The sequence below is a fragment of the Taudactylus pleione genome, unplaced genomic scaffold (assembly GCF_031769625.1).
Source record: "Taudactylus pleione unplaced genomic scaffold, aTauple2 ptg000009l, whole genome shotgun sequence".
Classification (NCBI taxonomy): Eukaryota; Metazoa; Chordata; class Amphibia; order Anura; family Myobatrachidae; genus Taudactylus; species Taudactylus pleione.
The window spans coordinates 8385617-8529795 of NW_028284412.1; the positions used below are offsets into that span (position 1 = coordinate 8385617).

Below are 144179 nucleotides of genomic sequence, written 5' to 3' on the forward strand. Positions count from 1 at the left end.
TAAAAAAAAAAGTTAAAAACCAAAACACTTACCTGCATCCATGGACCGGTGATTGGTGCTCCAGTGATGTCCTCTGGGGCTCCGGTCAGCTGATCTCCTGGCTACTGCACTGTGACCCCGGTCAGCTGCTGCATAGAACAGCTGACCGGGGTCACAGTGTAGGATGGGAGACCAGCTGACGGGAGTCCCAGAGGACATCACCAGCGCACCGGAGGTAAGTGTGAACTGAGTGTGGGGGGGCTGAGTCGCAATGGGGGGTTGCAGTATCCGCCAGCAGACAGAGGGGATTTGTAGAGACAGAGGGCCTAATTCAGACCCGGTCGCGAGCGTAGGACGCTCGCAAGCGGATCGATGGTGCCCTAATGCGCGTGCGCATGCGCGAGACCCGCTTAGCGACAGCCAAGCTGTCGATCCGGGTCTCGCACCAAAGGGGGCGTGCTGTCGATGGTGACTGACAGCACCCCCCTTTGGGGGGCGTGCCGGGGGCGTGGCTGCCAGATGGAGGCGTTCCCATGGGAACGCCTACCGTCTGGGTCCGGCCCCACTGACATCACTAGTGATGTCAGTGGGAGTGATTTTGGCTCTGATAGAGCCAAAATCACTCCAGGGCTTGCGGCGACGAGACCCTACCGCAGGGTCTCGTCGCAAGCCCGATGGTCGCGATGGTCTTGACCATCGCGACCATCATCATGGACGCTCGCATAAGCTGTGGGTGGTAACCCACAGCTATGCGAGCGTCCAAGAGGCCGCTCCATTTTTAGGTAGGACGGCCCTGATTCAGAGCGAGCGCTCTGGTCAGAGCGTCCGGCTCTGAATCAGGCCCAGAGCTTTATTGCAAGCTCTGTCCCTGCGAGGGATTTTTGATAAATCCCTGTAATATTTCCTAAATTCGCAACTCGAGATTAATCGGAAACGTCACACTACAACCGCATTTTACATGCAGATTGTAGTAAATAGAGCCAATACTCTCAATGCTAAAAGAGCCGCTGTATGTCTCTGCGTGTTCATTCATGTACGTAACTTTGATATATTTTATTCTAGTACTCCTTGCATTCTTTCAGATATTCATGTTAGGGGAATTGTTTAATAGTGAGTGATTCATTGCAACAGTCTTTGTGTTCATATAGCTTTGTCCCCTTATCTGACACATATGACAGCATTTACCCTACAGATGGAGCACATTTCTGCGGACAAATTATTATCACTTCGAGGAAATCCCCATAAACTTTACAGAATCCAAAGCAATAATAAATGCACTGTATCTAATCGCCCAAATGATGTGAAAGACTAGCAACATATTCTCACATGCTTCTGTCTACTGGATCTAATTAGTCTCTATTCATGTCTTGAAAAATAAAAAATAGAAAATGCTTGCTGTCAATTCAAGCTAATGAGTTAATGATTTAATGTGCTAATGATTCATTAATAACAACCTCTGCTAGTGTGGGTAAATATGTCCTCTTATGATTTTTGTAACTTTTGCCTTCATACTACAGAAAATCCTGTTTGCACTATATTGCCTTTTTCCATTGCATCACCTCTATCCACTTTAATCATTCTTTTAATAACTAATTCCTGCACCCACTACTCACAAACCTCTCTTTATATATCACTTTTAGAGCTGCGAATGTATGACAGCGCTATTCTTTAACATGTATTTTTGAACATTTAACTACTTTTATCCACACTGTCCCTACATCACACAGCCTCCACTCCAGTTTTCATTTCACTTATTACCTCGTCCATAGCATGGACACTCTTACTTCAAACACCCCCTTATTCAGTGCCCGTATAATCTAGGGATGTGCAGGCTCAGATAGGTTCGAGTTTGCACGTTGAGTTCGGATTTTTCCCTCCAAAAAAACGGAACTCAGAAAGAGGCAAAACGTCATCTTGCATGGACGAACATCATCATTCCTGGACAAAAGTCCAGTAATGATGATGTTCGTCCATGCAAGATGACGTTTTGCCTCTTTCTGAGTTCCGTTTTTTTGGAGGGAAAAATCCGAACTCAACGTGAAAACTCGAACCTATCCGAGCCTGCACATCCCTAGTATAATCCTCTACTTTATCCATCCCTATCCTCCCCCTCTTGTCTCCTCCACTTGCTGTTCCCCCTTTTTTCTCTCATCAGTCTCCCTTCCAACCCTCTGCATTTTTCCCCCACCTTTCCTGTTCCTCCACTCTCAGCCACCTCCCTCCCTCCATGGCCTTGCTACACCACCACTATGCCCACCTGGTTCTATCTGTCACCTGCAGGGCTGCCAAGAGAAATTCTGGGCCCGGATACAGCAACATCCTGTGGGACCACAGCATGTTGGGCATGGCTGCACCCATTTGTGGGTGGGTCTAGCATGTGAGATGCCCCCACTCACAGGAGCATGGCATAGCACCCAGCAGCTGGGACTAAAGTAGTCACTACTGTATTAGGATTGTGGGACAGTCCCATAATAGCTGCAGGATGTATTTAGATGCTAACATGTAACACACAAAAATTTAAGTGCTACAACTTTATTTTGTACATTTCTCAAGTAAATAACATAAACAAAATCTTTTTTCTGACATAGAGATAGATGAATGAAGGACTTAATCATTACATCAGGTCATCTTAAACACACACATTACGCAGCACATACCCTAACCCACTGCTCCATGCTCCTTCCTCACTATCTACCCCATCTGTGTTGCTCCTGTCTGTCTACCCTTTAGAACAGTGTTGGCTAACCTTGACACTCCAGCTGTTATGGAACTACATAACCCAGCATGCACTGCTACAGTTTTGCTATTAGGGCATGCTAAAACTGTGGCAGGGCATGCTGGGATATATAGTTCCACAACAGCTGGAGTGTCAAGGTTAGCCAACACTGCTTTAGAATGTAAGCTCTCATGAGCAGGGCCCTCGTCCCTCATGTGCCGCTCCTACCCCTACTTATAGTATCATTTACTCCTAACTCCCCAATTGGCACCTATAATTTGGTTGCTGAGGCCCTGCTGCTTGTGTTATGCAACAATGTTTATAAACCATGTCCTTGTCCTGCATTGTTTTGTATTACTATTAACTGTTTTTCTTGTGTGTTCATTTATGTACTGTATAAGGCGCTGCAGAACCTTTGTGCGCCATATAAATAAAGGATAATAATAATAATAATAATATGACAGCGCTGGATGTTCTAAAAATGACTATCCAATTAAAATTACGAGACAAATAGCAGTAGATAAATTAGGTCTTATATGTATGGAAATTTACCCATGGACAGTTCTGGGACTTTCTTTGGCTATTATCATACACATTTGTTTAGGAGTTTTCTGCTGCTATTACAGGGACTACCACAATACAAGGTGTGGCTATTAAATAACAAGACTTTACGTGTAAAAAATAGACAATACTGTGTGAGTTAAAAGTAGGGATGTGCAGGCTCGGTTCTACTCGGTTCCGTTCGGTTCTTTTTACCGGATCTTATTGGGTTTCAGCTGTCACGAGTTTTGGATAGCCAATAAGATTCGGTAAAAAGAACCGAACGGAACCGAGTAGAACCGAGCCTGCACATCCCTAGTTAAAAGGGAGTGGTGGTACATTGACCTTGGACTATCCCAAAACAGTTTTGGAAAATTCACTCCTCTCGCACAGATAGTTTGCTGTCACTAAGTGTTTGAAGAAGTTTTGTTTTTCCCATTGTTAGGATTCACCCAGACAATTCTAAAAGATCCATAGAGTTACTCTAGAGAGGTATTCTGCCTAAGTCGCCCTCTGTTCCCTTAAAGTATGACACACTCACCGGTACTTAGGATGCCACCAGGACTTATTACTCAGAACAGTAGGGGCTTATAATAATTGCATAATTGCTGGGTGATCATTAGCTACTAGCTGGAGTTGATAGAGATGAAGGTAATACAATTATACTAAGATAACATAGGGCGCTAAAGTAGAATCCCAGAGGCCACTGATGGAGAATATGGTGTGGTTCCTATTCAGTGGAAAGCAGAAGGAATAATAAAATCCACAGGTGGTGATAAGCGACAGGGGAGGAGTTAACCAAGGTTCCTAGGGCAGCGCAGAAGTGCAGTTGAGGAAGCAGGCATAGAGAGCCACTCTCAACCACCTCCCTTCCTCCATGGCCTTGCTACACCACCACTAAGCCCCATTCCCTCCTGGTTCTGTCTGTCACCTCCAGGGCTGCCAACAGAAATTCTGGGCCGGATACAGCAACATCCTGTGGGACCACAGCATGTTGGGCATGGCTGCACCCATTTGTGGGTGGGTCTAGCATGTGAGATGCACCCACTCACAGGAGCATGGCATAGCACCCAGCAGCTGGGACTAAAGTATTCACTATTATTATGGCGGGACAGTCCCATAATAGCTGCATTTTTAGTAGGATGTATTTAGATGCTAAAATGTAACACACAAAAATGTAAGTGCTACAACTTTATTTTGTACATTTCTCAAGTAAATAACATAAACAAAATCTTTTTTTGTCATAGAGATAGATGAATGAAGGACTTAATTTTGACATTACATAAGGTCATCTTAAACACACACATTACGGAGCACATACCCTAACCCACTGTTCCATGCTCCTTCCTCACTATCTACCCCATCTGTGTTGCCCCTGTCTGTCTACCCTTTAGAATGTAAGCTCTCACGAGCAGGGCCCTTGTCCCTCATGTGCTTCTCCTCCCCCTACTTATAGTATCATTTACTCCTAACTCCCCAATTGGCACCTATAATTTGGTTGCTGAGGCCCTGCTGCTTGTGTTATGCAGCTATGTTTATAAACCATGTCCTTGTCCTGCATTGTTTTGTATTACTATTAACTGTTTTTCTTGTGTGTTCATTTATGTCCTGTGTAAGGCGCTGCAGAACCTTTGTGCGCCATATAAATAAAGGATAATAATAATAATAATCTGACAGCGCTGGATGTTCTAAAAATGACTATCCAATTAAAATTACGAGACAAATAACAGTAGATTAATTAGGTCCTATATGTATGGAAATTTACCCATGGACAGTTCTGGGGCTTTCTTTGGCTATTATCATACACATTTGTTTAGGAGTTTTCTGCTGCTATTATAGGGACTACCACAGTACAAGGTGTGGCTATTAAATAACGAGACTTTACGTGTAAAAAATAGACAATACTGTGTGAGTTAAAAGGGAGTGGTGGTACATTGACCTTGGACTATCCCAAAACAGTTTTGGAAAATTCACTCCTCTCACACAGATAGTTTGCTGTCACTAAGTGTTTGAAGAAGTTTTGTTTTTCCCATTGGTAGGATTCACCCAGACAATTCTAAAAGATCCATAGAGTTACTCTAGAGAGGTATTCTGCAATCGAGGAAGCAGGCATAGAGAGCCACTGAAATATAGACTGCACTCTGAGAAAAGCAAGTGACCAGGACTACAAGTACTAGGAGGGACTAGGTAATAAAGACTAGGCAGACACTGCAGCATGAGACTATGACTGGTAGTGAAGTGCAGGGCTGACTGCCTTTTAACAGGAGAGAGGGCCAATAGGAAGAGCCCAAAACACACCTGCCTCTATAATGACATATTACATGCAGCTGGAGTGCTGCAAATATACAAGCGTCCCGGCTGCTAGGCAACAGCCGGGACAAAGATTCAATGCGGCCACACCAAGTCCTGGTTGTCTAGCAATCACCAGGAGCATGGCCACTCAGAGTCCTGGTTACTCGGCACCCGCTAGAACCAGGATTCACCTTGTCCGGCATAATGTGGTGCCCCCGCTGGTTAATGGCCGGGACCCACGTCGGAAGAGAGCTGCTATTGCGGCTTATAACACCCATGCATTGTAAAAATGCTTAGTTGAATGAAGAAAGCACATCAAAGCACATCAAAGCAAATTCAAAGTCATGTTAATAGTTTTCTTTGATATCAAGGGTGTTATTTTGGAAGACTGGGTACCAGAAGGGACAACAATAAATAAACATTACTACAAAAGTGTTCTAGCAACTTTGCAGGAAAAAATCCGAAGAAAGAAGCCAGCGTTAATAAAAAAAAAAAAAAGGTTTCATCCTCTATCAGGACAATGCACCAGCCCATACACCTCTTTCTGTGAAGCAGTGTTTGGCTGAGAAACAGATTTCAGTACTAGAACACCCTCCATACTCGCCAGACCTAGCACCATGTGACTTCTGTCATTTCCCTAAAGTCAAATTTAGACTCAAGGGAACCCATTTTGCATCAGTTACTGAGGTAAAGAAGAAAATGATGGAGCATTGAGACAGCTGACAGATAATGAGCTACAGCATGGCTTTAACCATTGGAAAATAAGAATGCAGAAGGGAAGTACAGTACATAGAAGCGGAACAGAGTTGAAATGAGTTGACTTTTCCCACCTGACTCGGATCTGAAATCGAGGCAAAACGTCATCATTCCACCTTCCGGATCTCGTGGGTTTTGGATTCTATAAAAGGTCCCAGCGTCTACGCTATTTCTCACTCCGGCTGTGGACAGTGAAGAGGGAGGGTGGGAGCTAGGGCTGGCTGGGCTGTGTTGTGCTGCTGTTGTCCATAGGGGCTGTGACCACTCAGTCCATAGGGGCTGACTGGGCTGTGTTGTGCTGCCTTTGTCCATAGGGGCTGGCTGGGCTGTGTTGTGTTGCTGTCATAGGGGCTGGCTGGGCTGTGTTGTGCAGTCAGTTGTCCATAGGGGCTGTGTCCACTCCAAAGTCTATAGGGGCTGGCTGGACTGTGTTGTGCAGTGTCTCATAAAGGCTGTAGTCCTAGAGGGGTGCTGTAGTGTTGTCCAGGGGGTGATCTGTGCATCAGGGGTGCTCCCCCAAAGTGCACTCCAAAAAAAATTAATTATTTTTTCTGTGCTTGTGAATTGTGTGTGCTGTAGCTGCATGTGCATCAACAAAGTAGCGCCAAGCGTGCGCCTGTGTCATAAATCAAGGGCCGGCTGGCTTGTCCGTTAAAGGGTGCTCTAACCCCCAAAGTGCATTCCAAAAAAAAAAAATTAATTATTTTTTCTGTGCTTGTGAATTGTATGTGCAGTAGCTGCACGTGCATCAACAAAGTAGTACCAAGCGTGCGCCTGTGTCATAAGTAAAGGGCCGGCTGGCTTGACCGTTAAAGGGTGGTATAACCCCCAAAGCGCACTCCAAACAAAATAAAAAATTATTTTCTATGTTTGTGAATTGTGTGCACTGTGGCTGCACGTGCATCAACAAAGGAGCAGAGCCAAGCGTGCGCCTGTGTCCCATAAGTAAAGGGCCAGCGGGCTCATCTCTTAAAGGGTGGTGTAACCCCCAAAGTGCGCTCCAACAAAATAAAATAATCTTCTTTTTTTCTGTGTTTGTGTGTGAAATGTATGCGCAGTAGCCACACCTGCATCCTCAAAGCAGCAGCGCCAAGCGTGTGTCTGTCTTTTAAAGGGTGGTGTAACCCCCAAAGTGCGCTCCAACAAAATAAACTAATCTTTTTTCTGTTTGTGTGTGAAATGTATGCGCAGTAGCCGCACCTGCATCCTCAAAGCAGCAGCGCCAAGGGTGCGTCTGTCTGTTAAAGGGTGGTGTAACCCCCAAAGTGCGCTCCACAAAAAATAAATAATTCTTCTTTTTTTTCTGTCTTTGTGAATTGTGTGGGCTGTAGCCGCACCTGCATCCTCAAAGCAGCAGCGCCAAGCGTGCGTCTGTCTGTTAAAGGGTGGTGTAACCTCCAAAGTGCACTCCATCAAAAATAAAACATTTTCTTTTGTGTTTGTGAATTGTGTGCACTGTACGTGCATCAAGAAAGGAGCAGCGCCAAGCATGCGCCTGTATCCCATAAGTCTGTTAAAGGGTGGTGTAACCTTCAAAGTGCGCTCCACAAAAATAAACAATTCTTTTTTTTCTGTGTTTGTGTGCGAAATGTATGCGCAGTAGCTGCACGTGCATCAACACAGCAGCAGCGCCAAGTGTGCGCCTGTGTCATAAGTCAAGGGCCAGTTTGGACATCTGGTCCGGACTGAATGACCTGCCAACAATTTCTGACATGTCTACTGTCACTGCATATGATACTGTCACCACTGACAGAATGGTGGAGGATTACATAGGTGACAGCATCCAAGTAGGCATGTCAGACAGTCCGTACCTGTACTGGCAGGGAAAAGAGGCAATTTGGAGGCCCCTGTACAAACTGGCTCTATTTTACCTGAATTGCCCCCCCTCCAGTGTGTACTCCGAAAGAGTGTTTAGTGCAGCCGGGAACCTTGTCAGTGAAAGGCGTAGGAGGTTGCTTCCACAAAATGTGGAGATGATGTTCATAAAAATGAATTATCAACTCTTCCAGGGAGACCAGCCTCCAGAACGTACAGAGGGACCTGTGGTGGTGGATTCCAGTGGGGACGAATTAATACTCAGTGAGGATGAGGAAGAGGGTGAGGAATAGGTGGATGAGGAGGATGAGGAAATACATCTTGCCTCTGTAGAGCCAGTTTGTGCAGGGACAGGTTAATTGCCAGCTTGTTTTGTGGGGGCCCAAATAAACCAATCATTTCAGCCACAGTCGTGTGGCAGACCCTGGTGCTGAAATGATTGGTTTATTAAAGTGTGTATGTCCTGTTTATTCAACATAAGGGATTTGTGGGAGGGCCAAAGGACATTTCCATCTTGATTCTCTTTTTTTTCTTTGCAGTATATACTCTTTGGAGCCTATTTTTTTAAACTGCCATTCTGTCTGCCACTGCAGTGCCACTCCTAGATGGGCCACATTTTTGTGCCGCCCACTTGTGTCACTTAGCATAGTCATCCAGCTACCTCGGTGCAACCTTTTTTCCTAAAAACAATATTGTGAGGTGTGAGATGTTCAGAATACACTGGAAATAAGTGGAAATTAATGTTATTGAGGTTAATAATAGCGTAGGAACAAAAAGAAAAAAAAAATTCTGTGATTTTAGCTGTTTTATGCTTTTTTCCAAAAAAATACAGATCCAAAACACAAAACACGGAAGGGTGGTTTTGGCAAAACCAATACAGATCCAGTGGGTTTTGACACCACATAGGCTTTAAACCTAGGATCGAGCATGGTGGCCAAAATGTAGTGGTCTGATTTCAACAGATTGACCACCCTCGAATCCTGGCAAAGCGAATGAAGGGCTTTATCCACAAGTACCACATACTGAGCAGAATTGCTCTATCTTAGCTCCTCCTTCACTTTCTCCAACTGCTTCTGCAAAAGCCTGATGAAGGGAATGACCTGACTCAAGCTGGCAGTGTCTGAACTGACTTCACGTGTGGCCAGTTCGAAGTGCTGGAGAACCTTGCACAACATGGAAATCATTCTCCACTGCGCTTGAGTCAGGTGCATACCCCTTCCTTTGCCTATGTCATAGGTGGATGTATAGGCTTGAATTGCCTTTTGCTGCTCCTTCATCCTCTGAAGCATATAGAGGGTTGAGTTCCACCGCGTCACAACCTCTTGCTTCAGGTGATGGCAGGACTGCACAAAAGTCACAAACACAAAAAAAAAATTGTATTTTTATTTTTTTTCGGCACTTTGGGGGTCACACCACCCTTCAACAAACGAGCCAGCCGGCCCTTGACTTATGACACAGGCGCACGCTTGGTGCTGCTACTTTGATGATGCACGTGTGGCTACAGCGCACACAAGTCACAAACGCAGAAGAAAAAATATTTTTTATTTTTACGGCACTTTGGGGGTTACACCACCCTTCAACAGATGAGCCAGCAGGCCCTTGACTTATGACACAGGCGCATGCTTGGTGCTGCTATGTTGATGCACGTGCGGTTACAGCGCACACAAACAGAAAATAAATAAATAAATTCTTTGCATTTGGGGGGAGCACCTCTGATGGACAGAGCACCCCATAGAAACACTACAGAACCCATTTAGGACTACAGCCTTTATGGGACACTGCACAACACAGCTAAGCCAGCCCCTATGGACTTTGGACACAGCCCCTATGGACAACAGCAGCACCAGCACAGCAAACCCCCACCCTCCCTCTTCACTGTCCACAACCGGAGTGAAAAATGGCACTGATGCGGGGACCTTTTATAGAATCCAAAACCCGCGAGAATCCAACAGCGGGATGATGACAATTTGCCTCGATTTCAGATACGAGCCAGGCGGGAAAACCCAGATCCAGGTCAAATCGGGCGGGGGGGGGGCATAGGCAAACACAGGGGGGGTTCCGTCTGCCTGGAAACCCCCCTCCCCAGGCCCACACCATGACTACAATAGAAATAGTAATATATAATTTTCTCACTGTCACACATGAAATAATTAGCACCACCTGTGGATCTTTTAACATGTATCAGTCAGTAATAAATAACCTGTGCATCAACTAGGAGATCTGGAAAACATTCACTGTTAGGGATGTGCTGCTATAGAGCCCAATATGTTCAATATGTGCTAGGTTGCTCCCAGACTCCCGGACTTGCTCCAATGCCCTGGTGCCCACATCTAAATTAAAAACAATCAGCTCAGGCAGGATGGCCCTACTGCCGCATTTAATGGCTTATTGTGATCGCTGGTCCTGTACATGCTGGAATTATGACACACAATACACTATGTATGATGCATATTAAAGCTGGTTAAGTGCTAATTCTACCCTCTTCATTGCCTGGCCACACTCACTCTAAAATCAACCATTTGGAAACCCCCCTCTAGAAATCCTGCGTTTGCCACTGGGGGGGGCTCGGGGGGTGCGGATCACAGAAATCTGAACCCGCTCATCCCTAGTTCAAATGCACAGGCACGCCTGCATTCCGTCACCATCCCCCCTTCTCCACCCCTAAACGATCATTTCCTGTCAATCACTATGAGACTGTGTGCTTGCTGTGATCGCTTCTCGATTGCAGCAGTCGGTTCACACACGTGCACTTCAATGCATACGCATGCACAGTGCACAAACATCGACCAGCTGTGTGCGAACGCAGCCGTGCGAACCAACCTGAATAAGTCCCTTAGGGGTCTATTTACTAAGCTAGCTAGCCTATCAGCTCCCAACTGTCATTTTTCAAACACAGCTTGTGAGATGACAGTTAGGAGCTGATTGGCTGGCACCTTATCTCATTTCATTCTGTCTCCTAACACTGCTTAGTAAATAGACAACTTAGTTAGGTTGAGCCTGATGAACAGCACCTTCATGTATAAATGTGTCCTTGCTTAGGAGGGAAATAGCAGCTGAAATACAAGGCGCGGCATGTACCCCTTTATCCCTCTTCCCCCTTTCTCATCATGTTTCTGTGCAGTGAGAGGCGCCCGGTCAGCACGAGGCTGCACAAATACACTCAGAATGTTTTATACACAAATGATTGATGTTTATTCTATCATAGTGTATAGGGAATAATGGGGTGTTTAAATTAACTTAAAAAAAATGGATAAATAATAAATGATGCCCAATTTGCAGAATTATTACAAATTACCCCATCCCAGTGGCCGTTGTTTTTTTTACTTCCTCATTTTTTTAAGGAATTTTGGCTTTTTTAGTTTCAGCGTTTTCTTGGTCATTTTGGGCACAATTTTTTTCACGTTGAGTTTTTTGAAGTGATTCTTTGCGATCTTGGGCATCTTGGGTATCTTTAGCTTCCACTCCTTCCTCTGGCTCCTGCTCATCTGCGTCCATTCCTCGGTGCCGGCTTGGTGATGTTCATGTGCTATGGACCATGAAAGAAATGGTGAGATAATGTAAGCGCGGAACAGCAAAACCTGGGATATTCCAGACTTAGATATAGAAGCGCTGGTCAAACAGGTCTGTTTTCCTCCAGTGTAATATAAGGCACTGCTCTAATATCTATTCATATAAAATAGCTAAATGTTTTCTCAGTGTTACTGATTTGGTGACACTGTGGGTTCTACTTAAAGTTGACACAAGTCCATGTGCAGCGTGTATGAGTATGCTGTCCTGCAATGCGCATGTGCAGAAATATGTCACTGTATTAGATTGGGATGTAAATGACACTTGTGGCCTATTGGGCCTGGAGTGGGGGGGGTATGATCAGGCATAACCTCGGTACAGTAGGGTGGGCACATGTAAATGTAATACTCGCCCTGGTGGTGCTAGGGGGTACTGCATGCTGTATGAGCTATCTTGCCTGGCAGATCTGTAAATTCTAGACACAGTAATAAAGAATAGAAAAGCAAATCCTCCCTCCCTTACTCTGCATCAGACCCTGTCCTGTAGGGGAATGCTCAGACAGACACACGCACCTCCACACCAACAGATGGTCAGCCCAATGCTAATATTGTAAGCACGGTATGGCACTACAGTTATCAGCATGCACTGACATAAACATACTGATAGAATAAATGTTTTTTTTTACAAAAATGGACCCTTGTGTGGGTGATAAAATATTAGACTGTAAGCCCCAATGGTGCAGGCGCTAATGTGAATGGTTTAATAGAACAGCAATTGAGGGTGCCCAAGATGGCTGTCTTACCCTCTGCGAAACCGCACTTCGCTTTTTGTCCTATTTGGAGAAATTAGTTATTTAAATAAAGATAATTTTACAGTATTATTATGGACTATTGTAGTGAAACACGTGTGCACTGCAAGTGATGCCCCCCTTAGTATAAGAATACCTGGTAGTGCCCACTTTCTATAAGAAAGACATAATTATTATTACCTGGTTTAGATATCTGGCGACTCAGGAATGCCTCTATATCTTCCTCCGGGGTTTGACGTCCGCTCAGGTGTTTAGCCAGGTGCTCAGTCAGCTGATCAGTCAGCTCTTCAGACCGATTGCTCAAAAACTCTCTTATGGATTTGAAGCTGAATGGTAAAAATAATGAGGCGCTGTCAGATGATTACAGCGCACACAGCACGGCCCAGAGACTGGTTCCCCCAGTTTACCCATCACTGAGTCATAATCTTATTCCCAGCATCTTTGTGACCTGCTCAAGTTCTACCTTATTCACTGTCCTTCTAAAGTTCTGTAACTCCCATAATATCACCTTCACTTAAGGCAGAGGTTCCCAAACATGGTCCTTGAGGCACCCTAACAGTTAAGGTTTTAGAGATATCCATGGTTGAGCACAGATGGTTAAATCAAATTGACCGAGGTATGGATATCTAGTTGTCATTCTAGCACCTGTCACAACCCATGCCATTCTTCTTTCCTGCCTGTGGTGTTGCTTTCTGCCCTGGTGCATCAGTCACCTACTGACATTGGAGGCAGCCATTTTGTGGGTTAAACCAAAATTCACGGGAATGCAGCCGATCAATTCATTGGGTACCAATGATATCAATGCGGCACCTCATGACCAATATTCACAAGGCAATGGTTCCTGTTGAATTATTAGGCTGCATCCTTATGAATATTGGTTATATCTGCAAAATGGTTTCCTCCATCTTGTGTATGCAGCAAGTGCACTTCAAGAACAGTAGATATCTGAGGTTAGAGCACCAATAAAGTGTAATATAATGTGTAGAGAATGTTAGTAACTTACCAGGCACGGCAGAAAATACATGCTCCCGCCAGTATTGCAATGCAAAAGAGGCCTGTGCCAGCCAATACCACCTTAGCCACGAAGCCCCGTCCGTGTACAACTGTTCAGGAAAGAAAGAAAGATGAGAAAAGCACGTAGGGAGACTGGGATTTGTGTGAGGTGCCTACACATGCTGTGATACTGCAGCTGATATCTGGCAGTTGTGCTGGTACCGTAGCATGTGGCGCCTGCAAATAGCTGAGGTGCCCGATAATGAACCTATTGTGAAGATGGACACAGTGCACATAATAACTGCTGTCGGCCTATCACATTTGGTTATTTATGACCAGGCTAAGAATGGAGGAATCTTGTCTAATTCAGAAACTGAATAATAATCCTGTCACAGCACCGTGTAAGAGACAGTGACATGTACAGGCCTATGGGTGCCGCCTGCAGAGAGGTTCTGTTTGCCTGAGGTGGCATCTCTTACACACACTACCATCCATATGGGAACTATGGGCCTGATTCAGAGCTGAACGCTCTGAGCAGAACGCTCGCTCTGAATCAGTGCCCTCCTACCTGAAAATGGAACGCCTCCTTCTGGCCGCCACACCCCCGGAATGCCCACCCACCAAAGGGGGCGTGCTGTCAGTCACCATCGACAGCATGCCCCCTTTGGTGCGAGACCCCGAGCGACGAGAAATATTTCTCGTCGCTCGCCGGGTCTCGCGCATGCGCACGACGGAGCTCCCTCCGTCGTGCATACGCGCATTCGGCAAACATCGACCCGCTTGCGAGCTTCATTTGCTCGCGAGCAGGTCTGAATGACCCCCTATGTGCACTTTAGGGGGCTAATAACGTAATTTCCAGCCAACCAGGTATATACCATTAATTTAGACTTTTATATCAAGTGAATTGGGGCAGGGGATAAAATAAAAAAATTACTGTACTTGAATCCCAATTAAAGCTCCTCTTTTCTCTCCAATGTTCCCTGGTAGCCTCTGCCGATCCTTTAAAATAAACATAAATACAAACATAATATATTATATATATATATATATATATATATATATATATATCTATATCTATCTGGGCACGTGTCTTTATTAAGAAAATATGTCCCACTATGGGGCATGCTAATAAAACTTGCTGCCAGCCCCCCAAAATTAAGATTCCCCTACTGCGCATGCCCAAAACACCAGGGAAAATGGCTGAGGCGGACATATTACAGACGTTTATGCAGCGCTGCTACATCTGACCCGAGACTTTGGAGAGGTAAGTATTAAAAATATGGGTGTGGGGTGTGCAGTGAGCACCACACACCCTGCACCCATTATAGATGCGCCCCTGCCCAGACAATATATTGTATATATTCAGCATATGATAACATGGAGATTGCTGTGTAGGTGGCTTATTACAGTATTGGCTATTATGGTGATAACCAGGGCCGGACTGACATTACTCAGCCGCCTCAGGCATACTGGCCCAGGGCAGTGAAATAACATACTGCTTATTGGGGCCAGTCTCAGTGGTTTTGTATATACGTTAGCCGCCTTGTGCAGCTGCAGTGGAACTAAATGCCCATATCTGTTCATTGGTTTCTGTATTTCCTGCAAATCTAAACCTGTGTATCGTGGTCATGATTTGTCCCTCTGCAAAAAGCGCTAAATAAATAAAATTATTATTATTGTTATTATTATTATTATCATCAGTGGTGGATTTTACCTATAGGCCTTAGAGTAGCAGCCTACTCGGTATAATCCACCACTGCAGTGACATCACAATGGAAGCGCTCCCTGCTGATCACATGCTGTACAGGCCGTCCCCTGCTATTACACCAGCCCTACCTGGCTTCTAGGGACTGCAGCCAATGCAGTGACATCACAATGGAAGCGCTCCCTGCTGATCACATGCAGTACAGGCCGTCCCCTTCTATTACACCAGCCCTACCTGGCTTCTAGGGACTGCAGCCAATGCAGTCCCTTCAATTAAACTTGTTGAGTTGTGCACATATGCAGGATTGTGATCCCGCGCATGCGCATATGTACAGACCCCCTCGGCAAATATTGGTAAGACACAACTGATTATTATTATATTTGGATATTGTTAATAAAAAACATAAGTAAATTAAAGTTTAAAAAATTGCAGCAACACACCCACATAACAAATATTATATATAACATTATATATATCATAAGCAACTGCTACATGTTGTATCCATATTTTTCTCTATTTTAATAATTAAACATAATTTCAATACTAATACATTACAAAAAAATAACAGGAATAAAGTATTGTTGATTATTTTGCTCTGGCAATGACATAATAGGATGGTGTACTCAGAACAGGAATTACAGCGGTACTTGTATCACCATAACATGCAGCGTGGGTGGTTAAACGCTTTGATAAATAGGGCTCTCCTATGATAAATAGTTATCCTATATGAATTAGTTTAGCAATCCTTACTACTAGAAAATCATACAAATAATTCTCCATTACCTTCTGCTCTGTAGATAGGACGGCTTTCAATCTCTGCGGTGATCAACATCACCAAAAAAATAATCTTTATAAGCATAATTGCTAACGATTCGCTCTGACTCCTCCTCTCCAGATAACCACGCCTTCCCTTCCTGTTATCAGAGTCCCACCACGCAGCAGCAGCAATTTATAACCCCCCCCCTAGTGTCTGTGATGTCATAATGAGTTGACACCTATGACCTGCTGCAGGTGGCCAGCTAGCTGGGATTAGGCCCAATAGGTTTATGGTGTATTAAAATTGCTAACAAAGCTTATAATATGTTTCACATCCATTTACTACATTTTAGTTTAGTACAATCAACGCATGGTTTAATTTATTTTATTAATGATTTGTAAAAAATATATCCATATCTATCTTGTATATCTAGATGACATCTCATCATTGGGACAGGAGATATACAGGCTACTTTAACATAATGATGGAAACTGTTAATATAATACAGATTTCTATATAAATAATGATAGTAGCACATGTTCAGGTATGCTTGCTAAGGAAGTCATTTGATATCACCTAACAATTTATTTACCAAATCAAGTGGCAGAAATGTTTTCCTTAGAGCAGATACTGTAGTTTTGCACCTACACTGTTAATAAATTATACAAATCAGTGAAAAGTGATAAGGTGCCAGCCAATCAGCTCCTAACTGCCATCTCACAGTGGTGTTTGAAAAATTACAGTTGGGAGCTGATTGGCTGGCACCTTATCACTTTTCACTCTGTCTATTAACACTGCTTAGTAATTAGACCCCTAAATGACATAGGGAGGCTAGAATCCTGCTACAGATCTAGTAAGAATTAACTTGGCCCCTGGCACATAATAATCTTAATGTGTCACACCGCTCACTATAAGTTTGTACTGCAATAATATAATGTACCTGTCTAAATTAGTGTTTCTTATATAGTACCAGTAGCACCATCATACCTATGTCTGCCAGGGAATTCTGAAACCTGGAGAACTACAAATGACAGTATTACTTGGCAGCCATGGTATGCAAGAACCAGGGCCAAATTAAGATTTGTGGGAGCCCTGCAGCAACTACTGTAAATTGTGGGGGCCTTCTACAAAAGAATTGACACCCTGCCACTATGCCCCTTGCCTTGCCCCACAGTACACTCCTTAAATTCCACACGGTGCCCACCCCCAATATGCCCCACAGTGCAACCTACATGCCACATGGCACCCCCCAGTATGCCCCAAAGTCCCCCCACCTGTGCCCCTAAGTACTCACCTTCTGTGGCCGGTTCCTCTTGAATGGTTCTGGCTCTGTGTTATGCATACACATTGTATACAGTGCAGAGCATCTGTCCCCATGTGACATTGTTGAGAGGACTCAGGAACCACTCTTCATTTTATGCACTGACTGTACATGCAGAACACAGAGCTGCTCATTGAAGGGTTTCTAGAGTACCGGTATCCAAAGGTTAGATTTTGGAACAAGAATAACAAAATATATATTGCAATAAATTACGCTGTCTTGGAGTTATCCTGGACTCATCCCTGTCCTTCAAACCACATATCCAGAACCTCTCGCAGTCCTGTCGTTTCCATCTCAAAAATATTTCCAAGATCAGACACTATCTCACCCAGGATGCTACTAAAACCCTCATACACTCACTGGTCATCTCCAGATTGGACTACTGTAACTTCCTCCTATCTGGCTTCCCCAAGTCCCATCTCTCTCCTCTACAGTTTGTGCTTAATGCTGCTGCTCGGCTCATCTGCCTCCCCTCTCCTACAAGCCTTCCACTGGCTCCCCTTCCCTTTTAGAACCCAATTTAAGGTTCTCACGCTCACTTACAAAGCCCTCACCAAATCTTCTCCCTTTTACATCTCTGATCTCATTTCCCTTCACTCTCCTGCCGACATCTTCGTTCAATTAATGCACACCGCCTTTCATGCCAGCTGATTACTTTCTCCCACTGCCACTTCCAAGATTTTGCCCACACTGCTCCCCACCTTTGGAACTCTCTCCCTCTCCCCATCAAACTCTCCACCTCTCTACAGTCTTTCAAACGGGCTCTCAAGACCACTACTTCATCAAAGCCTTCCAGATGTCATCCTAACTCGCTGCTACATGCTCCTTCCTCCCTGTCTACCCTATCTATTTCACACCTGTTTATCTGCCCCTCCCTTTTAGAATGTAAGTTCTTACGAGCAGGGCCATCTACCCTTGTGGTGCTTCTACCTACTTTACTTTCATCTTCTTTTTACTCACCACTAGGGTACCTAACACTTGGTTGCTTATGCTCACCTGCTTATGTGATTGTTATGGTTGCTAATGTAGCTATGTACAGTATGTTATCCATGTCCTTGTCCTGTATTGTATTGTTCTGTAAGTCACGTCACCTATTTGTTTATGTACTTTGTAAGGTGCTGCGGAGCACTTGTAGCGTCATAAATGATAATAATAATAAGCAACATACATTTTTAAGATTATGTAATAAACAGATAAGGACTCAAATAAACACACCATTACCATCCCACCCAGCTCCCCGCACAATACACTAATAATACTCTTCTCATATGGTGGTAACCCAGGCACATATACTGTTCTCTCCTGGTGTAACACAGGCACATATACTACTATACTCTCCTGGTGTAACTCAGGCACATATACTACTGTTCTCTCCTTGTATAACCCAGGCACATATACTACTTCTCTCTCCTGGTGTTACCCAGGCACATATACTACTGTTCTCTCCTGGTGTAACCCAGGCACATATACTACTTGTGTAACCCAGGCGCATATAGTACTGTTCTCTCCTGGTGTAACCCAGGTGCATATACTATTGTTCTCTCTTGGTATAACCCAGACGCATATACTACTGTTCTCTCTTGGTGTAACCCAGGTGCATATACTAGTGTTCTCTTCTGGTATAACCCAGGCACATATACCACTGTTCTCTCCTGGTGTAACCCAGGCACATATATTGCTATTCTCTCCTGGTGTAACCCAGGCACATATTCTACTAATCTCTCTTTATAGCATCTAAGGGGGAGATGGACCAAGCCTTGGAGAGAGATAAAGGACCAATCAATCAGCTCCTGTCACTTTACAGGCTGTGTTTTAAAATGTGACATATAGGAACTGATTGGTTGATACTATATCTCTCTACTTTATCTCTCTTCAAGGCTTAGTACACCTACCCCTAAATAAGGCTACATTTTTGGTCAGCTCTGCATGAAGGTTAGGGTTAGGCTACTGAGAAGGAGGGGGGTAGAGTTAGGCACTAGCGGAAGATTAGGGTTGGGCTATTGAGAAGGAGAGGGGGTAGAGTTAGGCACTAGCGGAAGGTTAGGGTTAGGCTGTTGAGAAGGAGGGGGGGTAGGGTTAGGCACTAGAGGGAGGGATATGGTAGGAATTAGGGATAGGAGAGAAATACTCACCAGAATGCTGCAGCATCAGAGGTCTGATCCAGAAGTGATGGTCACATGACCAACAGGTCCCAGAAAACACAGCTGGAGCCCTTGCAGCCATCGAGAGCAGGTAACTCACTGCTGTGACACCAGGAATAATATGTCAACATTCTAACATGTTAAAAATGTATTAATGTCTACATTGATACCATATCAACATTCTCATGCCGACATGATGAATGTCGAAATTACAACTGTCAACATGTCGTGCCCAACCCCTCATCTACTACCTTGGAGTAAATTTACTAAGGATCGATTACACTTTCATTCTATTTTGTGGTGATTTTGAGGTGAATTGGTGGTGATTTTGACAATCAGGTATTTACTAAAGGTAAAACCAACTCAAAATCCCCAGAAATTCAACTTCACGCACAAATAGACTATAGGTAGTTCCCCATAGCCATCAGTAGAAGAAGCTTATTTACTAACAGTCAATTTGAAAATCGACCAAAAATCTACTCAAAATCACCCCCAAAATCAACATTTTCAATAGAACCATCAGAAACAGTTTTATTTGATTTTAAAACATGTATAATTGTCTGAAAACTCAATATGATGGGAAAAAAAAACATTGGGGAGAAGCATGTGGGGCACTGTATAAATCAGGCATGTAAAGGAAATGATTGAAAAAAAATTGTGGATATGCAAATTAGCACTGAAATTAAGGTAATTGTTGGTAATAGAGCACACGTGACATGTTTTGGCAAATAGGAATGCTTTTGTGCAATTTTAGGTAGATCTTTGGTCAATTTTGGTGAATAAAACACAATTAAAACTTCAAATAGATACCAATGCACCATCGAAATCAGTATGGAACCCAAAATTGACTGTTAGTAAATGATCTATTTTGAATAGAAACACTGTGGTCGATTTTGTGGTGATGTTGGGTCTATTTTGGTCGATTTTAAATAGAACCAAAATCGACTTTTCATATAATTGATCCCCTTGTGTGTAGACATGCAGTCTAGATAAGTTGCGTAAAACAAAAACAAACAAAAACCACATTGGTGGGCATTTTTTTTGCATGCAGTGTAATCACTGGCTACTAATCTAAAAATACTGAAGAGTTTTAGGGCTCTATTTACTACAATCTGCATTTGTAATGCAGATTGTAGTGTGATATTACCAACTGAATTCAAATTCAGGCAATATCATAGCGATTTACTACAAATCCCTTGCAGGGACAGAGCTTGCGAGAAAGCTCTGTCCCTGCGAATCCCCTCCACACTCTAGTCACGGTATTTTCGCAAAAACATACCGTGACTAGTGCCCGGCACATGCGCCGACTGACCGCCGCTGCTACCCCCCGGCGCTAAGCCCCGCCTCCCGCAATCGCGGACCCCCCCGCGATCCCCCCTCCCTTAATTGCACTTACCTGCAGAAATCGGTGATCCTGTGATGTCTTCCATGCCTCCGGTCAGCTGATATCACATACTGCACTGGAACCCGATCACCTGATGACCGGGCCGCAGTTCAGCATGGGACACCAGTTACCAGAGGGAGAACATCACCGGAGTCCCGACCACCGGTCCATGGACTCAAGTAACTAAATTTTTTTTTTTACTTTTTGTTTATTTTAGCAGAGATCAGCTTGCGGTCTGTTTAGACCACACAGCTTATCACTGGGACCGGCTCCGGGCTTTGTTCTGCCTGTTACAGCAGAGCAGGAGTCCAGTAACCGGGGGAGACCCTGGATAATGCCACCTCCAGGTGGCGTTATTATCACAGGGCCTCCCCTGGTATTTTTTTCGCTATTTATTTTTAGTAACTACCATGCAGATCACATTTCCCATTACAGTTATGGGAAATGCGATCTGATTACTAAAAATAAGTGATACTTAGGGGTTGGAGTAGAATTTTACGAATTCTACTCCATTTGCACTTTAGTAACTGTAGGTGATACAAAAATAGTGTGAAAAGGGTGTGAAAACACCCGCTTTTCACTTTATTTTACTAAAAATAATGATAATAAATAGAGCCCTATATCTTAAACTGCAATATATGAGTTTAGATCCCATACCTCCCAACATTAGTGAATATAAAAGTGGGATAGGCGCGTGCGACCTGAAAAGGTTGCGAGGCCTAGTGACAAGGGGGTGGAGCTTACTGTGAGTGGATGTGGTTTCACAGCGCACCCTCGTTTCGTCACTCTGGGGGCTGCTCAGCACACCCGGAGATGCTGGGCAGCCTCTAGAGACTCAAAAACAAATACAAGGTAACCTATGTATATATCAGGCGCAAAGTGAACACAATTAAAATATAGTTAAATAACAGCTGTAATGCAGCTCCCACTTAAAGTGCTGGGAACACTAATATAGCTATACAAAACTAGTAAAATACAGAACAAGGGAGCACATATAGAATAAAACAAATTTTGTTTAATATAACATGAAAAAAAATCACTAATAAAACAAGAAAAGAGATATAAACAATGTCTATAGACAATAAATTACACTGATTGGACTCAAGTTTCCGGCATAGAATTGACACTTAGATAGTGAGATGTTCCAATTAGTATTATATTGTGGCAAACGTGTCAAATAGTTCACGTGCTCACTCTCCAAGGGCTTAATCTCACCACCAATGTTGATGCCCAGCAATATTTATCACAAAAAAGCTGCGGATGTTGACAAATTGTCCCCTCCTGAATACAAAGTAGCAGCGGTCCTGGAAGAAACACATCCACGTTCTAATGTATTGTGGAGGGAGACTCAGCTCATGCTGTGAGCAGACATGCACAGTTGATTGTCCAAGGTATCTCACCAAACACAAGTTAAATGTCCAGCAGCCGTTATTAATGTCCAATACAGATCTTAATGCATGACACCTTCTGATGAAACCGTTGGATATACATAACGGAGAAATGCATTAAGATCTGTTTTGGACATTAATACCGGCTGCTGGACATTTAACTTGTGATTGGTGAGATACCTTGGAGGCTGAACTGTGCATGTCTGCTCATAGCATGAGCTGAGTCTCCCTCCACATTACATTAGGCCGTGGATGTGTTTCTTCCAGGACCGCTGCCCCTAGAGACTCAGCCTGCAAACGGCATCTACTCACTCGCTGCTCTGCTATGCAGTAGATGCTTTGCTGTGTTTGCTCTCCCCAACTTCCCCCCCACACCGCGGGACACTTTTAGAAGTGGAGATATTGTCCATAGCAACATCTCCACTTCTAAAAACCAGCACTTTAGTAAATATACCCCTTAGATCCTCTGTATTAAAATGTATTAATTACTTTGAGGCAATGTTAGATTCAGAATTGCATGTAAATCGGCAGCAGATACAGCTGCATTGCATGCTGATGAATGTGGATTTTCCCATCTCTGTGGTCTATTCGCTTCAAGAAGAGCAATTATAAAAAAACACTTGTATGAAATCCTGGATCCAGTAATAAGAAGAAGTGTCCAAAATGATAAAAGATATATATATAATATATATATATATATATATAGAGAGAGAGAGAGAGACCACTCATAGGTCAGATATCACATTCTGGGCCTGATTCAGAGCCGCTCGTAAGCGGCCGCTCGTTCTCTCCGAGCGATGTTCGCACATCTGCGCATGTGTATGGGTTGTAATGCGCATGCGCCAACCAGTCAGTGCGGTCGGAAATCGTGTGTTCGCAAAATAGCGAGGGCCTGCTAATTTGAGTGACAGAATGAGGCGTTTGTGGGTGGTAACAGGGGAAGGTGCTTGAAAACGGGGAGTGGAGATCCGAACGCAGGCGTGCCAAATGGTCAAAACGGGCGTTTAATGGGAGTGCATAATTAACAAAGCAGCATCATCTACCACGTCACTTGGTTGTCTTTTAGCCTGAACTGCTCGCATGATTGCGGTAGGAAAATGCTACCACAAGAATAGCGAGCAGTTCATACGCCTTTCGATGTACTCGATTAATCAAATAAATAGCGGAGATGACGTATGATGTGAGCGGCCAGGGGGCGTGTTTACAAAATAGCGAGCGCATGTTTCGTTCGCTCGCTCAGACATAGAGGCGTCAACAGACCACAAAGAGCGAGCGCTCAATTTAAATAGCCAGCCCCTTTTTCTGAACAAGCGAGCGCAAATAGCGTCCGGCTCTGAATCAGGCCCTCTGATCCTTGTATCATTTAACACTCTGTAAATACTCATCCAAATGATGTGTGTGACGCGGCACAAAGTATCCTCTACACGGCCCATACCAATAGGAATAGTCTCTCGGCCGGAGAATGAGCTGAGAGGAAAGGCATAGCTGTCCGCTCCTGTGAGCTGAAGTCTCTGCTCCTGCTTGGGGTATTGCTGCATATTTCAGCACTAGCGCCACTGTACTCACAATAACCTCCAATAATATTTGCCAAATGCGGTCACACTTCAATCAGCAGGTCCAGTCTGTCAGCCTCTAACCGGTTTTGCTCCTAACTGATCGGGAGCTTTTTCAAAGAGTGATGTAACATCCGTCCATCTGGCCTTAAAATCAAGTTCTCTTAATTGGTGATTGATTTCCTCACAATGGAAGAGCGCTCTAATTAGTATACACCTGCTGTGATACTGTTTTGTAGCTTTATTAGTATCTTCTAATCTGTCCTCAATGCTGCTGCTCGACTCATCTTCCTCTCCAAATGCTCTACATCTGCCTCCCCTCTCCTACAAGCCCTCCACTGGCTCCCCTTCCCTTTTAGAACCCAATTCAAGGTTCTCACACTTGCTTACAAAGCCCTCACCCATTCCTCTCCCATTTACATCTCAGACCTCATCTCCCTCCACTCTCCTGGCCGCCCCCTTCGCTCAACCAATGCACGCCGCCTCTCATGCCAACTGATTACTTCCTCCCACTCCCGCCTCCAAGATTTTGGCCGTGCTGCTCCTGACCTTTGGAACTCTCTCTCTCTCCCTATCAGACTCTCCTCCTCTTTACAATCCTTCAAATGGGCCCTCAAGACCCACTACTTCATCATAACCTTCCAGCTCCCATCCTAACTTGCTGCAACATGCTCCTTCCTCCGTTTACCCCATCTGTGTCACACCTGTTTGTCTGCCCCTCCCCTTTAGAATGTAAGCTCTTACGAGCAGGGCCTCTACCCTCTTGTGCTTCTCCTTACTTTACTTTCACCTACTTCTTACCCCCCACCATGGCACCTAACACTTGGTTGCTTACGCTCTGTTGCATATCTAGGTGTTATGGTCACTTATGTATCAATGTATATTATCCATGTCCTTGTCATATTTTTTACTGTAAGTCTGTTGTCAAATTATTTGTTTATGTACTTTGTAAAGCGCTGCGGAACACTTGTGGCGCCATATAAATAAACGATAATAATAATAATAATAATAATATAGCATACATCTAAATTTCTTGGAATCAAACTCACACTACTAACACTTTGGAATCGAACTATCAACACTGACTTGCTACAGCCTATAGGCAACAGCAGGGGGGGTTCCTGTTGCCTGGAAACCCCCCTTCCCCACCCCACACTATAATGCCCACAATAGAATTAGCATATAATAATAAAGCTGCATGTTTTTAAGATCCCATCAGTGTCACAATTGCAATAATTAGCACCTGTTGATCTTTCAAAATGTGTGAGCCAATAATAAATACACTTGTGCACCAAGTAGGAGATCTGGAAAACACGCACTGTTAGGGGTGCACTGACTGTGTCGGACTGGTTCATGAAGGGCCCCAGGGAAATGCAGTAGCAGGGGCCCACTGAGGGTGTGTGGCCAGCCACTGAGTGGGTGTGGTCATCCACTTGAGTGTAGCCAGGGATGGACTGGTGCTGCTCAAAAGCTCTGGCAGTCCCCCTAATGCGTGCATCCGGAAAATGGGCGTAGCCTCACTGCAAAAGGGGTGTGGCCACTCTTAATGGGCGGTGCCATGAGTCATGGGGTGTGGCCCCCTGCAGGCCCCCGTCTTTCAGTGTCCTGGCCGAGCAGAGCGTGGGAGGTGGAGCTGCTCAGCCGGGGTTTGCAGCCGGACAGGCCCATCTGGCCATCGGCCCTTCTGGCATTTGCCAGTAGTGCCAGATGGGCAGGCCGGCCCTCAGTGTAGCCATTCAACAAAGGATAAGGAATAATATTATGCAGTCTCAGATACGCAGACACAGCACTGTGTAAGATGCACTGGCACCTGTGTACCACTGACAATACTGTATACAAAAATGAAGATAAACACTCAGTCTAAAACACTGGTTTAACTTATGCTTATGCTGGGTACATACCTTCCGGCCGATCTGCCGACTTATCTAACGATTGGTAAGTACATATACACTTATCAATCATCCACCCGATGTGTCGTGCCTGACATCACACTTGGGTGGGCACTTAAATGTGACCGCCCAGTTGAGATGTCAGTCACCGGCGGTGCCTGCATCAAGTGTACCGGCGGTCAGTGGACCACAGCCACACGCAGCCAGAAGTGCCGATATATGTGCGGATATATCGGGCATCGGCTGTGCTGCAGGGCCGACTCGATATGTTGTTCACAGACCTGCCGATGCCCTGTAGATACTATATATCGTCCGTTTGATTGAACGGGCGATATATATGTGCCGGTGTGCGCCCAGCTTTAGTCAAACTGGTGAAAAGACATCACCACCATGAAACTAGTAAGAGGTTATGGGGTGTGGGTTCATGTATGTAGAGTTTGTAAGTTTATATAAATAATATAGTATAAATAAAAATTTTTTTTAGTATTATACAGTACAACTGGGATAGAGCAGATTACAGTTAAAAATCTGTAACTAAACATTTTACTGCCCTAGGTGAGAGACCACACCGGTGCCCCACACATGCATATTTGGTAGTGGCGATTAAAGTGACCATCGGCAGTGGTACAAGTTGCACTTCTTAGTTTCAGCTCTGTTAGTTTATTGTGCAATACCTTAGGTTACCTCTTATTTAGGGGTATATTTGTTAGCAGGTTTTAGACCTGATAATTATAAGAAATTAAGGTTCGCCTGAATGTAACTAAAATCACATCTAGGCATAGGGGTTCCTATTGGAGTTTGGCCCTGCGATGTGTTCCATTAAGGTGACAGCACCTGCTACAATTGTTCGGTGGTTGTGGGATGTCTAGAATGTCTTTGTTGGTAAATGGAACATGTGTCAAGGAACAGAGAGCACAGACTTGCCAGTGTAGGCTCATCTGTATCAGGTCACGGGGTAAGTATCACTGCCTGCACTACACTACATCCACCACTACACATACCACTCACCGAATACATTACTCACACACTGAAATACTTCTCACACAGAGGGTCACCAAGAGCCGGACTGGGCCCGGGTGAAGGGGGTGTGGTCTAATCACCGGAGGTGTGGCCATGCCCCCTTATGGAAAAAAAAGAAAAAAACATAGTTGCTGGGGGGCGCTGTGAGCTCCTCAGCCCATGCAAATCCAGGAGGGGCGCAATCAGGATGAGGGCACATTGACACCGTGTTACAGCACTGTGTGCACAACTCTGAAAATGGCCCTGAACATAAGAGAATCTGCATAACACAGAGGACAGACGGGATGGAAGGATTGATGGTGTGGGAGTACCCATGATGTATGCAGTATCTTGGGGAAAATGCTTGGCATGACAGCGGGTGCGGAAATAACAGGGGTCGGATGTTGGAATGTTCAGGTCAAGTCGTGATGCACTTTGAGAAACGTGTCCGATATTACAGTCTGGGGACAATGGCAGCTCCTAGGAGAGAGGTTACAATGGCAGGATGGTTGGGTCAAGGTGAAAATATGTTCTATGTTGTAGGCGAGTGTGGCATGATGAAGCCTGACATGGGGAGCGACGGTGATAGGAACGGCTTCCAGAATGGTGGCATGAGCTTTACATTGCTATATATGGAAGGTGTTGGGTGGATAGAAGGGTTAAAAGGACATGTGGCTCATATGCTTACCGATGCATACCGATGCCATTATAATTACTAGTGTTCAAAAGACGAAGAGTCAACATAATGTATTTAGTAATATATCTATCAGTACCACTCTCCTCTTAATTTCATGCCTAAGCTTTCAGCATTACAATTATGGGACCAGAAATAGGGACTAACTAAGAGTACTGCAAATTGATGCAGATCTCCGCCTGTATTAAGAGCTGTCACCATCTTTGCGGCTGCACCGTCCCTAGACATCTGCTTTTGAAAGCGTCCAAAATCCATTGCGCCAGCCCGTGGTGCAGTAGATTAGTTTGAAATCAGCCGGATCTCTGCAGATGTTCCCTTCTGAATAGCCCACAATTCCGTCTCCACAGCATACTTATACTCAGGGCCACAGGACAGCACACTTATACTCAGGGCCGCCGGACAGGACACTTATACTCAGGGCTTCCGGAACAGCACACTTATACTCAGGGCTGCCGACACAGCATACTTATACTCAGGGCCGCTGACACAGCACACTTATACTCAGGGCCGCCGGAACAGCACACATACTCATGGCTGCCGGAACAGCACACTTATACTCAGGGCTGCCGAAACAGCACAATTATACTCAGGGCCGCAGGGACAGCATACTTATACTCAGGGCCGCAGGGACAGCACACTTATACTCAGGGCCGCCGGGACAGCACATTTATACTCAGGGCCGCCGGGACAGCACATTTATACTCAGGGCCGCCGGGACAGCACACATACTCAGGGCTGCCGGAACAGCACACTTATACTCAGGGCTGCCGGAACAGCACACTTATACTCAGGGCTGCCGACACAGCATACTTATACTCAGGGCCGCTGACACAGCACACTTATACTCAGGGCCGCCGGAACAGCACACATACTCATGGCTGCCGGAACAGCACACTTATACTCAGGGCTGCCGAAACAGCACAATTATACTCAGGGCCGCAGGGACAGCATACTTATACTCAGGGCCGCAGGGACAGCACACTTATACTCAGGGCCGCCGGGACAGCACATTTATACTCAGGGCCGCCGGGACAGCACACTTATACTCAGGGCTGCCAAAACAGCACACTTATACTCAGGGCTGCCGAAACAGCACAATTATACTCAGGGCTGCCGAAACAGCACACTTATACTCAGGGCTGCCGAAACAGCACAATTATACTCAGGGCTGCCGAAACAGCACAATTATACTCAGGGCCGCTGGAACAGCATACTTATACTCAGGGCCGCAGGGACAGCACATTTATACTCAGGGCCGCCCGGACAGCACACTCATACTCAGGGCTGCCGACACAGAACACTCATACTCAGGGCTGCCGACAGCTCTGCCAGGCTAATGGGAGTATGGACAACTCGGGGAGATGTGGCTAGACCCCATTCTTACGAAAAAATATAATACATTTGTGGACTCTAAGCGTCTGCACACCTGTCTGGTGTGGGAAGGGGGGGCACCTATGTCTGGGGGGAGGGCGAGTGCGATCGGTCCCCCGAGCACATCACGCAAGGAGAGAGAGGACTGACTGTTGACAGGCCTGAGTGTGTGCTGGGCTAGAGAGAGAGGATGCTGCAGCAGTCAGTCCTCTCTTTCCCTTCCCAAAGTATTGCATCAGGGGCAGGGATGCGGGGGGTTCTGCACTAGGCAGGCCCCCACCAGGACCAGATAAAGAGTGCCCATTCCCTCCCTTTTTGGTGCTCCTGCTTATCCTATGTAAGAATACCCCATTGCCACCCAGGTATACCCACAGCTGCAAGTGGGGAAGTGGCTGAGATGTCCACAACTGCTGAGAGTTCTGTCCGCAGACCCAGGTGTATGCAAGATCCGTCCGCAGAGAGCACACTTGCGTGCGACTCTAAATCAGGCCTATATTATTTAGATTTACTGCAGTTATACTGTCACTAAGTAAATGTTCATAATGTCAACATATATTATGTCTACAGTTAAGATGTCAACATGATTAAAATTTCGGCATCATAAATGTCGGCATCTGGAAAAGGTGGGCATGAAAAGAATGTTGACTTATGAAATGTTGACAGTAGCACTAGGTTTAGGGTTTAACAGACATTGCTGACATTTCATTAGTGGCGACATTATGTTAACATAGGGCCTGATACAGCAAGGAATGCAGTTGCTAATACGCACACAATCGGCTGATTGTTGCGTGCTGTGCATGCATATGCATCGCAGTGCTTGAGCTAGCCACTGCGATCAGGACTACGCAGACCCATCGCAGAGTGATTGACAGGAAGTGCCGTTTGTGGGTGGTGATGGTGGGTGGTCAGCCGAACGTAGGCGTGCCAGTGCGTTTGAACGCTATTGCAGGGTCATGCATAAATTATCCATTGCGATGCCCTACGCAGCCTGAGGCCTGATAGCGTGCGTGGAAGTTAGCAATTTCTGAGTAAGGTCAGGGCTTGTGCAAGTGTGAGTGAGGATGCAATGGTACTCGATTGCACCGATGGTTTTGCAGTCTTGATAAACATTACGGAAGTGTGTAAGGTAAGGTTGGTGTCCTTATGTAGTGCAGCGGCTGCAATGAATTAGCATACTATAGCAGTGAGACTGCGTGCGTAATCGCTATTGCATTCGCAGTTGTGTTCCGTAGTGAATAAAGCCCATAGTAAACATTGACAAAATATACTGAACCCTTACAGCAGCTTAGATGGGGCTCCCTACAGACACTTCATATTCCGTCATGTATACAAAGGGTGTATAGTGTCTATTGGCGTTCGGTAGCTATAGAGGACTCCAAAGCAATTGAGGGGAAGAGTTCAGAGAACAAAGGGTTAATGACTTCAGTGTGTGAGAGAGAAAATATGTTTGTTCATGTTGAAAACAACCATAATACAATGGTTTCTAGTGGTGTCTGTGATGTCACAGCGCAGGTTTATCTCATATTGGAGGACACTGTTGGCTGTAGCTGGAGCTGTCACAAAATCACTTAGTGTGGAGGACACTGCTGGCTGCAGCTGGAGCTGTCACAAAATCACTTGGTGTGGAGGACACTGCTGGCTGTAGTTGGAGCTGTCACAAAATCACTTGGAGGATGATGTGGAGGACACTGCCGGCTGTAACTGGAACTGTCACAGAATCACTTGGAGGAAGGTGTGGAGGACACTGTCGGCTGTAGCTGGAGCTGTCAGAGAATCACTTGGAGAAGGATGTGGAGGATACTGCCGGCTGTAGCTGTCACAGAATCACTTGGAGGATACTGCCGGCTGTAGCTGGAGCTGTCAGGGAATCACTTGGAGGAGGGTGTGGAGGACACTGCTGGCTGTAGTTGGAGTTGTCAAAAAATCACTTGGAGGAGGATGTGGAGGACACTGCCAGCTGTAGCTAGAGCTGTCAGAGAATCACTTAGGAGGAGGATGTGGACGTTACTGCTGGCTAAAGTTGGAGCTTTAGCATAATCACTTGGAGGAGGATGTGGAGGACACTGCCGGCTGTAGCTCTCAGAGAATCACTTGGTGGAGGAGGGTGTGGAGGACACTGCCGGCTGGATCTGTCAGAGAATCACTTGGAGGAGGATGTGGAGGATACTGCCGGCTGTAGTTGGAGCTGTCCGAGAATCACTTGGAGGAGGGTGTGGAGGACACTGCCGGCTGGAGACGGAGCTGTCATAAAATCACTTGGAGGAGGATGTGGATGACACTGCCGGCTGTAGCTGGAGCTGTCATAAAATCACTTGGAGGAGGATGTCGATGACACTGCCGGCTGTAGCTGGAGCTGTCAGGGAATCACTTGGAGGAGGGTGTGGAGGACACTGCTGGCTGTAGCTGTCAGGGAATCACTTGGAGGAGGGTGTGGAGGACAGTGCCGGCTGTAGCTGTAGCTGTGTACTGACAACTGTACAAATGTTCAGTAATTATGTAATCTTTATACAACTGTATAAATAACTACAATGCTGTTATACTTTATATGGACATGACAAATATGTACAGGGCACACATATAAAGGGGAAACCACTGGCAAAATGTTTTATGAGTTGGTGGCTGAGGTCATAATTGCTGTGATTGGTTGGATGTAACTATTCCCTCAAATTATCGGCATTATAACATGGTCACCAGCAGGGACGGACTGGGGCTGTATATCAGCCCTGGCAGTCCGCCCGGCACTTCCGTGTAGAGGGGGGGCGTGCCGCGAGTCATGGGGCTGGCCTCACGGAACGCCCCTGTCTCTTTTCAGCCCAGCACAGCCGCCGACGCCCCATACATGCCTCCACCCCTTCCGGCTCTGTGAAATCTTAATGATTTCGGAGCCGTTGGGTGGAGGGCGGGGGTCTTTTGCTTCACTCCTCCTCGAGCCGGTCCTTAGGCCATCGGCCCTTCTGGCATATGCCAGAAGTGCCCGATGGCCAGTCTGGCCCTGGTCACCAGCCTATAGACTCTCTGCATTATAACATAGTCATCAGCCAATAGATTACACAGGTCTGCAATAAAAAAGCTTTTTTAAAAAAATTATTTGATACTTATAGATTTTTGGCTTCTGAACACGAAAATGACTCCCGATTTTGCATATCACATCATGTTTTTCTGCAAAACGTGTATTTATGAATAAGTAATTTTTTTCATATTCTTTAAAGTAATAAATGTTTTCTGCCTACATTTATTATAAAATATTGTCTTAAATGAATTCAGTCGGTAGTACAGAATGTTGCAATTAGTTCTCATCATAAAACTTCCCCCCGCCCAGTGCCAGATTAAGATCCACATGGGCCTGGAGCTGAAATTTACAAAGGGCCTAAGCCCCATACTGTCTAATGGAACATTGCACATCCACAACTACAACTCCAAGGTGACCTGGCGAAGGTGGAACCAAATACAACAGATGCAACACAGTTTTGCCCTGTGCCGGCTCATTTTAACCTCTGCCTACCATCACATACACACACACACAGTACACACTACACACACACACACACACACACACACACACTACACTACAGTGAAGAACAGGGTGAACTGTTCCATCTAGACGTTTAAGATGTAGAAAGAAGATACCAGGGTCGTTGGGACATCAGCATGAAGGCTGACTACTGCTGGATGATACACAGAGACGACACAGAAAAAGCTTATAAGCGAAAAGCGACAAAACTAAGTTTGAAGAAAAAAAAAAAAAAGATATTAACGATGTTTTCAATTATTATGGTTTTGTTTCTATTATTGTTTGATTTTATTGTTATTTTATTATGTAATAAAGACAAAAACACAGTGACATCATCTACACTTCTTCGTATTTGTGTTTTCTTAAAAATGTATGTAACCCCCTTATAGGTAAATGTGATGTGGTAATTATTTTTAATATAGTATTTCTTGATGTACACAGGAGTATAATTAAGAATATCAAAGTATTATTAAAAAAGCTTTCAATACCTTAAATATCGCAGACCTGTGTTATCTTTAATATACTGTAACATGGTCACCAGCCTATAGACTCTCTGCATTATAACATGGTCACCAGCCAATAGATTATCTTTAATATAACTTGGTAACCAGCCTATAGACTCTCTGCATTATAACTTGGTCACCAGCCAATAGATTATCTTTAATATAACATGTTCACCAGTCTATAGACTCTCTGCATTATAACATGGTCACTAGCCAATAGAGTATCTTTATTATAACATAGTCACCAGCCTATAGACTCTATGATAGTTGGTTAGCCAATAGAAGCCAGTTGCCACTGGAGTCTGGGAGGCGGGTGATCTATTGCTGCTGTCCTGTGTGTTGCATGTGGCTGTGTTGCATGGGAGGCAGGTGACCTATTGCTGCTGTCCTGTGTGTTGCATGTGGCAGTGATGTTGGGGTTTTGAGGCAGCCCCAGCTTCAGAACTGCCACTGGTCACCAGACTATAGATTCGCTTTATCATAATATCACTAGCCTATAGATTCTCTGCATTATAACATATTTTCTGGAGGTAACAACATCCACTTGATTAACCTCATTTGTACATGCTGTGTTGCATTATCTTTCTTCATATCTTAGCACAGACACACACCGCTCACTTGCCACCAATGTTAATGCAAATGGCAAGCAGCAGCATGTCTGTCTGACAAAGCTGGGCATACTTTTATTCCCTCTGCTGAGAATTGCACACTTGAATATTTATTCTGCTTTTTTCAAGTACTCATTTATGCGTAGAATCAGGTTCCTTTGCTGAAAATCATCAGGTCCCTTACTGAGCATTGTGCAAAAGCAGATACTAATTAACTTATTCATATCCACTTAGTGGAAAGATGACAGGTATTGTTAAGCGTGGGTGGGCTTACGATAACACAATTCAACGCAAATCACATCCCACTAATGGAACTTGTCCACTCTTCCAGTTGGCCAGTAGCCGCTTGGCCATAGTATACCCCAGGGCTGGTCCTCCACTCCGGCCACAACCTGGTAACATTATAATGCGACCACCAGTTTGTATATTTTCGGCATTATAATGTGGTCACTGGAACATTGATTCTCTCAGATTATACTCTGCTTTAGAATGCGGCAACCACACAGTATTATATATTTTCTGCATTATAACATGGTCACCAGACCATAAATTCTCTGCATTATAATGTCGTCACCCTATTTCATATTGCCTGCATTAAATTGCAGTCATCAGATATATATTCCCTTCATTATAACAGGATACCAAGACTATATATTCTCTGCATCATAACATGGTCATCAGACCTCATATTCTCTTCATTATAACACAGTCACCAGATTATATATTCCCTGCTTTATAACATGGTCACCAGAATATAGAATCTCTGCATTATAATGCAATCACCATATTATACTCTGCATTACAACATGGTTGCCATATTATATATTCCCTGCATTATATCGTGGTCACTAGACTGTAGATTCTCTGCATTATAACATGGTCACCAGACTATAGTTTTTTTGCATTATAAGGGAGGTGCATGGAAGGGATGGGTTAATCTAGATTAGAAAAAAAACAAATTCCCCCAGCACACCATAATGGACCAGCAAAAGAGACAGACATTCCTATATAATAATAGTAATGCAGAGATCTAGGTTACATACATTTGCAAACATATGCTCTGGTGGTCCTATGCTACATGAAAATAGCATGTACTTTGGGTCATACATTTATGTATTTCTAAATTGAGAGCCAACTCCCCTGAAGGCACTACCAAATCCTACAAGGATCAGTATTATACCCCCCAAATATATACAGAATGGTAGTTGCTCAAATCAATTTATTGGTGCATGCAAGGCAGGGGTTAATCTAGAATAGTAAAAACAAATTCCCCCAGCACAACATAAAGGACCAGCAAAAGAGACATACATCTTACTTAATAATAGTAATGCAGAGACCTCGGTTACATATATATGCAATTATATGGTAATCCACCAGCCACGGCAAGGCCTCTCTGCTCTGATGGTCCTACGCTATTTGATAATAGTATCACTTTGGGTCATTAATTCATGTATTTCTAAATTAAGAGCTAACTCATACGGAGGCAACCCAAGATGCTAAAATATGTCACTACAAGGATCATCATACCCTCCAGCTACCAATCCCATCCATGCTTCCCAGAACAGTGGTACATAGAATGGTATTTGCTCAAATCAATTTATTGGTCCATCATTGGTGCATGCAAGAGAGGAGTTAATCTAGCCTAGAAAAAACAAACAAATTCCCCCAGCCCCCAACAGCTGAGGCAAAACAGGGCGCAATAGTGGCTTGCTAGGGCACTGCAGAAGAATATAATGTATATTGTTTGCATACCTCCCAAATGTTCCAGCTTTCGAACACTGTCCTTCTTTCCCACCCATGGACCGCAGTGTCCATGGGTGGGGAGAACTTTTTCAGTGCTGTTCTACTCTGCGCATGACATTTAAACTAGAGAGGCCAAACCCGGGATCGTGATCGGTGGGAACCCGGGATTTAAGGCTAAAAAATCCAGGATTCGCGGGATTAAGATTTGCATAGTGCTATAGTATTTTTTGGGGCCTGGCTGTGTGTGGCATGACGTCAGCGAGGTCACGCTGTGCACAGCTGTACAATAGGGTCTGCAGCGTCTGAGGCTGAGTCTAGTGCTCAGCAGCGCTGCCCCACCCAAAAAATACTATAATACTATGCAAATCTTAATCCCCAGGCCTGACAGTAAGTTTATTTTTTATTTTTTATTATGAACGGGGGAGGGGGAGGAAGGGGTGGGTTAAATTTAAATTAGGGCTGTGCACCGGCCACTTTTCGTGTTTTAGTTTTGGATCTGGATCTTTCTTGGTTTTGCCAAAACCACCCTTCCGTGTTTTGGGTTCTGGGTTTTGTGTTTTGGATCTGTATTTTTTTGGGAAAAAAGCATAAAAACAGCTAAAATCACAGAATTTGGGTTTTTTTTTTGTTCCTACGCTATTATTAACCTCAATAACATAAATTTCCACTCATTTCCAGTGTATTCTGAACACCTCACAATATTGTTTTTAGGAAAAAAGGTTGCACCGAGGTAGTTGGATGACTATGCTAAGCAACACAAGTGGGCGACACAAACACGTGGCCCATCTATGAGTGGCACTGTAGTGGCAGACAGGATGGCAGTTTGAAAAACTAGGCCCCAAAGAGTATATACTGTAAAGAAAAAAAAGAGATGCAACCTTATGTTGAATAAACAGGACATGCACACTTTAACAAACCAATCATTCAGCGCCAGGGTCTGCCACATGACTGTGGCTGCAATGATTGGTTCGTTTGGGCGCCCCCAAAACAAGCTGGGAATTAACCTGTCCCTGCACAAACTGGCTCTACAGAGGCAAGATGTCGTCCTCATCCTCCTCATCCACCGATTCCTCACCCTCTTCAGTGTTGTCCTCATCCTCACAGAGTATTAATTTGTCCCCGCTGGAATCCACCACCACAAGTCCCTCTGTGCTTTCTGGAGGCTGATCTTCCTGGAAGAATTGATAATTCATTTTGATGAACATCATCTTCTCCACATTTTGTGGAAGCAACCTCCCACTCTTTTCGCTGACAAGGTTCAAGGCTGCACTAAAAACTCTTTCGTAGTACACATTGGAAGGGGGCAATTTAGGTAAAATAGAGCCAGTTTGTACAGGGGCCTCCAAATTGCCTCCTTTTCCTGCCAGTACAGGTACGGACTGTCTGACATGCCTACTTGGATGCTATCACCGATGTAATCCTCCACCATTCTGTCAATGGTGACAGTATCATATGCAGTGACAGTAGACATGTCACAAATTGTTGGCAGGTCCTTTAGTCCGGACCAGATGTTCAAACTTGTTCCTGTCTGCCCTGCATCACCGCCAGTAAGTTGCTTAGGATACCTAAGTTGTTTCATGGCAGCCCCAGTTGCGGCGGAGAAAATGAAGAAGGAGCTGTTGACGTGTCACGTTCCGCTTCAGCTGACAGTGTTTTCACCAGCAGGTCTTTGCACCTCTGCAGGCTTGTATCTGCCGGAAAGAGAGACATCACGTAGGCTTTAAACCTAGGATCGACCACGGTGGTCAAAATGTAGTGGTCTGATTTCAACAGATTGACCACCCTCGAATGAAGGGATTCATCCACAAGTCCCACATACCGAGCGGAATCGCTCCGTCTTAGCTCCTCCTTCCCTTTCTCCAGCTGCTTCTGCAAAAGCCTGATGAGGGGAATGACCTGACTCAAGCTGGCAGTGTCTGAACTGACTTCACGTGTGGCAAGTTCGAAGAGCTGGAGAACCTTGCACAACACAGAAATCATTCTCCACTGCGCTTGAGTCAGGTGCATACCCCTTCCTTTGCCTATGTCAAAGGTGGATGTATAGGCTTGAATGGTCTTTTGCTGCTCCTCCATCCTCTGTAGCATATAGAGGGTTGAGTTCCACCACGTTACAACCTCTTGCTTCAGGTTATGGCAGGGCAGGTTCAAGAGTATTTGTTGGTGCTCCAGTCTTCGGCACGCAGTCGCTGAATGGCGAAAGTGGGCAGAAATTTTTAGGGCCACCCAAAGATTCTCCTGCACGCCCTTGTCGTTTTTCAGAAAATTCTGCACCACCAAATTTATTGTGTGAGCAAAACATGGGTCGTGCTGTAATATGCCCAGATGTAATGCCCACACAATATTGGTGGTGTTGTCAGATATCACAAATTCCCAGGACAGTCTAAGTGGGGTAAGCCATTGGGCGATGACTTTCCTCAGTTTCTCTAAGAGGTTGTCAGCGGTGTGCCTCTTACTGAAACCGGTGATACACAGTGTAGCCTACCCTAGAATGAGCTGGCATTTCTGAGATGCTGCTACTGGTGACACTGCTGTTGTTGCTGCGTAAGGCGATACATCTACCCAGTGGGCTGTCACAGTCATATAGTCCTTAGTCTGCCCTGTGATGACATAAATATACATAAAGCTCAGATATACAACCCTGTGTTGAGTACATAGGATAAACATTTTGCTACACAATTGTATATGTCATGATAGTGTTTTTAACTGGGGCATATACAAATTATATATCATTCATAGTAATCCAAGATTGAGTAATATAGTATATGTCCCATACATTTATCTGTATATGTGATAGTTTTTAAGCGTTGGTCTCATCTCCTGTGGGAACCAAAAAGAAAATATTCCAAACTGGCATACATACTGTGTATTCCTCTCATAGAAGGAATCGTTTCACTTTATATAAGTAATTGTTCCACACAGACACTCAATCACCTCAGTAGAATATTCTTGTAAAATACATGGGGAGAGCAATGCATTTCATTAACCCTCATATTTGTAAAAAGCAGATGTCAGAGTGATTTACAGATATATCCAAATTGGTCATAAGCATTTACTAATTAGTGGAGCCATGCAACACTACCCACATATGGTATCTATTATTGTTTTAAATTTTACTTTTGCAACAAGACACTATATCCATGAGTGCACCTGCTAAGTCACTGCTGTACAAGATATATAAGTATGTGAGTATCCACAAACATGTGTACGTACAGAAGTATCTAATAGCAGTCTTACTATGTCTATTTGATATCAATAAATGTGCCTTATAGAATTCACACTTGATCACAACTTATTATTTTACTTCTGAACATCTCTTTACAATAACTACTTTTACCAAATTCTACATTTACCTGAGACTGCTGGTTTATACGTTAACCAAACTCTCTAAATAGCCCTTCATGAAGTGGCTTCAGCTACCCGTCAGACTTCACGTAAACTGATATAACAGCCATGGCTTTCCACAGACACCTACAAAAACTGCCTCTTAAAGTAGAATGTCAGTGGCATAAATCTTAATTCAAATGACTTCCACACATACTGTAAAATAGGAATCCACCCATCTGTCATCCTAACCCTCTGTCCAATGCTCACTGTCTACCCCATCCGTGTCACCCCTGTCTGTTTGCCCATCCCCTCTAGAATGTAAGCTCTCACGAGCAGGGCCCTCTTTCCTCTTGTGCTTATCCTTTCTTTACTTATATTATCTGCTCTATACTCAAAAGCACCTAACCCGTGACTTTTGCCATCCTGCTTCTGTTGCAGCAGTGTTTATATACCATGTACTTGTATTGCATTGTCTTAAACTGTATGACACTGTTTTCTTGTTCTGCTCAACTGTCTATGTACTATGTCTATGTACTATGTTTGTGCACTATGTTTATGTACTATGTAAGGCGCTGCGGAACCCTTGTGGCGCCATACAAATAAAGGATAATAATAATAATAATAATAGAGTTTAAGTGACTAGATATCTCCAAGTCATGCAAGAGAGCAATATACTATATCAAGTATGGGGAGCAGACACGGAGGTCTGGGTGGTATGATACAAATTATCCTTCAGTAGGTATCCAAATGAGCAGAGGTGGTCGGCTAGTGCACCATCCAGACCGGCATCATAAGAGTCCTTTGGACTCATATATATATATATATATATATATATATATATATTATATATATATATTTAGCATCTTATGCCATTACATTCATATTCTCGACCTTTGCTCTATATTGTGTTACATATGTGCTCGTTCCCTTGGACGTTATTTTTGAATGTTGGTAATAAATATATGAGTATATAATAGTATAAACAACAACTTTTCTGTGCGGAGATCACTCCCCCTCTTTCTTGTTCCATGAAGTGGAATCTAGACGGGATTTGGTACCGGGGACACACTACCTCCATCTAGTGCCGCCTCCAGGGTTCTGAGCACCCTGTGCCGGCTCTTGAGAGAGCGCCTTAACCGCATGCACGACTGAATTTGGGTATGAGGCCTAATTACCATAGGCCATGCCCCCTGTGTGACGTTATTTGGAGCATGCCCACATGGCAGAGAGATATAGATGGAGGGAAGAGGGGGAGAGAGATGGGGTGTATGATAGAGTAAAATTGAAGCCCAGCAATGCCAGCCACAACAGCTACAGGTACCAATGCAGATCACGGTTTTAATGCATATTGCATGATTGTGAAATGCCAAACAACATTTCCAAAATTAAAGAAAAATTCAAGTACTACTATTGTCTCCAGGAGAAAAACGAACATATACTACCTTTGGTGAGCTGCATGCATCTTGTGTATATAGTAGGGGTGCGCACCGGCCACTTTTCGTGTTTTGTGTTTTGGTTTTGGATCTGGATCTTTCTTCGTGTTTTGGATCTGGATTGGTTTTGCCAAAACCACCTTTCCGTGTTTTGGGTTCTGGGTTTTGTGTTTTGGATCTGTATTTTTTTTTTTAAAAAGCATAAAAACAGCTAAAATCACAGAATTTGTAGGTTTTTCTGCTCCTATGCTATTATTAACCTCAATAACCTTAATTTCCACTCAATTCCAGTCTATTCTGAACACCTCACACCTCACAATAGTGTTTTTATGTCCAAAAGGTTGCACCGAGGTAGCTGGATGACTATGCTAAGCGACACGAGTGGGCGGCACAAACACGTGACCCATCTAGGCGTGAAACTGCAGTGGCAGACAGGATGGCAGTTTGAAAAACTAGGCCCCAAACTGTACATAATGCAAAGAAAAAAAAGAGGTGCAAGATGGAATTGTCCTTGGGCCCTCCCACCCACCCTTATGTTGTATAAACAGGACATGCACACTTTAACAAACCAATCATTTCAGCGCCAGGGTCTGCCACACAACTGTGGCTGAAATGATTGGTTCGTTTGGGCCCCCACAAAACAAGCTGGCAATTAATCTGTCCCTGCACAAACTGGCTCTACGGAGGCAAGATGTCATCCTCATCCTCCTCATCCACCGATTTCTCACCCTCTTCAGTGTGTACATCCTCATCCTCACAGAGTATTAATTCGTCCCCGCTGGAATCCACAACCACAGGTCCCTCTGTACGTTCTGGAGGCTGGTCTCCCTGAAAGAGTTGATAATTCATTTTATGAACATCATCTTCTCCACATTTTGTGGAAGCAACCTCCTACGCCTTTCGCTGACAAGGTTCCCGGCTGCACTAAACACTCTTTCGGAGTACACACTGGAGGGGGGGCAACTCAGGTAAAATAGAGCCAGTTTGTACAGGGACCTCCAAATTGCTTCTTTTTCCTGCCAGTACAGGTACGGACTGTCTGACATGCCTACTTGGATGCTGTCACCGATGTAATCCTTTAACAGACAGACGCACGCTTGTCGCTGCTGCTTTGAGGATGCAAGTGCGGCTACAGCCCACACAATTCACAAAGACAGAAAAAAGAAGAAGAATATTTTTATTGTTTGTGTAGCACACTTTGAGGGTGTCACCACCCTTTAACAGACAGACGCACGCTTGTCGCTGCTGCTTTGAGGATGCAAGTGCGGCTACAGCCCACACAATTCACAAAGACAGAAAAAAAAAGAACAATATTTTTATTGTTTGTGTAGCACACTTTGAGGGTGTCACCACCCTTTAACAGACAGACGCACGCTTGTCGCTGCTGCTTTAAGGATGCAGGTGCGGCTACTGCCCACACATTTCACAAAGAGAAAAAAAAAGAACAATATTTTTATTGTTTGTGTAGCACACTTTGAGGGTGTCACTACCCTTTAACAGACAGACGCACGCTTGTCGCTGCTGCTTTAAGGATGCAGGTGCGGCTACAGCCCGCACATTTCACAAAGACAGAAAAAAAAAGAACAATATTTTTATTGTTTGTGTAGCACACTTTGAGGGTGTCACCACCCTTTAACAGACAGACGCACGCTTGTCGCTGCTGCTTTGAGGATGCAGGTGGAATCTAGACGGGATTTGGAACCGGGGACACACTACCTCCATCAATTGTCTAAATCCCACTGCACTAATGGCGGATACCGGGCGCACGTCTAACACCAACATAGCAGTCAAGGCCTCAGTTATACGTTTTGCTTCAGGAAGACTGCTGTCGTACTTCATCCTCATCGCTAGCGACTGTTGGAGGGTCAATTGTTTAGTAAAAGTAGTGATGTTCCTACTTCCTCTCTGGGATGATGAACAACTCCCAGCAGCAGCAACAGCACTAGGAGGAAGTGGTTCTTGATCTTTCCCTATTTTATTTTTATCGGAGAAAGTTTGGTCCTCCATTTATGTTATATTGATATATACGTGCGGCTAAAGCGCACACAAACACAGAAAATATTTTTTTATTTTTGCTGGAGAGTAGTGCACTTTGTGGGTTACACCACCCTTTAAGAAATGAGCCAGCCGGCTCTTTACTTATGGGACACAGGCGCACGCTTGGCGCTGCTCCTTTGTTGATGCACGTGCAGCCACAGTGTACACAAGTCACAAACACAGAAAATATTTTTTTTTTGGTTTGGACTGGAGTGTACTTTGGGGGTTACAGCACCCTTTAACGGTCAAGCCAGCCGGCCCTTTACTTATGACACAGGCGCACGCTTGGCACTACTTTGTTGATGCACGTGCGGCTACTGCGCACACAATTCACAAACACAGAAAATATATATTTTTTTGGTTTGGACTGGAGTGTACTTTGGGGGTTACAGCACCCTTTAACAGTCAAGCCAGCCGGCCCTTTACTTATGACACAGGCGCACGCTTGGCACTACTTTGTTGATGCACGTGCGGCTACTGCGCACACAATTCACAAACACAGAAAATATTTTTTTTTTTGGTTTGGACTGGAGTGTACTTTGGGGATTATAGCACCCTTTAACGGTCAAGCCAGCCGGCCCTTTACTTATGACACAGGCGCACGCTTGGCACTACTTTGTTGATGCACATGCGGCTACTGCGCACACAATTCACAAACACAGAAAATAATTTTTTTTTTGGTTTGGACTGGAGTGTACTTTGGGGGTTATAGCACCCTTTAACGGTCAAGCCAGCCGGCCCTTTACTTATGACACAGGCGCACGCTTGGCACTACTTTGTTGATGCACGTGCGGCTACTGCGCACACAATTCACAAACACACAAAAAATATTATTTATTTAGCACTTGGGGGGAGCACCCCTGATGGACAGAGCACCCCCTGGACAACACTACAGCACCCCTTTAGGACTGGGACACTGCACAGGACTTTGGAGTGGACACAGCCCCTATGGAGAACTGACTGCACAACACAGTCCAGCCAGCCCCTATGGACTTTGAAGTAGTGGACACAACCCCTATTAACAACAGCAGCACAGCACAGCACAACACAGCCAGCCCCTATGGACTTTGAAGTAGTGGACAACAGCAGCACAGCACAGCACAGCACAACACTACTCTGCACTACACTACACTACACAGCCCAGCCAGCCCTAACTCCCACCCTCCCTCTTCACTGTCCACAGCCGAGTGAGAAAATGACGCCGACGCGGGTACCTTATATAGGTTCCAAAACCCGCGAGACTCGGAAGGCGGGATGATGACGTTTTGCCTCGATATCAGATCCGAGTCAGGCGGGAAAAGTCGAGCCTGACTCGGATCTGCCTCGGATCGGAAAACTCGGGGGGGGTATACCCCCTAGTATATAGGGTATCATTCAGCTTTGTACGCAAACCATCAGGTTTACATACAACTCCGATCTGCACTGTACATGTGCCGGTTCCTTCTATTTCAGTGTCAGTGTCCATAAGTCGCAGCACTGACATCCTGTGGCGGTTTGGCGACAGGGAAACTCCCTGGGGTTGACACTCCCTAAAAATTGGGGAGTGTCACCAGGGCAGTAACTAGGTGTCTGCAACCGGTGCTGTTACATAGAGCGCAGGCATCTGTGGGCGGTATCTGCCCGGCAGCCGCTGCACCTGTATCCTGTATACTTTGCAGAGAGCTCTGCCAAACAGAGCTCTCTGCCTGTGGATCCATGGCAGCTCCGTTGAGCCCGCAGTCAGTGCAGAGATGGAGACAGAGCTGTCTCCATCTCTAAAAAAAATAATTTGGTCAGTCAGGGGGGGTTCTGGGTACTCAGAAATCCCCCTGCGTGCGCTACTGGCGCTGGAATTCCTACTCTCGGCCAGAATACCGGCTCCGGAATCCCGAGATCACTTGAGATGCCAACGCCGGAATCCCAACAGCCGGCATCCCAAACATAAGTATAGCGGAGCGGGTTAGGTTAGGCACCACTGGGGGGGTTAGGATTAGGCTGCGGGCACGATGGGTTAGGTTAAGACACCACTGGGGGGGCGGATTAGTCTTAGGCACTAAGAGGGCAGGGTAAGGTTTAGGCACCAAAGGGGAGAGCTAGGTTTAGGCACTAACGGAGAGGGAAGGGGTTAGGCTGAAGGAGGGGGGGTTAGGGTTTGAATGTAGGAAGGGAGGGTTAGGGGTGAAGGGGGAGGGTTAGGGTTGAAGGGGGTGGGTTAGGATACTTAACGAGCCCGTCAGGATTTGGGGCATTTTGATGCCACTGTCGGTCTTCTGACTGCCAATCTCCCGTATGTACAGATGTGTCCTCTTGCATCTTTGCCACTCTCGTGGCAAATCATGCCACACATGGCGCAAGATGCATACCCGAGAGTAGGTACGCGCACTCCATAGGATTGCATGGTGCCATGTCATAGCTTAGCGTACGCAGCCGCAGCAGTTCGCATGGCGGGATGCGTGCACACGTTTGTAGTGCGATCAACAAAGATGCAAGAGGACACATCTGTATTCCAACCAGCTAAGCCAAATGCATATATTTTCATGACTTGCATGTGCTACTGACCGAGCAAGACATTTGGCATTGGGATGCGAACATGATCATAATGCGGCAGTAATACATAACAAAATGTTATATTAAATAGATATAGATTGACAGTGGTAAGTATAAGCACCGAAAACCTCTGCTTATTCTTTATCTATATAGTGCATCTATATTGCTCTGTAGCTGGTACTCATATAAATGCACATGAGGCTGAATGCTGTTATATATCTGCTTGTCAGAAAATGTGGCTGGGACTGATAGGAATGGTTCTGCATTCTCTGGAAAGCATGATATGGTGACACTATACAAATGGATAATAATAAATGAAAAATAAACATACCAGTTATTACCATTTGTAAATGTTTTCATGTTGGTTAAACTGTTGTCCCCAATAACATAATACTATAACTTTCTAAAATGCTCTTATGGCTGCTCAGTCCTACTCTGTATGTTATGGGTTTACCTTTTATTATACACATAATACTAGTGATGTTAAGGGGCCTATTCATGATGTTAATTATCGGGGTCTGAATGGACCCCGAAAATTAACACTAACTCGCCGTGGCCACAGGAGCAATTCATCATTGCTCCGGCGCGCTGGCAGCTGATGCGAAATCAGCTGCCCCCGTGAGCGAATCTTTTCACTGCTCCTGTCGGAGCAGTGACGGCGGTGCGCATGCGCGACCTTCAGGTCCCGCAAGCGCACAAGAGCCCCGACGTCCGGCGGAAAGAGCCGGACAGGGGCGGAGGGATCCGAAAGGATCCCTTCTCGCAACCCGGGCCCTCTTCCCATAGGGAAGAGCGGGTAGCAATCCACAAGCGGGGGCATTCACCATCTGAAGATGGTGAATGCTCCTGTAGTCAAGCTCTGAGAATATAATATTGATGAATTCTGTCCTCATACTAGTGTATGGGGACAGCGGGTCATTCCGCAAACAGAAGGTAAGTAGGAGATATCTTTGATATCTCCTGCTTTACCTTGTTAATGAATGGCCCGAATACTTAATTTGCACAACTGCAGGTGAAAATTTACTTTTCTGGAAATTAAGTGATGATGAATAGGCCCCTTAGTGTCTTTTTACAAATGAGAAATCACCATCAATGTCAATAATCTGGCATGCTGGAACAGCAGCCTGGACGCCAAGTCAAGAAGTTGAAAAGAAAAAAAAATTGTATATATGCGTCCTAATCCCCAGGCTCATATCTCATTACAATCACTAATTGTGAATAGTAAGCATGTTCACGCTCTAGGAATGTTTCTCAGACCACAGGACTGACCTCAGTGTGTGAGTCCGAGATGGGAACCATACTGCAAATAAAAGGCATACATCATAACCTGGCAGGGACAAGCACCCACACAGAGATGAGGGAATTGTGCCTGAGCTTCCATGAGGGGATACATTGCAGTAGCTTCTGTTATGAGTAATAGAGGGATTAGTAGTTACTGTATTCGCTTCAGTCCCTGTTTGTCTTGTTCCCTGAACAGCAAATCTAGAATTATAAGCAGCTTTTATGGGTTTTTTTATGCATGGAACATTCTCTAATATAATTGTCAGATGTGTTGCAAAATGAAGACTTACAGAAAGCATTGAAATGTATACAGAATAAAATATAGAAAAGCCATCAATGGCCGCCATACATCACATTGTTGCTGACCTGCTATCGCATTGTATATAAAATACATTCATGCTTGGCAAACTTTCAGGATGTAGTTACAAAGACGGCTCAGCGCAATCAGAGATGAAGTTCTATTTCGCTGTGCCAGAGGCAATCGCGTAGAATGATGGTTATTTGTGTCATATGTAAATGATTCCGATGCAGGAGAACAATGGTGTATTTAAACAGCTGTACAACAAAGGATCTGTATATGATTAAGCTGCAATACATTTTATGTTGCAAGACAAAAAATTGCTTTGCTTCAGAGTAGATCAAGTACATAACCTAACATATGGATAGCGTGGTTTCTATAGTGAAACATACATCTTTTTAGTACTGTATTTCCATTCTTATTATTTCAGTGATTTTCACCTGAAATCTTTCCTTTAGCTCCATTATTGTGTATAACAATATAAAAGCATACCTATATTGCCTGGAGTGAGGGTCAGGACTTGACATGAAATCTAAATAAAAATACACAGTTATGAATTTCAAGTGGAAACATGTCATTTAGACCTCAGGAGGGCTGGCAACCTTTGACCTAAAGCAAGCAGAACTATGTGGTCCATGGAATTACCACCATGGGCTCTATTTACTACAATCCGCATTTGTAATGCAGATTGTAGTGTGACATTATCGATATCATATCGATATACAAATCCCTTGCAGAGACAGAGCTTGCGATAAAGCTCTGTCCCTGCGAATCCCCTCCGCACACTAGTCACGGTATTTTCGCAAAAAATACCGTGACAAAGTGCCCGCGCATGCAGCGACCAGCCGCCGCTGCTACCACCCCCCCGGCGCTAAGCCCCACCCCCATTGTTAAGCCCCGCCCCCTGCGATCACGGACCCCCCCCGTGACCCCCCCTCCCTTAATAGTATTTACCTGCAGTCAACGGTGCTCGGTGATGTCTTCCATGCCTTCGGTCAGCTGATATCCCATACTGCACTGGGACCCGATTACCTGATGACTGGGCCCCACTGCACCATGGGAGACCAGCTGACCGGAGGGGAGTCATCACCGGAGGCCCGAACACCGGTACCGAGTCAGGTAAGTGAATTTTTTTTTTTTTAGCAGAGATCAGCTTGCTGTCTGTTTAGACCACACAGCTGATCACTGGGACCGACTCTGGGCTCTGCTCTGCCTTTTAGAGCAGAGTAGGAGCCCGGTAACCAGGGGAGACCCTGGATAACGCCACCTCCAGGTGGCGTTATTATCACAGGGCTTTCCCCGATATTTTTTTACAATTTATTTTTAGTAACTTTGGTCGGATCACATTTCCCATTACAATTATGGGAAATGCGATCTGATTACTAAAAATAAGTGATACTTAGGGGTTGAAGTAGAATTTTACGAATTCTACTCCAATTGCCCTGTAATAACTATAGGTGAACCTAAAATAATGTGAAAAGGGTGTGAAAACACCCCTTTTCACTTTATTTTAGTAAAAAATAATGTTAATAAATAGAGCCCCATGTCACTTACAAATGGTTACTATAGGACAGCATGAAAGCTGTATTTTGCTGCTTTACTATAGGCCTGATTTAGATCCGCACGCAATGGCGATATTTATTCAGACTGAGCGATATGTATCCATTGTGCATGCGTGGAAGCCGCACTGCAACGCGCAGCGATAGTTTTGTGATTTCGCTCACACATGGGAATCACTTGCAAAGTGAGTGGCAGGTATTTAACGTTTGGGAGATGTAATTTATTTGAGCACTGTTATCAGGGTGTGCATAAATTGACCACTGCATTCAGTAGGAGAGCCCTCTGCGAGTCTGGAAACCCGCTACGTCTGCGGCACCTTGGAAGGCTGATGGCCATCAGATCTTAGTTCAACGTTTCCGATGTTTCCATTTTTGTGTGTGAGCTGCGGATGGGTGATGCTTTCAGTGAGTGTCTCTAAGCTCTGGACAGCAAGTGGCTCATTAGCATATTGTTGCAATTGCAATTCATGAGATGTATTGCAGCTGTGATGCATTGGAGTAAGTAGGGTATTTGTAGCCCAGGGCATTTTTTTCTTATAATGGGCGTTGTCACAGGGGCATGTCAATATGACACACACCCCTTTCTCATAACTCTGAACATTCCTTTCCATTCCATATGCATCTTAATGCAGTGCCCCTTATACAGTCCCCCCTATGCAGTGCCCCCAGTAGTGGTCCCCCTTATGCAGGCCGTCAGTAGTGTCCCTTATACAGTACCCCCAGTATGCAATGTCCCCAGTAGTGGTCTCTCTTATGCAAGCCCCCGGTAGTGCCCCTTATACAGTACCCACAGTAGTGGTTCCCCTTATGCAGCCCCCCATTAGTTCTCCTTATACAGTGCCACCAGTACTGGTCCCCCTTATGTAGGCCCCCAGTAGTGGTCCCCCTTATGCATGCCCCCAGTAGTGATCCCCCTTATGCAGTGCTCCATGTAGTGGTCCCCCCTATGCAGTGCCTCCAGTAGGGCCCCTTATACAGTGCCCCCAGTAGTGTTCCCCATTATGCAGGTCCCCAGTAGTGATTCCCCCTATCCAGTGTCCCTTATACAGTGCCCCCAGTAATGCTTCCCCTTATGCATGCCCCCAGTAGTGACCCACTTATGCAGTGCCCCATGTAGTGGTCCCCCCTTTGCAGTGCCACCAGTAGGGCCCCTTATACAGTGCCCCCAGTAGTGGTTTCCCTTATGCAGGCCCCCTGTAGTGATCCCCCCTATCCAGTGCCCCCAAGTAGTGGTCCCCCAAGTGCAGTGTCCCTTGTTCCCCCTAGTAGTGATCCCCTTATATAGTGCCCCCAGTAGTAGATCCCCATATACAGTGCCCCAGTAGTGGTCCCCCCTATGCAGTGCCCTTTATATAGTGCCCCCAGTAGTAGTCCCCCCTATGCAGTGCCCTTTATAGAGTCCCCAGTAGTAGCCCCCCATATGCAGTGCCCCTAGTAGTGGTCCCCTGATGCAGTGCCCCCAGTAGTAGTACCTCCAGTTGTGCTCCCAGTAGAGGTCCCCCCCCGATGCAGTGCCCCAGTAGAGGTCCCTCCCCCAGTGGTGCCCCCAGTAGAGGTCCCCCCTTTAGTGCCCCCAGTAGTAATCCACCCCCCCATGCAGTGCCCACAGTAGTAGTCCCCCACAGTAGTGCCCCCAGTAGAGGTTCCCCCCAAGTAGTAGTCCACCCCGCCTGACAAATACATATAAGTAAATAAAAGAAAAAAAATACACTTACCTGAATCCATGCTCTGGCCTCTGCTCTCGCCGCTGTCCGCACGACAGTCCTCCTAGGCTGGCGTGCTCTGCATTATGGGAGAGACGTCATTACCTACTGCAGGAGCCAGAAGACGAAGCTCATGAGTGAGCTCCAGCTCGGCTCTTGCAATGGGCGCAGCAACAGCAGCCAATGAGAGTCTGTCTGACTCTCATCGGCTGCTGATTAACACACACATTGCTGCCATGTTGGTGGTGATGTGTGTGTAAATGCACTAGCCTGAGCCAACCTCCCACCCTCCGCCAGGCGCTATTGGGTAAGCACTCAGGTGGAGGGAAGGGGCTCGGCTGTGCAGCACAGCATGGCGCTGGGTGCAGGGTAGCCTAGCGCCGGTCCTGAGTAAATGTGTAGTGCTGACCACACTCACTGCAGTCGGCACTACACTGGCTAACTAGGATGGGCCGGTACCATGGCCGGTGGTACCCCTCGCGCTGCCAGTCCCATGGCACCCAGGGCACGAGCCCTGGCTGCCCTGCCCTTGTTATGCCACTGCTGTGATAGCATTTATGTGTGGCTCTGAATCAGGACCAATGACTATGGGGCAGATGTATTAAGCTCTGGAAAGTGATACATTGGAGAGTAATAAACTGCCAACCAATCAGCTCCTAACTGTTATTTTTCAAACACAGCCTGTAACATGACATTTAGGAACTGAGTGGCTGGTCGTTTATCACTCCAGTTTATTACTTTCCAGAGCTTAGTACATCTCCTCTATTTCTGATCTGGATCCTTTTAATGAAATCTATTTTATGATACTTCATATTGATCTCCAGTATCCAGTTACCAGCCCCATAGGTGTTACATACAAGTGTTACACTGTGTGGGGAGGGCTATTGTGGACAGGGGTGTGGCCTCATGGACAGGGGGCGTGGTCACTTGGGAAGGGGTATGGCCTTGCCGCTTGAACCCCAGTGGTCCAGTGTGGTGGGGGATGCCAGAAGTACGGGTGAGCACTGTGCAGTGCCGGCTCCCTCACACTATCAGGAGCCGAGTGCTGCACTTAATGCTACAGTGAAGAACCTGGCTCCTGTCACCTTGGTGTCACCCCCTCAGCGGCCCAAGTCAGTTTGAAAGTCTTTTCTTACCTATCTAGTGGTTTCTCTGCAACGAGGAACCTCTGAGGAATTTGAGCCTCACTGGGCAGCGTCTTCAGCCGATATTCACTATTCATGTAGGAGATCACATTGTCTGGTAGATGCCTGTTTACGTAGAAACATAACCCATGTTATCATCATAACCAGATAATATATACTGTAGTAACAGAAGTTTTTGTGCAGGAAAAATGTGAATATCCCTGATCAAACTTCTCTGTCTCTCCAGGCTCTCCTGTGTTACTCCAGACCCCCCAATGTCTCCATCCCTAAGCCCCCCTGTGGTTCTCCAGGCTCTCTGTGTCTCTTTATCTCCAGGCCCCCTTGTCTCTCCCCAGGACCCCCTGGGCATCTCCATCCCCAGGACCCCCTGGGCCTCTCCATCCCCAGGACCCCCTGTATCTTACCATCCTAAGGCCCACCTGTGGCTCACAGCCTCATTCCCCCGGCCCCAGTGTGCATCTCTCTGCCCCAGTGCATCTTTCGGCCCCATTTCCCCAGCCCCAGTGTGCGTCTCTCTGCCCCAGTGCTGACGCCCCCCGGCCCCAGTGTGCATCTCTCAGCCCCATTCCCTGAGCCCCAGTATGCGTCAATGTCCTTCCCTAGCCCATGTCATCCCAGCCCTGTGCAGTCAGCTCCAACACCCCCAGACCCCCTTTTTCTCACATCACTGAGTCCTCACAGCACTGACCCCTCTCACCACAGACCCCCTCTTTCTCACATCACAGACCCCCCCTCACATCAGACTCCCTCTTTCTCACAGCACTGACCCCTTACAGCACTGACCTCTATCACCACAGACCCCTCTCATCACAGACCCCTCTCACCTCTAAACAGACCCCCTCTTTCTCACATCACAGACCCCCTCTTTCTAACATCACAGACCCCCCTCACATCACAGACCCCTTCTTTCTCACATAACAGACCCCCACCCTCACATCACAGACCCCCCCTCATATCACAGACCCCCTTTCACATCACAGACCCCCTCTTTCTAACATCACTGACTCCTCACAGCACAGACCCCCTCTTTCTCACATCACAGACCCCGCCTCACAGCGCAGACCTTCCCCCCTCACAGCGCAGACCTTCCCCCCTCACAGCGCAGACCTTCCCCCCTCCCCTCAAAGCGCAGACCTTCCCCCCTCCCCTCAAAGCGCAGACCTTCCACCCCTCCCCGCACAGACCTTCCCGTCTCACAGCATAGACCTTCCCCCCCTCCCCTCACAGCGCAGACCTTCCCGCCCCTCACAGTGCAGACCTCCCCCCTCACAGCGCAGACCTTCCCCCCTCACAGCGCAGACCTTCCCCCCTCCCCTCACAGCGCAGACCTTCCCCCCTCCCCTCATAGCGCAGACCTTCCCCCCTCCCCTCACAGCGCAGACCTTCCTCCCCTCCCGCACAGACCTTCCTGTCTCACAGCATAGACCTTCCCCCCCTCCCCTCACAGCGCAGACCTTCCCGCCCCTCACAGTGCAGACCTCCCCCCCTCACAGTGCAGACCTTCCCCCCTTACAGCGCAGACCTTCCCCCCCTCACAGCGCAGACCTTCCCCCCCCACCAAAATAGACCTTCACCTCCCTCACAGCGCAGACCTTCCGGTTACCTTTGGCAGCCCCCACTGTTGTTCCAGGCTCCCAGGAAGCGGCTCCAGCACTCCTCTTCTTCAGCGGCGATGACGTCACGCGTGCCGGGTCTTTGACAAAAATAAAACTTTATTGGCTGCAGCGCCGGCAGACTGTAGCTGCACGTGCCTGGGTGCCCCCCCCCCTGAATCTGCCACTGACCCTGTCGGCTTAGGGGGAACTGAGATGCCGTTGCAGTAAGTAATCAGCACATAGTATAGATCCTGTGCATGCGTTGATCATTAAATATTGGAGTTGTGTGTAAACCTTTGGGTGTACATACAACTCTAAGGGCCGTATTCAATTAGCCACGATAATTTCGCAGCTGCCGGCGGAATGTACTTTTTGCAGACTTCGCGTGTATTGGACGAGAAAACTTTCGTGCGCAGGCCCGCTTTTCGCCCTATTCAATTCCACAGGACGGGAAAACAGGACCCGGTGAAACGCAAACAGGCGAAAAGTGCTGTCAGATTTGGGGAAATCAGACTGACACCCCCCAAAAGATGCACTAACACTGGGGATCAATCTAGATGCCCCTGAATAGCCCTGCTGAAAGTATTTGGGGTACTTAAATGCTCTCAATAGCTGCTAATTAGCGTATTTGCACAAGTGGTGAAGAATAGCATTTAGAATTTTTTTTGGAGAAAATAACTAGTCCCAGCAAATTTGGGGTACATGAAAATGGGTGCAAGCATGGTTAAAAATCGCAAAAGTGAAGTTTTAAAAAAACATAAAATGCACCTTCAGCAAGCACCTGCAATCCAAAAAACACCTCCCCCGTGCTTGCAGACCCCCAAAAGCTTTTTTCGCTAGTTTTAAACTATGTACCCTGACTTTGATTTTTTTTTTCGTCCCGTTTTTCCAAGTCATTTTTTGGGGTGTTCTCCATAGTTTTTTAGGAATATTTTGACACAGTTATGCTTCGGGGGCTGTCCCAAGGGTGCTGAGTGGTTTTTCTGACGTTTGCACCCCAAAACCGCAATTCTGCACTTTTTTTCACCACCTATTCATAGGCAAATCTTTTTCGCCTATTACATTGCATTGCGTTTTCGCGTCCGTGAAAAGTATTTGGAATGGAATACGGCGATACTTTTCCACCTGGTGAAATGAGGTAATTCGGCGAAAACAGCTTTTCGCATCTAATTGCATACGGCCCTAAACCTGTAAAAATAACAGGCAGAACATTGCATTATTGGGCCCTATAGCAAAATTTGGAATCTAAATTTGAAAACTACCTCTCCTTCACTACGTTTGAGCTGAAATGATAGTAGCAGGAACTACCTCTATTGCACTAGTGCTACAGGCCCCTGCTTGTCTCTAGGACCGTACAAAGCACTTATTCACTATATGGGTTAAGCATTGGTCAGAGTGGCTGGGGCGTGTAAGCCAACTTCCTTGCTCATTCGTAGTGTACGGACAGAGATAAGATGCCTATGTCTGACGTATCTTAGCATGGTTGGGTGCAGGTCCAGATACTGATGATGACATACAGATGGAAAAGCAGTGAGATAGGCTTCCACATGCAGCTGTGCGGATTTTCAGCATAAATCGATTCTCCCATTAACTTAAGTAAGTAACCTGACACGGTCGAACGGGAAAGCATCCGCAGATGCATCCAACCCTAAATGTGTTGTTAACTAGAGACAATCTTCCTTATTTAATCCTACTCCCCTTATAAACATCCCTGGGAGCCACTTATTTCCTACATGGAGGTAACAGGACAAAATTAATAGGGGATTGCCCAAAAGTGGATAGCCCCTTTAAAATATATACGCTTTATAAATAGAATAGCAATAGGTTACTGAAAAGCAAGGTATTGTACTTGATTTTGCTATACATAATGTGCCTCTTTAAGAGGCGGCCATATTTTATGCTTCCCTGACAAACATAGAAAAAAATAGGAGCATTTGCACCAGAAGTAAATCAGGTGTACAAATGGATGGTGGAGTAATCGAGCGCTATTTGTATAGAGCAGAGTTTTTCAACCGCTGTGCCGAGGCACACCAGTGTGCCACCGGCGGTTGTTTAGTGTGCCACCGCCGATCAGATTGCTTCAGTGCAATCCATGCGACCGCTGAGCTCTTCTGGGAAACTCAGGCGCGCCCGGGCCGTAACCTCTGTAGGCGCGGCGGCATGACATCACAGGTCGCACCTGCCCGCTCAGCCAGCCAGTCATCCCGCCCACCGGCCTGCCCGCTTAGCCAACCAGTCATCCCGCCCCCTCCATCCGCCGGCCTGCCCGCTAAGCCAGACAGTCATCCTGCCCTCTCCACCCGCCGCCACGCAGTCTGCTGTGCTGACAGCTTTGCAATGTCAGCCGATGAGGCACAGGTAGGTGCCAAAACATTTATATTTATTCTTGTGTGAGCTAATGTGACTAGCTGTTTTTTTTTTTGGGGGGGGGGGCAATGTGGGAGCAATGTGGGTTTTTTTCTGTAGGGGTCAGCCAGTGTTTTTTTTGTGTGGGGAGCAATGTGGTTTATAATTATTCTGTGTGGCCAGCCAATGTAATTATTTTGCCTGTGGGGGCAATGGTTTGTTTGTTTGGTTTTTCTGAGCCAATGCTATATTTTTCTGTGGGGGGCAATGTATGTGTGTTTTATTCCTGTGGGGGCAATGTATGTGTGTTTTATTCCTGCGGAGGCCAATGTATGTGTGTTTTATTCCTGTGGGGGCCAATGTAGCGTGTTTTATTCCTACAGAGGCCAATGTATGTGTGTTTTATTCCTGTGGGGGTCAATGTAGCGTGTTTTATTCCTACAGAGGCCAATGTATGTGTGTTTTATTCCTATGGAGGCCAATGTATGTGTGTTTTATTCCTGTGGGGGCCAATGTAGCGTGTTTTATTCCTACGGAGGCCAATGTATGTGTGTTTTATTCCTACGGAGGCCAATGTAGTGTGTTTTATTCCTCCGGAGGCCAATGTATGTGTGTTTTATTCCTACAGAGGCCAATGTATGTGTATGTTATTCCTGTGGAGGCCAATGTATGTATTTTATTCCTGCGGAGGCCAATGTACGTGTGTTTTATTCCTGCGGAGGCCAATGTAGTGTGTTTTATTCCTGCGGAGGCCAATGTATGTGTGTTTTAATTCTCTGGGGCCAATGTGTGTGTTTTATTCCTGTGGAGGCCAATGTAGTGTGTTTTTTTATATGGGAGGCAATGTGTGCGTTTTTTCATCGGTCGTGAACGCCGCATTGCCGGATGGTGTGCCTTGGCAATTTTAAAATCTTGAGCTGTGTGCCTCAAGTTGAAAAAGGTTGAAAATCACTGGTATAGATTGTGGGTCTGGAGCATACTTGCCAACTCTCCCTAATTGTCAGGGAGACTCCCTGAAATAGCAGCAATCTCCTTGACTCCCTGAAGAGTCCAGCAATCTCCCCGATTGTGCCTTACCCTCATTAGGAAGCTGTTATATATAAAAATAAACAGAGATATATACATTCAAATGGGATCATTAGTATAATTTCCCCGCATTGGTTATAAGGCACAATGATCCCTATGGCTTCATGCATTTTCTGAAAAGTATCAGTGTGTTTTTAGCAACAAATAGATCTTACTAACTGCTTTGGGTCTCATTTACATTTGGATGTAAGGCAATTTTATGACTCGCCTCTCAGGTGCAGCAGTACACGCCCACTTTACCGCCGCGCCCGTAGGTGCTGCTTTCACTGTCTCCCTGCAATGCTTTTACAAAAGTAGGCAAGTATGGTCTGGAGGCAAGCACAGAATTTGTAAATAAATAACAATATAATGTTGTTGCAACAACACAATTGATGCATAGTATGTACTGTACTGTATGTAAAACATTCTTTTATTTTGGTTACTGATGTCTGTACATACGGTATATACAAATAGCTACTGTAGATCAGATACATTAATAGCAAAATTCCAATGTGAAATTCAATATAATCACCTATAGATGTGGTGTCAGCGTCCCATGACAATTATACTGAATGTTATATTGGACTTTTGCTATTAGATTATCTGTTCTAGCCGTTTATATACCATACGTACAGGCTTCAGTAGCCAAAAAAAAGAGAGATTTACATACATACATACTACTGTATGCATCAGTTATCATAGTATTGCTAAGAACACCTATCCTCTCACCCATATACAACCAGCCTCTACACCGCAGATGACAAGGAAGAATGCCAGCAGGCGTCTTTGATAAGTAACCTCCATCTTAAATATATTATGCACAATACTGCGTTAATTATTTCTGAGTTGGAGAAATGTTTGCAGACATCCAAACCCATACCTACTTGGGGAATAATGCAATCAAGGAGACAATACTACTCCACGATATGCCGGATATTGGATTGACCATCACATACCAAACACTCTGCCTAAAGTTATTTCACATCTAGCTGCAGCAACAGTATAAGCAGTAATGTCACCAGCCGGAGTACATCCAAGATATGTCACTAAGAACACCTATCCTACAGTTTAGAGAATATACTATTGCCACTGCAAGCAGCAGAAGGATGATTTACAGTAGTACTACTGTACAGATTTGAGACACCAGTAGCACCCATTATCCTTTCCACATGGCAGAGTTTAGAGTACACTATACCTAAATGACTCCAGATATCCATCTAGCCAAGTCACCATACACGGATAGGGATAGATCTTAGGCCTCATTCAGACCCACTCGCAAGCGGGTGCACGTACGTTAGGCGTACGTACAAAAATATTTAAATTCAATGGCTCGCTCGTATTTTCGTTCGCATCTAAAATTCCTCCCTAAACTCTGACGACCCCTCCTCTAACTAACGAGCGTACGAAATAGCGAGCGTACATCCCCGAAATGGCTTGAAAGGAACGCACGCACAAGTATAAACAGGAAGTGGCCTTGTCAGATGTCGATTACCTGCTCCTTTATTCTGCCTACCTCCATCAATCGTATCATGCCAATCAATGTATCAATTAGCTTAATTGTTTTTTTTTTTTCAACACAATGCAAGAAACTTTACTCTTGTCCGTGTTTGTGTTTACCCGCAGAATACGTACGGATGAAACATTCGCTTTTATTGTTCAAAAAACATGTGAACCACAATTAAACAATTGTACTATTGCTGTGGATCCCCGCATATTTCCCTGGGTTCATTTCTTTATTTAAATTTGCTTACGCATGTCACTGCATCAAGCCTATCATAACTCTCCAGAGATTTCTGGCCCTGTCGAACACATGACTCATACACTAACCAATAAAATTGCTCCTGTTAATTTCCAAAATACATTAGCCAATCAGAAAATTTTTACACACTTTATCAAAAATGATTTTTAAGAAAAACACCATTGCCATCATGAGAGCCTCCGCATTCACCAGGCGCGAGCTGCTGGTGCTTACGGAGGTCATGGATCGCCGGATCACCAGCCAACCTCAACCCATGACCAACCGGCAGAAGCGCTCCGCGTATGCGGAGGCACGGTCCCGCCTGCGGTCCTTCGGCTCACGCCGCAACATCGGGCAGCTGGAGCGCAGGTGGTCCGACCTGCAACGGCGAACGCCCCGCTTGCTGGCATGCTTTCGCATGGAGATCCTGGAAAGTAAGTGTTATGTATTGTGGTTTTAATGTTTGTGTTTGTGGGGCAAACTGTGTGTGCATGTTTTCCTGTCTGTCCTATTTATTATTTGTACTCATATCTGCGTGTGCATGTTTTCCCTCTATTTCTGATTTATTCATTCTACTGCTATTTGGCTTATTTGTTGGTTTTTTTTTTTTTTTTAGTTTTGTTGCCCGGATTTGTCCATAAACTAACCGCAATTTCTTTGTCATATTTTAGGGGGACAGCCAAAACTCCGCCGTCACCGTCCGTCCAGACGGCGTTCCCGGCCACTATCCCCAACCCCCAGCCAACACTCCACCCCAAATCTTTCCCCTATTCCCCACTCCTCCCCATCCTTCCCAGACCCTCTCCCGGAAATGTCGGGCCTCCTTCCCCTCCGTCCCACTTCCCCCTCTCCTCCACCCACCCCTCTTCCAATTACCCCCTCCCCGGAGTCCATCATAACTCCTCCCCATTCTTTGGGGAATGACGGATCCTCCGAGGAGGATCATGGAGGTGTTTCTGGAGCTCCCGTTTTGGCTCCCGGTATGTTTTTTTTTTTTTTTTAAAGCACAAACTGTTTGTATGTAATCATGTGTCGTGCCTTTCTTCGTGTTTTTGTGGCTTGACTTTTGGTGATTTTGAAGGTTTGCCTTTACCTCTTCCTGGTGATTTCAACATACACATATCATACCTGTGGGAATTTGTACCTAGGCCTTGTATTTTTGCCAGCCCCCCCTTTTTTTTTTTTTGTTTGGGTTTAGGAGTGATTTGGTTGTGTTTTTTTTTTTTAATGTGGATTCCCTATTGTTGTATTAACCCACACACTTTTCTCACCCACAGAGGAACAGAGGTGTCGGCAAGAGGTGGCGGATTGTGTGGGGCAGATGCGCCAACATGTCATCGGCATTCTGGTGGCCCTCGACCGGCTGTCTGGCCTCCTTCGGCAGTAGTTTTTTTATTTTTGTTATATTTTCCAAATAAATTTATTAAGACAAATATACGTTGTGGCTCATTTTTAAAATACAAAACCAAGATAGTTTAGCATGACATAAGTAGACTGTTCCTGCAAGGATTTCCCTTTTTTAAAAGTTAGATTGTGTTTTGTCTTTGTATGTCAAACAGACACAAGAAACACATAACAGTAACAATGTCATTTCCCTTTTTGGGTGTAGTGTCAATTACATATTTCTACATTTTACAGGTTCCTAGTTGGTGCGCAAGCTGCTTAGGCCAATCTTACAAATCCCAAGGTTGGGCCAGGCTTCCTTTTGGTGTGGGTTGGGAAGCTGAAAACATATTTCAGTTTAGCTCAACTGGCGTCAGTACTGGTTTACCCCTTAGTCAAATGTAACTTGTGTTAACCTGGTTACACTTGCTGTTAACGTCCCAAAAAAGGAAGACCATTTCACTCTCCAAACATTTATTCACAACATAACAGAGAAAACAAAGTGGTCACTCCCAAAAAAAGAACACAGTGATAAATTCAAATCCAACACATACCAAGAAATAATTAAATAAAAACAAAAAATCAAGAACTGGTTGACGAAGGACCATGCCAACATGATTCCACAAACATGGCGTTGCGATATGGGTTCCAGAATATATGCCCAAAAGGACCAGATCCAGGTTTGGTAAGGGTAGCAGGAAGTAGTGAGCGTTGGAGTGCCAAAGATTATGTGAACAAACAGAAGATGGTGAGAAACAAAAAACAAAATTAGATGTTCGCAAACAAACACAAACACATTAGGTATAAACACTGTAGTTTTGTTCAAACTTACCTAAAAAATCTGGCCACCACATCATCGCGTATGGCCCCCCCACATACTGACCTTCGACCAACCTCGGGGGGGCCATCCTCAGGTAAGGCATCCTCTGGCTGCATTGGGACACCACTCCTTATGGCAATGTTGTGAAATATCCCACACAGGACCACAATTTTAGACACCATATCCGGCACATACATGAGCTCGCCACCAGAGCGGTGGAGGCATCTGAATCGGCCTTTTAAAAGGCCGATACAGCGCTCCACCACTTGCCTGGTGGCTGTAAGTGCGGAATTATACGCACTTTGTGGCCCTGGTGTGGGAGCCAAATAAGGAGTGAGCAGCCAGGACATGCAAGGGTATCCACTGTCTCCTGTGAACAAAAATAGACCACATCAGGAACACTGTGTATCAAGCTTAACATTGTTATGTACTAAAGGTCTCCACTTACCCAGAAGCCACGCATCACCAGCTTGTAGGTTGGTTAATTTCTGCCATATCCCTGATTGCCGGATGACGAAGGAGTCATGAGCACTTCCGGGTAATTTAGCATTCAGGGACAGGATCTGGAGGGAGGCATCACATACCACCATTACATTCAGGGAGTGATAGTGTTTACGGTTTCTAAATATTGCCTCCAGCCGTGCTGGAGGCTGAAGTGGTATGTGAGTACCATCCACAACCCCTATGATGTGTGGGAAGCCAGCTATTTGGTAAAAATTGGCCTTGGCCACACTAAGGGCACCCATATCCAAAGGCATTTTAATAAAATGATGGAGGTGCTTGAAAAGTGCCTCCATCACTGCCCTCAGGATCCGGGAAAAGGAGGATTGGGAGATGCCCGCCACTATTCCCACCGTTGTTTGAAACGATCCTGAGGCACAGAAATGTAACACCGCCATAAATTGCGTCAGTGGTGGTATTGCTGTTGGACTGTCAATTTGCCGCTCAAGATCACTTTCTATTAATGAGAGAGTGTCTATGATGATTTTGGGAGGTAGACGGTAGCGTCTTAAAACCTCATCATCGGGCATTCCAAAAAGGGTGACACGTGTTCGAAATATCTGGGGCCTTGCATGCCTACGATGCCTACGCCTGGGACGAGTTGGAGGTTGGTCGTCTTCCGGGAGCAGGGCCAGAACAATTCGCCCCAGATCTACCTGAAATTCAAAGTTTACAATGTAAGGCTTTTGAGCCACCCCAAAAGTAACATAAAACAACTTAGCTTTCTGATACCATCCATAGCTGCTTACATGCCGGGGTATTGTCATGATACGTATAAACTGTAAAAAAGCCAAAAATGAGACATCAAAAATTTAGAGGGTGAATTTTTGTTTGTCAAATTGTTGCAAGCCAACACATAAAATAGGCGAAACACACATTTGGCCATCGATGAAAACGACATTGCACACCGTACGTCAAATAGGGTTCAAATGGACCCCAAAAATGGAAAAGGGAAAAGCAAAACTGGTTTACATGATGAATAAGCCGCGAAAAATGCGTTAATTAGTTCGCAAATGCAAGTCACTACACCAACAGTCAAAAATGCGTTAATTAGTTCGCAAATGCAAGTCACTACACCAACAGTCAAAAATGCGTTAATTAGTTCGCAAATGCAAGTCACTACACCAACAGTCAAAAATGCGTTAATTAGTTCGCAAATGCAAGAAAAAAAATGGACTTACCCAACTCGAATATATAAGATTTCCAAAAAAAAGGTCTTTGGGTCCGAAAGCCAAAACAAACTAAAAAAGATGAAATTAGTGTTAAAAAAAAAATAGCTAACCAAAAAACAGAAGTAGACACCAATTGGCCACAAATTAGACTGCACAAAACTTACCAAATCAGGAAAGGATGGGGAAAAAAGCAAAAAAATGCGAACGGAAAACCAAAACAACTGTAGCAAAACCAAACAAAAAACCAACTCTGCCAAATCCTCCAACCGCAAACAACCAAATCCAAACAACTTAACCGCCAACAATTCAACAACCCAACCTCGACTCCACACACACCAAGCCATAAATAGTGTTTATTTTCCCGCACAAATTAAGGATGAATCATAGGGACGCACAATCAATGATGCGGCCGCAAACAAAGGACGCATGTATAAATACGTCACGAAATCACATTGAATTTCTGGTTGATTTCATTCTGGAAGCAGAGACATGGCTTCAGACCAGGGAAACAATGGCCAAAAATCCGGCGGTAAGGCCTTCATGCATTTTGTCTCAATGATTATTTTAAAACAAATATATTGGGCAAGTTGTGAAGTGGCTAAATCTGCATATTTACCCAAATAGGTGAGGAGGATGACATGGAAGAGACTGCTGGCCCCAGTCAACCCGCCAAAGCTGCCAAAAAAAAAAGGCAGCCACATTTCACAAGCAAGGAGATGGAGGTTTTGACCCAGAAGTGCATTGACATCCTGCCCCAGGCAGCCAGGAATATGAGCCAAAGCCAGAAGTGGAGAATGTGGGAGGAGGTCGCCGTTGCTGTCAATAGGGTGGGTGATTATGTCCGTCTAGCCCGGGATGTCAAACGGCGGTAAGTAAACACTTTCCCATCCTATAAACAAACCCCATTGTAAAAAAATGGATAATGGTTCCAATTTCATTCCACAGATGGGCAGACTTCAAATATCGTCTCAAGCAAAAACTTGCCGACAGGGCTAGGCATGCAAGGGGGACAGGTGGGGGTCCCACCCCTGTGTCATTGGAGTTGACAGACTTAGAAGAGCTGGCACAGGGGTGTGTGCAGGCTGTGGAGGTGTTTGTCGTGTCCAACATGGATACGGACATGCCAGACTTTGCGGCTCCTCATGTTGGCCAAGGTAAGTCTTGTGATGTCACCAACTCTGAAATGCTATTGTGCCAATATGTAGATTCTAATGCGAGTCTTTTCGCAATTTTCCTAACAGAGACAGAGGCGGATGAGTCTGCTCCAGAGGGGAGCCTTGGCCGCAGAATTTCTGCTGGCTCTGCAGGGGAGGAACCAGTACATCCGGCTGAGGACCCTGCAGAAGCCAGTCCAGGGCGTGCCCCCTCGCAGGCAGTGGGCCTCCTCACAGAACTCAATTTTAAATCGGATTGCCATACGGAGATTCTGCAGAGGATGGACGCCAGTCTGATACGGGTGGCTGAGGCCCTGGAGCAAAATGCTGCGGCCAACGTGACCATTGCTCAGGCCCTGGCGGAAAATACCAGGGCCAACATCCGCATCGCCGATGCCCTGGAGCAGCTCGTTCGCCAGCACATGGTGGAGCCGACCTCCCTTCCTGCCGGAACATCCGGATCCTCCACCTCTGGCACAACATCAGCCAATCCTCCAAATGTGCCTAGCCCTGTGCCTAGTCCAGAGGCCACAACATCTGCCTCTGGACAGGCCAGCCCGATGGCATCCCGGACCCGGTCTGGCGCCCACCCTCACCCAGCCAAACGGGCGAGAAAACGGTGACAGCAATGGCGACTTTGCCCACACTCCTTCTGTGCTTGGCTCATATTCCTTTCTGGTCAAAACTTCCCTCTCCTTTCTTGTGAAATGTTTTTACATTTGGTATTTACGTTTATGTTAGCAGTTATGGCTTTTTTTTTTTTTTTAACAAATATCTTTGCCCCCCAAAAAAGGCAACAAAATATTAGGCCAATGTGTTTAAACAATAAATTTAAAACAAAAAACTGAGATTGTATTGTGACATTATTGTACAAATGGGTTACATTTAATCCTGGCCCTAAAGGCAAAAACTGACCCTCTTAAAAAAAAAAAAAGGCCTCTTTAAGGAACGTTTAAAAAATCACATAGCGATGCAAATTCCACAGTAAACCAAAAAAAAGGGGAGCTAATTAAAACATGATGACATTATTGTTACAATAGGCCATAACCAACAAATTGTGGCCAAAATAAAACACCAAAAATGTACGCTAATTGATTGTGTAATCATGACATTAGCAGCTCTGATTTCCACCTGCGTACGCTTTTGTGCTATCCCAAAAAACTGCTTTCCAAACACATACCAAGCCGGTTTTCAATCCAACACTAATTACTTTACTGACCAGCCGCGATTAATCGCAGCACCATCGTTGAGTCCCGGGACGGAGGAGAAGGCCATCGCCAATGTGGTCGAGTAATCCTGACCCTAAGCTGTGCGAGCATTTTGAAGGGAAAGCGGATGTTCCAGTGACGTATGAGACGGTCCGAACACATTTGACGTTCGCATCTGCTAATGTATGTACGCCCCAAAAACGCCTCGCCACGCCTGCGTTTTTTCATCTCCACCCCCGTCAACACCCAAAAACGCCCTGTTCTGTCAATCACATTTGACATGTCACTTCCTGTACGCTATTTTAGGAACGAGAGAAAAAAAACTCGCAATCTGCCGTACGCACATGCGCAGTGTAACACCGACGCATGCGCGGTTAGTCAACATCGGAACGCAACGAGCGTACTGTTGGTAACGTGCGGCTCTGAATGAGGGCCTTAGTACCATGGAGCGCTCCCTATAAATTATCTTCCTGTGTACAGGGTACCCGTGCATTGTACTTTTGTTGTATTAGTTTATGGCACAAGATGCCTGGTACGGCTAAGTTACAAAGATTGTGGTGCGCCAAACCGGACTATTTGGCGCAATTTGAGGATAGGTGTGTGTGAACAGATCTGTATGCGTCCCCGTTTTTGGTGCTCATCTGCAAATAAAAAAAGAGGCAAAAAAACCCCCACAGACCTACACTCACTAAAAAAATAATCTTAACATGAGCAACAACGCAAATTAAGTTTGTGTTCAAATATTTTCATAAATGTTGGAACGGAGAGAAATATGATTTTTACTTTATTTAGTGAAGAACTTCCATCTTACAATGTGACCACAAGTCTTTTAAAACAAAGTGATTTTTACATGAGGTAGTCATCCTAATGCTTAGATTCAATGGTGTCTCTTATCGGCAATTACTAAGCGCACAGTGACTCAGTAGTAACAACCTTTGGGCATTCTCATGAACAGTAGCAAAGTTCTGAGAGGGCATCTTAATGGAATTGCGGTCTTTACAAAGCTGTGTGTTCGCATCAATTTTCCTATTTGCAGATGGATATTTTACAACTTGAATAAGCGTGGTGCAAGAACACAATACTAATGATTAGAGATGAGCGGGTCCGGTTCTCAGAGAACCGGACCCACCCGAACTTGCAGATCCAATTATTATTATCATTATTATTATTATTAACAGTTTCTTATATAGCGCAGCATATTCCGTTGCGCTTTACAATTGGAACATTAATAGAACAAAACTCGGTAAGAACAGATATATATAGGTAGGATGGCCCCGCTTGCACGTTTTCAATCTATAAATCCAAGGGGAGATCCGAGTCCGGCTCGGGTTTTCCCGCCAGACTCGGATCTCAAAGCGCACAAAACATCATCATCCCGCTGTGTCGGATTCTCGCTGGTTTTAGATTGTATAAAAATCCGGTGATCAGCGCCATTTGCTTGCTGAGTCCTGGGCTGTCAGGACTGTGCTTCTACCAAGAGGGGCTGCTGTGTCCATCCAGGGGTTGCTGTGTCCAGGGGCTTCTGTGTCTATCCAGGGTCTGCTGTGTTCATCTCTGCTGTGTCCAAACAGGGGTTGCTGTGTCCATCCAGGGGCAGTGGCTGCTGTGTCCATCCAGGGGTTGTTGTGTCCATCTAGGGCAGGGGTTGCTGTATCCATCCAGGGGATTTTGTGTCCATCCAAGGCTGTAAGAGTGTATTCGTAAAAAATATTGACACTGTTAGTTGAAAGTAAACGCAGTGTATTCGTAAAAAATATAGTCACACTGTAAGTGGAAAACGCAGTGTATTCGTAAAAAATATTGTCACACTGTTAGTGGAAACGCAGTGTATTCGTAAAAAATATTGTCACAATGTTAGTGGAAACGCAGTGTATTTGTAAAAAATATTGACACCTTTAGTGGAAACGCAGTGTATTCGTAAAAAATATTGTCACACTAAGTGGAAAAAGTAGTGTATGCGTAAAAAATATTGTCACAATGTAAGTAGAAAACACAGTGTATTCGTAAAATGTATTGTGACACTAAGTGGAAACGCAGTGTATTTGTAAAAACTATTGTCACACTGTATGTGGAAAACAGTGTATTCTTAAAAAACATTGTCACATTGATACCACAGTGTAATATTTAAAATTAACGTGTGTGCTGTACCCAACTTCATTCGTAATTGTTATGGAGAACGATTAGTTGAGACTGCAGGAACCACAAACTAGTGGTGGAGATGCTGCCTGTGCCACCAGTCATGACGATACTAGTCCATCTACATCATCTACTAAAGCCGATGCTCAAGGGCATACAGGGCTTAAGTTAAGGCATCTGAAATCAAGCAAGCAATGTTTTACAGTGTTAAAGAAAAAAAACTTAAAAGCTAAGTTAGCTGCAGAGAAAAAAACTGGCAATATGCCATTTACTTCACGAAGTGGTAAGGCAAGGATAAGGCCTTGGCCTTTATTTATGACTGGTGGTTCTGCATCTTATGATGATGTAAGCCCTTCTCCCTGTAGAAGTGTCAAGAAAATGTAAAACGCTAAGGCACATGAACTGTGTGTTCAGAAAAGTCACAGATCCCTGAGGAGAGTCCAAGTGTGTCTGCGGTTGCCATGTGTGAGCCTGACCTTTCTAATACTGTACTTGAAGAGGATCCTCCTTCCACCATTTGTGTGCCTTCTGCAAATGTGGGGATGAGCAGCACAAGTTAACATGCTGATGCAGAAATCGAGGATGCTTCTGTGGAATTGCACCAGGAGGATGAGGAGGATATTTCTGTAGTTGGCGCTAACAAGGATGATGAGAATGTTGATGATGATGATGATGAGGATATTCATGTTGAGGATGTTTGTGTAAAAACAGTAAATCAGGCAACAGTTGTTGCCCGTGGTGGGAAAAAGCCCATTGTTATGCCTGGGCAAAGGACCAAAAAATCCACTTCTCATGTGTGGAATTATTTCACTCGAAATCTGGACAACCTTTCTCAAGCCGTCTGTAACCAATGCCAACTAACAGTGAGTAGAGGTAAGGACCTTAACCATCTAGGAACCTACTCCCTGTTACGTCACTTGCAGCGCATTCATCAAATTGAAAAGGGGTTTTCAAAATCAGAAACTTTGGCTAAAAAAAAACGTAACAACAATCAGTCCAGTGTCACCTAGCTGCTCCCTTCTCTCTGGATCCAAGCACCTGCAATCTCCACCACCAACATCTGCATCATCATCATCAATATACTCAATCATGATCGGAAGTTGTCCTGCATCCAATTTCATAAGAATAACTGACTCCTCTCCTATCCGTGGTTCCTCAGAAGGATCCTTGATTGCTATGCCTGTTGCTGCTGCTGCTGTGAGTGGATTTCCATCCCAGAAGGGGACCAGGAAGAAGACTACTTTTAGTTTAACCAAACAATTGACTGTTAAACAATCCTTTGCAATGGGGAACAAGTATGACAGCAGACAACCAGTTGCACAGCGGATTACTGATGCCATAACAGCTATGCTGGTATTAGATGTGCGTCCAATATCCACCATTAATGCAGTGGGTTTTAGACAGATAATTGAGGTCATGTGTCCCTGCTACCATGTCCCTTCTAGATTCCACTTCTCTAGAATAGCAATTCCCAATCTGTACAAGGACATTGAAAAAAACATTATTAATGTCCTCTGAAATGCCAGCTCATTCAGAGGCAGGCTACTCTGTGTATCACCAGTTTCACTAAGAGGTATACCACTGACAACCTCTTAGAAAAACTCAGGGAAATCATTGCAAAATGGCTTACCCCACTTGGACTCTCCTCAGGATTTGTGATTTCTGACAATGCCACCAATATTGTGCGAGCATAACATGTGAGCGAATTCGAACACATCCCATGTTTTGCTCACACAATTAATTTGATGGTGCAACATTTTTTTAAAAATGACAGTCGCGTGCAGGAGATGCTCTCAGTGACCTGAAAGATTTCAGGATATTTTCAACATTCAGCAACTGCGTGTCAAAGATTGCAGAACCAGCAAGTACTGTTGAATTTGCCCTGCCATCAGCTGAAGCAAGAGGTAGTAACTAGGTGGAATTATACCCTCTGTATGCTTCAGTGGACGGAGGAGCAGCAAATGGCCATCTAAGGCTACAATACGGCCTATGACATAGGGAAAGGAGCGGGAATGCACCATAGTCAAGTGCAGTGGAGAATAATTTCCGTGTTGTGCAAGGTTCTCAATCCCTTTGAACTTGCCACATGTGAAGTTAGTTCAGACACTGCCGCCTTGAGTCAGGTCATTCCGCTAATCAGACTTTTGCAAAAGCAGCTGGAGAAACTGAAGGAGGAGCTGAAACGGAGTGATTCCGCTAAGTATGTTAGACTTGTAGATCAAGCCCTTCATATGCTTCACCAGGATCCAAGGGTCGCCAATCTCTTGAAATCAGATCACTATATTTTGGTGACAACACTTGATCCTAGGTTTAAGTCATACCTTGTGTCTTTCTTTCCGATGGACATAAATCTGAAAAGATGCAAAGAGCTGGTGGTGAAAAAATTGTCAGCTCAAGCAGAACGTGACACAGCAGCATCTCCTCCTTCAGTTTCTGCGTCTGCCAGGAAAAAACTAAATTTTCCTAAAAAACCCACTGCTGGTGGTGATGCAGATCAGTCAGCAAAACCTAATGACATCTGGTTAGGTCTGAAAGAACTGCCTACAAAGAGTGACATGTCTATAGTGACTTTGTCTCATACGATCACCATTCAGAAAATGGTGGATGATTATTTTAGGGATAGCATCCAAATAGGCATGTTACACAGTCCGTTTCACTACTGGCAGGAAAACGAGGCAATTTGGAGTCCCTTACACAAACTGGCTTTCCTTTACTTAAGTTGCCCACCCTCCAGTGTGTACTCTGAAAGAGTTTTCAGCGCAGCCGGGAACCTTGTCAGTGATCGTCGTAGGAGGTTACTTCCCAAAAACGTGGAAAAGATGATGTTCATCAAAATGAATTACAAATTCCAAGAGGAAGACCTTTACCAGCAATTAAGTCAAAATAATACAGAAACATCTGTAATGGTGGATTCCAGCGGGGATGAATTAATATTGTGTGAAGAAGAGGATATACACACTGATGGGGATGACGATGACGATTTCTGATCTTATCTATGTTGTAAAGCCAATATGTGTATAGGATCATTGCCACCAATGACCACTGCGCTTTGACAGTTTGTTTTGTGGGGGTCCAAACAAACCAATAATTTCAGCCACAAGTGGCAGTCCCTGTCATTGAAGTGATTGGTTTGTTAAACTGTGAATTTCCTGTTCATATATACAGCATAAGTGTGGGTGGGAGGGCCCAAGGACAATTCCATCTTGCACCTCTTTTCTTTGCATTATGTGCTGTTTGGGAAAATTGCTGCCTGACATTTTTTTATTTTATGGTTTATGAATGTCCAGAAAGCATCTCCTGCATGCCCCTTTCATTTTTTGAAAGCTAATGGGGTGGGCAAATATGAGCAGCAGTACAGAACATCTTCCTGCCAGGATGTGTGCAATAAAGTGCAAATACATTTAATACAAAATTAGTCACATACATTAGTCACATACATACATACAGTGCATAAAACAGGCTGAGGTAACCTGAAGCACGCCACCTGTTGTTGTCAAATAACTTTCAGTAGCAAACATCACAGATGCTGGGAGTTCTAGTTCAGCCAGAGAACTACAGGCTGCTTTCCTCTGATGTAAAAAGCAAGTCTTGGTCCCATTCTCCCTAACAACCTCCGTGAGTACAAACTAGTAAACGTCTGTTTACAGTATGTTCTAGCAGCACCTCCACAAGCAAGGCCACCTAATTTTTTTTTATTAGATCATGATGTATAAAAAATTAAAAAAACCTACTCCAGATCAAAGATGTCTTTTAGGAATTGAAGAACTTGATTTTAGATTGATCTTCCCTCATAATAAGAATCAAAATATTAAATGAATTAAAATCTATTCAATCCTTCTATCCTTTCCCTGTCTTCAGTCCATAAACATTCCAAGTCCGTCGGGCCTCTGACCTAGTTAAGGAAAACATTATTGGTTTTTAAAATTCCTAGGGGGTCATACAGTTTCTTAAACTGCCATCCTGTCTACCACTGCAATGTCACTCTATGCCATATTCGAAGCTGAACTGCCACATGTTAGTGCTGCCCACTGCTGTTGCCTAGCTTAGTCAGCCAGCTAGATGGATGCAACAATTTGGCACTTAACTAGCTGAAAAAAAAATCAATATTGTGAGCTGTTAGGTGGTCAAAATTTACTGGAAATGAGAGGAAATTATTTTTATTGAGGTTAATAATACTGTAGGAACAAAAACAGGCCCAAATTATGTGATTTTAGCTGTTTTTATGATTTCTTAAAAAAAAAATACAGATCCAAAACCAAAAAACAAAACACGCAAATGTGAGTTTGGCAAAACCAATCCAGATCCAAATCAAGAGGAGATACAGATCCAAAACCAAAACCCGAACACAGGGGTCGGCGCACATCTCCACTAATGATAATGACTATGAAACTAAGGGCCTGATTCAGAGCCGCTCATAAGCGGCCGCTCATTCGCTCCGAGCGATGTTTGCCCAACTGCGCATGCGTACGGATTGTTATAAGCATGCGTGAACCAGTCAGTGCGGTCGAAATTCATGTGCTCGCAAAATAGCGAATGCCTGATAATTTGAGTGACAGAAAGAGGCGTTTGTGGGTGGTAACAGGGGTAGGTGCTTGAAAACGGGGAGTGGAGATCTGAACGCAGGCGTGCTTAAAGGTCAAAACGGGCGTTTTATGGGTGTGCATAATTAACACAGCAGCGTCATTGACCACGTCACTGGGTTATTTTATAGACAGAACTCGCAAAATTGTGGTAGCAAAAACCAACCACAAGAATAGCGAGCAGTTCATACGCTGGTCGATGTACTCGATTAATCTAATAAATAGCAGACATGACGTAGGATACGAGCGGCCAGGGGGCGTAGTTTTCCAAAAAACGACCGCAAGTTTTGTTCACTCGTTCAGACCTAGAGGCATGAACAGACCGCAAAGAGCGAACGGTTCATTTGAATAGCCACCCCTATTTTCTGGACGAGCGAGCGCTAATTGCGTCCGGCTCTGAATCAGGCCCTAAGTGTACAGATAATAGTGGTCCAGCTTAAAAGATGCATACTGCTCTACATAAAGCTCATGAAAAATTACAGCTAGGAGCTCATTGGTTGGGGCCCCATTTAAGATTAGTAATGAGTGATAACAAGACTATAACTTGTTGATAAATCTGGGATATTTTCTGTGCACGCAATGCAGAATTACATATGGTTGACTTGCATTCAAGTCTGCATTAGCCCCATAATGTTGTTATTTGTATCTAGATGATTCAGCAAGGAATATGCACTGATCCACACAGGTCTTGTGACCATAAAAAAAATTAGGTACATAAAGTCATATTTATTTACTCAATATAAATAATAAGTTCCCATCAGCTAAACAGTATAGTGAATTATAGTTGGAAAATGCATAACACAAACTTCAGATAATAAATATACATAATATTAATTTTCTTCTTCCCCACAATTTTTTTCTACCGTTAATCCATATTTTTCATTAACAAACTAATACTACTATTTTAGACAGGCAAAAAATTAACTTAATGGTGCCAGTGAAAAGCTAGGACTCTCACAAATGCTGTCTTAATTAAAACTATGTGTAATTTCATTTTAAATTATTAATCATAGACTAAAAGAAGACAGCGCTTGTAATAAATCCTCTAAGCTTTAAGTAAAAAAAAAAGAGCCAGATAGTTCAAGTTAATACATTTATTATACCTAAAAATAAAATATATTAGGCTGAAGGGATTTAAGGAACTGGCTCATTTTTTCACTTATAGCTTATCGGGTTTACTACAAGCTCTGCCTTTTTTTAGTCTTTGAAACCATCAGCATAAACAGATCAAATTGAATACCATATCAAACATGAAAAAAAGGGTCAATTGTCCATTTAACCTAAGTAATAATAACAAGGATAACAATGTAATTAAGTCCGGTGTTATTAACACTCCGAAGATGATGCAGCATCATAATACTGTTAGGAGAGTCCTCCAATCAGCGAACGTATGCTAGTCATAGAACAATCCCTAAACATTACACGAGTGGCATAGTACATAAATATATAATTAGATTGCTTGCCAGTTTCGGGTATATGAAGCGATAAAGAGAGAACCGTAATGTAGATTAAAATAAGTCTGAGCACAAATGCAGTTAGATTGTTCAATATCTGATGTGTTTCATCAAAGTACTTGTGATTTCATAACAGGAAAATCAAGTCAGTCTTTTCCTCTGATAAAATATATATATGCACCGATCTGCCATAATAGTAAAACCACCTGCCTAATATTGTGAAAGAAGATGTACTCCAGTAACTACCTGCTCTAATAATTCCAAAAATGCAAGAATAAGTTTCCTGTTGACCCTAGCAATGTTGTCAAATCTTATAAAAAAAAAAATTCAACCACCAGTTAGTAATGAAAAATAATATATGTCTAAACATTATTAAAATGATCAGCAATCTTTAGAACAATGAGGTACTGTATGTGATTTTGAAAACTTTATTTTTACAATTTACAAATCACAGGTGTGGTGCATTTTATGTCTTTTTTTATAGTAACAGTAAAATAGTATTTTCTTATTTTTACTACATTGAAAACAATTTATTGACAGTTTTTGTAAAATATTTTTGGACATTTTAATAGCTAAATAAATATAAAAATGTTAAATTGTATAAATTACCAACAAAATTAGTTCTGGTAATAGTTCTTTTCAGCATACACCTTTCAAGACATTATTCTGTAATTGTGTAAGTCTATACGTATATGGGTCTTCTTGTCTGTTCCCATTGATGTCACCAAAATGCTCCCAAAATATCAAAGTAACAACAACCATAATCTAAACACAAGAGCTGAGAACCTGAGTCTCCATGTTTCTTGGACATACCAGAAATATGAAGCATGGAACAGCTGCCGCATAAGGGTATCAGATGTTGACTTGTCATGTCTCCACCATAAACCGCACATCCTGCTCTCTTTAGCTGTCTTGGGATAGTATGCTGTCTCATTCGTATCCCTCATGGAATTTGTGTTGGTGATTAGTGATTGATGCATTCACAGTTATATTTTCCAACTGGAACTGGTGAGTGTTATTTCCATAATTCAGATGGCAATGTGGTTAAGGGAATCCATCAGCAATGATGTTTTGTACATCTCTTTGTTACATAGATACTTTAAGAATGAAGTCATGGTACATGTTTACTAAGTAGAATACAGAAGTGTGACTTATAGTTACATGACGGCCAAGTTCCAGAAACGAGAAGTAGGCAATAAAAGTACACAATCAAATATGTATTCACAATCACATCTCCAGGGCTATGGTTGGCAGAAGTTTGGACAGTTGTTTTATTTTTCCAAATCCAATCCAGACAACAGCAATCATAAAAAGTAAGACAGAATCATTGTTCTGTTATCTATTTAATTCATAATACATTTCAAGCATATTACTGTACTTGTATATCATCACATGATTTTAAATCAGTTCTTGCCAAAAATTGCAACATTTAACAGCTGCCTGGTGTTCGGCGACAGGAAGGTCAGTCCAAAGCCTCCTGAGATGTTTAGAATTCACATCTCACATTACAATTACATTCATTATTCTTTTTCTAGGGCAGCAAAAACTTTCTTATAGTAAGCCATGAATGACAGTCTCGTTTGCATATCACATGGTGAGTCACATGTTCAATTTATATGGCACGGCTTATTGTACATGTCACGGACATACATTAAATATACTAGTATAGTCACAGCAAAATAAACCTTAAGTTCTGTGCTTATACTGTAGCTTCTGCAGATGTTTCTTTAAATATTTGTTATTCATAGATATTGCTATGTTCTGCTGGAGGTTTCTGTCCTACCTGAGCTCGTCTTAGGGCAGTTGTGTTACGATTTGGCAGGTGTACCGCTCCAGTCAAACTCTCCACCTCCCACTGACCATAGGGCCTGATTCAGAGATGTACGCAATGCCAATATTTTCAAAATTGAACGATTATCAGTAAACTGCGCATGCGTCCAAGTTGCACTGCGCATACGTCAAGGTACATTACCGTACTCGCAGTGTGATTGGCAATCGGAGCTTTTGGGGGAGGTAACAGGTAGTGTTGGCAAAAAATGCAGGTGTGTTGTGATCGTTTTGGGGATATGTTGCATTCTCCGCCTGCGATCCATTACCCAGGAAGCTGATTATCGAAGGATCTGCGACCGATGCTGAATGTTCATACACAGATGCTTGGATTTGCGAAGCCGCAGGTAGGTGTCTCAAAACATTCCTCGGTGTCTGCGACATTTGCATATTTTCGCACAACATTAACATACAAATCTGAATCAGGCCTATAGATAAATTGTTTGGTCATGAATATTATACTGTATTCCAGAGGTTCCCAAACTCGGTCCTCAAGGCACCCTACCTAAAGGTCTAGGTTTAAGGATATCCATGGTTGAGTACAGATAGTTAAATCAAAAGACTGTGTTACTAATTAAGTCACCTGTGCCCAAGCATGGTTATCCTGAAAACCTGGACTGTTAGGGTGCCTTGAGGATTGAGTTTGGGAACCTCTGCTGTATGTGTTTCTTTTAAAGGGTCAGGTGAAGGAAAGAAAACTTGAAAACATTATTGTAAACACTGTTTATGCTACTGCTGTAATTGCTTTCATTTATTTTTGAAAATTGAAGGCATTACTGAATAGATGTAATGCAGTGAATACAATTAGTGCAAAATCACAGCTGCTGAAAATGAAGACACTCACAAATTTTTGTATTCACATTCAGGGTTATATTTACGAAAGTGCTGGATTTTAGAAGTGGAGATGTTGCCCATAGCAACCAATCAGATTCTAGCTATCATCTTATATAACGTGATAGATAAATGCTAAGTAGAATCTGATTGGTTGCTATGGGCAACATCTCCATTTCTAAACACCTGCACTTTAGTAAATATACCCCTCAGTGTCTTGTGCACCTTTATATGATCTTTCTTTAATCTTATATCCAGTGCTCGAAGTGTGGCGGTATGCAACGGTATGGCATACCGCCACTTCAAGCAATAAACATTTTTTTTTTTTTTACTGATTTATATGGCAGAGGAGTTGGACTGAGCAGCAAAGCTACATGTCTTCTCCCGCTAGGCTCAGTGAAAAGGGGTGGACTGTGTCAGTGTGCTGCTGCCCTCCCATTCGTTCCCCACTGGGAGGTCTCTGGAGTCCTCCTCCCCAGCGCTGTTGTGGCTGCTGGCTAGTGGCTTGTGGCCTTGTGCCTCCGAAACCCCGACCGCCCGTCCACGGGTGCCGCGTGCCTTTCCCTGTCCAGCATTTTGTCTTGCTTGTGCCTGCAAACCCTTACTTATGTGTGCCGGGTGCCTGCTCATCGCCCGTGCCGGGTGCTTGTTCCCTACCTGTCCATGCTGGGTGCTTGTCCCGCCGAAGGTCTGCAGCATCCATTACATGCTGCAGTGCAGATGCAGTCCGGCATCGTGTCTCTGTCAGTGGCCTTCCTTCCGGCCGTCAGTGTGTGCCCATCCCCCCTGGTTACAGTGATAGGAGCCATAGTAATCCAGCTCCCTACTGGCCTCCGCGGTGAGGGTGACTGCGCTGGCTGAGGAAGCCCTGAGGCTTGGTTGTACTGCTGGGGGCTGGTGGGGCTTCCCCCTCCCCAGTACAGCTGTTGGTGCCACTTGCTCCCTGCTTCCTTCCTCTGAATAAATCAGACAGCCTCATCCTCAGCTCCGTTGCAGCAGCTTTCAGTGAGTTTTATACTTGTTTTAAATTATTTTTCCTATGTACTGTGTAACCCACCTCCTCTGTGTGCCTCCCCACCCAGGTTTACCCCACCTCCTCTGTGTGCCTTCCCACCCCTGTGTACCCCACCTCTGTGTGCCTCCCCACTCCTGTGTACCCCACCTCCTCTGTGTGCCTCCCCATCCCTGTGTACCCCACCTCCACTGTGCCTCCCCACCTCCTCTGTGTACCCCACCTCCTCTGTGTGCCTTCCCACCCCTGTGTATCCCACCTCCTCTGTGTGCCTCCCCACCCCCGTGTACCCCCACCTCCTCTGTGTGCCTCCCCACCCCCGTGTACCCCCACCTCCTCTGTGTGCCTCCCCACCCCTGTGTAACCCACCTCCTCTGTGTGCCTCCCCACCCCTGTGTAACCCACCTCCTCTGTGTGCCTCCCCTGTGTACCCCACTTCCTGTGTGCCTCCCTACCCCTGTGTACCCCACCTCCTCTGTGTGCCTCTCCACCCCTATGTACCCAATCTCTGTGTGCCTCCTCACCACTGTGTACCCCACCTCCTCTGTGTGCCTCTCCACCCCTGTGTACCCAATCTCCTCTGTGTGCCTCCCCACCACTGTGTACCTCACAATATTTTCCTATTGGTGCTAATGTGTGTGTTTTTTTTCCTGTAGCCTAGGTATTTCTTTATTTTCCTATTGGTGCTATTAGGGGTAATTCAATTTAGTACAATGTTGAATAGCGCCGGGTAGGGGTTCCTGGAGCTATTCAATTCACTGCACTGTAAAGACGGGTACACAGATGATTTTTTGAACGATTTGGGCAATTCCAATGGATCAGAATGACAAATTGTTCAAAATCGTCTAATGTGTACCCACTATGTCGGCTATTGCGTTCTCCTGTTTAGTTGTCAGCCGTATCATCGGGTCATCTCTACATGCAGCTTAACCTGATGAAGCAGCTGACAACCCCATGCAGCAGGATATGGCAGGGGCCGACATATCGGGTAGTCGGGCACTGGAACGTCTAATGTGTCCTGGCCGCCCAATATGTCGGCCTGTCTCAGTAGTCGCATCGTTGGGTACACATATTGTCTAATGTGTACCCAGCTTAAGTCTGACTAAAGGATTTATGCTTGCACCCTCCTGAGGGTGCGAGCAGAAATCTAACTAAAGTGACATCCGTGATGCTGTTTTTCAGTTTAGCGAGGTGCTTTAGTTGGAAAATGCTGGTTAGCATGCCTAAACACCTGGCTTAAGGTGCACTAACCGGCATCTCCCGACTAAGTGCTGGGCACGGGGCAGACAATTGAATAACTCCAGAAACTCAAAACCTATGGGGGAAATTAAATTCCTCTGGGTGATGTTTAAAGTAATGGGAGTCCAACAGATCAATACTATTTATTCAGGCATCCATTACTTTTGAAGCACCCAGAAGCACTGAGTTTAGCCATGCATAGCGGCTAAACCTGACTAAACTTATGGTATCAAACCAGACTTTTCGCAGTTTTTCGCGCCCCGTCAGGAAGCTGCGCGAAGCAATGTGTCACCCACAGTAATGCGTACCCAAAGGTGTAGCACTTGAATTGATACTTCAATTCGATTGGCATAGGCAACATCCAGAACAATAGAATTCCCCTGTATGAGAGTGATTTTTTTTCAGGTGCCAATGTGTGTGTTTTTTTTTTTTTTGTCATGCAAGGCTTATGTGATTTATTTATTTTCTGCTGCAGGGGCCTATGAGTTTATTTTCCCTATGGGTGCCAATGTGTTTTTTTTTCATGTAAAGATTGTGATTTAGTTATTTTCTGCGGCGGGGGCCTATGAGTTTATTTTCTTTATTGGTGCCAGTGTATTTTTTTTTTTTTTATCAAAGCTTATGTGACTTATCTACTTTTTGCTGCAGTTCCTATGTGTTTGGTTTTTCCTAAGGGTGCCACTGTTTTTTATTTTCTTGTAAAGCTTATGTGATTTTATAAATTTTCTGTGTGGCCTATGTGTTCGGTTTTTCCCTATGGGTGCCAATGTGTGTTTTTTTTTCCCATGCAATGCTTATCTGATTTAAATATTTTCTGCAGGGGGCCTATGTGTTTGTTTTTTCCTTATGGTTACCAATGTGTGTGTGCGCGTGAGTGTGTGTGTGTTTTTTTTAATTTCATGTAAAGTTTATGTGATTTATATATTTACTATGGGGGCCTATGTGTTTCCTTATTCCCCTATTGGGTGGAACCCTATGATTTATTTTTTATTTTCTTATCGGTGCCAATGTGTGTGTGTTTTATATGCGAAACCTATGGGGCTTATGTAATAGGTTTATGATCTGCAGTTGCTTCTGGGATTTATGTGGATCTTCCCGTATTTTTTTAAGTGTCAATTATTTTAAAGGCAAAACCAAGGTAGTTTTGCTTTTAAAAGATCACAACTGATTACATAAGCCCTTATGTGTGTTTTTGTTCCAGGCATGCTGCTGTGAATCAGGTAATGAGTATGATGCATATGTACTATCTATGAGCGGTGTATAACATGTATATAGCATTCAGTGAGAGTCTATAGGGAGTGAGAGAGGGAAGAGGTACAGGGGATGAGAAAAGAAAACTGAGTGAGAGATGCAGGAGGTTACAATGAACTGGAAGTAAGAGGTGCAAAGAGTGAGAAATGGAAGGAGGGAGTGAGAGGTGCAAAGAGTGAGAAATGGAAGGAAAAAAGGAGAGATGGATGCGTGACCACGCCCATTTTTTGCACGCGCACCAGAGGCACGCACACTGAATCCCCATACCCCCACTTCAAAATTCCCACTTCGACCACTGCTTATATCTTCATAAAGGAAAATATGGTGCACATGGCACTGATTGTGAATACTGTTTGGCCCCTGTGCATTCGCCGCCTCGGCGTACGCATGCACGAGCCCCAGTGAGCAACGGCAGCTCCATTGCTCAGGGGCTCACTACAAGACGGGGCGGCTGTTGATGTTGATTGACAGCTCGCCCCATTTTGTAGGCGGCGAGGGGGGTGGCTGCACAAATGCAGGCGTTCCCTTAGGAATGCCTGCCGTTTGTGGGTGGCCCTGCTGACAACACTCGTGATGTCAGTAGTGGACTTCCTGCTCTATTAGAGCAGGTCGTACACTCAGGCTTGCGGGAGCCAAGTTTCTCCCGCAGGGTCTCGACGCAAGCCCGATGGTCGCGATAATCGCGACCATCGCCAGGCCGCTCGCACTAGCTGTGGATGGTCACCCACAGCTTTGCGAGCGGCCTGGAGGCCAAAACTTAAAAAGAAAAAATGCCCTGATTCAGAGCAAGCGCTCGCTAATAGCGAGCGCCTCTGAATCAGGCCCACAGTAATTTCTATTACATTATTATTTGAATAAATGTAATGTATGCACTATGGGGTTTTTTTGCTATAAAAGAAAAGATTCCGGTTCTCATTTAAACTCACCTCAATAACGTAGCAGGAATAGAGGATCCTGGCTTAACAAGGTCCAGGGAGGAATATTAAAATGTGGCAGTAATGTCAGTAGCAGAACTTCCTATATTCAGATACAAAATGGGCAAGTATTGGGTACTGTTGAAAAAATCACTGAGTATATATACTTTCTGTATTTCAAAGATACTGAGCTGGTTAGATGGGGATTGGGTGGCTGTGGATTGGGTGGCTTTGGAGGGCACGTTTGACTTCTGTGCATTAGTACAATGGAATGGACCAGGTAGCATTTAAAAATGCTGCTGTGTAGTCACTCCTAACAGGAAATACAAGGGGAAGTGGATTTGGGGTCATTGGAACAAATATTATTATCGCTATACCCACTGGCATGCTATTACTGGCATTAAAACGAGAGATGTGGATGGACACCCGTGATTAGGTTTTGGCTCTAATTCATCATCGTGTTTGGTTTTGTCAAAACCACCCTCACATGTTTTGGTTCTGGTTTTAGATCCTGATTTATTTAAATAAAATTATAAAAACCGCTAATATGTAATTTGGGACTGTTTTTGTCCCTATAGTATTATCAACCTCAATAACATTACTTTCCAGTCATTTCCAGTCAATTTTGAGCAGCTCAAAATATTGTTCACCAATATTGACCAAAGACTGGATGGCTAAACTAAGCAACAGAGCAGCATCACAAAAGCACGGCAGTTTAAAAGAATATAGCACATCTATGGGTTTGGGATGCGGGCGCTCCTGACAGCGGCATCCCGACAGGGATAGGATGCCAGCACTTGTTGGTCAGTATGCTACCCCTAACCCCCCTCCCCAGTTTCTGAATCCAAACCTTCCCCTCTAGTGCCTAAGCCTAACTTCCCCTCAACCTAAACCTAACCCTCCCTCCTTAGTGCCCAACCCTAACCCTCCCCCTAGTGCCTAACCCTAAACCTAACCCTCCCCCTAACCCCAGTACTTGCCGTCGGGATGCCAGCGGTCGGGATGCCGGCACAAGGATTCTGACAGGTGTCGGGATTCTGGCGCCAACATTCTCAGTTTTGGCATCCTGACTGTTGGGATGTTGACCGGATCCCCTATGAATCATTGCGACACAGCAGTGTCAGACAGAATGACAGTTTAATAAATTATTCAACCCCCATAGAAAGAATGTTTTCATTTATCAAGAACTAGTTCAGATACCCAAGGGCAGTACAGGGAAATGCAGGTGGAGTATGTTTGTAGTGGAAGACAGGTAAACTATTATTGATTGATCAATCGATTTATTGATTGATTAAGATAATTTAATTTGAGACATGGCTTTGTTTTGCAGCAAATGAGAAAAGGCCATAAAAGAATTCCATGCAAAAAAGACCGCCACCAATGCCACCCAAAAATATATCCCATAATTAAATGAAAAGTGAAGGAAGATGGCATTGTCCTTGGGCAATATTAAAAATGACATTCACAATTTAAAAATCCAAGCACTTTAGCGAGAGACTCTGCCACTTTTGTGGCTAAAGTGCTTGGTTTGTTTGGGCCCCCACAAAACAAGCTACCAATTGGCTTAAGACAGCTAACAATGTTGTTAATGATCTCTCTCTTTATTGTAAGCTCCTCCTCCTTACTGTCTCACAGTCCTCTTCTCAAGCACTTCATTACCAGCATTCACCTTCCCAGCTGTATTGTGTATGGAGAATTGTGTTGCTATTTGTTACTTGTGCTCTGTTTATATTTTGGTTACTGTATTGTAAAGTAATGTTCTGTGTACCCTGTACTATTTGCTGCTGACCACTTGTGGCGCCCTATAAATAAAATGTAATAATAATTAAAATACCATTGGTTTACAGTTGAAATATATAATTTTCATCCTTATTCTCACCCTTGTCAGTATTAATATCATCATCACACAATATTAGCTCATCCCCTATGTAATCCATCATTACAAAAGTCTCTGTACTTTGATGTAATTGCCAGAAAAGGTCTTCCACTTGAATTTGTAGTTCATTTTTATAAACATCTTTTTTGGAAGTAGCCTCCTATGCCGATCATCCTATGCCGATCACTCACTAGGATCAATCAAAATCATTCACAAGGTTCAATCAAAATCGATCAACGTTGATTATGAGTTTCTGGGGCTAATTCACAAATTTACTAACAGACAATTTATGATTAATTTTTTTAAATATTAGTTAATGTGTGATTTAACCATAGAAACACAACTTTGATGTTGATCGATTTTGAATTTTAATCCATTTTAAATTGATTAAAATCGACCTTTAGTAAATATACCCCTAAGTATGCGATTCTCAGTGTTAGTTGTCAGCGTGCATTCAAATACCATTTCAGCCCCAAAAAATTACCAAAAAGCAAGATGTTCACAAAATGGTTTGTGCTGTTGTATGAATCTGACAAATACAATCAAATCTTTTTTGCCTTTAAAACATAGAATATAAATGCCTGCATTTATGTTCCAAAGACTATCTATGTGTGAGCCAGCTGATTTCCACAATACATGACAAAGAAGCCCTGAGCGAGGATTTAATATATGCAGACATTTCTGAAGATAAATGGAGAGTTGAATTAAACTGAATTGGAAAATATTTGTCTCCCATGTCATGCACACATACAGTATATTATTTGGATTTCTTCACTGACCCTTTACTACCACAGAAATGATGTACAAGATTTATAACCGCATTCCATCTGTTACATTGAAGTCAGCCAGATATAATCTTTTATTTATGTATGGTGGAGATGCCATAATGTGAAACAATTTGGAATAAAGTTGTACGTACTGTATATAGTATACTATAAAATATTAAAGTTTCATCTTACAATAAAAAAGAGCAGCCAAGCAGCAAATCCACACTTTGAACTTTAGTTACTTTCTCTAAATAAAATTGACACATCTTACTGTATGATGCTGGCTACACATTAGATGATCCTGGATCGTGGCCGATGGGACGACCGTTGTAATGATACATTGGTTGCCCGTACACACAGAACAATATAACGTGCGACCGCGCGATATATCATTCAGTGGCCACATCCAGGAGCATGCCTTCGGCCACCGGATCGTCACATCTGCTGTGCAGAACAGCAGATGTGACGACGTTGCTGACAACTCGTGGGAGCTCGCAACAGATACACATTAGATGATGTGCCCAATATATCTGGCTCACGTAAAAATTATATATCAGACTATATCAGACTATGGGGTCTATTTATCAAGCGGTGAAAAGTGAACCAGTGCCCATAGCAACCAATCAGCTTTGAAGTACTGTAGCATTTATCAAGTACAGTCTATAAAATAATAGATATGAGCTGATTGGTTGCTATGGACAACTTCTCCACTGGTTCACTTCTCCACACTTTTCACTGCTTGATAAATAGATACCTATATATAGTCTGATGTGTACCAAGTATTACTTCCACACACTTAACCCAATAGAGATATAAATCTATATAGTAAGAATGGGACTGCACTTATTTATTAGAACCAAGTTCTGAAATGGCAGAAAAATTAAATAGCAATAATAATGATTTAATCACATATAAGAATAAAATACAAATATAAAACAATACACTTCAATATATATTATTAGGAATAGCTATAATTTTGGATCACGAATTAGATAAAATGATCTGTATAGTTTCAACATTCAATGCATTGGTTAGAATAGTCCCATAGGAGCACCTATTGACGGAATAAAGAAAATATCTAATGTTCATCAATGGTTAAATAGTATTCTACTTGCATGTGCCTAAATCGAATAATCCGTGAGGAATGCTCTGTGAGGATCACATATGGTTTAACAGTCCCGAAAAGGATAAGATCATGAGGTAATGTTTGTAAAGCTTAATTGGTGTCACAAGCTTTGACCACACTAGGTGTACATGACCCGCGGAGTTGCTCTAGAGAATAGACCGATTCGGGCAACCCAGCTCCAGCAGTCTTGTTTGGCTCCCGTGTGTTCCAGCTCAATTTATACGTCCACCAGGGTCCATTGTATACACCGTGATGCTATCTTGTACGCTTGCTGCAATTCCTCTGTAAAGTTTGTATTAGCAAGACACTCCAGTGTATTTATCACAGATCAAGGTGCTGCAAATAAGGGGTCGCTGATGCGTTTCACCCTAATATATAAGGGCTTTATCAAAGAGTATAAAGAGTATAAGTCTCTCTAGAAATGTTTATCAGTTATAGGAGTTAAAGTACCCTGACCCTTATAAGCTCATTAATATACATTTATGCCAAACAGTAATGAGTCATTATTAAGTCTCATTGTTTCTTATAGTCTTAGTACTTAATCCAAGTTTACAAAAAGTTGCTGTATATTTCTTTCATGTTTTTTATTCCATAGAAGAGAAATGCCAGCTGTAACAACTGCAAAAGTTCACTTTGTGCTACTTCGGTGGAAATGGACTTTATTGGCCTAATTTAGAGTTGATTGTAATTTTGACTCTTGAATATATGTGTAACCCCCTTTTCAACTGAGTGGTGGTTACCTACATTTCATGTAATATATTTCTATACAGTCATTTATCTTAAACTGACTTGTGCATAACAGGTTCTATGGATATAATTGTGTATAGAGAATGTAACCTCCATTGTTATTTGTACTAATGTCAGAAATGCGGGGGTTAATGCAAGGGCTACTTGTATTGGTCGATTTGAAGGGAGGTTGCCATGGCAACTGAGAAGGCACTATATATAGCTGTGAGGCAAACGGGGAAAGTGGTGTGAGGTAAATCAACAACTGCCTACATGCTAGTCAGCAGCTGTGGTAAGAGCTGGCATCAGTGTGAGGACAGTCCAGGGCGCAGGAACAAACCATTAGGCATAAAGAGAGAGCCGGGGAGGAGCAGAGCTAATGGTCGGTACACACTAGACCAGTGATTCCCAACCACGGTCCTCAAGGCACACTAACAGTCCAGGTTTTAGTGATATCCATGCTAAAGCACAGGTGGTTAAATCAAAATAACTGAGGTAATAATTAAGTCACCTGTGCCCAAGTATGGCTATTCTTAAAACCTGGACTGTTAGTGTGCCTTGAGGACCGTGGTTGGGAACCCTTGCACTAGACTATATGTAGTCGGATCCGGTCGGATCGGACGACATGTCGGCAACATCGTCTAGTGTGTACACTCAATGTCACTGATGATGCGCGCTTCCATGCATCGTCAGTGACATCACCCATCGGACCTTCATCATCTATGCACAGGTCGGCTGGGTACACATTGTTAAATGTGTACCCAGCTTAAATGCTGCTTACTGACAGAGGATCTGCCCTCTGCAGACAGGGAGATAAGTAGAGGTTGGAATTGAAGTAAGCTGCCCCGCTGACACTAAATTCAGTCACAGGATGTGAGTGTGACCTGAGCAGACCTTGCAAATAAGGAGATATCAGGTCTGTAAGTCATCAGTCCACACAACACCATCATATAATCAGTGTTGGACTGGCCCATATGGGTACAGGGGAAATCCCCGGTGGGCCCCACTGCCTGAGGGCCCCACCACTTGCTCTAATGTAAGGTTTCAGACTGTGCACTTGAATTATATATTGTTACTCTATTAGAGGGTCAGCTACATGGTCTCTAATGTCTGTGCAAGCCTTTGTGGGGGCTGGCCTCATCCCTGTGGTAACTGACCACATCCCAAAGTATGGGCCCCTACCACTGCATTTCCCCGGTGGGCCCTTCATGTTTCAGTCCGACACTGCATATAATTATACATATAGAGCCAGTTTAATTGAAGCCTGCCAGAAGCAATAGTATTATAGAGACTAATATGTATGGACAGTATGTACTGCAGGGGCATATCTATAATAGGAGCAGGGTATGCGGTGCACACGGGCCCCTGGATCCAGGGGGGGCCCGCACCGCACAACCTGCACCCATATTATCTAATACCTCTCCGTGGTCCCGCATTCGGGTGTCTCAGCCCTGCACAAAACGCCAGAAAATGGCCGCCAAGGCTATTTTTCCGGCGTTTTGCACATGCTCAGTGAGATAATCATGGGGAAAATGGTGCGGACTAGTGCCCAGAGTCTACTGGTGCTGCGGCCGCCTGTAGGCACTATGAACCCATGAAAATAAAGGCTGTAGGGCTAATAACACATAGACACGTTGTGCACCTGCAATTTTCTAAAAGCGCTTCAAGAGTTTGATTCAGAGATTTATGCAATGCCGATATTTATGGAGATTTAGCGATTGTTAGCCATTGCGCATGTACTGTACAAAATCCGCACATGCGCAGTGATTGATTTGTAATTACGCTTGCACAGAGGATTCACTTACAAAGTGAGTGATGGGTAGTCATCATTTGGGGGAGGATACGGGGAGGTGGTTAGAAAAATGCAGGTGCCTGACTGTTCAAATGCCATTTCATGGGCGTGCAATTAGCCATTGCAATCTCCTTCGCAGCATGAGAGCACTCAGCATGTCAGGAGAGCTGCAGTGTTTGAGACAGGTCAGACTTTACTCAGAAGCTGCGAGGCTGGCTGATCCGCGTCAATGTTTCCGATGCTGCACGTCATCGGATGGATATGAGAAGGCAGCAGTGGGGTCATTATGGTCGGGTAAGCTTTGGAGTCATTACCATCATTTTGCAATTGCGGTCCGTGAAAGATCACAGCTGTGATTGCATTAGCGTAGATCTCTGAATCAGACCTTAAGTGTTTATGTTCTGCATTTTACTACAGACAGTAGGCAATATAACCACTGACTTCTTGACACATGACCACCAATTCCCTCTGTGAATGCTGCTGACAGTATAAGAGCTGAGGGCCTGATTCAGAGCCGGACGCTCTAACAGAGCGCTCGCACTGAATCAGTCCCAGCCTCCTGGCCGCTCGCATAGCTGTGGGTGACCACCCATGGCTATAGTGAGCGGCCAGGAAGATGGTCGCGATGGTCAAGACCATCGCGACCATCGGGCTTGCGATGAGACCCTTGTGGTAGGGTCTCATTGCCGCAAGCCCCAGAGAGCTTTCGGCTCTAACAGAGCCGAAAGCACTCCCACTGACATCACTTGTGATGTCAGTGGGGCCGGCCCCAGATGGTAGGCATTCCCATGGGAACGCCTCCGTCTGGGCAGCCACACCCCCGGCCCGCCCACCAAAGGGGGCGTGCTGTCAATCAACATCGACAGCACGCCCCTTTTGGTATGAGACCCGAAGCGACGGCTTGGCTGTCACTATCAGGGTCTCGCGCATGCGCAGGATGGAGCTGGCTCTGTCATACGCATGCGCACTTTGCCACTATCAATACCAATTGGCTTATATTATAATAAACAGCAGCTCTTCTAACCTCAGTAGTGGTTGGCTATTAGCAACATACATTAGCATGATGCATGCAGGCATTGCTGCTCCTCCAGATTCAAAGATGTTTGTCGTGTAGACCTCTATAGCTTAATTTTCTTCTGCTAGACTGTCTCTGTCATCCCAGGTGTTCATGCTCATTGGTTAGGAGTGGCCTAGACTATAGTCTGCAGCTCATTGGCTCCTGTGAGCTTAAATAGCTGCTAACTTGTTACATCTGTGCCAGTGATAGTTCCTACATTGCTTGAAGCTGAACCTGTTTTTCTGTTTCCTGTTTCCCTTTGCTGAATCAGTTTTGTCTTGGGTATGATTACTCTCTCGTGTTCTGACTTTTGCTCACTTTTGGTTAATTTTATGTCTGTTGTCAGCCTTGAGCACGGATTGTAAACTCAATATGGCTTGTCTGCTGCCACTGCTGATCCCTCACTGTATACAGTATCTATAAAGTGTGTCTGTAACTAGCCCTGACTTTGGATAGTATACTTATACACAGCGGAAGCTCCTACCCTCTTAGATGAGGAGACTGTTGCTGCCGAGAAGGAGCAACACTTACCGGCTCCTGCACAATTAAACTGACAGGCACTGGACTGGCACATGCGCACTAGCGGCGGGGAGCCGTGCGTGCGCATATTCCAGGCTTCCAAAGGGCTGCCTCGTCTACAGCCCCAAGAAGCCGGGTAGGGCTGGTGGAATTGCTGAGTAGTGGCTTCCTCCTGGAAGCCGCTCTCTGAAGAGCAGCCCGGACTGGCAGTCCCAGGGGGAGGAGACACCTACCTCTGAGACTCCCTGTTGTTTATGTGACTGGCAGGTGGCACTTCCAATGGTAAGCCACTGCCAGTCACAGTGTAGCCAGTGCAATCATGGACTGCACTGACTACACTGAGGTGGTGGATTTCACTGGGGGGGCTACAGCCCTGCAGCCCCTAGGTAAAAACTGCCACTGCTTATACTGTCAACTCAGATGCCCAACACAAATATAATACTACTAGTAAAAGAACCAGGCATATGCCTTGTCATTATGGTCTGCATGCTTATTTGCCCTGCCCCCTCTCTCATTGTTGCACCACCTCATCCCACCCCTCATTTGGTCCCACTGCTCCATCTCTGCCCATTGGTCTGCCTTGTCCCACCTCCTGATCTGTGATGCCCCCACTCTGTCCTGCCCTGTCCATGCTGTGTATATTTAAGCCTTCTCAATGCAAAGCGATCCTCTGTCTAAAGTCTGTTCCATTAATAGCTGCAGTGGGAGTTGTTGGATGGGTGAATCTCACTGTGCATGCATATTGGAGGGAGATGGGACTGACCTTAGGAGATTATTACATAGATCTGTCTGCTGCCCGTTTGGTTGTTTTCAAGTTTTTAATGGTCATTCTTGGCCATAACCGTATGCCAGTTGCTGTCCAGTTCCTGTCTCACCTAGTAATATCTGGAACTTTATATCTTTAAACCTCTGCAATATCAAGTCTTTACTATCTGGGGGCATACAAGCATTAATCACTTGCCTGGTGTGGTCACATTGATTATGATGATGCCAGCTGTGTGTTACCTGACATGGTTGCAAATAATACGACCAGTCAAAAATGGACCTCCTGGAGCTGCCAGGGAAATGCAAAGTTGCAATGTTCTGATCATCAATGGATCAATATATATCAATTACCGATATTTAAAATAAAAATCTATAGTATGTGTTTCAAATAAATAATGATTAAAAATAATTGTGTTGGATAAGTTATAAATAGATGTTCTTGACCTAATTTAATCATAAAAAAACCCGACAATTTCTGAGTGGTTTTTGGAGTAAATATTAACCAGTTAAGTGGTTAAGGGAAAGACAGCTTGCTATAGGTGAGCTGTTAAACCCCAGAATTTGTAGTACAAGCAGCACAAACATACAGTCTTCAGTTATCCAAACCTAAACAATATCACTCCAGACCTGCTACCTGATGTTTCTGCAATGCTGAGAACTGCTGTAGGAAATACTCCTCCGTTATATATTCATTCTTTCAATTTACAACACTGCCATTTAATTTTCTAAGGAAACCATGGTCTATACATCCTCTCTGCAACCTTTAAATCTCTTATCTGCCCCCCCCCCCCCCCCGAACCATATTCAGCTTCTTTCCTTGCAACTCATGACTTTGCCACCTACTTCAAGGACAAAATCAACACCACCATACAAAATATTTATTAAAGTCAGACCAGGCGCATCCCAGCCACTGTTTCCTACACTCCTCAATGCTCCTTTGAAAGACCATCCTATTTCTCTCCATCATTTTAGAGCAAACTACTTGAATAACCTGTCTACACCCATCTATCCCACTTCCTCTCTTCTCACTCCCTTATTGACTCTCTATAATCATGTTTCTGTCCTCAATATTTAACTGAGGCTGCCCTTAACTGCAAAGGCATCTGGCAAACATTAGAAGCAGTTTTCTGAGTCAAACTGCAGGACTTACCAGATGGTAGCTTACAGGTTGGAAATTAGAACAGCATCCAATGTGTTGCAGTTGTCAAATCCCTAAATAGCATTCAGATGAGGCCAATCCACATTCACTTAGGGCAAACTACATTGGTAAAACTGATGGGAAGCATTAGATTTACCCCCTACAACAAGTTATTTAAGACCTCAGTAATACTCAACATCTGGCCCAGTTAGTTTTCTATAGGACGGCCGTAGAAAATTATCAGGTCTTTACATCTTAAAAGACCAGGCCTAGTGCGCTGAACCCCGTGTTTTGGTTTTGGATCTGTATCTCCTTCATGGTTTTGGATCTGGATTTAGTTTTGCAAACCACCCTCAAGTGTTTTGGCTTTGGATCTGGATTTTTTAAAATAAAAAATAGATAAAAAGTTTTAAAAACAGCTAAAATCATGTAATTTATGTAATCCAGAACCCGAAATTCGGATTTAAAATCCAAAATCCGAACTGCAAAAAAAGATCAGAACTGCAACCTGGATTTACTCGGATCTCCTCAGGAGATTAGACTCGGATTTACCCGGATACACAAAATTTGGGTGGATTCTGATTTCTGGAGAACCGAACCGCACATCTCTACTTATTAGTAATGGGCTCCTGTTAGAACCTGCAGCTGGTAGATACCATGGAAACACAAAAAAAATAGTATTGCCTTGTTAAAGATTATTACATTTTTTGAGCCTTCTGAAGCATCAGTTAGTTTATCTGTTTGAAAACAAATTTGTATAGAAATGCCAGTAAAACAGTCTCAATTTCATATATTTAAGCTGCAATGTTTAAGCAATTTTATATAATAAAGAATTATATATAGAAGAAAGTGCTGAATCAGCTAAAGGTTTAATACATTTTAATATATCCCTATTGGTTTGAATAAAAATATAATGGTATTACAACCATATACAGTTTTAGCATATATTGGTAATTAGATCAACGCCAGGTTAAACCATTTGCTTTTTCAATTTTTATATAATAAAGCTACGTTATGTTGTCAGCATTACTAGACATTGACATTAAAGGTGCCATTGGCAACTGGTATTTCTGAGCAGCTACTAGTATTGTGGTGCTAATCAGGAGAGATAGCGATAGTGGAAGGTGAAGACATGAAAGATAAACCAGTCAGTGTAGAGATGACAAGACAATCAGATGCTGGTATCTCTGACTGTTCCTCACCAGTCATCCCAACCTCTTCTGGTGCTGGAAATTGCTTTCACTATTGTGCTGTGTGGGCACTCCTGTGGTCATCTGTCAGCTCAGAGTAGTTGTGCGCCTTTAATATTTTTCTTTCTTTGGCATCAGGACATATGGAAAACTTTTAAAGCAATGAAAGCCCAGACAGTAGGTGGGGAGGCCTGGACTCATCATGCTGTCTGAACATCTGGGCTATGATATCTAGTTATTAAAATTAAAGGAGTTCATTGAATCAGAGACAGAGGAGGAGACAATCTAGTCAACATAGAATTTAATGTAAAACACTGGCAATTCATCTTTGAAGACATAAAATATTTAAATTTACTTTAAAGATTCAATTTAACAAACTCCTAAATATGATCCATGTAAGAAACTACACAAAATATTACATACCATATTACATAATACAATGTACAATACTTTACACAACAATATTTTGGAAGCACAGATGAGTCCTTGCTCATCTTTGCCGCCTCTGCGAATTGCTACGGCATGCGTGCAGCCAGTTGTGTACCCGCAAATGGGCATGTGCATAATTTTTGGTCCCCACGATCCTTAGGATTGCAAGGTGTGAACATTTTAAATATTTTATCAAGTGAAACATACTGTAATGACTAGGGATGAGCGGGTGCGGATTTCTGAAATCCGAACCCCCCCGAGCCCCCCTGATCTGAGCTGGATCAGAGTCAGGTTCGAGTTTTCCTGCCTGACTCGGATCTGAAATCGAGGCAAAACGTCATCATTCTGCTGTTGGATTCTCGCGGGTTTGGATTCTATAAAAGGTCCCCACGTCGCCGCCATAATTCACTCCGGCTATGGACAGTGAAGAGAGAGGCTGGGAGTTGTGCTGCTGTTGTCGTCCATAGGGGCTGTGTTCACTCCAAAGTCCATAGGGGCTGGCTGGGCTGTGTTGTGCAGTGTCCCATAAAGACTGTAGTCCTAAAGGGGTGCTGTAGTGTTGTCCAGGGGGTGCTCTGTCCATCAGGGGTGCTCCCCCCAAGTGCAAAAAAAAATATTTTTCTGTTTGTGTCGCTATAGCTGCACGTGCATCAACAAAGTAGCGCCAAGCGTGCGCCTGTGTCATAAGTAAAGGGCTGGCTGGCACGTCTGTTGAAGGATGGTGTAACCTCCAAAGTGCGCTCAAAAAAAATAAATATATATATCTTTTTCTGTGTTTGTGACTTGTGTGCTCTGTACCCGCATGTGCATCAACAAAATAGCATCAAGTGTGCGCCTGTATCATAAGTAAAGGGCCAGCTGGCTCGCTTGTTGAAGGATGGTATAACCTCCAAAGTGCTAAAAAAAATTCTGGTTTGTGTGCGCCTTAGCCGCACGTATATCAATATCACATAAATGGAGGACAAAAATTTGTCCTCCTAGTGCTGAAGCTGCTGCCACTAGTCATGATATAGACGATGAAATGGCATCAACATTGTCTGCCAAGGCCAATGCCCAATGTCATAGTAGAGGGCATATAAAATCCCAAATGGCAAAGTTCAGGAAAATTAACTTAAAAAATAAAATTAAATCATCTGAGGAGAAACATAAACTTGCCAATATGCCATTTATGACATGGAGTGGCAAGGAAAGGCTAAGGTCCTCCGCTATGTTCATGACTAGTGGTTCAGCTTCACATGACGATGGAAGCCATCCTCCCACTAGAAAAATGAAATGAGTTATGCTGGCAAAAGCACAGCAAAGAACTGTGCGTTCTAATGCTTAGAAGATATCACAAATCCCCATGGAGAGTCCAAGGGCTTCATTCAGAGGCGGCCGTACGGTCAACGACCGCACGGCTGCCTCGATGTTTGTCCAGTGCGCATGCGCACGAGGAAGCCGGCTCCTTCGTGCGCATGCGCGAGACCCGCTACGACCGACAGCGCCGGTCGTAGTGGGTCTCTTTCCAAAGGGGGCGAGCTGTCGATGTTGATTGACAGCTCGCCCCGTTTGGAAGGCGGGCCGGGGGGGTGGCAGCCCAAACGGAGGCATTCCCATGGGAATGCCTGCCGTTTGGGGGAGGTCCCACTGACATCACTAGTGATGTCAGTGGAGAGCTTCCGGCTCTGACAGAGCCTGAAGCTCTCCGGGGCTTACGACAAGTGAGACCCTACCCTAGGGTCTCGTCGTAAGCCCCGATGGTCGCGATGGTCTTTGACCATCGCGACCATCACTATAGCGGTCGTTAGAGCCTAACGACCGAAACAGAGGCGGCCGGTCAGGATGCAAGCGGCCGCCCAGTTTCTGAGCGACCGCTTGCATCCTACGACCGCCTCTGAATGAGTGCCCAAGTGTGGTGACGGTTGCGATGCCTGACCTTCCCAACACTGGATGGGAAGAGGTGGCTCCTTCCACCATTTGCACACCCTCTGCAAGTGCTGGAAGGAGCACCCACAGTCCACTTGCTGATTTTAAAATTGAAAATGTCACTGTTGAAGAGACAGTTGTTGTCCATGTGATGAAAAATCCCATCACAGTCATGCCTGGGCAGTAGACCAAACATTCCACCTCTTTGGTCTGGAAATATTTCTATCCAAATCCGGACAACAACTGTCTTGCCATATGTACCATTTGTAAAGGTGGAATAAGTAGGAGTAGGGACGTTAACCACCTAGGAACATCCTCCCTTATACGTCACCTGCAGCTCGTTCATAAAAAGTTACTGTCAAGTTCAGAAACTGTGGCTAAAACAGTAAGCAGTCCAGGGACACCTAAATCCTTTTGTCCTGTTGTATCCAAGTGTCTGCAAACCACACTGTCAACTCCCTCCTCAGTCAGGATCGGAAGTAGTCCAGCAGGCGATGTCACTGGCATGACTGACTCTCCTATCCGTGATTCCTCAGGAGGATCCAGCAATGCTATGCCTACTGCTGCTGCTGCTGGGAGTCGTTCATCATCCCAGAATGGAAGTAGGAACACCACTTCTTCTTTTACTAAGCAATTGACCCTCCAACAATCCTTAGAGAGGAGGATGAAGTATGACAGCAGTCATCCTGTTGCAAAGCGGATAACTGATGCCTTGACAGCTTTGTTGGTGTTCGACATGCATCCGGTATCCGCCATTTAGTGCAGTGGGATTTAGACAATTGATAGAGGTAGTCTGTCCCCGGTACCAAATCCCATCTAGGTGCCACTTCACTAGGCAGGCGATACCGAGAATGTACACAGACATCAGGAAAAGTGTCCTCAGTGTCCTAAAAAATACAGTTGTACACAATGTCCACTTAACAATGGACATGTGGACAAGTGGAACAGGGCAGGCAAAGGACTATATGACTGTGACAGCCCACTGGGTAGATGTATCACCTTATGCAGCAACAACAGCAGCGTCACCAGTAGCAGCATCTCAGAAACGCCAGCTCATTCCAAGACAGGCTATGCTGTGTATCACTGGATTCAGTAAGAGGCACACCGCTGACAACCTCTTAGAGAAACTGAGGGAAATAATCGCCCAATGGCTTACCCCACTTAGACTCTCCTGTGGATTTGTGATATCTGACAACGCCACCAATATTGTGCGGGCATTACATCTGGGCAAATTCCATCATGTCCCATGTTTTGCTCACACAATAAATTTGGTGGTGCAGAATTTTCTGAAAAATGACAGGAGCATGCAGGAGAAGCTTTGGGTGGGCCAAAAAATGTTGGCCAACTTTCACCATTTCGCGACTGCGTGCCGAAGACTGGAGCACCAGCAAACACTATTGAACCTTCCCTGAAGCAAGAGGTTGTGATGCGGTGGAACTCAACCTTCTATATTCTTCAGAGGATGGAGGAGCAGCAAAAGGCCATTCAAGCCTATACATCCACCAATGACATAGGCAAAGGAGGGGATATGCAACTGACTCAAGCGCAGTGGAGAATGATTTACGTGTTGTGCAAGCTTCTCCAGCCCTTCGAACTTGCCATACGTGAAGTCAATTCAGACACTGCCAGCTTGAGTCAAGTCATTCCCCTCATCAGGTTTTTGCAGAAGCAGCTGGAGAAAGTGAAGGAGGAGCTAAGACGGAGCGATTCCGCTCGGTGTGTGGGACTTGTTGATGAAGCCCTTCATTCGCTTTGCCAGGATTCGAGGGTGGTCAATCTGTTGAAATCAGTCCACTACTTTTTGGCCACCGTACTCGATCTTAGGTTTAAAGCCTACGTGGTGTCTCTCTTTCCGGCAGACACAAGCCTGCAGAGGTGCAAAGACCTGCTGGTGAAAACACTGTCAGCTGAAGTGGAACGTGACACGTCAACAGCTCCTTCTTCATTTTCTCCCGCAACTGGGGCTGCCAGGAAACAACTTAGATATCCTAAGCAACCCGTTGGCAGTGATGCAGGGCAGACAGGATCAAGGTTGGACATCTGGTCCGGACTGAAGGACCTGGCAACAATTTCTGACATGTCTACTGTCACTGCATATGATACTGTCACCATTGACAGAATGGTGGAGGATTACATCGGTGACAGCATCCAAGCAGGCATGTCAGACTGTCCATACCTGTACTGGCAGGAAAAAAAGGCAATTTGGAAGCCCCTGTACAAACTGGCTCTATTTTACCTAAGTTGCCCCCCCTCCAGTGTGTACTCCGAAAGAGTGTTTAGTGCAGCCGGGAACCTTGTCAGCGAAAGGCGGAGAAGATGATGTTCATCAAACTGAATTATCAATTCTTCCAGGGAGACCAGCCTCCAGAAAGTGCAGAGGGACCTGTGGTGGTGGATTCCAGTGGGGACGAATGAATACTCTGTGAGGATGAGGATGTACACAACACTGAAGAGGGTGAGGAATCGGTGGATGATGAGGATGAGATCTTGCCTCCGTAAGGCAGTTTGTGCAGGGACAGATTAATTGCCAACTTGTTTTGTGGGGGCCCAAACGAACCAATCATTTCAGCCACAGTCGTGTGGCAGAACCTGGCGCTGAAATGATTGGTTTGTTAAAGTGTGCATGTCCTGTTTATACAACATAAGGGTGGGTGGGAGGGCCCAATGCCTATTCCATCTTGCATCTATTTTTTTCTTTGCAGTATATACTCTTTGGGGCCTTGTTTTTCAAACTGACATCCTGTCTGCCTCTGTAGTGTCACTCCTAGATGGGCCACGTGTTTCTGCTGCCAACTTGTGTTGCTTAGCATAGTCATCCAGCTACCTCAGTGCAACCTTTTGGCCTAAAACAATATTGTGAGGTGTTCAGAATAGACTGGCAATGAGTGGAAATTAATATTATTGAGGTTAATAATAGCATAGGAACAGAAAAACCCACAAATTCTGTGATTTTAGCAGTTTTTATGCTTTTTTCCAAAAAAATACAGATCCAAAACACAAAACCCAGAACTAAAGATGTGCGCCGACCCCCGTGTTTTAGTTTTGGATCTGGATTGGTTTTGGCAAAACCTCACTTCCGTGTTTTATTTTCGTGTTTTGGAACTGGATTTTTTCTTTAAAAAATCAAAAAAACAGCTAAAATCACATAAAATGGGCCTTTTTTTGTTCCTACAGTATTAATAACCTCAATAACATTTATTTCCGCTCATTTCCAGTCAATTTTGACCACCTTACAGCTCACAATATTGATTTGTTCATCTAGTTTAGGCCCAAAATTTGCACCAAGGTAGCTGGCTGACTACGCTAAACTGCAGCAGTGGGCGGCACAAACACATGGCAGTTCAACTACAAACATAGCACATCAGGAAACACATTTATTATTCAAGATAGGCCTGAGGGAGTTGGAGTATGTATGTAGTTTAAAGTAGGGCAGGGACAGTAAGGGTTGATTGGTAGTAAATTTACTTTTGTTTTTTGATTCCAAAGAAAATTTATGAGGGAGAAGGGGAGGGGAGGAGGCATTTACAGAAAAAATGTGATACAGTACATTTACATCAGTCTTTGCCACAGAAGAATCCTTGAGCATGGCTGCTGCTGCTGTGAGTTGATTTTCTCATCCCAGAAGGGGACCAGGAAGAGTGCTTTCCAAAAAAAAAGAAACAATTTACTTAAATAATGCTTTGCAAACCTTCTATAAAGGCATTTCCCAACCTGTACAGAAACATAAAAAAACCATAGTTAGTTAGTGGCCTCAAAGTGCCACTTAACCAGCACAGATATGTGGACAAGCATAAGATCTATGATTTAAGAGCAGGGGTAGCCAACCCTGGTCCTTGGGAGCTACCAACAGTGCATGCTTGCCAGGTCTCCTCACAGAATCACAATTATAATAATTAACTCCACCTGTGGATCTTTCTAAATGTTTTGGTGAGTAATAAATACACCTGTGCACCAGCTAGGTCATCTGGAAAATGTGAGCTCTCGAGGACCGAGGTTGGCTACCCCTGATTTAAGGCCTTACATTGTGTCTTTCTTGAGAATCCTGTGCCTGCTTCTACATCTAGGAGTGGATATTCATCTCAGAAGGGGACTATGAAGAGTGCTTCCAAAAAAACAATTGACTCAAATAATCCTTTGCAAACTTTCTGTAAAAGGCATTTCCAACCTGTACAGGGACATTAAAAATAACAGATTTAGTTAGTGACCTTCAAACTGCCATTGTTCCCACTGTCCACTTAACAATATGAGATATGTGAACAAGCGGAACAGAGCATTAAATGCAACATTTCAGATTTAAGGTTTAAGTCTTACATTGTGTCTTTCTTGGGAATTCTTTCTTGAGCGCCATGCATGCTTGCTGGGAGTGGATATTTTTCATCCCAGAAGGGGATCAGGAACAGGAAGTGTGCTTTCCAAAAATAGATAAACAATTGACTTAAATAATCCTTTACAAACCTTCTGTTGTGTAAAGGAATTTCCCAACCTGTACAGGGACATTAAAAAAAACAGAGTGAGTTAATGGTCTTCAAATTGCCATTGTTCCCACTGTCCACTTCTTAGATATGTCAACAAGTGGAACAGAGCATTAAATGCAACATTTCAGTTTAAGGTTTAAGTTTTACGTTGTGTCTGGAGATAATTTAGAAAGCAGAGAAAGAGCTCCACCACAAGCAGCAAATGACTAAACTCATACACAAAAGGTTTAATAGAAATAGATACAACACCAGATCAGATTTTTACCCTGGAGGATCTGTCTGATTCATCATGGTGCCCCAAAGACCAAGATTGTGCAAATTCTGCCAAAAGAGGGAATGACACCATGACTAAACATAAGAGTCACCTTCTGGATGTGTATTGTCTCATTTGCATGGGGAAAACCCAACCCTCAGATGAGCTGGATCTTAGCCAGTGGACAACATTGAAATCACCTTTAAAAATTCACAATGGAAGACTACAGTGTGGAGAATCTTTCTTCACAGTCAGGAGAGGCCTCAGAGAACATGAAAAAAATATGCTCTAGGTGCTGAACTTCAAGGGATTTCTCCATCATGTTCTGTAGTGTGGAGGTTTCATTCACATGTTTTTTATAAAACAGTTCAAAGGTACAGCCTTCAAAGTGTCTGACTATAACTCCCACCTTTGCCAGGAATGACCAAAGATTATTACAAGCAAAGGATTAATCTGTCTGGAATCTGTCTGGGAATTCATGGATCCTATTTGGCCTGAATGCACTAAGACACCCAGTGATTCTGTCACTGTGTTCTGTAGCCGACTTTATTCCTACCTGAATCGCAAACTGAAATACGGAATATTAAGCACAGACAACATGGAGGCCTTTGTTATTCCGCTGCCTGCATGCTAACCAGTACCTCCCAGACTACACCCACTGGGGGGACCAGGTCTTGATATAACCATTCCAATCTGTTGCTAGGCCTTCTTCTTCCAAACCATCCATCCTGTACTTCCTGTTCAAAAAGGGTGAGCAGGGTACAGAAAGAGGAGCTAGATGTCCCTGATGACATTTTTTTCATCTATAATAGATAATGTGGAGAGATAAGAGCTTCAGATGTTGGAACAGGGGCTCCCACCTATTTGGCTTCCCTCCAGAGACCAGAGCTCTATTCCTCAGGAAGTGTCTATGCCTGAGCGGATAGGTAGTCTCTGTCTGTTGGTAAACACCCTTCAGGAGATGGCAACCGAAAATAACAACTATAATAATAATGTGTCCACTGATAATGATAACCAGCCTGATCCCTTAACAGCAACATACCCCATATGGCCAACTCATAACATTACACCCAGTTTGCAGCCTCCTCTTCCTTATGACACTAATCCAATTGCCATGGTTGATCAATCAGCCATGTGTGGTCCACCCAATTTTTGGCCTTCTACATTCATTTCTATCATCATCATAACACACTATAACACACTAGACTTATAATATTTGCTTTTGTTTAAGTTTTTGAATAGAACAGTTTTAGAATTTAGGATATCTACTCTATGTAAATAAATATAGGCTTTAGTTTTTTAGAGCATATAACTTTATAAGCTGTTAGGATAACATTTCTGGTCTGTTTAAGATAAAAAAAAAAAACTTTTTGTAACCCAATAACTTAAAAAAAAAAGTTTTCATTGCAATATTCATGCAGCCCCTTGACAGACAGCAGCACAGCACCCCTGCGCACCTATGCTGATGACCGTGACACCAGGTGTGGCTGACAAGCACTCAAAAAAATTTGACGAAAAAAAAGACAATTTTTTTTTTTTCAGCTCCAGAACTTGGGCCCAGAGCACTGATTGATGATGATTGGAGTCAGGTAGCACTAGAATGGAAGTTGTGTTGCTGGCTGGATCTTGTGCGGTTAAGCCTAACACACACACACACACAAAGATAAAAAAAAAAAAAGACAATTTATTTTTTATATTTTTCAGCTCCAGAACTTGGGCCCAGAGCACTGATTGATGACGACTGGAGTCTGGAAGCACTAGGTTGCAACTTGCGTTGCTGGCTGGATCTTGTGCGGTTAAGCCTAACACGCACACAAACAGAAAAAGATTACACAAAAACAGACACTTTTGGTGTGTTTTTTTTACAGGTCCATACCTTGGGCCCAGAGCACCGATTGATGATGACTGGAGTCGGGCAGCACTAGGTTGCAACTTGCGTTGCTGACTGGATCTTGTGCGGTTAAACCTAACACGCACACACAAAAAAATATTACAGATAAAGACACTTTTATTGGTTTTTTTGACAATATATTTATTTATTTATTTTTTTAGTCAGGAACATGGGCCCAGATGGATGCAGCACCAGCCCAGATTGGATCAGCAGCACCAGCCCAGGACACAACAGACAGCAGCAGTCTAGAATGGATCAGTGCACCTGCCCAGGACACAGAATACAGCAGAAAGCACAGCACACAAGCAGGAGCATGAGCACCAGCACCTCTCCCAGCCCTACACTACCCACCCTCCCTGTTCAGTCTCCACAGCCGGTTGTGTAGTGTAGTCCCTATATACTACTTTGATCATAGAGACGTAAGCTTGTGAACCGCGAGATTTCCAACTTTATGGTTTTGCCTCAGTTCTGCTAAATTCGGGTGGGTTCAGATCTCTGAGATCCGAACACTCTCATCTCTACCCAGAACCCAAAACATGGAAGGGAGGTTTTGGCAAAACCAATCCAGATCCAAAACACGAAGAAAGATCCAGATCCAAAACCAAAACATGAAAAGTGGCCGGTGCACACCCCTAGTAATAACCAATGACCATTATCAGGGCCAGCAACAGAAATATCAGGGCCCGGTACAGTGATGTATCTGGGGGCCCCATGTTCTCACCACCACCCCCGATCCTGCACATCCCTCCCCTGCATGTGTGATATGTGAAGCATGATAATGTTAACTGACAAATATGCCAGCCTTTAAATAAAATAAAAATACACTATGGCTTACCACACTGTCTTTCTGTCACTGATGAGGCAGGCTGTAATTCTTGTTTTCCGTCTCTTGCAAGGTCTTCTTTATGACAGTGCTGTGGATGCCTCAGGGGTAGGATGGATAGTATCTGCAGCCAGCCATCCTTGGTCCTCAGCCTCTCATCACCTTCCTCAAATTCAGCCTCTCATCACCATTCTGAGCCCAGAATCCCCGCCGTCACCTTTCTCCTTCCCCAGCCCCCATCCTCATTCCCCAGCTCCTATCATTACCTTCCTCCATCCCCAGCCCCCATCACCTTCCTCTGTGTCCAGCCCCTGTTGCCTTCTGCCCCCAGCCCCCTTCATTTTCCTCTGCTCCCTTCACCGTCCTCTATCCCCAGGCACCAATACCTTCCTCTGCTTCCAGCCCCTGTCACCTTCTGCCCCAGCACCCATCACCTTCCTCTGCCCCCAGCCTCCCTCATCTTTCTCTGCCCCTTCACCTTCCTCTGCTTCCAGCCCCTGTCACCTTCTGCCCCAGCCCCCATCATCTACCTCTGCCCCCAGCCTTCCTCAACATTCTCTGCCCCTTCACCTTCCTCTGCTTCCAGCCCCTGTCACTTTCTGCACAAGCCCCATCATCTTTCTCTGCCCCCTCACCTTCCTCTGCTTCCAGTCCATCACCTCCTGCCCCAGCCCACATCACCTTCCTCTGACCCCAGCTTCATTCTCCTTCCTCAGCCCCCGGCCTCCTTCTCCTTCCTCTGCCCCCAGCCTCCTTCACATTCCTCAGCGTCCAGCCCCTGTCACCTTCTGCGTACAGCCCCTGTCACCTTCCAACCGTCCCAAGCCCCATCCCTAACGGCAGCCGCAACTCTTTACCACCGCGGTGGCGCAGCCTGCCTGGCTGGCCGCCGGGGTTCAGTCCACATCCGCCCGGGCAGGGAAGATGAGCAGCCACGTGACTTATGATGTCATGCCACTGCGTTGCAGAGTTAAATGTCATGGCTGTCCCAGGCCGCAGCTGAGACACCTGGAAGAGCCCAGAGTTGCCGGGGCCAGGCTACAAGGGAGCTGGGGCTGGGCGGTGGCTATGGGTCCCGGCAGCCGCCGCTGGAACAGTGAGTCTGCCATCCACAGCCCTGTGTTGTGCCTGTCTGGACATCGGGGCTAGATACGGGTGTCCCCTTAGTCCCCTCCAGTCGCCGGGCCTATGTAATGGATCTGTGAAAGAGAGGCTTAAGCAAGCACAGCAATAACTAAGTGCCAGCTTTCTGCACAGCAGCTGGATTTCATATTGCGATAACATGTAAAATCCAAGAGACTTTCCTAACAGACCTTCATTAGGAGTCTAAACAAAATGTAGTAATTAAAATATATGGTCTTCATTCATTAGAGAAATCTTCCCATCTCTAGCTTGCCACAACATGAAGATAAATATACTGCTAATGATTTGCCTGAATCTAATGTAAAACTTATGCATTTGTAATATGCATTCTTTATTGTATACTTAAATTATTATATGATGCATTTCAATGTACAGTTAATTTTACAATACTGCGTGTATGTTAACAAAACAGGAGAAAAGCTAACATGTTATCCTAAGCCTGTGTGCGTCTGCTGCTCACCTAGGGCCTGATTTAGAGACGCTCGCTATGACAATGTTTGGCTGATTTGCAGCATTATTATTTACCAAAAGGTCTAGTGTAGGAAATAACAAACCATAACTGTATGTACTGAATGTATGTTTTCAGAAGGTAAACAATATACAGAATGTCTTAAAGCAAATAACTGAAAACACAATATGAAGTGCATTTCCAGAGTAAAAGGTTTTAACAAGAACATATGTCCGTCTCCTGGAATGCTATTTCCTCCTTTCCGCCAGCACTTTGGCATTTATCCCTAAAACAAATCCTCTACTTCAGGTAAAATTATGTTTTATCACTTGTCAGTTTGTTTATGGTAGCTAATTGAAAATGAATTTACTCTGTTTATGTTGATACAATTGTAATTGATCTGACAGGTCTCTAGTAAAAAGTACTAAACAATGAGAAATTGATAACCTTGTGTTTGTGTAATTGTTTAAAAAGGAATCACGACCCCACATCACGGAGTACACTGTTAGTAGCACTACCTTCATGGCTTTAAAGGAGAAAAACTCTCTAAAATACAGTATCACAGGACACTCTGCAAAGAGGTGTACAGTGAGGGGGGCGAGGCAGAACTGAATGCAAGTAGGCTGTAATTGCCCCGACATTGCATGCACTGAACTAAGGGCCTGATTCAGAGCCGTACGCTATTTGCGCTCGCTCGTTCAGAAAATAGGGGTGGCTATTCAAATGAACCGTTCGCTCTTTGCGGTCTGTTCACGCCTCTATGTCTGAACGAGCGAACAAAACTTGCGGTCGTTTTTTGGAAAAATACGCCCCCTGGCCGCTCGCATCCTACGTCATGTCCGCTATTTATTAGATTTATCGAGTACATCGACCAGGGTATGAACTGCTCGCTATTCTTGTGGTTGGTTTTTGCTACCACAATTTTGCGAGCAGTTCTGGCTATAAAATAACCCAGTGACGTGGTCAATGACGCTGCTGTATTAATCATGCACACCCTTAAAACGCCCGTTTTGACCTTTAAGCACGCCTGCGTTCGGATCTCCACTCCCCGTTTTCAAGCACCTTCCCCTGTTACCACCCACATACGCCTCATTCTGTCACTCAAAATAGCAGGCATTCGCTATTTAGTGAACAAACGATTTTCGGCCGCACTGACTGGTTCGCACATGCGTATTACGATCCGTACGCATGCGCAGTTGGGCAAACATCGCTCGGTGCAAACGAGCGGCCGCTTACGAGCGTCTCTGAATCAGGCCCTAAATACATATATTTGCACCATGCCAGAGGTTCCCAAACTCTGACATTACAGTCCAGGTTTTAAGGATAACCATGCTTGAACACAGGTGACTTACTGTAACTAGTACCTCAGTCAATTTGATTTAACCATCTGGCATCAAGCATTGATATCCTTAAAACCTGGTGTCAGGATGCGGCCTGGGATTGGCCGCTACTCACCTCTACGCCGGCGTCCTTGGGCTTAGTAGTTCAGTCGCTGGGAGTGGAGGTGAGTGGTGGCTGAGTATTATCCCATGGGTCTGCTAGGGCTTCCGTGCGTGTGTCCTGGTTCCCGAGGTGGCGGGCATGGGCGCAGCCATCTTGGTCCATATCACCTGACTAGTCTTTCTCAATGGTAGTCCTGCGGTCACTCAGCTGATCCTCTGATCTAATGACCAGCGACCTAAGGGTATTTAACCTGACTTCAAGAACAGGAAACTGCTGTTCAACTTCGCTTCTCCAGTGACTGTGTTTACTAGCTGTTGCAGCTTTCCAAGTTTCACGTGCCTTCCTACCTGTGTTATTTCCTAGTGTCTGGATTCACTCCTAGCTTTATGCTGTTTATTTCCAGTAACTCCTTCCAGTGTTTCCTAGGATCAGACTTCTCCAGTGATTTCTTCTATACTTGTCTCAGTGATGAAACCACAGTACTAATCAGTATCTAATTCTCCTGTCTATATGTCAGGACCTGTCTTGTGTGGAAACACCAGTTTAACTATTTCAGCGCTAATCGGTATCCAATTCTCCTATGTATATGTTAGCGCCTGGCTCTGTGCTGAAACTCCAGTTTAGCCATTTCTACACCAGTTCTCTATTTGAATCATCAACGTGTATACTTGACGCAGCGTGTATGCGTGCTAATCTGCATCAAGATTGTCAGTGTTTCCTACAGCATTCTGTGTTTGGACTTATTATACATTTTACAGCAAGTCAGTCTTAGGATCTCCTGTGTTTCCCAGAGCAAACCAGCGTCTGAATCATTTCCAGTATTTCCAGTGCCACTCCATTTCCCAGTGTTTTCCAGTGCCATTCCAATTGTAGTTAATTCCACTACTGTCTCATTGCTAGTAATCTCCAATGATACCACATTTTTAGTAATTTCCAGTGTTACTATGTTTCCTATAATTCTCAGCGCTATTTCATTTCCAGGATTATATCTCTGTCTTCTGCCACTCCCAGGTATCTGTCCAGAGGGCAAAGACCTGCTGACTTGGTGCAGCAAAACCCAAATCCCAATAGGAGGGGGTCACTGGTGAAGACCACCAAGTGGGTTAGGAAGATATTATCGCTGTCACCCCTATCAGCTGCTGCTCTAATACTCTAACCCCCCATTTCTTGACCTCTACAGAGGTATCCATAGTGCCCAAGCATGATACCTGGACTGTAATGGTTGGTTTGATACTTGCCATCACTATCAGTGTGCACTTGCTGCAAGCCTTAGTGCAAAATATACTGCTTACAGAGGTGTAATTATGTTTACTCACAACTTTACATAGACTAGAATTCCGTCAAATGTAGCCCATTACCCTCCAGTTATCGGCAATATATTTTTTTACTGTGCTGTCTTCATATCTTTTTGGTTTTAGAAACATGTTCATTGAAAGTTGCTCAATTAGCCTGAACCTCTCACTAAGGCGAGTCTCCTCCAAATAGCTAATTGATCCACTTAAAAAAATGTTTAGATATCGCCGATTGTTCAGACCACCTATTGGCACCATACATAGGGCCTGTTTCTGCTTTCGACGGATCTGTGAATGTGAATTTACGTATTTTTTATACAATATGTTAAAGCTTATAACAATATTTATCCTGAAATCCATTGATTTTAGTGAAATATAAATTAAAATTTATAGGAAATAGTTTGTGAGGAAAATTAAAAATAGTTATTAAAAATTAATTTCTACTGCTGCCACCAGCATTGCTAGAAGTATTTTTCTATTTTTGCAAAACAATACAGCTGTTACTGTCATTTACAGTTTTAATTATGTTTCCAAAAATATAAAAAAATAGTAAGAAACATAAAGTACCTTCCAAACATTAAAAAACTATAATAATATACATTCTTTACAAATATTATTATTGTTTTTATTATTAATTAACATATGTGCCACATTAAACATTACAGTTGCATTCAACAGTACCAAGACAAAGCAACTCCTACAAATTGCATGTTTTTACATTTTTAGAAAATTGGCAGTGAAAATCAAAAGGCTTTTATGATTTTGGATGATTTTAGAACTTTAGCTATGTTTATTTTTAGGACATAAGCTTGGTTTTTGGCTTGCGCTAACTGTGTGCAACGAGAGTTGCAATTCCTGAGACAGGTCAGACCTGCTGTAATTCTGCGTGAGGGTCCAATGCTACTCGATGCTATCGATGTATACGCAGGACTGCGAGGTCTTACCGATGTGAGAAAACAGTAATGGGTGTCTCTATGCTGGCTGAGCAGTTGCAAACATTAGCATATTTTCGCAGCATAACTATGGGCCTGATTCAGAGCCGGACGCTATTTGCGCTCGCTCGTCCAGAAAAAGGGGCTGGCTATTTAAATTGACCGTTCGCTCTTTGCGGTCTGTTGACGCCTCTGTGTCTGAACGAGCGAACAAAACATGCAGTCTTTTTTTTGTAATAAACGCCCCCTGGCCGCTCGCATCCTACGTCATCTCCGCTATTTATTTGATTAATCGAGTACATCGTAAGGCGAATGAACTGCTCGCAGTGCTTGTGGTTGGATTTTCCTACCGCAATCATGCGAGCAGTTCAGGCTAAGAAACAACCAAGTGACGTGGTCGATGACGCTGCTTTGTTAATTATGCACACCCTTAAAACGCCCGTTTAGACATTTTGGCACGCCTCCGTTCGGATCTCCACTTCCCGTTTTCAAGCACCTTCCCCTGTTACCACCCACAAACGCCTCATTCTGTCACTCAAATTAGCAGGCATTCGCTATTTTGCGAGCACATGAATTTCGACCGCACTGACTGGTTCGCGCATGCGTATTTTGAGCCGTACGCATGAGCAGTTGTGCGAACATCGCTCGGAGCGAACGAGCGGCCGCTTACGAGCGGCTCTGAATCAGGCCCTATGTGCGTAATCACAGATGTGTTCTCAATAGTGATCCATAATAAATCAGGTCCTGTGTTCAGATTTAACTTAGTATTTTTTCATTTGATGCAGGAGATCTTAAATCTGGTCTTGTGGTAAAAGCCCCACCAGGGTCACATTTAATGTGGTGGGAAATTGAGCGAGAAAACCAATTGTAAGCTCTACACCTCCTCCCTGCAGTTCTATGGCCAAGGCTGTAAGAGGAATGACGACACCACCTTGTGACAAGTAGGTGACAATGACTATAAGCATCATACACACATTCGAAAAACTGAATGATTGACATAAGAGTGCGGTAGTTGAAACCTCTAGTATGGGGGCTGGCTTGGATGCGTATCATGACTTAGCTGTCCTACAGCATTGTAAGGTTTGTCTGAGTTTATTTACAGGCTTGGGCTTGTAGACCTAAGTCTCTTTGTTTCCATTCTTCCAACCAGGAATGGACTGGGGCACATGGAAAAGCAGCACGGCCACACATCATGGGGGCATTGCAAGCAGGCCGAGCAGATTTGACAGTAAATATATATACTGTACAGTACCCTTTTGTCTAAATCTAAACGATTCATTCCTTTAGAAAACTACCAGAACATAGTCAGTATGGTTAGTGCAGTCAGATGATGACCATTTACATGGTTATATGAAGCAGTGTTAGGAGACAGAGTGAAAATTGATAAGAAAGTGATAAGGTGCCAGCCAATCAGCTCCCAAGTGTCATTTTTCAAACACAGCCTATGAGATGACATTTGGGAGCTGATTGACTGGCACCTTACCACTTTCTTATCACTTTTCACTCTGTCTCCTAACATGGCTTTGTAAAATAGACCCCTTAGTCTGAAAGGATTTACCATATGGTCATCACCTGAATAGTCCCATTTAGATATTACTCGGAAGAGCCAATTTTTTCCCATAAACAGCACATGCTGCAGTTTGTGGCCAATTAGATCTTGAATGACCTAACTAGTCAGCAAAACTGAAGTGTCTATGCACACCATTATATGAATATTCTATTTGCTTCTGTACACTACGTGCACCATCTGCCAAATTAAAGAGGTTTGGACAATGATGTATAAAAATATCTGGATAAAGTTAAGACTGATTAAACAATAATAATCTGAGACAAGTGATTAATATTGTGATGAAGCATGAAGAACATTTAATGATCATTTAGATGATATTAAAGTTAAACTGCTATTCCACATTATGCAGTGTTTCTGTCATAGTGGCTATGTTGAACATAAGTAAATAAGCCACTCTAGAAGGAGTAATAAAATAAAGTTGTTAACAGAGTAATTCCTGGGGGAGATAATGGTATTTCCCACCATATATCTCTGTGTGACAGCTATAGAGGCTGCAATATTTTATCACTCAAGATTATCAGCAGAGACATTACCAATCACGTAATACCCCACACAAGTGATTTTATGTAGCATATCACATAAAAGGCTCTATTTATTAACATTATTTTTACTAAAATAAATTGAAAAAGGGTGTTTTCACACCCTTTTCACATTATTTTAATTTCACCTTCAGTTACTAAAGGGCAATTGGAGTAGAATTCGTAAAATAAGTATCACTTATTTTTAGTAAGCAGATCGCATTTCCCATAATTGTAACTGGAAATGTGATCCGACCAGAGTTACTAAAAATAAATTGTAAAAAAATATCGGGGAAAGCCCTGTGATATTAGCGCCACCTGGAGGTGGCGTTATCCAGGGTCTTCCCCGGTTACCGGACTCCTGCCCTGCTCTAAAGGGGAGAGCAGAGTCAGGAGTCGGCCCCAGTAATCAGCTGTGTGGTCTAAACAGACCACACACTGATACAGTGTAAAAAAAAGAAAAAAGTAAAAAAAAAAATTTACTTACCTGACTCCAGGGACCGGTGGTCGGGGCTCCGGGTGATGTCCTCCCTCCGGTCAGCTGATCTCCCATGCTGCACTGTGGCCCGGTCATCAGGTGATCGGGCCCCAGTGCAGTATGGGATATCACCTGACCGAAGGACATGGAAGACATCACCGGAGCCCGGATCATGCAGGTAAGTGTATTTTTTTGCAAAAGTACCATGACTAGTGTGTGGAGGGGATTCGCAGGGACAGAGCTTTCTCGCAAGCTCTGTTCCTGCAAGGGATTTGTAGTAAATCCCTGTGATATTGCCTGAATTCGCAATGTGAATTCAGGGCCTGATTCAGACCGGCTCGCGAGCGCTGAGCGCTCGCAAGCGGGTCGATGTTGCCCAAGTGCGCATGCGGAGGCGGCTCCATCGTGTGCATACGCAAGACCAAAATAACGATGGCCAAGCTGTCATTAAGGGTCTCGCATCTCGCATTAAGTGCGCATGCGGAGGCGGCTCCATCGTGCGCATGCACAAGAACCGAATAACGATGGCCAAGCTGTCATTAAGGGTCTCGCACCAAAGGGGGCATGCTGTCAATGGTGATTGACAGCACGCCCCCTTTGGTGGGCGTGCCGGGGGCGTGGCTGCCCAGACGGAGGCGTTCCCGTGGGAATGCCTACCATCTGGGGCCGGCCCCACTGACATCACTAGTGATGTCAGTGGGAGTGCTTTTGGCTCTGATAGAGCCAAAAGCACTCCAGGGTTTGCGGCAGCGAGACCCTACGGCAGCGAGACCCTTGACCATCGCGACCATCATTTTGCCCGCTCGCTATAGCTGTGGGTGGTAACCCACAGCTATGCAAGTGGCCATGAGGCCGCTCCAAAAAGTAGGAGGGATGGCTCTGTCAGAGCGTCCGGCTCTGAATCAGGGCCTCAGTCTGTAATATCACACTACAATCTTCATTACCAATGCGGATTGTAGTAAATAGAGCCCAAAGACTCCAATCTGTCCGATAACTATTTTCTTTCAAAACTTGATAAAAACTGCTAATATCAAATAATTTGGCCTTTTTGTTTTGTTCCTACAGTATTAATTAACCTCAATAACATTAATTTCTACTCATTTCCAGTCAATTTTGAACACCTCACAGCTCACAATATTGTTTTCATTTAGTTTAGGCCAAAAAGTTGCATCTTACCAAACATGGCTGTTATGATCAAGGAAAGCCAAGCCCATCAGCTTTGTATCTAAAAATCAAGGTTGAAAAACGGCATAAGTGTATTTTGCAAGTATGCCTATTTGTGATTTTAGTTGAAATAAATACAGTATAAAAAAAAGCATCAGAGTTGCTGCACAAAAGCACGGCATTTTAAAAAGATATAGACCATCTATGAAACATTTGCCATACAGCAGTGGCAGACAGGATGGCAGTTTAATAAACTATAAAATTAAAAAAGTCAGGCAGCAATGCCCCAAACAGCACATAATGCAAAGAAAAGAAATACAAGATTAAATTGTCCTTGGGCCCTACCACCCACCCTTATGTTGTATATAGTAAACAGGACATGCACAGTTTAACAAACCAATCACTTCAGTGACAGGGACTGCCAATTGTGGCTGAAATTATTGGTTTGTTTGGGCCCCCATAAAACAAGCTACCAATGGGCAGCTGACATTGATCTCTCCATGCACAAACTGACTTTACAGAGGCAAGATGTTGTTGCCATCATCATCCGATTCCTCACCCTCATCAGTGCGTACATCATCTTCACACAATATTAATTTGTCCATGCTGAAATCAATCCATTACAGGCTCAGGTGCCTCTGTAATTGGCAGTAAAGGTCTTCCTCATGAAATTTGTATTTCATCTTGATAAACATCATCTTTTCCACATTTTGAGGAAGTAGCCTCCTACGTCGATCGCTGACAAGGTTCCCGGCTGTGCTGAAAACTCTTTCTGAGTACAGACTGTAGGGTGGGCAGCTCATGGAAAGCAAAGCCAGTTTGTCCAAGGGCCTCCAAATTGCCATTTTTCCCTGCCACTAGTCAAACGGACTGTCTGACATGCCTAGTTGGATGCTATCATTAAAATAGTCCTCAACCATTGTTTGAATGGTGACTGTATCAGATGGAGTCACGGTAGAGGTCTCATTAATTGTAGGCAATTCTTTTAGACCTGACCAGATGTCAAAACTTGGTTGTGTTGACTCATCCACATCACCAATCGGTCTTTTTTTGGGAAAGTTTCATTTTTTCATGGCAGCCGCACTTGCTGGAAAAACTGAAGGAGGAGCCATCACTACATCATGTGCTGCTTGAGCTGACAATTTCCTTACCAACAGCTCTTTGCATCTCTTCAGATCTGTGTCCGCTGGGAAGAAAGACACGACATATGACTTAAACCTAGAATCCATCATAGTCACCAAAATGTATTTATCCGATTGTAAGATCCTGACAACCCTTGGATCCTGGCGAAGCAAATAAAGGACTTAATCTACTAGTCCAACATGCTTAGCGGAATTGCTCATTTTCAACTCCTCCTTCAGATTCTCAAGCTGCTTTTCCAACAGTCTAATTAGTGGAATTACCTGACTCAAGCTGGCAGTGTCTGAACTCACTTCATAGGTGACTACTTTAAAGGGCTTCAGCACTTTGCACAACACAGAAAGTATTTTCCCCTGAACTTGAGTAAGGTACATCCCCCATTCTCTTCATATGTCATAGTTCGTTGTGTAGCTTTGGATGCCCTTTTGCTGTTCCTCCATCCGCTGAAGCATATAAAGGGCGGAGTTCCACCTTGTAACTACACAGAGAGCATCTCCTGCTCGGCCATCATTTTTTTAAAATTTTGATTGTATGAGCAAAACATGGGACGTGATGGAATTTTCCCTGCTCTAATGCTCTCACAATATTGGTGGTGGTGTTAGAAATCACAAATTTGAGGAGAGTCCAAGTGGGGTAAGACATTTTTCAATGACTTCCCTGAGTTTTTCTAAGAGGTTGTCAGTGGTATGCCTCTTAGTGAAACCGGTGATACACAGAGTAGCCTGCCTTTGAATGAGCTGCTGTTTCTTAGATGCTGCTGTTGGTGGCGCTGAAGGAAATACACCCACCCAGTGGGCTATTATAGTCATATAATCTGGCATTTGTCCTGTTCCACTTGTCCACATATCTGTGTTTAAGTGGACAGTGGGTACAATGGCATTTTGGAGGACACTAATTGAGTTCTTTTTAATGTCCCTGTACAGGCTGGGAGTTGCTTTTCTAGTGAAGTGGAACCTAGATGGGATATGGTAGTGGGGACACAGGACCTCAATTAACTGTCTAAAACCCACTACACTAATGGCGGATATCAGACGCACATCTAATACCAGCATAGGCGTTATGGCTGTGATCCGCTGTGCAACTGGGTGACTGATGTCATACTTGCTCCCCCTTGCAAAGGATTGTTTAACAGTCAATTGTTTTTTAAAACTACTACTAGTAGTTTTCCTGATCCCCTTCTGGGATGAAGATCCACTCCAAGCAGCAGCAGCAGGCGTAGTGCTCAAAGATTCTTCTGAGGAATCCAGGATAGGGGAGGACTGAGTTAGCCTTATCAAATTGGATGCAGGACTACTTCTGATCACGATTGGGGATATTGTTGATGAAAGTGTTGGTGATGAAGATACCAGGTGTTTGGATCTAGCAGAGAGAAGGGAGCTAGCTGATGCTGGACTACTTGTTGTTCCTTTTCTTGAAAAAGATTCTGAATTTTGCAAACACTTTTGATGTATCCACTGTACAGTAGATGATGTAACAGGGAAGAGGTTCCTAGATGGTTTGGGTCCCTAATTCTAATCTGGCATGACAACAGGTACAGATGGCTTGACAATTGTTGTCCGGATTTGGATAGAAATTATTCCACATATAAGAAGTGGATTTTTTTGTTTTATGCCCAGGCATGGCAATGGGCTTTTCCTTACCACAGGCAACAACTGTTTCCACTGGGGCCTGATTTACACAAACACCATCCTCATCAACAGCATCCTCATCATCAGCATCCTTATCATCAACATCCTTATTAGCGTCAGCTACACAAATATCCTCCTCATCCTGGTGCACTTCTACAGAAGCATCCTCAATTTATATGTCAGCATGTTGACTTGTGCTGCTCATCACCACATTTGCAGAGGATGCACAAGTGGTGGAAGTAGGCTCCTCTTTGAGTACAGTATTGGAAAGGTCAGGCTCACACATGGCATCCGCCGACACACTTAGACTCTCCTCAGGGATTTGTGACATTTCTGAGTGCACAGTTGGTTCCTGTGCCTTAACGATTTAATTTTTTTTAAACGTCTACATGTAGAAGGACTTACATCATCATAAGAGGCAGAACCACCAGTCATAAATAAAGGCCAAGGCCATATCCTTAGCCTTTCCTTGCCACTTCATGTGGTGAAAGGCATATTGCCAATTTTATGTCTTTCTGAAGATAACTTTCCCTTTGATGTTTTTTCTTTACCACTGTAAAAGATTGCATCGGCTTTAATATATTATGTATATGGACCAGTATCATCATGACTGGTGGCACTGGCAGCAGCTCCAGCACTAGTATGTGGTTCCTGTTTGTTCTCCAAATCAACAAACATGAATGAAGTGGGGTACAGCACACATGTCAATTTGTACCAATTTAAAATATTACACTGTGGTATCAATGACCTACAGTGTCACAATATTTTTTATGAATAAGAAAAGAATAACACACTGCACTACCACTTACAGTGTCACAAGATTTTTTAAGAGTAAAACACTGCGCTTCCACTTATAGTGTCACAATAACTTTTATGAATACACTACGCTATCCCTTTACAGTGTCACATACATGTTGAGTATTGCACTGCATTTCCACTTAGTGTCACAATATGTGTATATTACACTGCAATTACACTTACAATGTCTAAGTAATTTTTATGAATACACTGTACTACCACTTACAGTGACTCACAATACATGTTGAATATTACACTGCATTTCCACTTACAGTGTTTCAATATTTTTTATGAATACACTGCGCTATCCCTTACAGTGTCACAATGCATGTTGAATATTACACTGCGTTTCCACTAAGTGTCACAATATAGTACACTGGGGTACAGAACAAAAAATATATATTATTTAGCTTTTATTAGCTTTTATTTTTTTTACACTGGGAACCCTTGAAATGACAGAGCACCCCTGGATGGACAAAGCAGCCCCTGTCCCTGGATGGACACGGCAACCTTTGGATGGACACAGCAGCCCCTGTCCTGGATGGACTCAGCAGCCTCTGGATGGACAAAGCAGTCACAGCCCCAGGATGCACATGGCAACCCCTGGATGGACACAGCAGCCTCTGCCATGGATGGACACATCAGCCCCTGGATGGACACAGCTGCCCCTGCCCTGGATGGACACAGCAGAGTGTGGCCAGGGTCTACTGGGCATGCGCAGATCGCCAAGGAAATGGCGCATCCACCATTTTCCTGGCAATCTCCTCACAGCGCAGGCGCAAAATGCTGGAATAATGGCTGCCATTTTCCGGCGTTTGAACAGTGCTGGGAGACCCGATGCAGGACTTCGGAGAGGTGAGTGTTACAAAGTATGGGTGCAAGGTGTGCAGTACGGGCCCCCGGGTCCTGGACCGCACACCCTACACCCATTATAGATATGCCCCTGTCTCACACCCATAGACATCCATCTCTGCCACCAACTACTGAATACTGAAATATTATATACAAATGTTCCCACTGATACACACTAAGCTATTATCAATTAACACACCAGTATGCATAGGTGCATAGGGTAAACATATTGTAGCCTGTATTAGAATGTAATGTAAAGACTTTATGTAGACAAGCTAGATTAGCAAGACTAACATAGTCAAGCACTAAAACCGAGATTTAAGAAGTGGTGGATTTCATCTAGAAATTTAAATTGTTAATAATAGTAAGTGTAAAACAACAGCACTTTGCACTTAATATTATTGCCACTTTAAACTTTTAGATCAAACACACCAAGAAGGGAAGGCTTGCAGAAGCTACTGCATCATAACTCAAGCTCTAATTATCAACATAAAAGGTCTATGGTTTAATTGAAGTAACAATAATAGCACTTATTAAATTATACATTTAATATAAAGAGGTTCAGGGCATAATAATGCAAAATATATCTACTGTATATTATAAGTGAGAAAGCATGTCTGTCTGTCCATCTGTATGTTTGTACTTTATGCATGTCCAGAGTTTTGGACGTAGTTCCACTAAATTTTGCATGGTGGTGTAGTTTGACCAGGACTAGGTTTTTGACTAGGTTTGAACTTCATCAGGGCTACACACAGTCACACAATCCATAAAAATGGGACACTCTTAAATTACACAGGTTCTGGGACTGGCTCCAGTGGAAATTGGCAGATTGCCAAAAACCTGTGACAAAGCTACAAACATTCTTTTAACCTACATACATTTTCTTCCACACAGACCCCATTCATTATGCCTCACAAGGCCCATACAGATTATGCCACACAGTAGTACCCCTTATACACATATATGTCACACAATTGTAGTGCCCTTATACATGATGCCACACAGTAATGCCCCTTACACTACAAAGTAGTGCCCCTTACACATTATACTACACAGTAATGCCCTTTACACATTATGCCATATAGTAGTAGTGCCCCATATAACACATTATCCCACACAATATTAGTGCCCCTTAAACATTATGCCCAGTCAGCATCTCACCTCCCCATGTCCCTCCAGCAGCCTCTTGCCTCCCTCTGTGTGCCATCAGCAGCCAACAGGTGTGGATTTTGGGCTAGACCACCAGATAATTATGCTGGCACACCAGCAGGCAGTTACAGACATGGACAGGCAGCACCGGCACAACCTGGCACTGCTCACGTGTCAATCCGAGCTCGAAGACCAGTAGCCAATCAGAAGCATCCACTGCTGATTGGCTGCTGGTCCATGTGCTCTGATTGTCCTGTGCCCAGCAGCGCTATCTCTCCAGTCCGCCAGCTGTAATCAGCAACAAATCAACATTACTGACACCTGGGCCCCCCTCAATGGCCCTGACTGGACTGGCCCACCTTGTGTGCATGACTAGGTGCAGGGGGCATTGTGGGCCACAAAGGCAGCTCAGGCACCATAGCAACTGCACCTCTTGTACTCACTGTAGTCACGCCACTCTTTGCATGCATGTTAGCAAACAATGGGGTCCTTTCAGGATCAATAGAATGGGGTTATAGGCAAGGACAATGTAAAGAAATAAAGGCAGTAGGCTGGGGTGTAGTGTGTAGCCATGGTGTCTGGAACATGTGTGTGCAACCGTGCCCCTACCCCAAGTGTGCCAGGTAGCAGGCATGGCCAGCATGTAGGGGCAAATTAAAGGGGAATAAAAGTAAACATTAGGGGCAGTATCAAACTGGGACATGGAGGGCTAGGTATATTCTACCCCACTAAAGTAATTCCACCAATTAAAAATAAACTACACAGTAGTGCCCATAATTCATGATATGCCATACAGTAGTGCCTTTTATTCATGTTACACCACTGTAGTGCCCCTTATTCACATTATGTTGCAAAATAATGGCCACAATGTTATGCCACATATTAGTGCCCATTAATTTGTGTTATGCCACAGTTTTGGCAATTTTTTCCCATTATGTTACAGAGTAGTCACCACATTTCATATTATGCCACAGATGTCCATAGTTCACATTATGCCACAGTAGTGTCCCTTATTCATATTACACTTAACAATGGGTCAGGTATGGGATGCTTGCAGTCAAGATCCTGGCTGACTCAGAATCCTGACACTGGCATATCAACAGGGCTAGCATACCAACACTTGTTGTTCAGTACGCTAACCCCTCCCCCTCTCCCTACCCTAACTGTCCCGCTTTGGTTCCTACAAAGCAAAATTATTGTGTCATCCAGTGGCGCTGGATATAAAATATTGCAAAACACAAAGTATTGGGATAGTACTTAATCCTTGTCAGAAATTTGAAATCCTGCTGGTCATCCTTTTGTATCTGGAGTTCTCAAAATCTTCATACTTTGTCCATATGATACATGTAACAAAAATAGTAAAGGAATATCTTAATAGTCTGATGTAATTTTCCTATTAATGTTCATATGCAGAATGACGTTGTTCTTATCAAATAGGCAAATATGGTTGATACGTACCCCACTCACATTAGAAAGTGTGGTTTAACTCCTAAAAAGGTTTCTTTACTCTTCCTTCCTAATTGTTATTCCAAACAAGTCTTTTTATATCGTGACACACAAATGTTTATGAGGGGTGAAGTGATGCGTACCCTACTCACATGGTGTAAATGCTGTAACCTGCATATAATGGTTTCTTTTCGGATATCCTCCTGGAGTATCCTCGGGGTTAATTCCCATATGATGTTTCCTCATAAAGAAGGAAATGGTATATGTTTGCTAAAAGCTTTTAATAACATATAAGATAAACTCAAACATACATAAAAGTGAAAAATAAAAAATAAGTAAATGTTGACCTGATAGTAGCAAAATAATCCTCCGTCTCGTCAGAGAGGAAACAGCCAAAGTTGTCCAATAGTTAAAAAATCCCTGTAGCCAACGTGTTTCGACCTGTCCCTGCAGGTCTTTTTCAAGGAAGACCTGCAGGGACAGGTCGAAATGCGTTGGCTACAGGGATTTTTTAACTATTGGACAACTTTGGCTGTTTCCTCTCTGACGAGACGGAGGATTATTTTGCTACTATCAGGTCAACATTTACTTATTTTTTATTTTTCACTTTTATGTATGTTTGAGTTTATCTTATATGTTATTAAAAGCTTTTAGCAAACATATACCATTTCCTTCTTTATGAGGAAACATCATATGGGAATTAACCCCGAGGATACTCCAGGAGGATATCCGAAAAGAAACCATTATATGCAGGTTACAGCATTTACACCATGTGAGTAGGGTACGCATCACTTCACCCCTCATAAACATTTGTGTGTCACGATATAAAAAGACTTGTTTGGAATAACAATTAGGAAGGAAGAGTAAAGAAACCTTTTTAGGAGTTAAACCACACTTTCTAATGTGAGTGGGGTACGCATCAACCATGTGTGCCTATTTGATAAGAACAACGTCATTCTGCATATGAACATTAATAGGAAAATTACATCAGACTATTAAGATATTCCTTTACTATTTTTGTTACATGTATCATATGGACAAAGTATGAAGATTTTGAGAACTCCAGATACAAAAGGATGACCAGCAGGATTTCAAATTTCTGACAAGGATTAAGTACTATCCCAATACTTTGTGTTTTGCAACATTTTATATCCAGCGCCACTGGATGACACAATAATTTTGCTTTGTTGGATTATATGTATTGGAGTCGGGTGAGCCTCCATTTGTTGTGTTGAACTGGGGGCAGCAGGTTTTGCGCACCATACCTTATAGTCACTTTTTAATAGACCGCTTTGGTTCCTAACCCTCACCTCCCCCCTAGTGCCTGAACCTAACCTCCCCCTCCCCGCACCATAACCTCCCGCTAGTGTCTTACCCTAACCCCTAAACCTAACCCCCCCCACTCCGCTACTTACCTTCAGTGTTCCAGCAGTGGGAACCCGGCATCAGTATTGTGAGAGGTGTCGGTATTCCATTACCGGTAATATCAGCGCCGTTATTGTGGCCACCGAGATACTGACCTTATCCCCTAACAATAGTGCCACTTATTTAAGTTATGCCACAGTATTGTCCCTTTTACACATTATGCCACAGTAGTGCCCCTTATACAAGTGCCATAGTAGTGCCCGTTATTGGAATGTGGTGTTAGAGCAGTCAGGCGTGACCTCACCAGACTCACTGCTTAGGCTTCTCCTAGTCATGGGTGCCAAGACCCAGGCAATCAGCAGCAGCACCCAGCTCAGGTCTGCCCTTAGCAGCAGGGACACAGCTGCCATGTTCTCTACTTTGTGCAAACTGGACCAGCTGACATCAGGGCCAAGGTGGTAGGTGGGACCAGGGGCAGATTTACCGCTAGTTAACCTAAGCAGCCGCCTAGGGCCCAGCAGGTCCTAAGGGGCCTGTAGCCGGGCCCCTGAAATTTGTCCTTAGAGAGAACCTGTCCCTGCTGCCTGCGCTATGTTTTCCACAGCACACACATAGTGTATACATTTCTCACACAGCTCTTCCCACTCACTCAGATCTTCCCCCTTCTCACACATATCTCCTCCCCTCAAACACACACAACAACCCCCCCTCATTCAGACCCCACCACAGCTCTCCTCCTTACACAGCTCACCTCCCCTTACACAGCTCTTCCCCTCAAACACATGGTGCTCCCCCCTCACACTCAGACCCCCTCACTCAGATATTCTCCTCACTCAGATCCTCCTCTTCATCCACACACACAGTTCTCCCCCTCAAAAAGATCTCCCCTCCCTTCACACACACAGATATTCCCCCTTAATCAGATCTCCTTACTGTTGCTGGGTGGTGGAAATCAGCCATTTCACTGGGGGGGGGGGGGGGGGGGGGAATCACCATGCCCCCTGTCTGGAGGCACTGATCTCTTTATGTGTTTCATGTTCAGCTCAGTAGGTGCTCTGCCCCTCTTCAGATGGCTGATCTCCAGTGCCCTGGCTGGAGCAGGTGCTCCATTGGAGCCACCCTCGCTACGCACCTGGCTGCAGGTGTACTTATGGGTCCAGTCTTTAACCAGGGCAATGCCGGGTATCCCAGCTAGTAATAAATGACATACGAAAATGCAGATACAGCCATAAACAAAAATGGATAATAATTGCAGAGATATAATAACACAATATAATCTGTGTGCCTGGAAAAAGGCAAAAATTAAATGGACAGTCCTCTGCTTTGATTGAGCCCCCATAGTTGACCAATTTATTCAAAGAATATATAAACATTTTCCCCATGGCTGGCAATACTTAGGTAGTGTAGATGCTAATGTTGGGGAGTAGATGTTTACTAGGTGTGACCAAAGTTTGTAGCAACATAGTCCAAAACCTTTTCTGTTTTATAACTTTCCTCTGGTACCTCACAGAGAGATAACATCCCCATCAATAAATCAGGAATAATCTCCTTCACAGATTCAATCCAGAATATATATGATTACTGTATGTTCCCTATAGTATATGGGTGTGGCTATGATATGATGACAATCATCATATTGGTATTCATCATGTAGAAACTGGTGAAATTTCAACATGGTAGAATGTTGAATGTAGAATGTCGACATATCGTCCTTGTAGGCCCATCAGCGACTTACCTGCTCCTGATGGCTGCAGTGGCTCCAGTGCAGTCTCTGGGTCCGGCGATCATGTGTCTGTCACTTCTGGGTCAGACCTGTGATCCTCATATTGACGTGCTGAGAATGCCTACATAATGCCTGTTGACATTTTAACAATGTCGTTTTTTTTCAGTCTGTCTACATTGTGGTGTGGACATGAATGTAGACATTGTAAAAGTCTACCTAATGACTACAGCCTATATGTCAGTTCATTCTAATTGACACCCTATATGCATAGTTTGGAACATCGTCCACATTTGGCAAATCCTGGAATGTGAACAAGTATCTTTTGAAAATTCAGATCTTCTTTGATAACTTTATAAAACTACTGCGTTTTGTGTATTTACACTGGGTCACATCACTTTGCTAATTTTGTCATAACAGACTAGAGAGAAACTTGATGTGAAAGTTGTGCTAAATGAATTATGTGACCACCTGTTCCCCTTTGAAATGGCCAGCGAGGGACAGGAGGACAATAAGATTTGATGACTCTTCTTGTTGATGTTAATATGATTACCTAAAACTGGAGAGTTCATTTGAGATTAATTAGCATTCAACTAATTATGGGTTTGCTGGAAGAAAGCTAAAATAACTCTTCTGTGGGAGATATAATTTATTATTGGTGATATTTTTAAATATAATTATTTAATTGGACTTTTTGTTGCAACACAAACAAAATGACTAATCACGCCAATTTAAACAGCTTGAAGGTTAATTCAATAATATAATGCACACTGGTATCCTATTATTGAGGCAACCCTCAAGCACCACAGAATAAAACATTGCCTCCTCCTTGTCCCCAAGCTATTTAATTATTCATTATTGTTCAGATTCTTTTTTGTTTTCATGAACATATTCACATATTTTCTCCTCTGTTCTCATATTATCCTTTCCATTCAGGACTATTGTCAATATCAGAGGTTACCAAGTTGTTAAATTAATACCCCTTTTACACCAGAGCTAAAACCCGGGTTATTGCAGGGTTAACCCGGGTAGCTCCTTGGTGTAAAAGGGTAAAGGGTTGGATTGAGTGACCCGGCAATCCAACCCAGTTAAGTTGCAGGGTTTAACACGGGAATAACCCGTGAAACCCTGCAGTGCGAACGGCGCGCTCTGGGTCACGATGACCTGGAGCGCGCCGCATGCCGGCCGATTGGTCCGGCTTCAGTGGCGCTTGGACATGACGTAATCTCCAAGCGCCAACTCAGGAAAATCCTGGATCGGTGCCGGGGAAATTCTGGGTCTGATCCGGTTTGGAACTCTGGGCTTGATTCAGACACGCTCGCGAGCGCTTAGCGCTCGCAAGTGGGTTGATATTGCCCAAGTGCGCATGCGCACGACGGAGGTGGCTCCGTCGTGCGCATGCGCGAGACCCGAATAACGACGGCCAAGCCGTCGTTATAGGTCTCGCACCAAAGGTGGCGTGATGTCGATGGTGATTCACAGCACGCCCCCTTTGGTGGGCGTTCCGGGGGTGTGGCTGCCCAGACGGAGGCGTTCCCACACTAGTGATGTCAGTGGGAGTGCTTTTGGCTCTGATAGATCCTGGCTTCTTCCCTCCCCCGCAATGGCGGTGACACGCCTCCTTTTCGGGAAACGGAGGGCATCGCCACCCCCTCCCCGCCCACAAACGCCATCAGACTGTCAATCACCATCAGTCTGCTGCCAGTCTGTGAGCGAGTTAGCAGGACCCATTCTGCACACTCGCAGAATGGGTCCTGCGCAGGTTCCTAAACATCGGGAATCTGCGTTCAGCAGTGCACTAGCATATAATGCTGAATCAGGCCCTAAATCTCTAATAGTGTACTAAGGGCCTGATTCAGCATGGATCGCTATTGCGATTGCAGCTGCGATTACACGTGCAGTTCTGCTATGAAAATATGCTAATGTTTGCAACCACTCGGCCGGCATAGAGACGCCCACTACCACTTTCTCACATCCCTAGTACCTCACAGTCCTGCATATACATCGGTAACATCTGACCCTCAGGAACAATTACAGCAGCTTCTGAAATTGCAACTCTCACGCAGTGAGTACTCAAGCTGTGTATGCCATCGCAGTGGCTAATTTATGTACGCCCAGGAAATGGCATTCAAACAGACTGACATGCCTGTGTTTCTCCGACCACTTTCCTGTCCCCATCCCCAAACGCTGATGATCTGTCACTCACTCAGCAATGGCTTTCTTTCTGCATGCGTGATCGCAGTGCGATCACAATGCTAACCTGCGCACGCGCCCTGCGGTACATATGCATGCGTAGTACGACCGATCTGCGTACGCGGTTGCAATTGCGACCTATGCTGAATCATGCCCTAAATGCTGTATTTAGGATTAGTATAACAAATTGGTATAAAGTAGCAGATTTAGTGTTACGATGCTTGGTGCAAGCAGGGCCTGTGCTACCATTAGGCAACCTAAGGGCGCCAGCCATTAGAAGGCATCGATGAGTCCACACAAAAAAAAATGAATGGCATAATTCATGGCTGAGTGGCATATAATGAATTTGTGGCACAGCTGTGTGGCATATTATGAATTTGCGGCAGTGTTATGAGGTACATTATGATTTTGGCGCTCTTCTGTGTGTAATATTCTATATAGTATATTATGAATTTGGGACACTACTGTGTGGGACGTTATTTAACTGGGAAGACTGATGTGTGGCATATTAAGAATTGGAGGGAGCAGGGCTGTTGGTGAAATATTGCCTAGGGCACCCGGAAACCTTGCACCGGCCCTGGGTGCAAGCCCCCCTTATACAGTATGAGTGACTTGTGCCGGGCATCGTTATGGTTACTTTGATTTTTATACCAATTACATTGCAACAAAAACATACTAATTCTAAGGACAGTACACTATTAGTAAACTAAGACGCTACATTTTGAAAAAGTATTTAAGCACCGGAATCGCTATCCATGTGCGTCTCCCAACATATGGCGCAAAAAGTATAAGTGTAGGGGGACACATATAAATCAAGATATGCTCAGGACACATATAAATCTATATATGCTCAGAACACATATAAATCTAGATATGCTCATCTTGTTTACCATTTCCATGACAGTCAGACCGTTTATTTGACACTGGAAGATTTAAGTATGATCTATCTGTTTCTCAAGCACTGCAGACACAACTAAATGAGAAAAACATAATAATAAAAACAATTATAATATTATTATTATTATTATTATTACTACTACTACTGCTACTTCTATTAGGATCGTTATTTTGGGCTATAACCATTTAGAGAGAAAGATTATATCTTATTTCAGATGTCGAGTCATACATTCCTTTATTGAAATCATGATGTTATATAATAATTATGTAGCATTATAACTAATTTGCCATCCAGTACTGGAAGTACTGGCACCTCACTGCAGGAATTATTGGAACAATTTTAATTGCCACAAAAGATAGAATAACATATTTAAAGTGCAGAGCCAGAAATAAAATAAATCATCTCAAATTAAAACTGGATTTAATCTGCAGATATCATTACAGAAAGAGTGACAGAAAATGAATTTAAAAAAAAATAACATTTTGCAACACACTATATACGGGTCTGCTACAAGATGACTGTCCAGGGTAGCAGCTGCATGGCAAAATAAATAACACGAAAACTGCATTCCAGGGTCAGATTCCAAACAACAAAAGTGTTTATTTAGGCATACAACATATTTATTACAGCAACATTTTGGGCAGCTACTGTCTGTGCAATTTATAAAGCTACCAATAAAACTGATGAGTAGAGATATATATCATATTAATTTGAAAAAAGGCATAAAAACAAAGGCCCAATGTCAAAAGTCAAAAACGCAGTAGTTATAAGCATTGCATTTATATCATATGTGCTTTTAAACTCACATAAGATTGAATAATACTGTAGCATCAATTGTTTATTATGACATGTATATTTATATTTGCAATTCACATGGACCTGATATTTTCTGATCATAGAATGTTTATTATACTGCAGCCTCTATACCTGATAACTGGTGCATAATTGGTTGCCTTTACTGTCTTTGTTTACAGTTCACTGATTGGGTGATGTTTATTTGCATATGATGACATCACTGTGATTTCAGGTGGCCTTTGTTTTTGAACCTTTTTCAAATGAATTGGTGCCTATATATACCTGTACTTGTCAGTTATATTGGTAGCTTCACAAATGTACATAGCTGTCCTAAACATTGCTGTATTAAATATGCTGTATACCTAAATAAAAACTTTAGGGGCCAAATGTAATAGGGTGTCAGTTTCAGTAACAGTACAAACTCGCACTTTCTCGCACTTTTAAAAAGTGCGAGTTTGTACTGAAACTCGCAAATTCAATAGCCTGCAAACTTTTCAGCTCGAAGCTACTGCATTTGCGAGTGCAGGCGAGTTTAGGACTATGTAAACCGACACCTTTTAATGCGAGTAGCATTAAAAGGTGCAAGTTTTAGAGAAGCCATCACAGATCAGTGAGATCCGTGATGGCTTCTGTGTGTGTAAAAAAAAAAAAACAAGCACCCCCTCCCCAAAAGCATAACCAGCCCCGGGCTTTATAAAACCTGTTCTGGTTCTAAAAATACAGGGGCCAAAATGCGTAGGGGGCCCCTGTATCTTAAGAACCAGCACAGGGCTTTGTTGAGCTGGTCCTGGATCTGGAAAATCAGGGGACAAAACGAGTAGGGGTCCCATGAAAATTCCAGAACCAGCACCGAACTCTTTCTAGCAGGGGGATAATGCCACAGCCAGGGAAAACCTTTCACCGGTTTCCCCGGCCAAAGCATTATCCCTGACTGCTAGTCAGTCCAGGCCGGGGATCCCTGGGGAGTTGAGGACTCCCCCAATAAAGGGGTCCCCCTCTCCAGGGCACCCCAGGCCTAGACTGATAGCCTGGGGCTATCCCCGGCACCCTAGGGCAGTGGGTGCCGGGTTGATAGTGTAAAGTGTAAAATTAAAGTTTCCATATTGTCTTTGGTTGTAGAACCACAAGTACCAGCAAGCCTCCTCTGCATGCTGGTATTTGGAGAACCACAAATACCAGCATGCGGGGCATTACGGGCCCGCTGGCACATTGTATCATTGATGTAACCACAAGATTAACCTCAATTAATCTTGCGGCTACGATGTAGTGGTTCTCACCATAGACGTCTATGGGGATTTCTCACCCTAGACGTCTATGGGACACACAGGCTGGCCGCATTCAGCTAATCAGGGAGCTGCTCCGACGGAGATGCTCCCTGATTGGCTGGCGGCCCCTTCACTGACGGGGCACACGTGTGCCCCGGTCATTTACGCGGAGCAAAGGTATGTGTACACACATACCTTTGCTCAGTCCTTATGGATCGGGTTTTTTTGCGTTTTTTTTTTAACCCCTGGATTGCCAGTGGACACGATCGACGCATAGGAGAGGTGAGTATGGATTTTTTTTTTCAGGTACACCCCTATGGATTACTTCGGATACTAGGTGAGTATGTGTGAGTGTGCATGTATGTTTTATTAAAATTATACTTTCACGGTGTATGTTTGTTTATTTACGTATTTCTTTAGTTGTGGAACTACAAGTGCCAGCGGGCCCGTAATGCCCCACATGCTGGTTTTTGTGGTTCTCCAAATACCAGCATGCAGGGCAGGCTTGCTGGTACTTGTGGTTCTACAACCAAAGACAATATGGAAACTTTAATTTTACACTTTACACTATCAACCCGGCACCCACCGCCCTAGGGTGCCGGGGATAGCCCCGGGCTATCAGTCTAGGCCTGGGGTGCCCTGGAGAGGGGGACCCCTTTATTGGGGGGGTCCTCAACTCCCCAGGGATCCCCGGCCTGGACTGACTAGCAGTCAGGGATAATGCTTTGGCCGGGAAACCGGTGAAAGGTTTTCCCTGGCTGTGGCATTATCCCCCTGCTAGAAAGAGTTCGGTGCTGGTTCTGGAATTTTCAGGGGACCCCTACTCGTTTTGTGCCCTGATTTTCCAGAACTAGGACCAGCTCAACAAAGCCCTGTGCTGGTTTCATAATATACAGGGGCCCCCTACGCATTTTGGCCCCTGTATTTTTAGAACCAGAACAGGCTTTATAAAGCCCGGGGCTGGTTATGCTTTTTTGGGGGGAGGGGGTGCACATAATTTTTTTTATTTTAAAGCATTTAACATAACTACACACAGAAACATGTACATATCTCATGGATATGTGCATGTTTCTGTGTTAATCTGACCTGGTCAGGATGTACTCGCTAGCCTGAAGCAGGTCTATTATTTGGGGACTTTTGGTAATCTTTTTTTTGCGAGTCTGAAACAGACACTCTATTACATTGGGCGAGTTGATTGTTTTCAATGTGAAAACATCTGGATGCGAGTTTGAGAATGGAGAGTTTTAGTAACTCTGAAAAATGCGAGTTTTAGTGAACAGACACCCTATAACATTGGAGAGTTGTGAAAAATTGCGAGTTTAGCACCAAACTCGCAATTTACCAAAACAGACACCCTATTACATTTGGCCCTAGGTGTTTGGAATCGTATCCTGGGCTGTCGTCTTCTTCTTAAGAACTACATTATTACTACACCCTGGCACCCTGCTTCTCTGCTTATTTTGGAGTGCCCATCTCTGGTCTATTAATATATATGTATAATTAGTTCATCATTTGATAAAAACATTTAAGCTTGGAACCTAATGCCAATTGCAATATAATACAGTTAACTTCAAATGGCATTGGCATTGTACAGTTGGAGGCTGAGCCGTCCGATACAATGCCATCAAGAGAAACTTCACCAATCTATAGGCATGATTCAGAACCCCATGCAATGCCGATGCTCATGGCTCTTACATTGCACCGAGTGTACAAACAAAGGCTGGGTTGCTATTGAGAAACACGGTATCAGATATATCTTGGAAAAGTGCTGGGCACTCCTGAGTGGTGACTGGGAGGTGGCTAAACAGACACACGGAGATGGTCCATTTTATGGGCATGTTATGGGAATGTCGCAAGTGGCATCTGAAGTGAGAGCTTCAAAGAAGCACTATACAGTATTCAATCATTTTAATTGTGTTGCACAAAATGTTCATATTATAATTTTGTTAGTATTTTAGACCCATCATTCACCGGGTCTCTGGCTAGTGTTGCAGGAGCCCCTCCCTCTTATTATCTCTCTCTGTCTGCTCCTCTAACCCATTCTCTCTCTTCATCCAACCCCAGTTGCCTTTGTCTCTCCCCCTTTCTCTCTCCCCTTTCTTAGTCTCTTACCATTCCCCCTATCTATTTCTCTTACCTCACCCCTCATTCTATCACTCTGACTATCTCCCTCACTCTCTTGCTCTCTTTTAGCCATCCCCTCCATTGTAATGCTCTTTTATCTCTCCATTCTCTTACTCTCTATTACCCCACCCTTGTTGTTTCTCTCTTGCCCCATTCTCTTTCTCCCATTGCTCCTCCCCCTTCTCACCCACCCTGCAGCGCAACATGATTCTGCCATGGTACAATACTGCACCTTCTAGTTAGACTTACCCCTATATTTAAATGAGGCATTGTATGCTGAATGTGACAGGTCTTATGGGAAACTAATCTTTAACCTCTTTTTGCCTGGTACCTGAATCAGTTGACATGTTTTCCAGATTTATTGAGGGATGGATAAGTTTGTCTCAATCAAGAAAAATCTGGTGGCAATTTTTTTTTCAGTGTAACGATTTCTGAGTAACAGACTGGGCAATTTTCTACCCAATGGTCCAATAGATTAGGTCATTTTGGTAAAAAAAACAACTTACAGTATGCAAGAAAACATAAATTTATTCAGATACACTCCTAATTATAACAACAATATAGATTAGTATTGGGCATTAGCAGCATGTTATCAGTAGTAATCAGTAATAAATATAAGGTAAGTATTCATTTATGGCCTGCATATTTTTAAAACATTTTGGATGCAAACTCACATTGCACTGTTTGCAAATAAAAGTAGTCTTGCTATGGCAAACTTGACAACGTTTAGGCTTATTATCTGGAATTCTACCAACGAAATGTTGCAGACTTGTACTTGGTAAATGTCTTTCACCTTTTTCAACATCACTATCAACCAGTTGATCTGTCAATAAAAGTGTATAAGTGACTTCATCTCAGAATTCCAGCTCTGGTTTTTTTCACTTTTTGCTACCAAAACATGTATTTTTCCAAGCATTCATCAACATGTCTGAAAGAGCATTGGTGAAAAGTGCCCACCACCACTTCTTTGAGCGAATTCCAATTCAGTAATTGCCTAAAGCGTTATCGTGAAGGTCAATGCCTCCCATGTTGGTATTATAATCCTTGATCAGCAATGGAACATTGATATTGACATGCCTTTTTACCCCTCATTTATCAGTCTGGCTGTGGCTAGTGGTTCGACAGTTGAATGATTTACAAAAACACCGTAAGATTTGCATTATGAACTCCTTTACACTGTCGTACAATGTAACGTAATTATCTTTCTTTATTTTCTCAGGTAACTGAGCACCACCAACATAATTTGCACATGCAGTACCTAAAATAATAAATATAAAGGTGATTTCATTAGTTGTGGGGTTTTTTTATTGACTGTGATATATTTTACCTCTAGTGAAGAAACATTTTTTAGTCAGGATGAACATTAGATGATAAGATGTGAACAAATTATTTAACTAAACACAGTGACATGATGGCAATTCTATATTTTGAAAAAAGGGCAGAAGATCATCAGCTCCAAGCCCAACGGTTTTGTCATATGGTGTAGAAGCACCACCATACTTGTACAAGTAACCATTTGCTGATCACAGACACCAGGCCTTGAATCCGAATCTGATAGGCTTCCTAAGAATGAACAAACTAAACACATTTCCTGGCATCGAGTATCAGTATCTGACAAAAATGTTCAAAGTAACCAAATCTATTAGCCCATTGAGTAGAAAACTATTCAATGATCTTTAGACGTAGGTGTAGTGAACAGGGGGTGAAAAATTATTACATATGTGGTAACTACTAGCCATGGACATCATGTCACAGGAATAATTTATATTTTTTTTCTGTTTTAACAATGTATAACTTTTTATCTCAACAGTGGTATTTTTTGTAGGGTCACAGTTAGATTCAAATAAAGGTACTAAAAAGATGATTGGGGTTAAATAAACAGTATGTGATGGTTAACATTATGGCAATTATATATATATATATATATATATATATATATTATAGTATTCTAACATGGAGTTTCCTCTTGGTTTTTCCCACATACTGTAGGCCGCATGGACATGTCAACATATATATAACCCCTGTAGTCTGACAGGTGATACGGTCTCTGATGGTAAACTCTCTCCCGTTGCTAAAGGATATGACTTGTTTGGTAATTCGTACATGGTTCCACTTTGTCTTTTTGCAGGCCGTACAGGTCCCGCATCTTGAAAAGCCTGTGGTTTTTATTAGTTCATTAGTACGTTTTTCTCTTAAATTGCTGTTGACTAGAGCAGATCTGATGGTTGGCGCTCTTCTGTACACAATCTTTGGGTATTCTGGTAAAAATTTCTTCAGATCCTCGTCGGCTCGGAGAATGTGCCAGTGTTTTTTTATACTGTTTTCTAATAATGTATTTTGTGCTGAATAGTCAGAGATGAATAGAAGATTTTCTGATTTCTCTTCACTTTTTTCCAAGAGGAAACTCCATGTTAGAATACAGGAACATCTATGTAACATTCAAAATCAAAAAGAGAATCATAGTGTTCCAATTCACTTTAAAGAAAAACACGACAGTAACCCAAAAGAGTTACAATATATCGGCCTCAAGAAAATAACATCGTCATGGAGAGGAGGGAACACAGACAAACTGTTAAGCAAAGAAGAAACCAAGATGATATACGAAATGAGTACATTGCACCCAAAGGGTTTAAATTTGGACATTGAGATAGCACCATTCTTATAAAGTGTCGAAATCATACCCAGGTGGTCCAACCCCTTACACCGTAATCCATGCATTTCATATGTGGAACATCCCCTTCTCCATTCACCAGTTTTCTCCAGTTTCACCCCTAGTGGAGATTTACACTATACAATGTCTAAGTTTTTCTTTTACATATATGACCAAGGCCACTGTATAAACCTAAAGAACCAAGACACTATCCGACTACTCAAATTCTTAGTTTTAATATTTAATATATATTTTTTAGTTTGAGATATTTTATTATAGAAACTCTATTTCAAGTTGGATATTTCATAGGGTTAGAAATGAACACTACATTCCTCTTTTTTGATAGGAGTAGCCCATTTTTAATTTGTATCCTTATTATTACTTATATTTTTATTAATTTCCAAAGATATACCCTTGTCGTTATCATTATTATTGTACTGACAAACACTTGTCTTTAATGTCTTTTTGTTCATGTTATGTAATGTCTATCACTTTGGACACATAGTAGTACACACTCCTGGCAATAGTACATTATTTTCCCTCCACCAAAATGGCTGCCAATAAATCAGAAAGGAGCCGCGTATGAGAAGGGCAAATATCCCTCATGCAAGATGGCCGCTGCTGCCTCACAATCCGGACTACTTAAACAGAGCCCCAGCTGGATAGACTGACATCTGTTATCCTGAGGAAGCCTGAAGGCGAAACGCGTCGATCACAGATAAGTCGATCCTGAGACTAGCCGCTCGAGCAGCGTTGCGCTCCTCGCGGCTTATGAAGGAAGTCTGCCGGCAGACACACCAGCCTCACGGGACTTAAAAGACCCCACCCGGAGCGTGAGTATACCTGAATTACACCAGGACTACACCAGGAAGACGGAGGTAACCACCCACCCCACCTAGGTGTTTCATTACCTTACCTCTGTCCTTTGGACAAATGCCAGGAACATTCCCATGGCACTGATCCCACTGCAGGGGTACATACTGAATTGCTCTAGATTGAGCACAGGACTGTTATTAATTGCAGGGCAAGTAAAACGCCTCAAGTGTATTACCCTGCACAACACACTGTGTCTTATGTTGTTTTATGTTTACATGTGATGTTCGTTTGTCAGTATATGCCATACCGGTATTAATATATATATATTTTTTTTAATCACCCTCCTAGGATATATATCCAATTTAAATATTAAATAAAAGTATTTTTATAGATTATTCCATTCTCAGGGTTTTTATTTATATAGATTTCAATGCACTGATTCGTGGTTATCGTTCACTGTGGGGACCTACCTGTGGTTATCGTTTATTTTATCATATAATGTATACCAATTAATCTACACTTATTAATAACCATAAAGTGTAACTAATATATCTATATTTTATTTTACCTACTAACGGACTTATATGAGTATTACACACCATTACTATTGTATAATCTGATTGAGGAGTTATATGCGCTGGATGTCCTCTTTTTTCGTTCTGAGCTAAAGCCTGATAGTATTAATTATCCTCAGAATCAAGTAGTGCAGAAACAAAAAAAGGAGTATAGGGTCATAATTCAGAATTACCTTTTATTTTGGACAACATCCCATTCACATAAAGTTACTTTAACTTATATATATGATACTAAGCCTAACTGTGTAACATTCTTGTTACATTTTGTAAGTTACATTTTGTAAGTCTTCCACTAGGAAGGCCTCCTGCACCTAAATATTGCCCAATCCCTAGACAGTTTCAGTGAGCGGTCATCTTCTATTAAATAAATGCCTGCAGGCTCATGTAATAGATAGTTGCTACATTTTTCCCTGGAGTGCTCAAATTATATACCATCTAGACTACATGTTTATTAGACAAGCTCACTTACACTACATGTTTAAATCTTAAATAAGCAGTAAGTGGTTGTAGCCTTAGAAATATATACATAATGGTAATGAAATATAAACAATATGCTTCTAAAACAAAGTGTAGTTTGTGACATGTACGATTAATTATACTAGAATAGATACACGTGACAATACTGAAAATATGGAGCTAACAAGATGTGATTCTCTTAAACGTGTGATTAGAGATGAGCTAATAAAAATGAGTTCTTACTAAAAGAATAAACGAAGACAAAGAAATGAAGGGATTAGTAGATGCTGATCGTCAATTAGAGCCAGCACATAAATGTTCAACTGACAGGTTCACATTTCTACAACTAGACAAGTGGGAGAAACAATTGGGATTATTATTGCAACCTAATGCAGAAAGAGTATTTAAAGCTTGTAAACTATGTTTTATAAAAACAATAACAAAAGGTTGAAGCTTTTAGCTAAATGTACTAAAGCCTGCCCAAACATAGCAGGAACTAGAGGTAAAAATAATATTATCTATAGGGATTACAAGGGTTACACCTAATTTATTTAAAATTTTAAATACTTGAGCCTTGGCCTTTATTTGTGAGTGGTGGTTCTAGAACTGCTGTCAGTCAGGCATCTACTTTTATCCTCACAGGATGATGCACCAGGATGATGTAACATCATTTCACTCAGAGTCTTGAAGAGGTGTGAAATGTGAAACAGGCAAATCAGTGAAGAAAATAACACTAAAGCTAAAGAACAAAATGTGTGTTCAGCAACATCAGCAGTGTTGGAATGGGGAATTTAGTGATAGGGGCCCATACTTAGGGGTGTGATGTGCCTCCTAAGATGCATGGCTAACCATTAGAGAGTGCATGGTCTGGGCACCTTTAATATATATATATATATATATATACAGTCACACCTCTTGATGAAGTCTCTGACGAACTAGTTGGGCATGGCCAGGAACTGTGAGACTGTGGAACAGTCATCTGTCTCCTTCCAGAGGCAGTGCGGTGTGCGGCTGGTCGCTGAGTACGGAAGATGTCCGGCTAAGTTTACAGACCCGCCAGATCACACGTGAAACTTCTAACTTTGATGTATGTGAGCAGATTTTATTAAATATTGTGTTTTTTTTTTACTATTCTCACGTTTGCGCTTTCCCTCTGTGATTGCATTCTAGTCTGTGTATACCTTCCTCAAGCATAAGGAGGACTGGGATTAAGCAGCAATACATCTTAAGAGAAAAGAGAGAAAAAGTCTGGATTTTACAGGACACCATTGCGCAGAGTGTGGACATTTGTACTGAACAGTATATAGATATATATACATGTGTGGGTTAATAAGTATAATCATATGAGTAATACGATTAATCATCAAGCAAAATCGCTTTGGCCGATTATTACATCCGACAAAGATTTATATCCTTTGTATATTTCCTCGCTGATGTCCATTTATCGTAGAGGAAAGAATTTGAGAGACTATATAGTACACAATGATATTTCACAGTTCTTCCTTTTTAGGTATCCCTAAGTTGGGCTGTTTTAAGTGTCCGAACTGTACCACATGCAGATATTTGCAGACAGGACCAGCATTTTTTCACCCGTTTTCAGGGATTAAATTTAATATAAGATATCATCTCTCTTATACTAGTAAATTTATTATCTACTCTATCACCTGTCCACATTCTAAATTTTATGTAGGTAAGACAGAATGTACTTTCAGGGAATGTATGGTTCAGCATCGCTCAGCCATATGGTCAGCAATATCTACTGGTTAAAGTGAACAACCTGTTGCCAGACATTTTGCTGTGGCTAAACATAATATCTCTTCTTCGAGATATAGAATTATCGATCACATACCTCCCCTGACACGTGGTGGTGACAGAGTACGTAAATTATTACAAAGAGAAACCGAGTGGATCATTAGGCTTGACACATTGGCCCCACGTGGCCTTAATGAAACATTAGGTATACATTGTTTCACCTAGATGTAGCCGTCAGCTAGATATTTAGATTTTTCATTGCTATGTTTCATGCATAGTGTTGGTTTTTACATTGTGCTTGAATATGTATGTCTTGATGTCACTTTATACTAGTTTATTCAGTTGTTTAAATTGCTGTGTTATACTCTAGCTTAATTTAGTTCTGTCATAATAGACAGTAGGTACTAAATTTGAACAGCATTGTGTTACCTCCTCTTATGTTATTTAATGGGTTCCCCAGATGTGTTAACCTGTTATTAAGATATATTCCCTGGCATTGTGTTGTTCATGAATGCCAGGTTTTTTATAGATATTTGTATGTGTTTATCTATTGTTTTATTTGTATGTATGTTTGTTTTCATTTTTTATTCTCAAGGGGTTAATTGTGTGTTCATTGTTATGTATAGGGAGGTTATCTGTGCCTTTTGTCAATATGGGTATGTGAACTGATTTGTCCATTTCTGTTATGACAAGTTTGGGGGCGTCATACTGAGTGACATGCAGCCAATCTCCACGAGGGGTGTGCTATTTAAACTGCATTGTTTGTCTGTTATTCTTATGTTGGCTTGACAAATGCGCTAATAAAGGCGCTGAAACGTTGCTCCAAGAAGGTCTCTGTGTACCAAATGATTGCAGTCCGGAGTGCTGCTATTTGGACGTATATATATATATATATATATATATATATAAATATATATATATATAAATGTGACAGAAGTGTGGAACTCATCAAAAAGAAACCCCTCGAGTCATGAGCTATATCATCAATATTTCAGTGCTTTAATGCACTATCTTCAGGATGTAAAGAAAGAAAATATCCATCTTACCTTATAAAGACTTCACCCCCCTGTGCATGGCTGCGCCGGACATGGAACAGTGCACCTGCCCGGCATCTCTGGCTGATGATGTCATCGCGATGTCCATGTGATTTTGCGTGAACCATCACCATGACAATAGTACAAAACACACTGCTGATATAAACATAATGTTATCAAAACATTATAGCAGTTTACACAAAACAATCAAAGCAAGTTACTCAGTATAGATAGCTACAAGTCTCCAAGATAAAACTCTAAACGGACAAAGTAATATAATCAACATTCACTGATATATATATATATATATATATATATATATATATATATTATATTAATATATGAAATGACCACTTTTATAGTGACTATTCCTAGTAAAATTTGATTTCATGGGGGGGCAAACCCTTCAAATCATACTATAACAAAATCGTGACAGCCAACAACTTTAGAGTCTACATGCCAAACATTATTTTTGTCAATTAGAAATAGGACAATGATAGATTTTCATTGAGACCTCGGGTGCAATTACCCCCAATCGATGAATCCATCTTGCTTCACATTGAAGAAGCATGCATCCACAATCCCCTCCTCTAAGAGGGACTTGATAGATCTTTCTGTATCGTAAGCTCGCTAAATTTTGTCCCTTTTCTACATAATGTTGAGCTACTGGGTGCTCGCTAGTACAATTAATTAGGGCAGTTCTAATACTGGATCGATGCATTGCCATATGCTCCTTGAAATTACATTGTGTCTTCACTATATATGAAAGCCCGCAAGGGCATATAATTTGGTACACGACAAATGTACTGTTGCAATTTATGGAGTGTTGAATGTAATATTTTTTAGCAGACTTTGGGTAAAAAAAAATCACCCATCAATAAATACCTACACGTGACACATGAACATTTAAAGCACCCCTTCTTTTTATAAGATAGAAAATGTTTAGGGGCTCTGTCATCAGGTTTATTGAAACTATCTGCCTTTACTAAAAGATCATGTAAATTATGGCCATGAGAATAACTAGACATTAAATCTGTATTAGAATGTGGTAATGATCTGTCGGATTTAATTAGATGCCAATGTTTTTTTTGCAGCTCTTTGGATATTAGGTGATTGCACATTAAATAGATTGACCCATGGCAAGACTTCTCTCTGAGCTTTTTTATTATTATTACTCTTTTTAATCTCCAATCTCTGTATTACTCTTCTAAAGAAGATCATTAAGATCCAATCTTAAAACCCGTTCCTTAGTATCATGAAGCAATTCAAGGGGATAACCCATCTTGAAAAACGTAATAATAATTTAATTGATCTGTTTAATTGCTCATCTTTTGTGCTATTAATTTGAAAAATCCTAACCATCTGTGAGTATGGTAGACCCATTTTTAAGGTCCTAGGGTGGCAACTATGCATATGCAATAATGTATTACGATCTGTGGTCTTTGTATGTACCATAGTAGACAGAACATTGTTTGACTTAACATCCAAGAAATCTATGCTTTCTTGATTCATCCTAATTGTTAGCTTAACAGGAGAATCAGTTGCATTATGTTTCTCAATGATCTCCATTAGTCTGTTTTCAAAGTCACCCCATAAAATGAACAGATCATCGATGAATCTGGTGTAAAAGAAATTCTTAGAACAAATATCAGAATCATTAAAGAAAATTTCCTGTTCAATATTAAACAAGTGTTTGCGTAAGCCGGGGCCACTGCCGAACCCATGGTACACCTAGTAATTTGTAAATAGTAACACCCATCAAACAGGAAAAAAATATTAATTAAAACAAACTCAAGCAACGAGAGCTAAAATTCCACAAATTTGACATCATATAAACCACTCTTCTGTAAGAGTAGTCTGACAGATTTCAACCTGTGACAATGTATGATCGCCATATATAAACTGGTTATGTCTGCACAAACCATCCAACTGTCATTAGTCACTTGTTCCAAATTTCTTAACTTATTGAGAAACATCATAGTGTCCAATTGGAAATTTTGGTTGTGAAAAAGAACCCCTGGCCACAATAATCGGGCGACTCATGGGGGGATTAATGCCCTTGTGCACTTTCAAGAGAGTGTAAAATAATGTCAATGAAAATTCAGGGATTAGAGCATCACAAAGCTCCTTCCCTATAATTCCTTCGTAAAGGGCTGTTGTCAATATCGTTGAATGTTCCTTTTTAAAGATTACAGTAGGGTCTCCCTATAATTTGCAATATGTTCTAGAATCGCTCAACTAGGATCTAGAATTGCCTCTTGTCTATAGTCCCCAAAGTCCTGTAGAACAATTGCGCCACCTTTATCTGCTGGCCGTATAATTAAGTTTATGTTCTCAGATAATGACTTAATGGCCATTCTTTCCTTAGGAGACAGGTTTGGATGTACTTGGGATGGTACTTGAGAGATAATATTAGTCTCTTCTTCGAGAATGCGCATATAGGTATTAATGCTTGCATTATTATATGAAGGCTCGAAATTAGAGTGTTTAGGATATTTTTAATTTGGGGTGGAATCGTAGAAGGAGCAGATTCTTTTGATGTAAGATGCCTATTGATTTGACTCTTTTCTATCTGCCATTGAAAATCTTGGAATGGCACATTAGGAATAAATGAAAGACCCTTATTAAGTAAACTAATTTCAGCTTTTGTAAGCTTATATGAGGATACGTTTAATATTATTTCCTCTAGGGGAGTGGTGGCTTTTATCCACATTCCCTTCCTTTTTGTCTGCCCACTTTGTCTGGTATATCTAGCACCTCTTTGGTATTCTTTGATCAGGTACGAGCCCCTAAAGGGATATTTCTGCTAGAAGAAGGCTCAGTATCACTCGCTGGACTATTGGCTTCAGCTGAGGCATCAGTGTCCATCAAAGATTTAGGATACCTGCATCTAAAAAAAGTTCTTTTTGGCATAGCAGACCTGCGTCCTGTCAACCACTGATAGACACGATGTTGTGCATAGTCAGTCTCAACTTTAGTGAGTCTCTCCTTCTTAAATTTTAATAAATCATGTTTATATAATGAGATCTGATTATTAAGCTTGGAGACCAAATCTGTCTCTCTGTCAGTCTGCAAACCAGGTAAATGTTTTTCTTCAAAAGAAACAATCTTATCCTTGACTGTACTTAATTCTTTTTTGGACTGTTTGTTTACTAAAAGCATTAGGTCAAAAGAACATTTATTTAATATCCCAATCCATTTTTTTTTCAAAATTGAGAGTCATACCTGCCGATGGTTGGGCAGTTCTTCATCCTGAACCCATGGGGAATCATTTTAGACCTATAGTAATTACGTAAACAGATACCATGGTAATGAAAATGTACTTTTTTTTTAAGTTTTAGTAAACCTCTAAAAATACATTCTGGAGGTAACAACTCAGCTTGTTCATCTTTTTTTCAAACTAGTTTCAGACTCAGACTCAAAGTAGCTAAAGATTTTCCCTGCAGGAAACAACAGTGGGTTAAAAGGTAGCTCACACTCCTGAATGGATCTCTCAGCCATATCACAACCAGAATTCAAAGTGTCACTGTGCAACACATATAGAAAGTGTCTCTGTGCAATACAGAAAAAGAAAAAGTCAAAAAGATGCTCAATAGAAAAATACAGTCACTTGATTTTAAATAGCAGCACTTCATAGTAAATAATCCACATGCAGTATGTATAAAAACCACCTCAGTGTCAATAAAAAAAACTCACACATAGAAAAATGTAAATAATGAGACAATCCTCCAGGAATGAGGTAATGATCAAACAGTGTTGGGTGCCTTAGGGCACTGAGTGGGAGGTGTGTGCCACATAACTGCTCAGACCTCAGTTGCATAGACTGCATATGTATTCCAATGAGCACACAATTATGTAAATTAGCAGCTCCACCATTTTGTGAGTGACAGCAATCTCACTTTGTGAGAGTGCTGAATCTGCAGTTAACCACAGGGTGTGATGGCAAACCATATCTGTATTGCACAAGGAACACGTCCATTAAGGCATTTGCCTTAGTGATCGGAATTTCATTGCTTTTTTTAGTTTGAGTGGCAGAAATTCAGTAGGTTTTGTGAAATTTCAAATCATGTCTAAGAAGCCTTAATGGGAAACTGTAAGATATTTATCTATGGAATTTCATTGCTTTTTTTATAATTTATTAACCATCAGGGTTTGGAGGAGCAAACTGGACCACTTGCAGGGAAAAAAGGCAACAAAATGGTACACTAGCGTGGGTGGAGGAGGGGACAGCACACAGGAGATGTTTTGGGGGTGCAGAGGGAGAGACAGCTGTGGGGTCAGGGTGCAGGTGTGTGGGACAGTGGCAGCAGTGAGGGTGCAGAGCAGTGGCAGCAGCGGGTCAGTGCACAAGGGCATCAGCGGGCAACAGAGGGGTTCACTGGCACTGGGCATGCATATGAGAAAATAAAATCAATAAGACACAGATGCATGGATGTATCAGTGAGAACCATCCATGCACCTGTGTTAAAAGTTGAACATGTGTAAAATAAAAAAAAATGACATTCTCCCTCCCCCCAAAGCACAGCCAGCAAGGGCTTTTCATTGCCGATCCTGGTTGTGAAAATACAGGGGACAAAATACATAGGGGTCCCCTGTACCCAGCACAACCAGCAAGGGCTTTTCATTGCCGATCCTGGTTGTGAAAATACAGGGGACAAAATACATAGGGGTCCCCTGTGCCTAGCACAACCAGCACCAGGCTTTTCAGAGCCAGTCCTGTTTGTCAAAATACAGGGAAAAAATATGTAGGGGTCCCCTGTATTTAGCACAACCAGCACTGGGCTCAGCTGAGCCAGTCCTGGTTTTGGAAATAAAGGTGACAAAAAGAGTAGGTAACCAAGTATTATCCATAACCAGCACCAAGCTTTTTCTAGTAATGCCACAGCCAGGGGAACCCTTTCACAGGTTCCCCATGCCAAATCATTACTCCTGACTGCTAGACAGTCTAAGCCAGGGATCCCTGGGGAGCTGGGGACCCCTCAATAAAGGGATCCCCATCTTCAGTGCACTCCAGGCCTAGGCTGATAGCACAGGGCTATCCCCGGCACACCTGGATAGTGGATGCCGGGTTGATTATGTTGTGTAAAGTGCCCTCCCTAAAGCACAACCATCCCCCTGCATTTCACTGCCGGTCCTGGTTGTGAAAATACAGGGGAAAAATGATGTGGGGGTCCCTTGTATTTAGTACAACCAGCACTAGGCTTTTCTGAGCCAGTCCTGGTTGTCAAAATATAGTGGACAAAAGATATAGGGGTCCCCTGATTTTAGCACAACCAGCACTGGGCTCAGCGAGTCGGTCTTGGTTTTGGAAATATAGGGACAAAAAGAATAGGGTTCCCCTGTATTATCCATAACCAGCACCCTGCTCTTTCTAGCAGGTGGATAATGTCACAACCAGGGGAACCTTTTCACTGGGTCCTCTGGCCAAGCATTAACCCTGACCACTAGTCTGCTAAGGTCAGGGATCCATGGGGAGGTGCGGACCCCCCCAATAAAGGGGACCCCATCTCTAGGGCACCCCAGGCCTGGGCTGATAGCCCAGGGCTATCCATGGCACCCTTGGGTGGTGGGTGTCGGGTTGATAGTATAGTGAAAATAAGTGTTCAAATATTGTCTTTTGCAGGTTAACTACAGGTCCCAGAAAGCCTCCCCTGCATCATAGTACTTGAAGAACCACAAGTACCAGCAAGCGGGGCATTAAAGGCCCGCTGGTACCTAAAGTACACCTGTAAAATAAATATTAAAATAAAAACATTACACCAAATGTTTTAATAATTTATTTTGCTGCACCTTTACTTGGGGGGCGGCAGCCTTTAAGCTCTTTTAGATGGCCGCCTTCCACCTTTAGGAGCTCTTTATTGCTCCTTGTCTGCCGTTAGACTGACCCGCTGCCTCGCACTGGCTTATTTAAGCCAGCATTAAAGGGGCGGAGCGATGACGTGGCGAGCCATGATCTTGAATTTCAAAGATGACGCATTGATGCCATTTTTGAAATGGGATGCCAGCCACGCGGCCGCACGCTGCCAAATTCTGCAAAGTAATAACCACGTCCTGCTGCTGCCTTCCACTGCATCCTCTTTCCATGCCCACTACATCCCCCCACCATTTCCGTGGCATCTCGCGGCACTGATGGATGGAGCTGGATCCCACCACCACCACGCTGATGGTGGGGGGGTGGCTGGGAGCCGTGGTTTCACATGGTGGTGGTGGTCATATAAGTAAGTACTTTGTTATGTCATTTTATACCGTGATCATGGAGCAATAAAGTCATGCTCCCAAACGCGGAATTTACCTGTACCAAGGTGTGCTTTATTGGCCCGAGTGCCACTGTCTCAGGAGGTATATATTTATACTTACTACATTGGGACTCTTACTAGCAGCATAATAATAATAATAATAATAATAATAATAAACTTTTAGACTTGGTATTAAACATGTCTTGAGCTATTAGAAGCTTTTGTTCTTCCTTTTGTCATATTCAGCACCCATATCTCACCTGTGTGGTGTGAGTGGATTTTCTTACATGTCAGAGTGGTTCCACTAAGTCAGTGAAACTGCATCTTGAACATATTATTGAGTCACATTTCTGGAAATATGGCCAGTAACTTTTAATTCATTGTCAAATAATTTATTATGTGTTGTTTTAACATATAAACTTACAGAAGGTAGTTATGAATAATATTTTCCAACTATTTATTATGGGTATTTTCAAGTTGACATTTGTTATCGAACAATTATAGACTAAATGCCATAGGTAGATTTGAGCAATGCAGAGATAATTAAGTGCATTTATTTTTCATCTCCGTGCCTTTGTTAGAGGAGGCATCATTGAAAAAATATTATTTTCCACATTAGATTGATATCCTGCAATGGTTTGTTACGGCCTTAATTTTTGAGGTTGCATTAGGACTTTATCTACAAGCATACCTTGGTAACGAATTTGGGGTAATTACTGATTAATAGTTTTAATATTTTGATAGACATTTTACCAAGATATAATATAACTTCTTTATGCCATTTCAATGACACTTTCTCAGTTTGCATAATATTATATTTTAATATTTATTTTGATAATTATCTGCTTATAACATCATCAAGGATAACAATTAGCTGTATTTTAAAAGATTGATCTTGTATTAGCTTTATGCTATCTGCATTTGTCTTGGCTGTGGTGGGACTACATGTACCGGCGTGTTTTGCTGGCATACATTTCATTAACACTTATTGATTTATCTTTACACATTTATCCTTTTACACTTCACTATCACCTTTTCTACTTCAGGGTCCATAGGGTATCCACAGGATACCTTGGGGTATAGGTGTGACGTCAGTCGCAGGGCACCAAAGAGTTAAGCTTTCAGCCTCCCAGGATGCACTAGGTCCCCCTCCTATACCCCGCCCCCGGGCCAAGGCACCTCAGTTTAGTTTGGTGCCCGGCCGGAGTCGGGTGCACCTGTTGGAGTGGGGGCTAGAAGAGCCCCTGAAGCTTATTCTTCATGCAGCTGTGGCTGCACATCTGGATGAACAGCATGGACAGTCAGTCCTGACGTCCATGCTGTCTTCCCTACACCCCGCCGGTACCAGAACGCCGGTACTGATCCGGGGATGCTGGTGGGCGTCTGGGGTCACAGCTAGCGGTGACCCCAGATGCTCCGGACCATGGCCGGATTCAAGGGGGACAGAGGTAAGCAGCGGGGTCCCGCGGTGGGTCCCCGCTGATCACATGGTCCTAAGTCCCCAGGCAGGGGGCTCCCTGGGGACTGGCTGCAGCGTGGAGCCAGGCGACCAACCTGCGCTTCCACTACCCCCTGGGACAGCGGACCGCAGCAGAGCGGTAGCGCTGCGGCGTCCCAGGGGTTAAATGCATGCCAGGGGAGCACGCCTTCCCTGTCTCACAGCCGGCGCCTCCCCAGCTGCACACAGCCCTCTCTGCATGCTGCCGACTGGTCCTGTGGCAGCGCTCCTCCCCCAGGCCAGCCTCCTCTCTGCTCCTCGGCGGCCATCTTCTCCAGAACGCATGGTGAACGCTGCTGGAAGCGCTGGACGGAAGCATCGTGGTCTGGGTCCCCCCGCATACCTCTCCTCCGCTGTGGTCAGGTCTGTGTATGCAGCGCTGTGTCCTACCAGGCCCTGTGTCTGTGTAGTTGAGTGATCAGCGCTGTTAGTGCAGGAATTGTTATTTCTCTGCATTGTATGTGACTGTGCTAGCGCTGCCTGTAGCTTTTCTTCTCTAAACTGTCAGCTTTATTACTGTCCCTGTTCTTCTGCTAAAGCCCTTGCGGTGCGGTGCTGCAGGGTGGTCTCTCGCCTATTTAATACTTAATTGGTGAGAGAGGTCACATACGTGGTGCCATCATGTCTGAAAGTGATTTTCCCCTCCGGCTACAGTGTACCACGTGCAAAGTACCGTTAGCGGAGGGGGAGGGTAGCGCGGAGGGCCTTTGCCGGCAGTGTTTGTCCATGGCGCGGCCTATTACGGTTACAGCACCGGTACAGGAGCCGCCCTGGGCTTGTTTCGCTCAGGCGTTAACAGCTTTAGTGGGCCAGTTAGCTCCGCAGCCCGTGTTTACTCCGATGGGTTTGTCCCAGCAGTCTGTGGTGTCGTCACCCATGCAGGGGTTCCCACGACAATTGGTGGTACCCCACAGTCTCCCTATTTCCCCGCTCCCGGGTTCTCAGGAGCCAGCGTGGGTTAACTCCCTGACGAGTTCTGTACAGCACTTGTCGGATGTGTTGCAAGGGGAGTCTGTGATGCGGCCTCATAAAAGGCCGGTGGCGTCTCTGTCCGCTCCTTATGAGGATGACGAAGGGACGTCTGATGATGGGGAGATTCTTGATCCTTACGATCAGGAACCTCTCCATACTAAGGACGCTGATGCTAAGTCCAAAGTATATATTCCTGGACTTATTCGGGCGGTCCGCACAGCCTTGGTGATTGAGGACGAAGTTCCCCCAGCGGCTAAATCTAAGTATGCCTTTTTCAAAGATGTGAAGGGCGATGCCACAGTCTTTCCTCTTTCGGGTCAGTTGGTGGACCATTTAGAGGAGGCGTGGAAACAACCTGGCAAAAGATACCAGCCGCAGAGACGCCTGGCGGTGGCTTATCCGTTCGCGGATAATTATTTTGCTAAGTGGGAATCCCCTCCACAGGTGGATTCTCACGTGACCCGTCTTGTCCGTAGTGCCACATTGCCGATGCCATCCATGTCCTCCCTTAAGGATGCTACGGACCGCAAGGTAGAAATCTGCCTGAAGTCCGCTTATTCCCTTGCAGGGGGGGCAGCACGGCCGGCTATGGCCATTTGCTGGGTTGCCAGAGCGATGGAGCGCTGGGCGGATTCATTAGAGGCTTCTTTTGAATCCGACTGTCCGGCCGATCAGGCGGAGTTGATTGGCAATCTCCGTGATTCGGCCACCTACATCAACGAGGCGGCTCTAGACATTAGTACTCTGGTGTCTAGAATTTCTTCAGCAGCGGTAGCTGCTCGTCGCACCTTGTGGCTGCGATCCTGGAAGGCGGACGCAGATTCCAAGAAAGGTCTGGAAGCGTTGCCGTTTACCGGAGAAGTTCTCTTCGGTCCGGATCTGGATAAGATTGTGGCCACGCTGGCGGCAGCCAAATCTGCTTGTCTCCCGTCGGCCGCTGCTCCTTCTGGTTCAGGACAATCTTCCTTTCGGTCATCTAGGGCCCAGGGCAGGCCCAAACCACAGTCGTTTCCTCGACAGGCTGGCCCTAAGAAATCGGTCAAGCCCCGGAAGCAGGCATGGAGTACCAGACGTCCGGCCCCCAAGCCAGATGACAAGCCTGCGGCCTGACGGTCCGGGCCTCCCTTTGGGGGATCCCAGGGTGGGAGGCCGCCTGCTACAGTTCGCCCAGTGTTGGTCGACCACTACGACAGACACTTGGGTTCTGGAGGTGGTTTCCCACGGATACGCCCTCTCCTTCCGGCACAGACCCCCGGCTCGCTTCTTCACCACGGGTCTCCCATCAGACCGGAACAAGGCTACGGAGCTGCGGAAGGTATTGCACACTATGCTCCAGGCTGGAGTTATAGTGGCGGTTCCATTCTCCCAGAGGGGCCAGGGTTTCTATTCAAATCTATTTTTGGTACAGAAACCCAATGGGTCATATCGTCCGATTCTCAACCTCAAAGCACTCAACAAGTCTTTGCGGGTCCCGAAGTTTCGGATGGAGACCCTACGGTCCATCATTCTGGCGCTGGAACCTGGGGACTACTTGGTGTCATTGGACATACAGGACGCTTACCTGCATGTCCCTATTCTTTGGCGCCATCAACAGTTCCTCAGGTTTGCAATCCGCAGCGACCACTTCCAGTTTCGGGCGTTACCTTTTGGCCTGGCAACAGCACCACGTGTTTTCACCAAGGTGATGGCGGTCATGGCGGCTTCTCTGCGGCTGCAGGGAGTCCGCATGTTGCCGTATTTGGACGACCTGTTATTGGTGGCAGGATCTCCAGAGCTCCTGTTACGCCACTTGGACCTGACCATTGCACTGCTGCAACGGCACGGCTGGCTAATCAACTGGCAGAAGTCCACTCTAATCCCGTCTCGGAGGATTCTGCATCTTGGAGCCTTATTGGACTCGGGACAGCAAAGGATCTTCGTGACGGAGGACAAGATCTCTGCTTTACAGTCAAGGGTGCGCAGTTGCCTGCACAACGGCCGGGTGTCCTTACACTCGGCGATGAGGTTACTGGGCTCCATGGTGTCGGTGTTCGACATGGTGGAATACGCCCAGTTTCACTCCAGACCTCTGCAGCACCTGATCCTGTCCAAGTGGAACGGGCTGACTCAGTCTTTGAAGTCCCAGACGATTGTGCTCACCCAGGAGGTTCGCCTGTCCCTTGCGTGGTGGTTACAGACGACCCACCTCAACAAGGGACGTCCGTTCTGGGTTCCAAATTGGGTCCTGTTGACAACGGACGCCAGTCTTCGGGGCTGGGGAGCAGTTTCGGGTCCACACTTGTTCCAGGGCAGGTGGACGCCGACAGAAGCGGAGCTTCCAATAAATATCTTGGAACTCCGTGCGGTCTTCAATGCTCTCCAGCAGGCACAGCGGTTTCTCCAGGGTCGCCCGGTGCAGGTCCAGTCGGACAACGCTACCACCGTGGCCTACATAAACAGGCAAGGAGGAACTCGCAGTCGGGCGGCTCTCGTAGAGGTCTCTCGGATCCTGGTTTGGGCGGAGCGCAATCTTCCGGCCATATCAGCGGTCTTCATCCCGGGAGTGCTAAATTGGGAGGCGGACTTTCTAAGTCGCCAGGACGTTCATCCGGG

At 44.0% G+C, this 144179-nt stretch overlaps 1 protein-coding gene and 1 long non-coding RNA gene across 2 annotated transcripts; one reads left to right on the forward strand and one right to left on the reverse strand.

Annotated features, from left to right (window-relative positions):
• Positions 1-11324: 11324 nt before the first annotated feature.
• Positions 11325-74809, reverse strand: LOC148542741 (uncharacterized). Its single transcript, XM_088466262.1, has 5 exons — positions 74747-74809; positions 14346-14405; positions 13417-13516; positions 12594-12739; positions 11325-11624 (listed from the first exon to the last, which is right to left on the reverse strand). The coding sequence occupies exons 1-5, from the start codon at positions 74790-74792 to the stop codon at positions 11419-11421; spliced, it is 558 nt and encodes a 185-aa protein (XP_088322388.1). The 5' UTR covers positions 74793-74809; the 3' UTR covers positions 11325-11418.
• Positions 74784-105819, forward strand: LOC148542742 (uncharacterized). The gene is made up of 3 exons (XR_015877268.1): positions 74784-75094; positions 105281-105436; positions 105646-105819. It is a non-coding gene; the product is annotated as an uncharacterized LOC148542742 (long non-coding RNA).
• The last annotated feature ends 38360 nt before the right edge of the window (positions 105820-144179 follow it).

Bases quoted from the DNA above. Each gene is read 5' to 3' on its own strand.
- LOC148542741 (XM_088466262.1), bottom strand. From the start codon at position 74,792: ATGGATGCTGCAGACCTTCGGCGGGACAAGCACCCAGCATGGACAG. The intron at 13,517-14,345 runs GTACAGTAATTT...TTTCCTGAACAG, and splicing joins GAGCTTTAATTGGGATTCAA to TTGTACACGGACGGGGCTTC. The intron at 11,625-12,593 runs GTAATAATAATT...CATGGTCCATAG, and splicing joins TCGCCAGATATCTAAACCAG to CACATGAACATCACCAAGCC.